Source organism: Haemaphysalis longicornis, unplaced genomic scaffold (genome assembly GCF_048455015.1).
Source record: "Haemaphysalis longicornis isolate Haplotype H1 unplaced genomic scaffold, Haemaphysalis longicornis Haplotype H1 scaffold_12, whole genome shotgun sequence".
NCBI classification, from domain to species: Eukaryota; Metazoa; Arthropoda; class Arachnida; order Ixodida; family Ixodidae; genus Haemaphysalis; species Haemaphysalis longicornis.
This window is the reverse complement of record NW_027526225.1, coordinates 102,300,300-102,417,803: the sequence shown is the minus strand read 5'-3', so window position 1 is coordinate 102,417,803 and position 117,504 is coordinate 102,300,300. Positions and strand designations below refer to the sequence as shown.

Below are 117,504 nucleotides of genomic sequence, written 5' to 3'. Positions count from 1 at the left end.
CCCCTGATTTAGAAATGTGTTCGATCTCTATAATGTTCAACACAGTTGTTTTCAGGCGTTCATTCTAGCTAAAACGATTAATTTGTACGGATTATTTTTCTGTCGTATTCGCTTTTCTTTTGCTGTATTTTGTTATGCAACGTATACGGAACTTTCTAAGCGTTAGTTGTGGCGCTGTTGCTGCAACTTTGGCAAAAGCAGCGCTAAAAACTAGGTCTCCTCCCCATACCTGCACCCTCTTAACCATATGGTCCCCACGTCCATGGGGATGCGATCGAGAAATTAAAAACAATTTTTGTATTTGTGTATCATGCATTACAGCTGACGCTCTCTCGTAGACAACTTGCCGAGAAGCTTTATGAATGGTTAATTTGTATCGAAGGTTTTCCTCACAGAATAAAAACGAAAACTCGTCTACGAAAAATTGGGAGGTTTAGGAACGCGCCAAAGACTTCCGGACGGTCTACATTTACCCGCAGCCTTTCATCACGGCCTAAGTGAAAATGAAGCCTAGGCGCAAATCTTTCCGCGTACTCTGAACTCTGTGTGCGTACTGCCAAGCCTAGAAAACGGTTTCAGCTTTCACACGATATCTGCGGCTTGAGCAGCCAAGCTGTCTGCCTTTTTTTTTTTTCACTCCCACAATCAAGACGGCTTGATAGTGAGAATGAACAAAACGGCTTGGCACTGGAACCTCTTTATGGCGATTTCTTTATGACCGCTCCTTATACCGGCCCATTTTTATGGGTAGGATCAGAGCAGCTCTAGTTTACCCTTTTGGCCGTGGTGATGTCAATTGACGCCATCACCTAAAAGTTCCCCTAGCGCATAGAGAACGAAACCAAAACTGCTAGTTTTCTTAGGAATTGTTCTTCAGTGATGCCTGTTGTAATAGATGTCACTGTTGTTTCATTTGATTGGAGCTGGACGGACGCTACAAAGAAGAGAGAGAGAGAGAGAGAGAGAGAGAGAGAGAGAGAGAGAGAGAGAGAGAGAGAGAGAGAGAGAGAGAGAGAGAGAGAGAGAGAGAGAGAGAGAGAGAGAGAGAGAGAGAGAGAGAGAGAGAGAGAGAGAGAGAGAGAGAGAGAATATTTTTATTTCTCCAGCAGAGGCTGATTTGTGGGCCTCGCTCCATGGAAGGCGTCCCTAGTCCGGGATGCCTTAACTTCGGCTTGACAAAGAAAAAGAAGCTCCAGTAAAGACGAAATTTCGACATTGAGGCTGAAAAAAACGGCGGTCTGAGTTTTATTTCCAAGCGTGTAAATATCTAAATACGTACACTACGAACCTCATTTTCTGTTTCTAGGTTCGTGTAGTCATAAGGTTCTGGAAAATATGTAAACGTGGTGTCTCTGCTCAACATAAAATTTTTAATTGCCAAATGTCCGAATCAATTGCCTCATTAAAAAATCTGGTAATATTTGTACTTCCAGCTACATTTTTTTTTTGTTTTTGGGATTAGGGGACCCAAAAATTTAGGAAAACACACAGAAAACATTGTTTTGCTTGAAATAAAAAAAATCAGGGCTGAAAGGCTACCCGTTCCCGCATACAATCACGAAGCCGTACGTTAAATAATGTTTTAAGGAAGGCTCAACGTGCGGTGAGATATATGACAGAATTAAAAATGAAATGTTCCCCCGAATTGATTTGATTGATTGTAGGATTTAACGCGCCGACGCAACGCAGGCGATGAGGCGCGCCGTAGTGGAGGGCTCCGGATTAATTTTGACCACCTGGGGACCTTTAACGTGCGCCGAAATATCGTACACACGGGCGTTTTTTGCTTTTCTGTTCCCCCGAATATATCCATTGGACACGCAATAAACATCGATGTTTTCTGGACACTTCGGAGTTGGGTCCCAACTCTACACCAACTGTGATTGGCGTATACCTACTGAGCCAACATTGCAGGAAGGCGTCAAGGTGGATGAGGCGGAGGTGGTAAACGTTTTTAAATATTTGAGGACACATAAGCACTTCGTGAGCTTCCTCTTTCACTCACAAAGCTTGTATTTAATCAATACATTCTTCCAGTAATAACTTATGGGCAGAAACTTGGGGTCTCACCAAGCGACTTGAAACTAAACTTCGATCGGAACAACAGGCCATGGAACGCCGAATGCTAGGGGTCACGTTGAGGGACACGAAAACAGCCGCATGGACTACGAAACAGACCAAGGTGGAGAACATTCTAGTTCAAATTCGTCAGTGTTACTGCGTAAGTGCTTCACGACACAACGCGCATTGCCGTGAAGCTGCACTAAAGAAAAAAACACCGCGTAATATCCGCAACCCTACTTTACCACTAAAATTTTCGCGTTTTTGGCGCTGGTTATACGGACGAAAATACGGTATGCTCAATCGCAAATTACAAAGATACGTTCTTTGTTCCGCGCACTCCTTGGACTGCGCCCAAGCTTCGCTGGGCGCCCTTCCTCACAGAGTGAAAGGGCCGCAATTTTTTTTTTTTTACAATGAACCATTTAGCACTTCTGCATTAAAAGATGAATAGGAGCCCGCCACAATTCAAGCGGAGCTGGGCAGCCCTGGAGGAAAGCAACGCGCTCTTTTTACTTTGTAGTTCAGTAAGATATTGTTCCAGCGAAATGCTCTATTTCTCACCCGAAATGCTGCACTTGCATTCAATTCTGCCTTTCCATATGTAGCTAAGATTCCGAAAACATTATGCCATTCTTGTTCGAAGTGGATTCCCATCCCTCCTCTCGTGCTTTCTGGCGCGGCGCATTCGTGCAAGATCGCCGTGCGCTGCCCGCCGCATGTCCATAGTCCGTAAAGCTGTGCGCCAAAGCAAACTCACGAGTTAAGGCTGGCTGACAGATTTCCCACCTCAGAATTATCTACCAACGTACCCGCGAAATCAAGCGACGGAAATTCCCCCCACTGAGACTACAATGGCCCGTACTAATGACATGCGCTTATTTTCTTTCTTGCAGATAACAAGCTGATTGCATCAATTTAATAATCATTCATCTTATCAGTCGCCCTTCAGGAACTGTTTCTGCAAAGTTTTCTTATCACCCTGTCCACACTTAACACCTTTTTTGCGTTTTCTCACATATCCCGCACTTTGAACGAATGAAACCACCGCCCACTAAATGCGTCATTAGTAGATTACTACCTATTTCGTGATCAGCATTTAGTTTTTCACTTCTTATGGTCTCCTATGTCGACTATTTCGAAGTGTTGTTGGATATTGTGGTTTCTTAGTGCGTTTCGGTCTCCCTTTATTTTTATGTACGCTATGCTCTTATTTCAATTTAAGATTACATACACCGGGCCGTTTCTCTCACGGGGCAGTCACCACCTCTTCCACCCAACCCGCAACCTCTCTTGCGCTACACAGATATCTTGGCGGACTACCGACCCAAACGGCAAATTTTCCCCATTCCACACCCCTAACTCACAAGAGATGAAGCAACAACGTTCAGACGACTTCAAACTAACACGTATCCACGCCGTACCCTCCTTCATGCCATTTATACGACAGACTATCCAGATACCTGCAACTACTGCCCAGCGCTCGGTACCCTATACCATCAGGTGTGGGAGTGCCAAAAGACACCGGACCTGCAACCAAGCTCCAACCCCTCCATACAACAGTGGACGGCGCGGTTGACCAGCAAGTACCCTACGTTCCAGCTTGGCCTGGTGCAAAGGGCCCGCGCCGCCAGCCACAGCCAGAAGATCCCGGACTAGGGATCCCCACCACCGGGCAGGTGCCCTAACTGCACCTGTTGTTGTTAATAAAGATTTATTTCATTCATTCATTCAAAGTGTAACAATTTCTTTTTCACATGTGTAGAAGCCCGTCTTAAATTATAGCAGTGAATTATTCCCCGCGCCGCTATGAAGCCAATGTCGAAGCTGCTCGTAACTATAGTTGGCGATAGGTGTTAGACCATGTAGAGTCAGATCTTGTGTCCATGAAATATTTTCAAATTCTACGTGTTTTTCTCACATAAACAAACACACGCGCCCCTCCACTTCCCCACACACCTACTCTTGCTCCCTCTACTGATTCTCCGTCAATATAAGGTTTTAATTATTGCGTTCCCACTTCAAACAATGTCTGGAGAAACGCCTGTAGAAGTTCCGAAATTGAAATCCTATCAGCCGAAAAAAAAACAAGAAAAATTTCTGTAGTTTGTAGTATTTTCGCGTGTCGTACTGTCGTCTTGTCGTTTTCTTGTCGTGATTCTGGTGTTCTGTCGTGTGTCGTATTCCTGTCCTGTTTTTGATGTTGAGTCGTGCCGAATTCCTGGCTTGTCATGATATTGATGTTTCATTAGTAGTTGCACATGGTTTGGATGTTATTGCCAATTGTGAAGAGCAGCGTAAATAGCAGTTCTGTTGTAACTACAGGAGTGTTTGACGTTGACAAAATTGACCTTGTCGTTACGACAGAAATGTGTGTCGTAACAACAGATAGCTTTGTCGTAACAACAGGATTTCTGTTGTCGCAACAAAGTATGACAGGAATTCCTGTTAGCTTTTTTGCGGTATTCCTGTAGTGATTTTAGACTGAGAATTCGAGCTCAACGTTGAAACTATGAGGTGTCCATAAATCCGTAGGAATCGCCCAACACTAAGCTCAGGAACGTAAACAATGAACAATAACAGCACGCGTTTTACCACGTCATTTTTGGTTTCCCTGTCAAAAAACGCGGGACTAATGCAATACTGAGATATATTTTAATTTGGCTCACTTTCCGCTCTCTGATGAGAATGTTTAAAAAACGATGCAGTACACTAAGAATATTTTTTTTTATTATTTAATGATGTTCCATATCCACAACACTGCCCTTTGAGCTTGCGGCTATTATACTCCCCTAATGACTGAGGCTGCGTTCCAATTTGCGGACAGCTTGGTAGACAGCTTACAAAGCAGTCTAACTAGACGTTAAAGGAATAAGAATCGTAACGGCGCAGCGGTCACGAACTTAACACCAACGCAGACGACAATCTCGTAGCAAACATGTTGAGACACACAAGCTGCCGGTATCTTAAATAATATTACCCTTATTATTACACACATTGCGTGAATTAAAAATTAAACAATATCCTCTTTACAACTAGTACATTATAATAAATATTCTAATAAAAGAAGAAGTTAGTTTATAACGACATTAATACGCGAAAAAGTGGCGCTGGCGTCACTTGACAGCTTAGACAAGAAGGTAGCCTGCATCGCTGCTGGCTTCGATGCAGTCTCCTCGAAGCCGGCTTCGTTGACTGCCTCATTCGGATTGGAACGGGGCTTAACGTGGCGGACTGTCCGCGAAGACGGCAACGAAGCCGTCTAAAGGGGAAATCGGAACGCACCCTGAGATGACTACCATGCCTGCCTCTCTTCACAGCATTTGGGGCACTCCAACTGTCTGCAGCAGTCACCTTTCCTGTAACGCACAAAAGGGAACTGAGGTGCAACAGTGCGCGCCATGAAAAAAATTCACGCATCTCCACGAAGTGAATCATGACTAGTGGGCGAAGCACTGGGGATCGTTCTTACCGTAAATCACCCGTGAGAGTGCTTACTACTGCTAAAACGATTTCCAATCCAATCAAATACAATACAATACAATACAGTTTAATCCAATCCATTTCAATTCAATCCAGTTCAAATCCAAATCCAATCCAATTCAAATCCAATCGAACGCTCCTCGCGCATGCGCAGCACGGCAATCCAGGAGCTCTCTCTCTCTCTCTCTCTCTCTCTTTCTCACACACACACGCACGCATGCACGCACACACACACACACGCACGCACACACACACACACACACACACACACACACACACACACACCTTTTGTGAACCTTTTATTTTGTTCTTGTTTACCTTTTGTGTACCTTTCGATCACAGATATTTCGATTTACACGGTGCTGTGCCGTGAGCACGGACGCCGGACGCTCGGCCTTAAGGGGCTAAAAGCTCTCAGGTGTGATATCAACGAACGTCCGCTCCACGAGGTCGCTGTCACCTCCGTCTGCGCAGACAATGCGTCCTGCTCACTGCTCTGTGGCCGGAAGGAGTGTAGCACAGCTATAGAGGCCAAGGCCGGCAACAGCGACAGTCTCTATGCTGGCAACCTCGCGCCACATAGCAAACGCGCGCCTATGGCTTTCGTTGAAGATCCTCTGTCGCGGAACATTCATCCTTGTCTCGTCGCAGAGTAGGGGCTTGAGTAGGACAGTCACCCTTGTCTCGTCTGGACAGCGTTCTGTTCCTTTGAGTGATTCCCGCAATCTTCATCGGTAGAATTTACCTTAAGCTTCAAGTTCCTGCGGACTTGGGTAATGTTTAACGCGAGAAATAACAGCGGTTCACAGTTAAATGGCTCCCTATATGGCGTCATATCTTCGTGGCTTTACTGATCCACCCCTTATTGTTTGAAAATTGCTACCTTTCGCGAAAGGGTTAAAGTGCCATATTTTTCAGCAATTTATATCATCAGGAGTGGTGCCGGAAGTCTGGAAAGTGGGTAAGGTTGTTCCAGTCCCTAAAAAGGGCCCTCCATCCCTGCCTAGCAGCTATCGTCCTATCTCGCTCACTAGCATTTGCTCTATACTAATGAAACATGTGACTAGCTCTAACGTCGTCAAGTCCTTAAACCGCAACAACTTCTTTCACCATAGTCAGCATGACTTTCGCTCAGGATTATCCTGCGACACGCAACTTGCTTCATTCTACAATGATATCAGTTCCAGCGTTGGCCTAAATATACCCACCGATGCCCTCTTTTTAGACTTTGAAAAAGCATTTGACAAAATTCCGCATCAACGGCTGCTCCTCAAACTTTCTTTCTTGCATCTTTCTTTCTCGCTCCCAAATTTCTGGCTTATATATACATTAATACATCGACGTTCATTTGTATTCGTAGTTTTCTAACCAATCGGCAACAATTTGTGTACGCTAACAACCATTCATACAACCTTCTCGTAATCTCTGGTGTCCCACAGGGCACACTACTCGGGCCGCTATTTTTCCTCATTTATATAAATGACCTTCTATTTCATGAAACGTTCAACTGTTTGCAGATGACTGCGTCATGTACCGTCCGATAAAACACCTTGTGATATCGTTATATTTCAAAACGACCTTAACCTCATTGAATCCTGGTGCAACGATTGTCTGATGTCTGTAAACGTGAATAAAACCTTTTTAATATCATTTCACCGTAAGCAACATTATCAGCAAGCGACTTACACCATTTCCGGCTCCGTAATTTTAACAGCAGAATCCTATAAATACCTCGGCGTAACATTCACAAGCAACATCACCTGGTCGACTCACGTACCAACGTAGCATCCTCCGCTAATCGTGCGCTGGGTTTACTTCGTAGGAATTTAAAACTTCCTCCCTCGTCAGTGAAGTTGTTAGTTTATACCACATTTGTTCGCCCTAAATTAGAGTACGCATGCTCGGTTTGGAACCCTCATCAATCTAATCTATCTAACTTACTCGAATCTGTACAAAATCGGGCAGCCAGGTTCATCTACTCTGAGTACTCTTATCATTCCAGCGTTTCCGAACTTAAAGCTCGTGGCCACCTCAACAACCTATAGAATCACGCCGTCATATATCTAGACTCTGTCTTTTTCACAAATTCTATCACAGCCCTTTTAACGTTCCAGCTATCTTGCCTGTTCATCGATTGGCGAGCAGTACAAACCGTCACAGAGCCGTTTATCCACCGCCAGCACAAACTACTGCTCATCTTCGCTCCTTTTTTGTTGCAACCGCACGGGACTGAAACAACTTGCCTGCATTCGCCGGGCACCATTCCAACCCACATCAATTCAAGACTTGTTGAATTGCTAATCTGTTGCTAATTATGACCATCCCTCGTGTAATACCCCGACTGGGGCCTTTGAGGTATAATAAATAAATTCTTCTGTGTCTCCTTAGGTCGGCAGTAAAGTTCGGAAGCTCCTACAACTTGTCATCACATATCCACCTTTGACCCACTAACACGATGATACGTTTATTTACAAGATCAAACACAACTTCAACATGCTCTGTCTGGTGTACTTCAATGCCACGCACTGCCAAAATAGAAAGCACCCTTGACAGTTATAAACGGAAGTGTTGATGAACGCGAAGTGATATATCGATGTTAAGCACAGATAAGTGACGCCAGTGGAAGGCCAACGTCAGCCGAAAGCGCGGACACCAAACAGTAAGGGATAAGGGAGAAAAGAGACAGAGAAGCCAAAATAACAACAATTAGTGTAATCATGCTATGGCCCGCTTGAAGCTGGTAATGAACTAAGCAAGGAAAAATTAGCAGTGGCTTAGCTAGGCTATGCCAGGATATACGTAGCGTGAGCTAAGGTTCAGCTGGTTATTCTTACGCTTTCTGGTTGTCTAGGATTAGCTGATTATCATGCTTACTGCTGCTAAAACGATTTCCAATCCAATCCAAACCAATCGCGGCGGCGGAGGCGGCGGAGGCGGGCCAGATGTGCGCCGTGAGACGTCACTGCTCCTCGCGCATGCCACGCGAAACTGCTCAACCTCGGCCAGTGTAGCTCACGCTACAAAATTGTATTCATATAACGTTTTCAACACACAGACACCGACGCTATGCAGTCGCTGTTGAACGCGAGACGCAGAACACGGGTGTCGCTGTAGTTGGCACTCAGAGAAGCCTTACACACGGCCGCAGACCGTCATGCTTCAGAGCTATTTTGGGGCGCGAGGCATGCTCTCGTGTGAAAAACTGTTTGAGAACTTAGTTGAGGTATACCGTCTTCGTCTCTACAGCTGTAGAGATGAAGTCGATATCACGGCGTTATCTCATCTCATATCGGAATAGTTACGAACGGCGCCGACGAGCGTGGGGGGCGCAATGTTGTTACAAATGTCGCATTTTGTTGTCATTTAAAGGCCAACTGCACTCAAAATGTTGACCCCTTGGAAACCTTAATTTCTTATAGTCTGCCTAAAAATACCTCAAGATGCAAGATATGACGGCTGAAATACGCGTATGCGCGGCGCAAAGGGCCATCAAAAATCGGAAATTTCGAAAGCGAAATTGAGAAGAGAGCGGCCATTACGGCCAGGCTGAAGAAATGACCGGTAAAAAGCGCAAAGTCTCATGGGTACGTCGGCTGCTCCCGCCACTTCCGGTTCAATATTTATCCTTCTCGCCCGTACGCCCGCGGCTTTCACGCGCGTGTGTGCGTGTTGTTTATTTGTCAGAGTGCGTACCTTTCAAAGAAGCCCCTAGTAGGATTAATCGTTATTCATTGAATGCGCAATGCATGAGCGTTTTCTTTTTGATGGAAACAGATAAACATCACGCGCATGCTCGTGAAAGCCGCCGGCGTACGGGACACCAGGAGAGCTCTCGAACCGGAAGTGGCGGGGTTCCGCGGAAGCAGACAATGTACCCATGAGGCTTTGCGCTTTTTACCAGTCACCTAGTGACGCTCCAGTCGGCCCAGCGGGTGAGCGAGTGGCCGGCTGGCCGGAGCGAACCTGTGCGCAACACTTCGCTCTCGCAGCAGTCCTAGTCCTGAGAAGCGCGCCCAGCGGAGCTCACCGGTTCTCCTGGCTGGCCGGAGGAAAAAATTCCGAGCCATCTCCACTAAAGTGAGACCTGGGGAGGGGCGAAGCATGCAGCGTATAAGTGCATTCTTGGCGCCTTGGCGTTTTTGCCAACGGAGATGAAACCGTCGGGGGCTACAGGGATACAGCTTCGCTGCAAAAGTCTTGTGTCTTTGAAGCATGAAGCTCTCTAGCACAAGGCGTAAGCGAGTGTCCCGGTGTTTTTTTTAGTACGCGTTATGAAGCACTCCAGCGCGAGGCGCAAACGAGTGTCCCGGTGTTTTAGTACCGTGACTACATCAGACGACGATTAAGACGACGACGACAGGAGACGCCAACAGCCCCAGCTCCTAAGAGACCTCGCCCCTAAAAGCGCAGGGCCCGCTGCAGTGTCACTTCCACTTCATGGCTGTTTGCTCTATCCGCCGGCAGGTGCAGCGTCGTCTGCGACGGAGCAGTTTAACGTTTCCAACTGAGAAACACGGCACTTTGCAGGGTTACCAGTCATGTCCCAGTTAGTTAGTAGCGTGTACTGTACGTTCAAAGCAAATTTGGCCGACGTGAGGTTTGAGTGCTGTTCGCCTTCAACATCACTTCCTCCAACATGAAGTCAGCTTTCCCTCATCGTGTATACAACTGCAGTGAAGCACCCTCTACAGGCAAAAAAGTGATCATTTTTAGAACGTCCGAGGATGGCGGGAAACCCAGGTAGCCTCTCACTGAAACAAGCACAGCCTCCGTAACAATTACAGCCAAATTTTGGATGCCTATATGATGACTGTCAAATACACCTTTTTAACACGAAAATGTTTTATTCCTGGATTCACGAAGATTTCGCTGTCGTAATATCCGACACGGAAGTGACGCCAGTACAACGAAGCAAGCGGCCTCTAAAGGGTGCACCCCTGTACACGGGGTCTTCTTGCGGAGAAGCAACCTTTAGTACTAAAGAGAACGTTATGCTTAGGGTTGTTCGTTTTCGGGTTTTATATTTTAACACGAAAGTGTTTTATGCCGTGATACACCTAAATTTCCCTGACGTAATACCCGGCACGTAACAGTACCCCTTTGCCGAATCGACCCGCAGCAGGACGCCGCTCGCCAAGCACACCCACAAGACAGCCACTGACCCCCAAATCATGCTCAGCTGCCGATTTGGCTGCACATTTCACTTTCGTGCTTTATCGATTCCTATGACAGAGGAATCAACCACAGTTTTTTTACATTAAAAAATAGGCGTAAGCAGTCGCTTAACAGTCCTGACACGTGCTAAATTCGTTTAAAGGAGCCAAGAAGAGAAAATACAACTTCGTGTAATTTGAAAGAACTAGGATTCAGTATCTCACTCAGCTCCATTGCAGCCCCAAAAGATGATTTTTTTAACGAAAAAAAGCAAGAAGTATTGAAAAACTTTCAAATTTTGTGCCACAGTGACGTGTTATGAGCAAGAAGGACGTCATACGGGCCAACAATAAAACATAATTTTCAGTGCGTTAACTGCACGTTAGCATTCAAGTGATGCGGTCAAACGGAACTAGAGGCCCCATTACCGACGTTCAGTCATGTGTCGTCGCGACAGGTCTGTTAGGCGGCCGCCAATCGCGCAAGGTTCCGTGACGTCATAGAAAAGTTGCGTGAAATTGGCTAGGGGGTCGCGACTGCTTCACACGTTTTCTTTAATATCTCCGTTATTTGTTCTAAGATTGCGATGATATTGGTATCATTGTTATCGGGACTAAGCAGTCTTTCTAATAAACCCAACTCTTCATAGCTCCTTTAAGCTAGCTCTAAAGGGAAGCCCTGGGTCTTGGCGGCCTGTGTAGTGGATCGCCCAGTCTACGGAATCTTGTTGGTGTGCTGGGTTGGAGCTGGTCAACCGACCCTCCAACTGCTCAAATGAGGGATTTGTATTTGGGGCAAGAGATGGTGTGTGGCGGCCCTCCTTTAACTGCTCTAATAAACGTTTATTCCTCTTCTTCTCAGTCCCAACCATTTATTGCTCACAACAAAGGACGTAGCGAAGTGTTGAAATTGTCCCGTAAATGGAAACAGAAAAGGAATATGCGTCGCGGTGCAACTATTTTAACCCGACCCAGATGTTCGCTTTCGTGAAAACTCAGTGAACTTCTTGTTTCTGCTTTAAAGGAAACAAAAAAAAATGGCGCAGGTTGCACTAGTAATGCAAGGCTGGGGAAACAGCAGAGCTGGAGGCGCCCTCACCCTCCGTCGGAGACCCGGATGTTGCACCTCACGTGGATCTCTAAACTTTCCGCTGAAAGTTCTCCATGACTGTCAGGCCCGGGTCGTTTTCTCCGCAGGCTTTCACATCTCTCCCAAAGTGGACCGTGATAGCACGCGCTAGAACACGCGGCCACCACCATCGCGAACTCGGCATCTGCAGCGTGAATTCGGCGTCTGAGCTTCCCACTTCAGGCGCGAACGCACATGAACAGGCGAGTAGAACAGCACGCGAGGGATCCCGCTACGAACGCTGGAACGAGTGTTCTCGAAGGTCGAGCAGGAAGACGCCGGGCATTCCTCCCAAGGCGAACGCTCACGTGTGCTCGATGTTTTTTTCTTTGTATTTTTTTGCGTGCTCCTCACGTGGCGCAATCCGACGCGCAAGCCTGGACGACGCCGGGCGCTCCTCATGAGGCGCACGCTCCCGTGCACTCGGCTGGGCTGAGTTTTCTGGTAACGGTCGACGGCGGAACTACAAACTCAGACAGCTCAGTTGTTAAAAAATTATCGCCTAATGTTCATTCTAACATCGGTTACCGGAATAATTCAGGTCGGCAATAAATCATTACCTCGTCTCACATCGGGACTCGCACCGCGTGTGGTAACCTTAAACACTCAAGTACGAGATCGTAGAACATCCAGCCCAGGAGACATATCCCTGTGTTGCTGTAACTCATCCGCGCATGTATACTACAGGTTTTCCCGCTCAATTTAATCCAATCGCCATATACAATTTGATCCAGGCGCCAGCCAATTTATTCCAAATGCCATACTAATTTAATCCAAATGCCGTCTAACTTAATCCCGGTGCCAGCGAATTTAGTTCAAGTACCAACCAAATTAATCCAGCTGTCAGAAGGTTGTTCAGGAGTGTTTTGTGCGAAATTAGGCGCAGTTTTGCGGACTTTGTTGTCCGTGGTGGGGTGAAAACGTGGTTTTTCTTGATCCACTACGCTCAAAATATCTTATGCGCACAGTTTAATGAACATTTACTAACACGCGCAGACCAGGAGAGCGGTCTTGTTTGCCTGTTGGTGACGTGTGCTGATCGTCTGCGAGGTCGCCAGAAGTGTCGTCTGCTCGCGTATTGTTACGCCAGCAAACTTGCCAGCGTATTGCTACGCGAGCAGACGACACTTCTGACGTGAGCAGGTGATATTATAATTTGAAAATACATAATACTTAACACGGCAGAAAAGCATTCAATGATTTAAAATCAGAATGCAATAAATTTAATCCAATTAAATTAATCTCTAATTTATTCCCTAATTTAAATACATTTAATCCTGGATTAAATTGGCTGGCATCTGGATTAAATTAGATGGCACTTGAATTAAATTGGCTGAAGCCTGGATTAAATCAGAGCTCTTCGACCAGTAACTCTGGGATTGAATTAGATGACGATTGGATTAAATTGAGCGGGAAAACCTGTAGTAGCGGCGCGTTCTCACAGCCTGTAATTCTCACCAAATCGCGTTGGTGTCACAGCGCTCTCAAACTCGTTAACTTGGTTATACAGGGTGGTGCGACGATAATTGGAACACTTTAATTTCCTGAGTGAACCGCCGCTCTGTTCGCGCTCAAACTTGACACGAAGGTTGCATTTTGTGATATATTTTGTTTGACACCGGGAACAACGACGGTACTTTCAGAAAACTCCCACCTTCCCTCGCGGGAACCCCTGTGTAGATGCGACGCATAGGGGGTTCACGTTGCAGCGTTGGACAGCGGAGGAACGGCGCTGGAACGATGGAGCAGAGCGGCGCAGGCACCGCGTTTTATAGCGCGCATAACGGTGAGGGGACGCGCCGGCGCCAGTGCGTTTGCCGCGGCTATGACGCAACACAATCCAACACAATCCACTTTAATCCAATCCAATCCAATCCAAGCCAAGCCAATCCAATCGAATCCAATCCAATGCCCCTCGCGAGAGTGTTCGCTATCGGAGAGTAGAGGGGGTGAGCGGCGGAGAGCGCAGCTGGCGCGGCGAGGAGAATGCCGACAACGCCGACAACGCCGGATGGATGCAGGGACAAGGCGAGTGAATGAGATGCGTTCGCATCTAAAATGCACCTATCAGACTATCCGAAAATGCACCTAGGAAGGAGCCAAATGAGCTAGCAGACGACCAGAAAACCCGCTTTCACGTTTTCTGATCGTCTGCTACACCATTTGGCTCCTTCCTACCGTGAATCCCAAACGTGCGTTTCGCTCTGCATACCCCAGATGGCGCCGTCGTTCCAACATCAACTTGCACTGACTCGCACGTCCAAATCAGCCGCCACTTTCCCATAGGCGAAAATCGTTTTTATTTATTTACATAATAAACAGGTAAGTACCGTAGTTGTTCCCGGTGTCAACCAAAATAGACCACAAAATGCGACCTTCGTGTGAAGTTTGAGCGCGAACAGAGCGGCGGTTCGCTCAGCAAAATTTTTTAAAATGTTCCAATTATCGTCGCACCACCCTGCACAATAGTGCCACCCCCACGAGTGAAAGTGGCACTTTCTCGTACACTCCGGTGTGTGTTTCCCTTTCTCAATAAGGTGTGGTCCGAAGCTGCATCCAAAATACAAGGATATACGGCTACACCTGCGCGATATTTGAAGTTTCAGTGTCCACTGAACCAGCGTTTATTGAGCATTAGGGACCGTTGGCAGCAACGAAAAAATTACTGCGAAGTCCCTGGTTTATTTCCACCTGAATGAACCAGCTTACCGAGTAATATATGCGGCCTGACAGACCAATCACTCATGCGCAAGCGGACACGAAACAGCTTAATCCCAGTTTGCCCAATAATCTTTCACGCACCTACTTGACACAGGTATTACACGGTTATGATTCTGCAGCAGTATGGACCGTTTGAAAGCCAAGAACGATGTTAAAACTTATAGATCATCATCATCGCTGCACCGATGAGATCATCATCATCGGTGCCCGTATCACGCGGGAGCAGCTCTCGCTCGAGCTGCCTCGTCTTCCTCGCACCCCAACGGGCGGGTGTGGCTGCTGAGCCATGGAAGCGGCCCCGGGCTCCGACGCTGCCTCACAAGACGTCCGGCGGATGGGCCGCGCTTACTCCGCGCGTTCGCTGTCCGCCTTCAGCGTAGACGAGAACGTCCTCGACCTGCTGTGGGATGAAGACGTGCACATGGAGGAGTTGCTGGAGTTCTCGTTCGACCACGTGGACAAACTGGCCCAACGCCACGGCAATACCGTCACAGAAATGGAAAAGCTCCGACTTTGGGACTACATTCAGCAGATGCGACTCGAAGGACCCTGCTGGGTGACCCCGGAAACTGTGCCCTGGGAGGAAGTTGAAGCCCGCTACGCGCTGCTCAGTGCCTCCCCCCCCCCCCCCTCCCCCCACAAAGAAGATTTGGCGAAGGACCTGCTGTTCTGCCAGAGTAGTCCTGTGTCGGCTTGTGCGAGCCCTTTTCCCGCTGGACGTCCCGGCCCCAACTGAAGTCACCGGCAGATGCAGAAGTGACTATACACGGACGAACAAAAAGTGTTACTCGAGTTTCAAGACTTGGCCCATCCCTCTTTTGTGGGCATCGTGTATTGCAGTCAATAACACTACCTTGCTGATTAGCGCCATCTTCCAACAGCCTTCTTGATGATTATTATTATGATGATTACGACGACGACGGCGATGACAGTGCTCGACGAATGTCTGTGTTAACTTACTTGATACCCGAAGAAATAACAACTTACTTGCTTTTTCCTTTTTGCGATACCTGTCAATAGCTCAAAAGGATACTTTTCTGTGGGCGTATGTCGCCGGTAGCACGGCGCATGCAGCGTCGACAGCGAATACTGACCCTTCAATGTCTACGGATGCTTTGCCGCAGTACGCCTAAGCTGTTGGAGGTGCAGCCTTTAGCAGTGGCCAGACGAGCTGCTTGTTTTACTTCAGTAAAATATGCTGTTGGGCTAGTTGGTGCATATTGCTTCAAGAAAAAGTGCTCTAAAAACGAGGTCAGATAAACCGAAAAACGACGAGAGCATCTGTGTCGTCTTTTTTTCTTTCTGTCGTGGTTTTAGCGCTCTTTTTCTTTCGTTTTACGTTAAGCGTTGCGCTACGGGAAGATCCTTCCTCGAGTACTTCCTCTGCGCCGCTTCTCGACGGCAGACCCTGCTGTCGCCGACCTTTTGATACCTAAAACAATTAGCAGTGGCTTAGCTCGGCTATGCCAGGATATACACAGCGTGAGCTAAGGTTCAGCTGGTTATTCTTAGCTTTCCTGATTGTCTAGGATTAGCTGATTATCATACTTACTGCTGCTAAAGCGATTTCCAATCCCACCCAATCCAATCCAGTACAGTACAGTACAGTACAGTACAGTACAGTACAGTACAGTACAGTACAGTACAGTACAGTACAGTACAGTACAGTACAGTACAGTACAGTACAGTACAGTACAGTGCAGTGCAGTACAGTACAGTACAGTACAGTACAGTACAGTACAGTACAGTACAGTACAGTACAGTACAGTACAGTACAGTACAGTACAGTACAGTCGCGGTGGCGGCGGCTCCGGCGCGCCAGCTGTGCCCCGTGAGACGTCACTGCTCCGCGCGCATGCGCAGCACGGCTCTCCAGGAGCCACGGGAAACTGCTCAACTTCGTCCAGTGTAGTTCACGCCACAAAATGATTAAGAGGCAAGGAATAGGAGGGTGGGATCATTAGTTTAATTGCTGATGTGGATCTTCATTATCACCATCATAACGACGGATGCTACCCCTCTACAAAAGCGAGATGTAGGAAAGTGGGCGGAGGCTCGGCATCATATCGACGAAGAGGAAGAGAAGAAGAAGCATGGGCCAGGAGTGGTGCAAGAAGAAGAGACCTGGACAAAACGACGGGGGCCTGTCTGACGAAGACAAGCAGGCCATCCGGGACACCTGGAAGAGCTTTCGCCTGTCGCACCCAGATCCCGGCACCGACCTCTTCCTAACGTTGCTAGACAAGCATCCCGACTTCCAGGCGCTCTTCAGGGACTTCAAGGGAAAGCCGAAGGAAGCCATTCCACAGGAGCCCTTTTTCAAGTGAGCATCGGTGGTTTTCAATTAAAAACCCGCAGCGGTGTCTCAGTGGTTAAGGCGTTGTGCTGCTGAGAACGAGGACGCGGGTTCGATTCCCGGCCACGGCGGGCACTTTTCTGATGGAGGCGAAAAGCAAAAACGCCCGTGCATACGAGATTTCGGCGCACATTAAAGATCCCCAGGTGGCCAAAATTAATCCGGAGCCCTCCACTACGGCGCGCCTCATCGCCTGCGTTGAGTCGGCGCGTTAAACCCTGCGTATGACGTCCGTTTCCGGGTCGATGGACGTACTATGTACGTCCGTGGGACGTCCGGTTTTAACACTTCCGTACGCCCAGCCGGACGTCTGAAATAGGCTGTATTTTGGATGTTCAGTAAAAATTTCCAGAATTACATAACGAGAAGCTAATGTGCCTACAACGAATAGTACACCACGCAAGGCTAACGCATTACCGGGCAGATGGCATACTGAACACAGTGAACTTGCTTCACATATTTCGTTAGAGGTTCTCAATTCTTATATATCCTTCCCCAAAGATTGGAGTTGGTGAAGTGCTTCAAGAAATTTTAAAAATTAGGCTTAATATTAGAAATATGCAGATGAAACTTGCAACCTACAAGCCAGGGTGTTGATGTACAAAACCTTTTAAATTAAAAAGCACAGTAGCTTTTTCGTTTTTTCTTTTATATTCAATTTACGCCATTATTTGACGCTTCCTAGTAACTTTTTACTTCCGTTGGCGAATGTCAATTTAATGCCTCCATAAGCTTCCATCCAGTTGCATCGAAGGTCGCTTGCATCACGTAGTTTTCGCCACAGCTCCTTAAAGTAGGTCGAAATGCATGCCATTCTGTGCGTCATACACACGTGCGAGCGAGTAAGAAACCACGATATGTTCGTCTACACCGAAAGCGGTCGCGAAAGCTCCCGACCGAGGTAGCACTAATAGTGATGCGGTAACATGACATCATTAATTCGAATCCGATGATTCTTTAGCTACCTTCTGCGCGATCTGTCCGGCCTAGTAACATCGTCATAACCAGCCTATTTAGGTCCACTGCAGGACGAAGCCCTCTCCCATTGACGTCCAACCGCCCCTACCCTGAGCTGCCCGAGTGCATTCTTTGCCTCCGAATTTTCTTATTTCGTCCCTTCATCGAGTAATTGGCCGTCCTCTTTTTCTAAACCCGCTTCTCTGTATCATAAACATAACATAAATCCGGCCAAAAGTAACTGTTTTCAACTGACAGATAGCAATGACCAGTCTGTACCCGACACCGAGTGCCCTTTTGTCCTTAATACCGAATTCTGCAAAAATTTCGTTCGTACAGTTAGCTCAGCTCCGATATGCACGGCCAATTTTGATTACCCCTTAATGACTCCTATTGTAATCGATCCGTGTAATGTAGCAAAAATAATCGAATCATTGAAAGTGTCTTCCAGTCCAGGTCCAGATTTAATTTCAGCAAAATTTCTGAGAAACACTGTTGCCTGTTGTTCTGTTGCCCTATCTAAAATATTTCAGCAGTCCCTGGACACCCACGAAATACCTGCTGATTTCAAGGTCGGGAAGGTGGTCCCGCTGCACAAGTCCGGTAATAGACATTCGCCCTGTAATTATCGCCCCATATCACTAACAAGTATCCCATGTAAAATCCTTGAACATGTTATCTTTTCTAGTCTCATAAATTTTCTTGAATCGAACTTCTTTTTTACCCCGGCTCAACACGGCTTCCGCAAGACGTTCTCGTGCGAAACGCAACTGTTATCATTCACTCATAAGCTTCACTTGATTTTGGACCGCCGCTCAAGCGCAGACTGTGTATTCCTTGATTTCGCTAAAGCGTTCGATAAAGTCTCTCACAATCTACTTCTTTTAAAACTGAGTAAACTAAACCTTGATGCTAATCTTCTTTCATGGCTTGAATTGTTCCTCGTTAATAGGTCACAATATGTAGTCGCCAATAATCACGAATCTTCACCAAGTCCCGTTTATTCTGGCATCCCACAAGGCTCTGTCCTAGGTCCCCTGCTATTTTTAATTTACGTTAATGATCTACCTGGCTGCGTTTCGTCTAACATCCACTTGTTCGCGGATGATTGCGTTATTTTTCGCGAAATTATTGATGACAACGATATTAAACTTTTGCAAACAGATATTAACGCAATCACGTCCTGGTGCAACACATGGAAGATGGAACTCAACACTAACAAGTGCAAAATTTTACGTGTTTCAAGACTTAAACCTTCTGCTCTACCTTCCTATAACCTTACAGTTCTATTCTCGAGTTTGTAACGTCTTACCGTTATTCAGGAGAACACATATCCTCAGATCTCACCTGGTCTGTTCACATTGATAACATAATTAACAATGCCAATAGAACCTCCGCCGCAACTTTTCTACTGCCCCTGTTGCTCTAAAAACACTGCTGTATCAAACATTAGTCCGCCCAAAACTCGAATATGCTTCCCCAATTTGGGACCCCAGCTGTGAAACTCTGAATAACTCTCTTGAACGCGTTCAAAATAATGCCACCCGTTTCATCTACCGTAATTATAGTCGTACATCGAGTGTCACTTCCCTGAAAAACTCACTTTGTTTACCAGAACTAGCAACTCGTCGCCGGTACTTCCGTTTTTTTGTTTGTTCCACAAAATTTTTTACCATTATCCGGTTCTCCGCACATCCTTCATTCTTTCACCATCCTATGTCTCTTCACGCATTGATCATCAGCATAAAGTAGGAGTAATGCATTGTCACACTAAGACATGTTCGCAGTCATTTATACCCAGGACATCGCAGGACTGGAACCACCTTCCCGGGCCAACAGCTGCCATCACAGTGCCTCTACGATTCCGGAACTTAGTTGACACCGTTTTTGCCGGCACTATCTGATAATGTATATCATCACTCATGCTGCTTTTGTTGTATCTTTTGTTGTTTTTACCCACTCCCCTCTGTAAAGTCCCTGGCCTTGAGGGTAAAATAAATGAAATGAAATGAAATGAAACTCTCCTTTCCTTGGGGTTACACCGGTTGTCGATTCGTCTAGCTACGTGGTCAGCCCAAGTCCACTTCTTTTTCTTTATTTGAACTACAATATCCTCTACTCTAGTTGGTTTCCTGATCTAGGAAGCTCGTTTCTTGTATATGAGCGTTACTGCTATCTCCCTTCGTTGCATGGCCCGTTGAGCCGGCCAAAGTTTTCAAAAGGACGTAAACAGCGCCGAGCGTGCACGAAGGAGCAGCAGCACGCACAGCGAACGATTTGTGTTTGCGCCAGGTTGTTTGGGCGCAAGGAGCTAAAGCCCTGCTGCAGTGAGCGTGGAAGCCGTGAAGCGCAGGCGCGGAGCGTCTGTGCCCGTGCCCGGTTGGCTGCGCCGCAGGGAGCTGAACCCGCGCTGGACGTGCACGGACCAGGGGCGGTATTCTCGTGTTTGTCCGTTTTGAAAACGTCCGTTTTGCGTCCGTTTTATTGTGACGTACTTCCAGTTGTAGGCGGGCTTTGAATTGGCTTTTTCGAAACTTCTTGTAAACACATTTTAAACGACTAAACCTATTTTAAACTATCTTTTATGTGTTTATTGTTCCGCCAGCGAACCATCAACAAGGCGACGAAAAATCGTCTGCTACAAATCGTCTGCTCCGAGAAGCCGCGGAGCGTAGCTCCGCCGTGCTTGCATGGTGTCACATCCGGGTGTTCGCTTTTAGCCAATCAGGGCTTGCTCAAAACGGACACGTTTGAAACGGACACAAAACGGACTAAACACGTAATACCGCCCCAAAAGCAGTACGAATGCTCCTTTGTAAATACATATCTTTGTAAATACAAATCATCAGCCTGTCTACGCCCACTGCAGGGCAAGGGCCTCTCCCATAGATCTCTAATAATCCCGGTACTGCGCTAGCCGAGACCAATTTATCCGCAAACTTCCTGATCTCGTCTGCCCATCTAACTTTCTGCCGCCCCCTGCAACGCTTGCCTTCTCTAGGGATCCACTCTGTTACCCTTAATGACCAACGGTTATCTTGCCTTCACATTGCATGCCATGCCCACACCTATTTCTTCTTAATTTCTACTATGTCATTAACACGCGTTTGTTCCCTGACCCACTCCGCTCTCTTCTTGTCCCTCAATGGTATACACCTATCATCTTCCGTTCCATTTCTCGCTAAGTCGTCCTCAATTTATCTAAACATAAATAATACAAATTTCTTACTTTGATTGAGAAACATTTTGAAATAACTACTCCACCCACACGAAGGTGCTGTCACGTGTTCCTTACAACGCGGTGTTTTTACTCAACATAAAGACCTTCATAACAGCACTAATGAAGTACAATTTTTTAAAACCTTATATTCTAACTAGGAATTTTCGGATAAAGAAAGTTGCGTAATAAAAATGTTTCAGTGTAAAGGCTATTTTTGATTCACTTTCTGCAGTATCCTTGAAATTTCAAAGAAGCGTTTATTCGTTCCAGAGAAAATGTACCTTGTGCAAGTGAAAACAGCGTTTTGCGCTATTGCTTTTAAGTTTGATTTGCTCTACCATCCGTCCAATATGCTCCTGTTGCGCAGTCTGGAGCGTACCCTGCATCAGACGTCTTTCCGAAACTTTTTCTTGCGCTTACGTTGGCATATATCTGATCTCAGCAGAAATTCAGAAGAACGATAAAGCTAATTAGCGGCCCAGCGTCTGACACGGTTCACGAAAACGCAAACCCGTTTCGCACTGCCACTGTTTTTATGTAAAGCCACTAGGGCTATTTTTGTGTGCATTGCAGTGGCACTAACTAGAGTTCCTCTATATAGATCAACTCTAGCACTAACGGCTGACATTTTAACTACTAAAACAAAAAAAATATATTTTTTACTGTTAATTTCTTTTAGTATTACGTAAAAATGTGTTTTTAGTTGGATTATTTAATTAGAGCGAAACCGCCCGTTAAAAGACTGTTCAGAAGTCACATTTACTTTCATAAGAGGGTATGCATCAGTGGCGCCATTTTTGAATCGCTTGTAGTGCACCCACGGCGCCACGTGCTAAGCACGTTTTCCATAAAATATTTATTGATCCTACTTCTGAAAAAAAAAAAGCTCTTTTTGACAGATTATAAGCAGGGTATATAAGGATATATTACACGACGTCGGTTCGTTAACAAATAACTATAACCTTGATTCTTGAAGAGTGCAGCACTCAGCCTCAAGGTGCAGATTCACTAATCCGAAGCAGGCGCGATTGATTGATTGATTGATTGATTGATTGATTGATTGATTGATTGATTGATTGATTGATTGATTGATTGATTGATTGATTGATTGATTGATTGATTGATTGATTGATTGATTGATTGATTGATTGATTGATTCTAAAGAGATGCCATGGAAAAGCTGGCGTGTAGCCTGCGCGGACTCTGTCATGGCCGCTTGAAAATATTGTAAATAGATCGTTCATAATCGTTCATGGTTCGCGTCCTGCCGCTGCGTTGCGACACCACTTTTTTGTGATATCTGTAATTTGCCAGAAACGACCTGCGAGCCAAAATAGATCCAATGCTTTGTAAAGTTTCCCTGGCGGCTGTATACGAAATTCCCGCTGGATCAGATACAGCTGTTGCGCTAGACCTTTGTTGCATGCTCAAAATAATTGGCGAAAGATGGTGACCCATATGGAGACAGCCTCGTTCGCAAGATCCGCTCACTCGCACAGAGGTTGAAAATGTCGGCAATCCCAAATTAACTACGACTGCTGTTAGTGATAACTTCATCTCTGACATTACCCGTCGAACCCGTTAGGATCCTCCTTGAGCATCGCATAGAACAGGGGTCGGCAACCTGCGGCCCGCGGGGCAGTGCGGCCCCCAGCACGTTGTCAGAACCACCGCTTCCCCGTCACTTCCTAGTTGAAGGCCGACACGCCAATTTTGACCAAGGGTTAGACGGGAGACAAGAACAAAGAATCGAACGTTTCCATTGGCGTTGTCCCCCAGCTTCACACTTATCCAGATTATTGTCAATTATTGTCGAATATTGCTGTAAATTCGCTGATTTTTTTTCTCTGCCTGCGGAGCGTCCAATCCCCACCTCCCCACTCCATTTACCGTCCAGCCCTCCGCCGTGGCGGCTTCGTGCAACTCCGCCGTCCACCTCAAAAGGTCGCCGACCCCCGGCATAAAGGAAAAAGTGCGACTTGATGTTGTTGATGTCGATTCGGTCATCGACCTTACCTGCCCAGCTCGTCAGGATCCTCCTTCAGCATTGTTCGGAGAACCGCTGATGAGGTTCACTCATGTAATAACGGCCCTTTTTATTTGGCCTCCGTAACTGCAAGAAGCAATATATATGCCCTGCCCGCGGGAGGACTCGGGGGAGGATACCTCTTCTGGATAAAGATCCTGTATCGTTACAATTTTTGTGGCCAGTCGCCAACATGCTCACGTGATGGTTCTCCCACCAGGAAGCACTGCGAAGCCGTAGGCAAGCTGCTGGACGACGTGGTCGAGACACTGGACGCGCCCGCCATGATGGCAGACGTGGTGCGCACCAATGCCCTCGAGCACGTATCCCGGGACGGCGTGCTGCCGCAGCACTTCCAGGCCCTCTGGGACCTGATCGGAGCACGCATCGGAGAGAGCGGCCAAGCCTCGCCCCCGGCGGCACCGTCCTGGGCGAAGCTACTTCAGGTGGCGACGCCTTTTTATGCATGGACATGGAAAGCTCAGACCGACAGGATCGCGGTTTCTCGTCATGGTTGTGGCTTCGGCCGGCGACGCCATGAGTGGGGCCATCGCCTCCTGTATTTTTACAATGTCAAACGCATCAGCCCGAACTGGACAACCAAGCCCTCTCCTTCTACTCCGGCCATAGTGTCAAAACCTTATTTAGTGACTCTATCCGGCCACTTTCCCCCAATCGGTAGCCTTCCCAGCGCTTCAATCATGTTACCAGTTCAGCTTGGGGCGACGCGTGGTGGAGAGAGGCAATGTTGGCAAAACATGCTCCGCCGCGGCTCTGGGCTGTCTAGCGCTGGCGCGAGCGCCATTTCTTTGACAATCTCAAACATCGGTTGCCTCCGAGAGGGAGCGCGCAGTGTGCAAAAGAATTACGTCACGGGCAGCGCATGTCGTAAGAGCGTTAGCCGTTAGTCCGCGCTCACGCACCTATGACCGGTCTGCATCAGATTGTCGCTTAATTTTTTTTTTACCTGCCTTCAGCGGTGGACGCAGGATTTCTTTTCGGCTTGGGAGAGGGGTTGAATCCGAAAAAGGGGAGGGAGAACATGACGAGAAGAAAGCAAAAAAAGCAGAGGGATGTAAAACGAAATTCAATTAAAATTTGGAGACCTTCCGCCCTGTGATGCCTAGAGAAGCTGGAACTCTGGCTGGTTAAGCTTATTGGGATTTTCTATGTTGGATTTTCTAGTTATGTAGGATTTTCTATGGATTTTTTATGAATGCTTTTCTACAAAGACAGCGGCATGATCTCTACATCACAGACTAAGGACACACACGATTGGTGGGTAGAAACATTGACATTTCATTATAGCGAGGCTGCGCCAATCAGCGCAGGCTCTAGGGTACTATCTAGGGTGCCGCACAGTGGCCGCCATAGAGCGTGCGGCATTGCGCAACGCCAGGAGGGAGATGCTGCACTCAAAGCAGATGTAAAATCCTCAAAAGCTTGGTGCGTCCCTTGTGATGGCAATATAATTATCACCAGTAGTTATTTAGTGGTAGGCAAATGCAGCTGGCTCCAGCAGTGGGAAAGGGGGAAAGGACGGGTACAAACACCACTGCATGCCTTGCCGTACAGGGAATAAAGTAGGTTTTTTTTTAATTAGTTAATTTTTTGAGAGGTTCAACGTCACGTGCGTGCTACCAGAGGAGTGGATAGGAATTCCGAAAGATGAAGATTAGTCCGGGAGACAAGATAGGAACGTGAACAATTCTGCAGCCCTCTGTGTATCGGCGGTGATGGTACTGCCAAATGTCAACCATGTTTTCAAAGTCCTAGAAGTGCCCTCGAACCCTCGAGTGACCGTCATTTGCTGGTTTAAAAGCTGGCACCTTTGAGCATCAGTTGGCCGATTGGCAACATTGTCACAATACTCCCAGACATTTACCAGTGTTGCTTTGGTGAAACATCACACGTTTTGTGTGCAGATGATGGCCGAAATGACAGTAAAAGTTTACGAGAGCGTCGGCATTACCGGCGCTGCAGGCACAGCCGCAACGGCAAGCCAACCCAGCCCACCTGCATCGACGGAAGCGGCGACGCCGAAGCCGGAAGCAGCGCCATCGAAGCCGGAACATGGCAAATCGAAAAGCAAGAGCAAGCCAAAAAACAAGAGTACCACTGGCGGCTCTGAGGACACTGGGACAAGATCCAAAAAGTGACTAGCCATGGCATCCACAGACAGAGCGCCCATCTACGCAAACATTTATAGTTACTGCATGTACAAGATATCTGTTATAATTTAATATGATATCATGGCACCGACTGATAAATGAGGCGATGAACTGTTTTGGCAAATTAATAAAATTCATTGCAGCTCCAAGAAGAAAAAAGTCTTTAGAAACCGCAGTTCTCAAGGCTTCTGAATGTGAAAGCAATCGGTTCCATTTGGATGCCTGGAAGGGCTTTGTCTTCTTGAGAAGGCAAGAGAAACTTGAGATGATTTGATGATGGCTCGATGACTTGAGATGATTACAGCTTGAGATCATTTGCTTCGCGATCTGCTTCTGCCTAACACTTTCAAATTAATTTGATCTGTCTATATGCTTTGTGCCACAGCTTGTTCTTGCCACCATGTTTTGGGAGAGCTGACAGCGACGGTAGATTGCATGCCCTGTCCATTCGCTCATTTGGCTGTATTCCTCCGCTCCCTTACTTCATCTGTAAGGTACTGGCGTGAACAGCCACCTTTCGCCGAGTGTAAGCATGACGAGTTACAGAACAGCTCGCGCTATGGAGTGCCTCAAGAAGTAGCCAAAAAGCTGTTTAGCAATTACAGACACCGACGCCAACGCTGGCTTTCTTGCTTAAACTATTCCTATGGCACTTACGACCCCATGACGCACGGGCTTAAGAACCGTTGGGCACCAACAAAGTTTTACAAATACACATCAACATTCAGAACAGCGTATTTTGCTTATTTTAGAGATATGTCCCTTCTGTAGTGAAATAGACATAAAAACTCTCTCTTGCTGGACAGCTAGCGCCATCAAGTGAAAGGTTGATGAATGAAAATGCGTTTCTTGATTATTTTTTATTTCGTTACAGAAGTGATATATTTCAAAAAGAAACAAACCAGGCCATTAAGAACATTTTTGCAATCTGTAAGACTTTTCGTACTGGTATACGATGCTTTTGAAGCCAGTGGGTCATGAACTCGGTAAGTCCCATAGGATAGTGATCAGGTGAGCCGCCCCTTATGGGCCATTCAATCCCATTAAAAAGAAAGTAGTGACAGTAAAAATGTGAAATCATTGTTTGCATTACCACATGCCTCATAAAATAATGCAGGTTGTCAATTGAGCTGACTCAATCAATCACTCGGCTAGATAAAAATTTGCACACCGAGCAGATTTAACGAGACAGCTGAGCAAGCACAATCGAAATTTCACCGCACTATTTATCTGGAGGAACTGCATTGAGGTTGCATTTTGAACCCTGGAGAGTGGGTAGTAAACTCTTGCTGATGAGCAGGCATAACCACCATCACTTCAAAAACTTCCATGTGTGATTGGGGCAGCTTTCGAGATGAAAAATACTTATTTCATCCTCCTTTTGACGCATGAATGGTGCAAACCATTTCTCAAGTCTACGTAGCTAAAACTTTTGTCCACAATCGGTCTTCGGGCAGATACACGACCCATTTGGACATATAGCTTGCCTTTACACCTTTACATATAAAAATGCACCTCTAAATATTGCAAACCAAAAATAAAACTGCATAGTCTACTATAACACGTGCATTGCGCATAATACGCACGAACTGAACAAGACCGGCAAAAGTCACCCGTGTGCATGAAACGAAACGTCACCATAATTTTTTCGTGCTTTTTTTTCTTTTTTTGAACTGTGACGCAGCTTTTCACTGGATTGACTTCTTTCATACTGCAGAACTATTTTTTTATATTTTCATCGCCACTATTGCTTCTGACTTAATTCCCACACCAGAATCTGTTAGACAGTTGTAGTGATGGGCGTAGATAAAAACCACTACAACTTCCCGGATGTGCTTCAATTGTGGTGCCCGAGCATACCGCACAAGCACTATCGAAATGAGGTTACCATACTTGAAATTATCAAATTTCTCATAGATTATGTGAATACAGTCGAACACGGATATATCGAACTCCAAGGGGATCGCCAAAAAATTCGATATATCGATAATTCGATATATAAAATACGCCTACCTGAAGATTATCTGACAAATCCGCACATCACTGAGAGTTTTCTGAAGTCGTGGAAAACGGTAGTTTACTGTTTGAACTCTCCAATCACGAAAACTCCGAACGGCAGCATGATGACCACCGCCCTTTATTTATCATTGAAATGTCTGAGCTTTGCTTGTTTTTTCTTCTGCGCTGTAAAGGTTGCCAAATGGTCTTCAAGATTACATACACGTAAAAATGAGAAAATCAACGCTGTACACTGTGCCACAACAGAGGCAAATAGCGCTGACGGAACCTCGGCTGCAGTAGGCGGTTGGGAACATTGTCAGGCACTGAGTGCCGTTATCTTCAGTATCCGAACCGCACACCTCCCCGATCTGGAGGCGTGCAACGAAGTGGCTTTGCACCCGACACGTTCCGGAATAGCCGGGGCGGGTTGTGCTGCGTTCGCCTTTACGTCAACGTTGATGCGTGCATCGCCCTCAAAACTACTGCAAGGAATTCCGAACGCCTTTTTCAACCAACATCTTTTCAGCAGCCTGCGCCCGACGAATTCCCGCCTTCGTTGCTCCGAAATGAATGCCTTGGACAAAACAAACATACAACGCCGCATCGGTCCCCCTGCACGAGCCACCAAACAGCTCAATCACAGAAAAAGAGTGCCTCCGGTCAATTTCTTTCGCTCCTTTATGTCCTTTCGCCCCAACCACTATCCGCGTTCTAGCTATCATGGAGCTGCCCCTCGTGCTAGCGTGAAAACAGCTGTTGAAGGCCATCGAAGCGACATAATGCCGCGGACGCCGCCTCTGTCTCACCAAGCCAGGCAGCTCCTGCGATGAGTCAACATTATCATCAACTCCACCCCTTCAGAGGATGCAAACTTTCAGGGGCACCTTCGGCGCGGAATTCGATATACAGTCGAACACGGATATATCGAACTCCAAGGGGATCGCGAAATAGTTCGATATATGAAAAATTCGATATAAAAATATGGGCTCTGAGACCTCACCTATGGCGGACGATCACTTACCGATCGTCGCATTCAAGAATGAAAACTAATTCCGCACTCACGACGCAACAGGACGCTTTATTTCCGTGAAAAAAAAATCACTGATCTTGGCCTGCTTCTTCGTCCTGGAAATGAAATTAAAGACGCTGGTCTCGATCTTCTCGAGGCTGCACAACTAGAAAATTCCAGCAGTACGACGCGCCTTCGCACGCCATGCACAACACGCACGCAAAAGGAGAACAGCGCGCACGTACCACAAGAACTTTGAAGGTAACAATTCCAAGGCTCTCTGAACGGACTCCAACAAAGCGCTCGCGATGGTCATCTCCGAGAGAAACAGTGATCTCCGAAAGGTGCGGGAGAACTCGCCAAACAGCAGCAACAGCAGCATAATGCAAAAGAAGGAGGAGGCCGCCAGCGCCTTCGTTCCCTCTTCCCTTTCCCGAGACGACATCGGGGGAAGACAGACCCAGAGAGAGAGAGAAAAAAAACACTCTTTTTTGCAGCCGCAAAAAAAAAGGACGTGCGCAGTCGGGGTATCCCTACCTCGCACTGTCACATTTTCCGAGCGTTCGGGCTTGTGTGCCTAGAGAGATTTAGCATACCGGGCTCCGTCCGCTAACGCTACGGCGGCCGGTAGCGGCGCCCGACTGGGAAAGCGCAAATTCGTTCCGGTAGGGGGGATTAGTTCCGGGAGCCAGTCTTCGCCATGCCCGCGCATTCCTCCACATCCTCCTCAACCTCAATCGGGGGTGCAGCGACCGCCGAAGAGGACCTTCCAGCTCGCGCGGCGTTCGATATACCCAATGTCGGGAAAAATACGGTTCGATATAAACGTACGAATTCCTATACTTTTACACAGAATTTTCAAGGGGATAATTTATGAGTTCGATATAGGCAATAATTCGATATACCCGTGTTCGATATATCCGTGTTCGACTGTATCGAATTTGCCCGTGATCAGGAGTTCGATACACGCGCACAACAGCCCTATACTTTTGCATGGAATTTTCAAGGGGATGTTTGCACTGTTCGATATAGACAATAATTCGATATATCCGTGTTCGATATATCCGTGTTCAACTGTATACCTTGAATCAGCCCGACCTAGTATCATCTGGGTAGAGTGTACTAGAAGTTTTAGAGTGGCCCGACCGGCCGCCCGGAGAGGTGCTCGTTTCGCGCAGAAAATAGCGGCGGCGCTGTAGTCAACGACCATTGAAAGCGAAAGCGGCGGCTGGCCGCGCGCACGGCCGCGTGGCCGGCCGGGCCAGGAAGCGCTTTATGCGCGGAGCGCTGGAAATTTGTTCTGCGGGTCGTCCAATTGCTGAAATGTACTGTAGGTACAGTGGACTGTCGGTAACGAAATGAAAAATAAACGCTGTAACTCATTTTGCGTTAGTTTTGCCTTTCCCGCTCGACAACAAGGAAAATTACGGATTTTCCTTCGGTGCAGCATTCGTAACGAATTGTAAACAAAGTAATTGCAGCGACATTTTCGCTATTCCAGTTTCCCATCAAAAAGTATTTTGCGTTCAATTGCGTAACATGAACCAGTTCATGATTGCTTTATGATTGTGTCCTTATTGTGCTGCTTGATGGACATGACACGAAAAAAATATGAGGACTGGGATGATAGCTTCTCAGAAGAATTCCTTAGTTATTGCCTTGCAATTTACGCTCGGACTGCAGTTATGTGGGTTAATATCATAAGTTGTGTTTGTTTTTTATTGAGCGAGTTGTTATTATAGCGGTATTTAAGCAGTGGCCCGCCTGGGATAATTACGGGTCACCGTGGTGGCCGAACAGAAAATGACACGCGCAAGCGAGATATCTTTTTAACTAAAAAGGGGTTAGCCCAGTGGTTAGCCAAGTTGTCCCAATGACCGTCTTTCATAGAACTATTCCCGCAAAGTTCTATTAATCGCACCACCTTTCACCTGATTCGGTCCACGAAGGAGTTGAATGAAATTAACACAAATTTAATTCACAAGTATGCTGAGGGTGCAGTTACACGCACATAAAACAAATGCAAAACATAGATCAGAAAATATACTAACCGCGACAAAAATGAAATATAACACGTCTACTATAGAGGTAAAGGTTCAAGAACGCTAACATGGAGGTTCAAATAAACGGAACTGGAACAAATACACATTTTGTTTTCATTTTCAATAGCCCAGCAAATGAAATGTAACGCGGGAAATCATGCACAAAGTCTACACATGTAAAGGTTTAGGAATAACGCTAACATGGAGATTTAAATTGACATTTTTGGCCAACGCATTTTCATAACTCGCCCTCGATCATTAGCAACGGCTAAGTTTAAGGTGTTGCTCCCACCTTCGCATGTAATCACAGAAATTTTAAACATTTTATGTAGAAATGAATCCGTGTCACGATGTATACAGAACCAAACCAAATTTGCTGTCAAGGTCTCACGTGCTGGTCGCAACCAACGCCGTTAAGGTGTTTGTTGTGAATAAGGGCTGCAGCACATCCATAACGCTGTCATGGTGGAGCTTCTGTCGCTGGAGCAACTGGTAAAAACGTCCTAGAGATTGCTAATCAACTTAAAAAAATGCGCGTAAGGATTCAAAAGTACCCCCAAATTACAAGAGGTAGTCAACACCGCGGCATCGTCCCCTGGCATGTAGGTCTGGTCCTGCAGACTTGGCACTTCGTTTTCAGTGCACACTTCCTTACCAAGGGCCTGCATGCGACATAGCAGGTTAATAAAATAAGAAAGCCCACTAACAACAGTACAAGCATCAACGGTAGGGGTATCCCAGAAGAAGGCTTTTGGTATTTTTGTTCCAAATAGACGTAAAAAACAGTAAACTTTTTGCAGCATAGAATGTGCGCCCCGCCGCTTTTGCTTCATGCGCAGAGTCAAGAAGGGGAAGGGAAGAACATTCCTCGTGCCTGTCCGTAATCCTTCTTTAACTCGAACTCTGCTATATCTCAAAATATCTTCTCGAAACTTTTTCTCAGCGTGTGTTTACCTCCAAAAGGCGCTATGCATTTGCCCGCTTTATCTCCAAACGTTTTTTTCGGAGGACCACGGATATCTCGAAATACTGGCAGAGAGGACACAAGGCAAAGTCCGCTGCAGGCAGCTGATAAGGTCCCCGTTCGAATGATTTCTCCCACTACTCACCGAACGCGACCGTGAAGTGCAAGCTAGTTTACGCGGACTACGCGTCCCCGTTACCGGAATTAATGCTGTCTGGCGCGTACATCATTAAGATAACTGTGGACGACGCAGCTGATCATGCGGACGAGGAGGAGCCTCCAGAAGTGCCTACAACGGCAGAAACAACATACATGCTGCGTCTGCTTTGTAACAAGGTAGAATGTAGCGGTGGCGACCACCAATTCATGCGATGCGTCGAGAATTCTCGGGTACGCTTTTCTGGGATGTAGATGCGAACGCGAAACAGCCGAGCGCAACACAGTTCTTTCTTCTGCAATAAAAAAGTTTATCTTTCCTGCGAATTGTTTTGCCTTTATCACGAAATCTCCCCTGTGCAATAGTGCTTTTGTTAGCAGTGATAGCTGTTATTTCAGGGACCTGGCTACAAATTTTCTGCATTTGACTTAAGCATAATACAAATTTATTAAAGGTTTCTAAGCTTTTTGCCAGGAGATAGGGTAATGCTTCGAAGTCATCAGGACTGCGGATTGTGTCCTTCACGTTGCTTAGTTCTGGCCAGAATAATTATTCCAGTAATATTCTTCTCCACCCCAGAAATATTCATCATAGCACTAGAATAAAGGCAGGAACGACGTTTATTGCACGGTTAACAGTACAAATATTCGAAGAACGATTCTTAATAGTCGAAACTCCGCGCTTATCTAAAAATTTTCAGCTAATTTTACGACTGAGTTAACGAGAAATTACTGTATATCAACAATTAACGAGAAATTATCTTTGTGGGGGGGAGGTAGGTAATTTTATGGCGGGTCGTACTAGTTTAAAGTTTGCTCAAGCGGAGTCATAACGTTTCTGCGTCTACTTTCTAAATCAGCTGACCAAAGGCGCAGGTTCGATTCCCGGCCACGGCAGCTGCTTTTGTGATGGAGGATAAAAGCGAAAAACGCCCGTGTCTTCGAGATTTCGGCGCACGTTAAAGATCCCCAGGTGGTCAAAATTAATCCGGAGCCCTCCAGTACCGCTTGCCTCATCGCCTGTGTAGCACCGGCGCAACCTCATAACCCAAATTAATCAGCTCCGCAAGCGCAAAACACCGCAGCGAGCAACGCAAATATTGCCGCGCGCAGGCTGGGAGCTAGTGACGGGGAGCGCCGGCTGTTCAGTTGTTGACGACAGCAGCGCCGCCGCTACACCGGTTTTATTTTCTGCGCGAAAGTCGACCCGGCGGAGCAATGGGAGAGGCCGCCGCTCGGGCCACTCTAAAACTTCTAGTACACTCTAATCTGGGCCAAGAAAAGTAGTCGATAGAACACCAAGTGTGAATCGGAACAAGGACAAGTTCTGAAACGACTCAAACAGCATGTTCCCAGCCCACAATGCTGTTTGGTCCTACAGGTCCAACATTTTGTGTGATGCACACTGTAGCACTTGCGACGCAACAAACTGGTTTAATATAAAAATACGCCTCCACAGACAAAACTCTTTTTTTCTTTTTTTTCAAGGTTGTTTTGAAGGGACACTGAACGAAACGAGCAAGCTGGGCTCAGATGAAAGTTCAACTGCCCCATAGCCTTCTCAGCGTTTATTCGGCGGCAAAAGATGCTTCAATTGCCGAGAAATTACCAGTTGAGAAACGCACTTCATTCCTCGCGCCATTTCATGACGATTCGCGTGATGTAAACGGAGGCCGGAAGAGAGTGAGACAGCGATGTGGTTTAGCAGGAAAACTAAAACCTACCAAGCAAATCATCGCGGCCACAGGAGCCACTAGTGGTGCACTCGGCGCATACGAAAAAACAACTTTCCCGCTCTACGTGTCCGTTACCTGCCACTCTGTGCGAGTCAGTCTTGGTGCCTCTAGGGATGCGAGATGATGGTTAAACAAGGTGAATTTGCCGCACGGCCTTTTACTTTACCTACAAAATGTCTAGCGGACAGCGCAACCGCAGCAAGCACGACGTCAGGGGCACTCTTATGCTTAGCAGTCTCGTTTTGAATAGTCTGGTTTTAGTCGCTTCGTTGCACTCGGCTTGATACGTGGCGCCATCTGTTAGTTCCACTTGTAACCACGCACAATGCCTCGCGTGAGAACGAGCCTAAATACTCGTGTACAAGCACCTGAATGTCAGTTTGAGTGCATTTGCATGTTATTACTATGCAGGCATGCGTGTGCACTTTCATCCGAAAACGTGGAAAAGACGTTCCAATTTACGGCTCGACAGATCGGCTTACATAGCGCAGCCTTGGTATACGCACAGTTGGAGGTTACAGGCATGTGACTATGCTGAACCTGAAATAACCAATGCAACTGCTATGGCGCCGCGGCTTGGCAGCTTGTCAATGTTGGCACAGCATAAATTATAGCTGTACATTTATAGTTGTTTATGACTGATGAAAGTTAACGTACAAAGAAAGATTTCGTCTTTCTTTGAGATTTTGCGCACGCAGTTGTCGTTCTGTTGTTCGTCGCGTGACTTTTGGCACATCCACTCAGTCTCCGTTTATGTCATCTCTGCTGGGGACTGATAGCTTCATTTTTTTTTTTATTTAGGAGATTATTTTGAAGGTAATGCTCCAGAGACTGGTATATTTGTTTTCTGCGGACACCAACCTATCTATTTAGACCAAGTTCAGCTTTGCCTTCAGTGTCGCTTAAACCATGCTTAGAGTTTGGTGGCACACTAGTTCTTTTAAAAATACAGCCTTTTGCCAGCTTACACACTAGCTCACTATGAACCTTTTATCTGAGTGAAGCTTTATATGCTCTAGCATTTTTACAACACTTGACGACTGAGTCTGTAAAGAAGTACAGGTGCCGTCATAAGTAATTGGAACAAGGATTTGTCAATATCACAAAATATTGGTCTTACTGGCTTTACGACAGCCATTACCAGTTTTCAGGAAGCTTTCTCTATTAGGAAGGACTCCTTTAAACGCACACCACTGAAGCCAAGCAGTTTACGGAAGAAGAAATTCCTGTAAATTTACGAGACCGTGTTCCAATTACTTTTGACAGCACCTGTACCTACAGGTCACATACAGCAAAGGCTTGCATAGGGGTGCACACTTACAATTCACTTTAGGTCGCATACACCTATCCATAAGTATGCTCCTATAGGTACACAACTAAAAAAGTGCATGTGTAGGTGGAATGAACTTCTTCACACAAGGGTAGTCTAAGAAGCGTGTGCTGCCACCTTAAGTGAGCAGCAAGGAATACTCCATTTTATCGTTTCTTCCTCCCTAAAAGAAATGATTGGTTTTCATGCGTGATCAGCTTTTACCATCAGCAAATTGTTTCTACGAGACGCAGAATGCCCCAGTTTAGGGATCAACGCCATAGGTTAACATACTACGAGTCTAAGAAATGAAAGATCGCAATTATAAATGCAATAACACTACACACGACGACAGCCCGACAGTTTTATTTTAACCAGCTTGTAAAAGGCTCGTCAACGTAATGCAATTAACACAGTGTGATGTGCACTTTGATGTTATTTGTAATGGGGAGGGATTTGAAGGGGGGGGGGGTAATTGCAGCGCTGCTTCTTTGCTTACCTTTTGAGCTTAATTACTCAAATTGTAGGGTTTAATTTCTGTAGCTTTACTTTTTTTTTCAAACATGAACAGATATAGTGTACTACACTGAAATTATTCCTTTGTCTCCTAAAGGCACCCCTAGATACAGCCCCATTTAAGTAACTATCTGGTATCCTTAAGCCAGAAGTTTTGCAAACATAACAGAAGCATTTAATGATCACAAATGTAATACAATTGATGAAGGTGAAAAATGATATATAAAATTTGCAAAGGCATATAATAATAAAACAAGGCAGATTGACTGCTCAATATTATTAATAAAGGCATTAACACAGTTCATATGCATACACAAATTCCTGCCTCACCGCAAAATACATTCACAGCAGGTTCACACACTTTGTATGTACTTTCATCGTCATTTTGCCAAAGCCACCACCGCCGAAGATAAGTTCCCCCTTCTTTATGGTCGTCCGTCGTAATCTCAAGTGCATTGACAACAATAAATAGAGGGGATCGCTGATGTACAGACCATTCTTCAAAGAACTCTAAACCAAGTTTGCAAAGGCCCACTGAGTCGAAGCCATAGATTCAAAAAGGACAGAGAAATTCGATGTCTTTCACAACCGTTATAACATATTTGCCGATAAGGAAATGTGTCACTCCCTGTAAGGTCCAGAGTATTTAGTTTCAATTCTCGTATGAACTAATCGTGAACAATAGTGAGCACTGTCGATAGAACAGGTCAAAAATTCCAATCGAAGGCCTCCAAAAAAATTTCACGTACTAGCCATAGCCAAAATAAAATAAGCTGTATTACTGCATTCACAGAAGTTCACTGTGCCAACAATGACTTGAAAAATGAATCCAATATAAAAAGTCGAGGCCGCAAAAAAAAAAAAAAAAAAAAAAAGCTGACTACCCTTGTAGACAACCGTATATAGTTGCTGTGCACAATTTTGCCAGTCAAATTGTATGATGCCAATGAAGAGCCCACATATGCAAGCATGGCTTAGAAGCTTGGCTTGGCTTACGCAAGCTTGGCTTAGACGCTTCAAATATGCCTCATAAAAAAACTGATTGCATTAGCAAGTGCACACCCATGAGTGATCGTGCGATAAGCCTTTCACTTCGCATTCACAACTTGTATGGTTATTAAGTATAATGATACACTCATGAAGCTAGTAATAGTCTTCTATTAAAATGAGTGGCATGCCTTAGTGATATCTACACAATATCAAGCTCTCGGATTTCGTTGCGTGCGCAACTAATGAAGATGTACAGTAGAAGCCTCAAAGAGCGGTGCTTTGTCCCAATGAGCATTCTCAGTGCATTTTATCCCCGGTAAAAAGAATTCGGTTGTTACAATACAGTTCGTAGAGTACATTCATACACTGCACAGAACAAGGTCATCAAATTAAAGGGTGATTCACAACGATAAACTCGCACTGAAGACGGGTGTACCCCAATGCATGCACTGGTGCAAGAACTGTGTAACAAAAATACGATTTTATGGGGTCACCCAATTCGCACACTACACAGCAAGTAGTTTAAGGCACTTTGGAGGCACAGACAGACCCACAAAAGTAGTTAAAAAGGTGCAAATTGCAATCGCTTTTCTCTTCGAGCACAACAGGTGCATAGGGCATTAACAGCAGGATTGTCATACACATTTTCAAACAAGGAATGTTTGTTCATTTATATCAAATATTGATTCACTTGCCAAAAAGAGTAGTAAGCATAGAGAACCCACCCAAAGTTTTGCATTGTTACGATCACATTCTTCTTTAGACAATAGCCATCTGAACCGTCGCGCATCAAGTTTTGAAGGCACTTGCGACAAGCATTCAATCGAGAGAATAGAAAAAGAGCTCTCAGACGCACACGTTTCACAATTTCACGTAGTTCGAGGAACTGGTAGACAAACGGCGACCTCGCTGAGCCATGCGCGATCGCCCTCTTTTCTCATCTGCACAAAGGAACATTATATGCCTATGCAAGCTCGGATAAGAGAAACCTTCTTAAAAAAGCATACTTGGTATGTTTAAAAACATTTTAGGTAAGTTTCAAATAAAAAAGTCAGACTTAATTCATTATTAAGCTGTGCTTTCATGCTACTACACAATGCTTGCACCTGAACGCTTCACATGCGCCTAAAATCGGCATAAATAAAGTGCAGGTTAACTTTCTATTCTTCTCTTTAGAGAAGGTTTGCGGGCGAAATAATTCGGCCATGAAGCTCCACCTTTAGTGATAAGGACTGTTGCTACCAGCTCCCTCTATACTTTAACGACAAAGTAGGTCGGCACTGGTGAACGCGACGCCACAAGCGAAGTAACGTCACGGCCAGGCTGTCATCAACCACCGGCACTGTGGCGAGGCCACCGCCGAGTACGTCCTCAGGACGTCACAAGCCGGGCCTTATCACTCGTGGTAGGCGCGCACTCCACCGACAAATCCAAAGAGGCGGAGGGGCCTCCATCGTTGACCGAGGGCGCCTCCTGGGTGGGGGAGGTGGCGGCGGCGGCGGCGGTGTCAGGGGCGGCACTGGTGCCGTTCTTGCTTGGGATGCGCAGCGCTCCGGGCAGCACCAGTGTGGTGACGTTGTTCTGGCCGCCACGCAGCGCGGTCCACACAAAGCACGGCAGCAAGAGCACGAGCGAGAGAACGCCAAAGATGATGGTCCCGATGCCCCACCAGGTGGCCTCGGTCGTCACCGGTTCTGCGTTACAGAAGAGCATGATGAGGATTAGCGAGTGGTGCCCTGGAAATGGCGTGCTACAACACGTCGTTTTAAACGACGCAGTAAACACGAGAACGCAGAGGAAAGAACTTCACAAAAGACAAACACTGAATTCAGGCGCGATGTTTGCAAAGTAGAGTAAAACCCCGATTATAACGGCTTTCTCGAGACCGTGAAAAAAAAAAAAAAAAAACGTCGTAAAATGCGGGCGTCGTAAAATCCAAACAACAACGATGCCTACGACTACAGTTTCGCCCGACGGACTTGCAAGAAACTTCGATGTAAACTACAAACTAATGCTTTGCGGGGCGCACAAGATCACAACAAACACATGTGGAAGCTGAAGCCTGTCAGCGGAACCTCATTGGAATTGCCCTACTGAGTGGGAGATATGAACACCTGCACACTGCCCCCATGACTGCTGCGCAACAAGAGGAGACACCAGTGAGGAGAGGGGGGAGATAACGTGGGTAAGGCATGAAATCTTTTAATGCATCACAGAAGAATCTCGATAAACAAAACTTCAAGGGACCGAAAAAATTAGTTCCACTTAACAGGAGCTCCGTTAACTGAGAGAGATGTGCAAAAGAGCAAATTTATGTGCATAACCACTCTTTAATACCATTTCATGGAACTCTAAGCACTGGAAGCTGAATGTAGCTGATAGTTTTTCAGAAAGCAAGAAAAGTACAAGAGGTTTAAGCACAGCATTCGCAAAGTATATTTGGCAACAATTGGTCACTGTTCCCTCAAAAATGCCTGAAAATGCACCAGAGAGCCACTTCCAAAGTCAAGAATGATGTCCTTTCTTTTCTAACATAAGCACATGGTGTGCACGCCTCATGCCTCGACTTTGCGAGTGCTTACGAGCCACCAAATTTAGAAGACGGCAACGCGGTAATGAAGCACGAATATCACCACGATGGAACGAACGAGGTGGCAGGACCTAAGCTTTGTAACCTGGGCGACTTGAATCGAGACCGAACGACTAGAACAAGAACTGCGACGTTGCATTCATCGGGCTAACACGGCTGACTACTAACAAGATGAGCCTAACGAGGCCAACGAGGCTTAAAAAAAAGAAAACAAAAAAGAAACAGCTGAAACTGGAAAAAGCTGATGCTATTGGCTATGGGTCTGACAAGAAGTTCCATTTCCAGTTCCGTTTACATGGTGAGGCGGAAATTTTAGTTCCGATTACCGAGAGTATTTTTACTTTATCTGAATACAAAACCAACCAACTTACAGGCTGCAGTTCGTTTAAGCGATTTCCATTTATCGAGATCCTACTGTATTTCTACGGGGACTTCACCGGGACTCAACTAGTCCATTGTAAAGCACAGGTTGTAGTAAAACGTGGGAACATATAACCGTGGTTCCACCGTACTTAGCCTTTATTGCATCAATACTCAGTGACTCCACTGATGAATGACTGGTATAGGCTTCGTAGAGATGATGTTATGCCTGTAGAGATGACGCACAAGCAGTGATGACATCAACGCCACCAGCTTATTTATGCTTGCCGATTTATTAAGAGCAAGCACGCAGAGCGTGAACTGAGGGCCTGGGATTGTCTACAGTACTTTTGAATGCAGTCGGTGACAATGAGCGCCTTCTAGAGATTACATCGTTGAAACTTTGCCACCGTGAAGGCAACGAAGTGAGTGCAAATGTGTGTAGAAGAGGATGATGAGGAACTACGGCGCAATAGGACCTGTTTCGTATAGTAAAGTATGTAAATACAGTTACACGAAGGTGTTGCGGTTACAACAAAGTGGTTCAAAATTGAGGTCGGCTTGGGCGAGTTGTCCTTGAATTTTGGCAATGACAGCTAGGACGGCATTCAAGGCAAACGGTCATGTCTCATTTCTCCTTGCACAGACTTTTGCTTTGGAAGCCCAATTTTCAAGCGTGTGGTGCTTATCAGTCCTCCTTTGTAGACGCATCCCCCAAGATCAGTTTGTTGCCTGGCTTCATGACACCGGTAGCTGAGGCGAAGGGCATTTAGAAGCATTCGGGGCTGCAACATCCCCTTGTTAATCACCCTAAGCACACTTTCCTTGGAGTTCGTTCTGCTGAAACAACAAACAGCACCAACTTATCTGCCGAGTTTTTTTTTCTTTGACAATGCCCTCCCGTCGCAACGCGTTTGTGTCAAAAACAAACGATTGCATGCAATCCAAATTAGGAGCTCTACTCTTGATGTCTCGCCCATGCTTACACCACCCTGCAAAGTGATCCAGATGCTTCTTGCTCGCACGAGTTCAAGCTATCCCCACCTTGTCTATGCTTAATGCGGATGTCCCAGTGAATCGGACATGTAGACGTATAACTCTGGTTATGTAACCCCAGACGGGCAAACTAAAAATATTGATTGATTGATTGTAGGATTTTAACGCGCTGATGCAACGCAGGCCATAAGGTGTGCCGTAGTGGAGAGCTCCCGCATAATTCTGACCACCTGGGGATCTTTAACGTGCGCCGAAATCTCGCACACACAGGCGTTTTTGCTTTTCGCCCCCATCAGAAAAGCAGCCGCCGCAGCCGGGAATCGAACCCGCGTCCTCGTGCTCAGCAGCGCGACGCCTTAGCCGCTAAAGACAAACTTGAATCAAGTTTTGAGGATAGTCAACAAGGAACCGACATGGGAAAAGTATGTATCGCAAAAGAGTTTGGACTGCCACTGTCGACTTGCAACTCAATTGTGAACCCAATTGATCTGGACGTTGTTCAAAGGTACATCAGCCACTTTGGCGATGAGGACAATCACAAGGTAATCTAACAATTAGAGAAGGGCAATGTCATTCCACAGGCCCAGAAGAAGCATCAAACTTGTATCGGATACGTTCTTAAACCTTGAAAATGCCAATTAAATTTATCTTGTGTTTGAAACATGGCTAATGTCTTCTTTTATAATGTGTAACAGCACGTTTTTGCAGTACTAACGGTATGCTCGTTTTATCCGTTTTCCCGACCACTGTGTTTTTTTTTACGCAGTCCCGTGAAAATTGTATGAGCGGGTTTCTACTGAACTATCAGTCCCTAAAACTGTTTGATACATGGATGTGGGAAAAGGCACACTGGATTACTGCATGTCTCGACAACACCTCACCACAGTAAGTCTGAAAAGCTGTTTACGCAGTCATTGGAAAAATGCTCACAGATGATGCGGAAAATAACTTGGGAAACGCCACGCCCGCCCCGTAGCAAGACCCAGAGTAACATGACTGAGGAATATCATACGCACCAGGGCACTGCTGAGGGAGCGGAGCTTGGGTTCCACCACAGTGGTTGTGGCCGTCACAGAAAATGCTGGACACGATGCATCGCTTGTTGTAGCACTGGTGCTTCGAACTTGGACAGCTGCCGTCACTGCTCACTGCGCATAAAGAGAGCGAGGCGCACCATTCTCTGAGTGAAAGAACCGAACGAAATGCTTACATGCATCCTAGAAGGATGGCGTTGCTTACATGAGACGTGTGGTTGCTGAAAGAACAGTCAGGCAAAGTTAAACGTGAATTCGCGACCGTCAAAGAACGTGCGCGGCGTTTTACCAGGCGAGCTATGCCTGCTGTTGTTTCCTGCCTTAGTTCGCAAACTAAATTTATGCAAACCTTTTGACAACTACAGTTATTGTGGAACATTACTTGCGAATGGAATACTCGTATCCCAAAACCAGTGCACTCCTTGACTGTAGTCCTGCTCATAAAGGAAAAATTGTGTCCAGGCAATTAGGCAAGGCAGCTTCTCTAACCACAGCATAAAATACGAGGAAGATTGCTGAATACGAGCAGTTGGTGCTGACCATACTTACGATTATAAATTAATGAAAGACTAGCTAGTGTAGAGGGGAGAGAGAAAAGGAATTAGGAAGGGCAAAAAAAAAAAAAAAAGAATGGGTGAAGAATCAGTAAAGGCTGGGGCACATTGTGTGAAAACATTTAGGTAATGAACACGAGACTATTTCAGTTGTTAAGGCATACAGTATACAAACAATGCCTCCAGCGGTGACTTATCAGTCAGACACTCAAGGTCTTATCAAGCATCAAGAAACAGAACCTGCGTCAGCCAAAAAAAAGAGCAAAAAAATTTCAAATTTTGAGGGTATTATGCTATGGGTTCACTGCAGAGGAGAGCTCAAGATTACTAATTTACCTAGACCACCTGTGAATTTTGCCGAAATGCCCCCCAAGAACCACAGAAAAGGGGACGATATGTCCAACAATTAAGTATGCAAAGCGAGTGTTGTGAGTAAATGAAAAAAAAAAAAACGGTGCAGCGGACATCCTAGTTCAAATTGGGAGAAAAAGAATCTGCAGTTGGGTTGGTCGTGTGGGGCAGAGGGCCAGCAATTGGAGGTGGACCACCTGAGTAACATGACTACCACGAGACAGGACGACACAAAGAAGACTGAGACGTTGGTTGAGAGATGAGGTCTGAGAATTCAGGGGAAAAAAAGACATTTGTATAATTTAGGACAGAAGTCTGTAGGAGAAGCCTGCATCCTGCAGCAGACATAAACAGGCTCATGATGACTGCGATGATGCAAGTGGGGCATTTCTTTATATAAACATTACTAATGAGGTTGTGCGCATAGCGCAATCGTCACTGGCTAACTTTTCTTTCAATCATAGACCAAAGACTTACCGTTGGTAAAGGCTGTCAGCACTAACGTGAAGTTGCTCGTCGGCGACGTTGCATTGACGTCGAGCACAACGTAGCCGGGATGCGGTGGGTTCGTCACTGACAGCTGCAGGCCCGGAGTGGCTTCGCGAGGGTCTGCCTTGTAGCCGCAGAATGGGCCAGCCACAGCCTGATGCTCAGCCGTTGCTATGCGAAGGTAGTTCTCCGAGCAGTTGGCCGACGACGTCAGGTTCAACGAGGACACGGTGACGAGGAGTCCCGTGGCAAAGTGGACGCTCACGTTGCACGCTTCTTGCGAGCCATTCAGCTGAACAATGGCCGCCGTCTCCACGACGAGCTTGGTTGACTGGTTGCGGCAGAGTTCGTTGAATGAATCTGCGATGAAGGACAAAGAGCCGATCCCTTTTTGCTTTACAAGACTGTGGTTTTGTTGTATGTAATTAACGTGTAGAGGCCGCATTGAACGTGTGGAGTCGGAACGTAAATGCAACACTGTGGTCAGTCATTAACCATAATCCACATATTTAAAGCTTGCCCCTCTTCATTAGCGACATGACTTCCAATACCTTCGAGAACAGTTAATTCCCCATGCGTTTTCACCCCTTGCACATGTTGGGAATCGATCAGTCATGTCCTGTGATCATTGTGACCAGCGCTTGGAAGATGCTGACTTCCCAACTGTCAATTGTGCATGTTCTACACTGCTACGTCATATTTCAAGATCCTTGAAGACATGCCTACAACAGAGGCTGTGCCTTCTAGACTTTTTAAAAAGCTGGTCACTTGAACATGTGCAGCTACTGCAAGAACAATCAGTTTTGCTACCCAAAAGGACATGTTAGATCTTCTTTGAAAGAAATAGTCCTAGACAAATGTGCGGTAAAGCAATCTAACGACACATATTCCAATGGTAAGCTTCAGTAGCTGCTCTCTAAAGCAAAAAAAAAAGCGTAAATGAGAACCTTTGTCTTGGTCCTCATGTCAATCAAATCCAGTGCGCTCATTGGATAGCAAATTCACAATTACCCGTTTTTGTGACCAGTATTTGTAGACATCTCATTCTCAGAATTTTCGCATGTGGAGAAAAAAAAAAAACAGGCAACGTTGTTTTCTCCAACCTCACCATACTGCAATCCCCTCATCAGAGCACCAATTTATGATTGGCCAATTAATGTTAATTTCCCCTTAGTGTCGCAGCCAATTTGACAAGGTGTCCCAAATGTTTGAGTCCACAATGTCCTACGACGAGCAGGTCATCCTTAATTAGTGACATGCAGGTCATTATCATGATGATGTATGCCCAGAAGGGCAAAATTTGTCCTTTCAGTGTGTAAATATTTCCTTGGGGAAAAACGTATTCTTGACAAGCTAATTTGTGCTAGGTGCCTGTCATAACACAGCTGATCGATTAGCCAATAAAACTGGCCGGCCACCTACGATAACCTCAGTGCTACATTACCCCGGCTAGACTAAGGTCCGAATGTCATTTGAACCAAATGTCATTTGACTCAAATGGGGTGCTTTGAATGCCATTCAGAATCCGCCGTGCTACACTACAATTTCTATGGCATCTGTAAGCTTTCACAATTGCTCGCCGTGCTGTAGTGGCGCTGTTGTCACCCTGTTCCGTTTTTGTACAATAATACAACAATCAAATTTAGGAGCATTCTAAGGCTGTAAAATGATATCAAATTAGAAGAGACACCAGTTTCGACTCTAATATGGTGGCTGTTTGCATAGTTTTATTTTTTTTTTTGCAACTGAACCACTGGTTTTGAGTATGAAAATTAGATATGTTGATTTTATATTTTAAGTAAATGAACAGTGAACAAAGTTTCACAGAAATATTTTGTTTGTTGTACCTACGGAAATGTCATATTTTTTATTGCCGACCGAAGACGCTGCGTGCAAGAGTGCTAGAAATGGCGTATGAGAGCCCAAATGTCTCTCTCGGTGCTCATTCGGCTCGAATGTCATTTGAGCCGAATGGCATTTCAAAACCTAGTGTAGCAGCGCAACTTGGCATTTCAGTCAAATGACGTTTGGTTCAAATGACATTCGGAGGCTAGTGTAGCAGGGGTATAACACTTTCTTTCAAAGGTCCATGAAGACAAAATACAAGTTTGGTTCATTGAAAACCCTGCCTTGCCCCAGTAACAGTGATTCCAATTGGGAGGAACACTTCCAAAAATAAGGAAAATGAAGGAAGCAATGGCAACTTGCTTATGCCCAGTCTGTACATAACTGCGAGATTATGTCTGGTTCCATTTAATCGTACCACTCGAACGATAACTTGCAGTTAAAATTTACGAGTGCGGCGAACTGGGCAAGTTGGTGAAAGTTCATGGTGAAAACAGCGCACAAAAGACGAAGACCGAGAAGGGTTAAACAAAAACACACTGCTGACTTGCAACTGAAGATTTTAATGAAGAAAAACAGCCATACATATAGTGTACATCACCAAAAACACAAACAAGAAGAATGAAAAAAGAGATAAAACCAGTTAGAACTGACTACTATGCTGAGCGATAGACACAGCGGTCATGCGCAATCCAGATATGCAAGCTCCAGACATGCAAATGTATCCGTTGTCCATCTCTCGCCCTTCCTAAAAGAGCTTGCATATCTGGATTGCGTATGATCGCTATCACTTAGCATCGCAGTCAGTTCTTTGTGTTTTCAGTGATGTACACTATATGTATAGCTGTTTTTCTACATTAAAATCTTCAGTTGCGAGTTAGCGCCGTGTTTGTGTTTTCCCTTTTCTGTCTTTGTCTTTTATGCGCTGTTTTCACAATGAAGTTAACACACTGAAAAACCCTGTTTTTAGTATTCTTCATATTCATCACTGCTGACGTCGTTTAGAATAAAATCTGTTTCTAAATATGGCCTTTTCTTTTAGTTTAAAAAGCATCTTCTGAGATTGGAACAGAGTTGAGCAAGTCACCAAAGAATCGTTCTTTCAAGTTAAACAAAGTTTGTATTTTTATTTTGTCTTAATGGCCTCTTTGACCTTGTTTTCAAGAACGCTTGATTTTTTTTTTTTTTTTTCCCTAGAAGTACTTATGCGGTGACCAACTGCGCTGAGGGGTTAAGTTCCGCATTGCTCCGCATATTACCAGCTTTTCTACCAGTGTAGCTTCATCGCAACAAGACGTTAATCCCAACGTGATGAGATCTCGAGGACGGCCTGCGATTTGACACGGCTTAACGGGAGGGGCGATATGGGCTAATCGTTTCCGCGAAATACGGATCACCCCGTTGCATCCGCAAGCTGTTTTTGCATGCGAGACGCGTACACTACAGATGGCATCCGCTGACAGCTTTTCGTCGTAATCAACAGGTGGACGTCATGAGTCACGCTCTAACGTTACGCAAGTAAGGCACGCGCAGCCGCTATCAGCACGACATATCTCGGAAACACTATCGGCCTCGAGGCCGCAGCACACGCCGTGACCATCTGTGACTTGGAGTGAAGGCGTTGGGAAGTTTGGGAAGGGAAATGAACACACAACGATTGATTTCTTTCTTTCCTTTTTTCCCCCGGCCTCAAAGTAAAGACAAGAAGCAAACTTTTCTCTTTACTTATTATATGGCCCTCTGTAAGAAAACTAACGTTCAATAAGCCCATGAAGCCCGTCCGCCCCCATACGTTCGTACTACTACTGGGCGTGTCGTACCGCTGTGAAGTTACATCGTCGCTATCGCCCGCCCCACTTTCGCTTCTTAACGCGTAATCTGCAGGCCGTTCAAGATACGGCGTTTCGGGAGCACCCAGCAGTTACGTTTGAATGGAAGGCTGTGACTCACATTCAGGAAGTGCTTCGGCGAGCGCGCACGAACCGGCGCAAAGCACGAGCACGACGATCGTGCGCGTTCGCCAAGTCATGGTCACAGAGTTCTTTTCAGGTCGCCGTTCCTAGCCCAACACCTCCGTCGCACTGCCTCCAACACTCGCACGGATAGCATGCAAGCGTACGGCAGTGATCGAAGTCGATGAACACAACTGCTTGCAGTCTACGCCGGCAGCTTAGTTCAACGAAGAGATCCTGAGCGACTAAACAAACTGTAGATATCCTTATACCCTTTGGAACCGTGTAGATTGCGTTTTCTTACATACGGCGCACGGAAGCGGGTGAACTCAGCTGGCTGCACCAACGGGTCCGACGTTTATCACATGACTGTTGGCTTCAGCAGCCACAGTTGCGGCGCTTGTATTTTAACACGCCTTGCAGGCAGTGAAAAAACAGTTTTGAACTTATTTTCAGTAAAATAAGCTCAATATTTGGACAATTAAAAAAAAGTTATGTTTTACTTGCTTCCGGTTCCGTCTCATTACAGCCGCGCTTTTTGAACGCTTCGAGTGAAGACATTTTCCGAACTTTCGCAAGCGATGCTTTGGGTTACGCGAAGTCCCTCCTAAGCAAATTTTGGGGTAAGTAAAACGTTACAACGCTTGCCGTACACAGGCGGTCAGTTCGAAGTTGCGAAAACCTTCGAGTTAACGACGTTCTAGGGAATACACTGTGTAAGCGTACCAACGAAACGGCTGTTTCTTGCAACCAGGCTCTAGCGTGTAGAAAATATTCAGCATTGTTCATGATATTCAAGTGATTTTTGTGAGGTTACAAATATAAAAAAACATTTTTCCGTGTAACCTGCCATTAAAAACTGTACGTAGGGACACATTACTGCATGCATAATGGTTGACGCGCGGCGTGTGTACTGGTGTCCATGTGCCGTACAAAATGGTTTGCGGTTCAGTGTGTTTTCTTAACAGAAAGCTTTCTTTCCTGTGTGGCTTTATAGATTTCGCTCTCTCTTTCTTTACTCATGACTACCTCTTGCCATATCTCGCACCGGAAATATACCCCTAAAAATTGGATCGCGGAGAGGGAGGGGGCAGGGGTGTAAGAAACGGAACAGACTGTTAACCTACATTAACTCTGACTGGCATCAAATAATGTCAACCGATAATCATTTTAGGTGCGAAGGACTTCAGGGGCTTGGGCTGTCGGCGTCTCCTATCGTCACATGTAGTCACGGTACTAAAACACCGGGACACTCGTTTTCCAACGTTCCCCGCTATAGTACGTTGATTGATTGAAGAATTTAACGCGCAGACGCAACGCAGGCGACGAGGCGTGCCGTAGCGGAGGGCTCCAGATAAATTTTGATCACCTGGGGATCTTTAACGTGCGGTGAATTCTCGTACACAAGGAGAACGTAACGCGTACAGAAAGAACACTCGATTTCCAACGCCTCGCGTAAAAACGCATGCTGCGGCGTGTGACACGAATACAACTTACGGCCAGTCTGTCTCATCTAATTGCTTGAACCCGGTTAAACGCAAGAGAGGGCGCCACCGCCTCGGCAAGCGCGCGATTGCTCCTCCCACCGGCGCTCAATTAGCGCACGCCGTATCTTTGAATACACTTATACGCTGCACGCTTCGCTCCTCCTCAGGTTTCACGTTAGTGGGGATGGCCCGGTTTTTGTCACGCAAGCTACACACTAACTGTATGTGGCTGTTGTGTGCTCACCATAATGGTCGACCATTTTGCAATTTTATTGAGGAAAAAATAGCAAAATGGTCGGAAAGTCATATATAGTACATCGTACTGTTGTTTATTTTTACTTTAATAAATTTTTGGGTTTGGTTTTTCATTTTTATTGTTTTACCTTTTCCATCCTTTTATGTTCCCCCCTCTCCTTTGGGAGGGGTGGGGGCAAAATGAAATTCTTGGTAAGCCACTGAAATCGGCTATCGATTCTCCCTTGAATGCCAAAAACGTCCCTCCTGTGAAGCTCTGATGACACCTCAACCCCAAATTCGAAACTATCGCAGGCTGAATTGCTTGATTATTTGTAGATTCAAGTGGAATTTGAATCTTTTCTCAGTTCTTCGGCTAGACTTTTTCCATTGCGTTATACACCTATTCTCCAGGCTGCTCTATTATGTTATACACCTATTTTCCGGGCAGCATTGTTGACGACAGTTCTGACTTTAAAAACTGCAGCAACGATGTTTTGATGCTGCGATTCTTCCCAACCCACACTCTCTATTTTTTCTTTTCGCCAGATATCTCTTCCATTTTCTCCCTGACTACTGTAATATTCCCATGCTTTTGTTCTCCTACCTTCTAAACGAGACGACGTCACTAAGCCTAATTTTCAATTCGTGACTTCTTGGTAAAGGCCACCATGGGTTTGCGTTATTCGCATCTGTTCTGTGTGAACATGGAGCTCGCAATGATGATGATCATAAGCTTCCTATTTGAATCATATGGCAATTCTTCCACTTTGAACCATAGTCCTAACTATTCTAAGGTGTTGTGCTGCTGAGCCCAAGGACGTGGGTTCGATCCCCAGCCACGGTGGCCGCTTTTGTGATGGAGGCCAAAAGCGAAAATGCCCGTGTGTACAAGATTTCAGCGCACGTTAAGGATCCCCAGGTGGCCAAAATTAATCCGGAGCCTTCCACTACAGCGTGCCTCGCCTGTGCAGCGTCGGCGCATTAAACCCCATAATCAATAACCTAGCCCTAACTATGGCGCTACCACCAGCGGCAGTTAGATCGTAACCGCTCATCCTCAGTGTTCTAACCTATCTGAGTCACTTCCAGGGCTTTTCTGTTTATGCTTTCGTCTCGTACCATTTAGTTTACTTTCGGGCATCCCATCTTATCAGAGCAGCATAGCGACTCCGATAACTAGTGTGCCTGTGCAGTTGGAAATATCGACTGACGTGATATAGCCGCCAAACGTACGTTTTATGGCAGCTCAAGGATGCCATCACAGCGCTGGAATCGAATGAACCGCCCTCGCGTTTAACCAGAGATCGCGACAGTTGGCACCCTTGATTTACTAGTCCTGGATCGTCCATAGCCAGCCCGGGGCTAATACAACTTTCGACACGGGACTAATACAATCTTTACGGGGCTTTCGACACATAGTAAGCAACATTCATGAGCAACACAGCTAAAGATTGATCTACACTCTGGGCTGCTGAACAAGATGCTGAACATCTATAGCTCAGCTTTATCAAACAAGTTTTTTTTATATTTATATATTACCTCTGGCACCAGAACAGATCTGTTTCTAAGGCATTTGTAGGAAGTGTAGGAAGCGGGCAGGACCACTGTGCAAGAAACTTGCTGCTCACGCAGCTTCGATGGTCATTAAAGGAGCCATGAAGAGAAAATACAACTTCGTGTAATTTGGAAGAACTAGGATTCAGTATTTCACTCAGCTCCATTAAAGCCACAGAAGATGTTTTTTTAACAAAAAAAAGCAAGAAGTATTTAAAACTTTCAAATTTTGCGCCACAGTGACGTGTTATGAGCAAGAATGACGTCAAACGGGCCAACAATAAAACATAATTTTCAGTGCGTTAACTGCACGTTAGCATTCAAGTGATGCGGTCAAATGGAACTAGAGGCCCCATTACAGGCGTCCAGTATGTGTCGTCGCGACAGGTCAGTTAGGCGGCCGCCAATCGCACAAACAAGGTTCCGTGACGTCATAGAAAAGTTGCGGGAAATTGGCTAGGGGGTCGCGACTGCTTCACATGTTTTCTTTAATATCTCCGTTATTTTTTCGAAGATTGCGGTGATATTGGCATCATTGTTATCGGAACTAAGCAGTATTTCTAATAAACCCAACTTGTATTTTGTCTTCATGGCTCCTTTAACATAAACTGAGTATGCTGCCCGTTTTAATTTTAAATGTGTTCTGCGCCAGCCCATGGGCATAAAGCTGGTAACTATGGGCAACATCGCAATGAATGCTAAGTTTGCTCCCTCGTGCCATTCTCGGTGCTCCGTCAGGACCATATCGGCCCAAGGCCCACAGTTTGGCGTTGACGGTGAAACGAAATGCCCACCCGTCATTTAGACTCAAGTCTTTCTCGGGGTACTTTAATACGAAAATTATAGTCTATATGAGTGCCTGTATGTCCCTCGATTTAGTCGCCCGGCAAGAAGTCTAAATAATGGCTGAACGAGACATTTAGACTGGTCTAATTTTAATGAACTAGCCCTTGGTAATGTGCACCGAGTTGAATTTCAGCTTTAAAAGTTTTTACATGGAAAAAAAAAAACTGAAGAAATATACAAGCTTTCAAATTTCGCACTACATGTAGATGACGTCAGTAAGCATGCAACATAGAGAACAATGAAAACACAGTTATCAGTGTGTTAATTGCATGCTAGTATTCAAGTGGCATGATCGAACTGAACTTAAGGCCTCACTAAACCGCAAGGTCACATTCCGTGACGGTGGCTTTGGTCAGCGGCAGCCAAGAACACAAACAAGATACTGAGGAGTCATAAATACGCGGCAAGAAAGCCACTGGGGAGTCGCCACCGCTTCATTTGTTTCCTTTAACATCCAGATTATTTGAAGCTTCAGATAAAATTGGTGCTGTCGTTATTGGGACGAAGGAGCCTTTTTAATCAACCAAACTAAACCGCGTTATAACAAAGTAGTATATTGGGACAGCAATTTAGTTCGTTATATCCTATATTCGATCTAACAAATCGGTTCTAAGAAGTCGTCAATCTGACTCGCACAGAAATACTTGATACAGAAATGCATTTTTTAAAGGCTTCAAACCCACTATAAACAAGGCAACCCTTACCTTTCTCCTTGTTGCATTTCGAGCTCAATGAACTGGAACAAGAGTACGTGAAATTACAACAGAACTAAGTTCACTTGACAAAACAGGCCTGCCTCTTCATTTATTTGACGAAGGATGTGATTTCATCTGGTGGCTACTCACAGTACTGAGCAGGATGGAGTTTTCCACAGTGTCTACGAACAAAAGGGCCCTTATGCTTCTGCAGTTTCGGATGCCGGAGGGTTTTTCCAAGTAGCTTCTCAACCTCCTGGCTGAAGACTTCTTCGTCATATCCGATATTGAGCGCGGCTCTCACAGTTTCATTATAAAAGAACAAGTGTCATTGAAATAAAGCCTGAACAACCAAAGTTCGCATTTAGTTCACCATAGCCGATAATTCGCTATATCTGTGTTCGTTAAAACGATGTTTAACTGTACTACTTTTTTACCTCTTCTGTGTGCTTTCCTTCGTGCTTCTTGGCACGCTTACGTTTGCTCAGCAAAGCGAACCTCTTACGACAGACACAGCATTCTTACGACAAAGCCTTTATTTAGCAACTCTGTTGTGCCGGTTGTGGTGTATTTTGAGGTCCTTCATTCTAACGAAACTCCTTGAACACAGGGAGCAAGTGTATGGCCGCTCGCCAGTGTGCGCCCTCATAGAGTGCTCACGCAGGCTCCTCTTGGAGGCTAGGGCCTTGCCGCAGATGTTGCAGGCGTAATTCTTTTCTCCCACATGAGTGAGCGCGTGCTGCCGAAGGTCACCTTGACAGGTGGCGGCGAACGAGCACTTGCTGCACCTGCAATGTAGAAATATTTTCTGCATCCAAAGTCTTCATAAGAGATGAATTTATCTCCTCGCCTCTCCGTCCATCGCGTGGTGTAACAGGTGACATCGGACATTTTTTCATGGAATGCCGACAACATGCGATGGAGTGGTCAGTTTTGCTTAAAGGCGCCATGAAGACAAAATGCAAATTTGGTTCATTCAAAAGATTGCCCCGTTAGAATCATGCTGACACCACTTTTACCATAAACTTCGCCTAAATAAGCTGTATAATTAGGAAAAAAAGGGAATGGCCATGCGACTCATTAGCTCAATTCCCGCATCAAAACCTAGGATGTCATGCGCACCAGCTCTGCGATTGGAGGAGGCCAGCAAAAGCAAAAGCAAATTAGACAGGGCTTACAAGCTTGCCGAACGAGCTATTTGCGCTTACATTTAGGGCACATTTTTTTATACCAGTAAGAATGGTGGGGTAGTTACGAATGCACACGTAAACATAGAAGTACCAATGCGTACAGCTATTGGTACTGCACGCACTATGCTTGTTTTAGCTGCACAGCACTGTGGCACTTTGGGGTTGTCTCAGACGACACTGGCTGATTGGCGTAAGCAATGTAACCATATTTGTCGAGAGAACACCATGTTTCACAAAACGATTACTTTTTACTTTAACAAAAGCAATCCAGGTACAAAAACGGTCAAAAACAAAGCAACTGCAGAAAACATCCCTTCATTGCATGGTAATGCCATCTAGGTTGACTCTCTCCAATCAGCTGGAGGGCGGTTCTTGTGATGTCACTGCAGACGTCGCTAAAACACATGATTCGGCGGGAGAATAAAAATTTAAATTTAAATTGATTAATTTCTCAGTGACTAAAGCATCGTTTGCTTCCAGACAAGCGCTGGGGGCACTATAGAACACGAAATCTTTCGAATAAAACAGACTTGTATTTTGTCTTCATGGCTCCTTTAAAGAACTTTGAAGGAGAGCCGCCCCGCATGCCTCTTGGACAAGATCATATTACCCTAAATGCCACTGGATTACAAGGAGAGACGTTCCTCCAGTTATTAAAAGACACAAGCCCAAGTGACTCTTGTGATTTCCTGTGCGTAGTGATAAACATGAGCTGTTGGAAAATCATGCAAGGCTAATACAGTTCATTAATTAACGATGACAACAACCATGCACAGAATGTACTGTTAAGGCTATTGACCCCTGCGGTGTTCCCCATCTACATCACGCACACACACACACACCACAACAACCCTTACAGCAATAGCCTCACAGAGGCTTCAAACATTAAACATATTCTTATGGTTTGAGTGAGCCTCCTATGCTTACATTCAAAATTTAATTCGAACCTGGCACCAATGCAGCACCAAAACTGACAGGATAGTATTATACAGATGCATCGCCTACCATGCTATATAAAACAAACAAAATAAAGTACTCCAATTGGAGGCTTTAACAAGAGTGCTTCCCAGCATTTTTGAGCGTAATTGTCACTTTTATCAGAGGCGACTATCTCTGACCAAGAGGAAGAGTTATACAGGCGAGCCCGCTTATAACGAACACAACGGGAAACCGAAATCACTTCGTTATATCCGCTTTTCACTATATCTGGACAGAAAAACTATGTATACTAATGGTAACGGGAAACGAAGATTTGTTCGTTATAGCCGCTATATCGTTAAAACCGGGTTCGCTATAAGTGGGCTATACTGTATAGGAAAGATTCTCTGGTATTTCATTTAGTTTTTTTTTTTTTTCTTTTCATCGAAGTTCTGTGGGGACTACAATGCTGATGTCTTGCTTACCAGGCTTTTTCTCCGCGCACAGTTGAACCGCCCAGTCGCACTAAGAACGGTGATTGAGTGATTGATTGATTGATCGATTGATTGTGGGGTTTAATGCGCCGACGCTTCACAGGCGATGAGGCGTGCCGTATTGGAGGGCTACGGATTAATTTTGACCACCTGGGAATCTCTAACGTGTGCCGAAATCTTGAACGCATGGGCGTTCTTGCTTTTCGCCTCCATCAGAAAAGCAGCCACCACGGCCGGGGACCGAACCCGCGTCCTTGTGCTCAGCAGCTAAACGCCTTAGCCACTGGGCCACCGCGGCGGGTCGCACAAGGAACGTTCCGTTCCTCGACTACATGGCAAGGAGAGTCTCCCCTCAGGAACCAAGCCAGCGGCCTATGACGACTTAATTAACGAGCTCATGAGGACTCAGTCCTCCGTACAAGCTGAAACAACCGCTCTCTTGTACATGGTTTACATTTGACCTACTGCGTAAAGCGTGCTTCACTGACTCCTCCTGCCTCTGAGCTCATCATTGGCACCTTCCGGTGAGTCCATAGGACCCTCAGCGACGTCCTCGCGACGCCACGTGGTTGGTTTGCAGCTCTGGTTCTCGTGTTCTGGCTTACTAGCCCAGTAATACAGGCCATATCTAGTCGCGAACCCCACAGTTCTCAGCCAAGCAGACAGACGAATTCCATTGGCAGATACAGAGAGCTCCCTGGGCTCCACTGCAGAGCATGCTGACCATTCGAAGAGCAGGTGCTCCAACACTGCCTTGAGAATGCATACACTCCCACCATGCATAATACTGAGGTGTGATCACAACAGGAATTTCCCAGAAGCCTTTGCGTTGGGCACTTTTAAAAGCATCCCTGCATGCACTTTTTCCGTTCCCAGTTTCAATGAAGTCTAACGTCGCCATTGACAACGGTTTAGATGGGGCGCATCTCTTGCTCTGAGGCATGTCCCTCCTGCGTCGTCGGCGTCCGTCCACACGCCACCTACGCATGCGCGACTCTCCTCCGTTGGCCTCTCCCACAGCTGTGTGCAACACTCCGGTGCATTAGCATAACGACAGCTGGCGCGCGCTTCACTGCGTTAACGCTGCGTTAACAGCTGCTCCGGTGCGCATGTGCGCGCATGCGCGACTCTCTCCCGCGGTCTCCTCTCGTTCAAGCGCTGTGAATATAAAGCGGGTATCGCTCCGCGGCAGTTCAGTCAGCGCTCGCTCTCGTTCTTCTCGAACATCGACGATGAAACCAAGATTCGACCACTGCTGCGGCAACCGCTCACTGTGCACTTTACTGACCATAAAGTCATAATTCTTAAATGTAATAAAGAGCTGGGTGGTGGTCGCTAAAACACGTGTACTGTCTCATTTCGCGTATGCATGCGCCGCATCAGACCAGGGTTCCCTCGCGGGGAGATGGGGGCAATTTTTCAGTTTCTTTGCAGGCAGCAGGAGAAAAAAAAAAAGAACATTGATGGCACATTTATACACCTGGTTCATTCAGCATGTCTGCCAGATTTGCTGAAATGGCATTAGGGAGATCTGACAGGGGGTGTGGGGCTAGAAAAATTAGCAGCAACAGAATGGAATAATTCACACGCATTTTTAATTTAGTTACAACAGAGCAGAAACTGAACTGTTCCGTACGAACTACTAACAAGCTAACCACTGGTCAGTTGCTAAATCTTTAATGTGGCAACGCCGCCCTTTTCAGGAAGTTTTGGAAATACTGTTCAGCATAACAATGTTCACTCCTGTGACACTTCGCCAAAAGAACGCGACTAAGGGCTGTGTCAAATATGGATGCTTCGAAATGGGGCAGGTTTTCTTTACTACGATGAACTGCCTCTTGCATTCAGTGTTTCTGCGGTACTGACCAGTCTGTCCCTTTTCAAGTTATCCGCGCTAGGAGGGCGGACAATTATGAAAATTATTGGCGTAAGGAGTGTGGATAGGGAAAGCTCACCAAAAGAACAAGCGAAGGCAGCGCCGCTTTAAAATTTTCAAAAGAATGTTTGAACCTATACAAATACTTGTGTTTTTATAAAAGGCTTGCAATAAGTGAATAAACATTTCAGCAGTTTCAGTAGCTGCGAGGTTTGCAGGTCATGTGACAAGGACAAGCAATCTAGTGTCACATTTCTACACTACAATCCACCACCTTTCAGATTTCGAAAAGTTTGGCGCCAAATTAAAATTATTTCCGCCAATTTGTTTATAAATTCCTTGTGGTTAACCCACAATGTAAAACGCTGGCTTTCATACGAGCTAGAGAACATATACTCGACAAAAATAGGTTGTCTGTCCCTTTAAAAAGAAGCAGAATGGAAGCATACACGAACGACGACAGGCGAGAGAAAAAATGTACCACAAGCTACGGTCCCATCCACTGATTTTGGGGGAGCAACTTTTCTTGTTCCCAGAGTGACCTTAACTGGGACGGTGCTCTCAATCTGCCATTTGGATGTGGTTGCTCCAAACGAAGCACAAAATTTGATACTGCTGAAACTGCTTCGTATGTGCGATTGGAATTCAACAAGAGTTCTGTCGCATTACCTTCTATGGTGAAATGCCCCATGTTGCAATACCGATACAAAGATGTGACAAAATATTTTATCAATCAAGACGGTACCCTGAATGTGTATTTGACACACCTGGCTGGCCAGACCAGTGGTGTAGCCAGAAATATTCTTCTGGGGCTGTTATACACTGCCAGCAAAAATAAAAAAAGAGAAATAAAGAGATCCTGAACCCTCAAAATTTTAGCCATTTCTGGCTTTGATAAACCAACACTGTTCTTATTTTTGTTTTTACATTATAGTATATAGATTCAGGGTGAAGGGGTAGGGAGGGATTTGGCACTCAGAGAATTTGGGGGGGGGTGTTGTGGCACCGAAATACCCCCCTGGCTACGCCCCTGGCCTAGACACACCATGTTCGCCTGTTTTTTGCATCGTACCAGAAGCATTGAACAACAAATAAATGTGTCGGTACGATAAAACTGTCATTTTCAACAAGAATGCGAGAACCGACCTAAGAGAACATGGTGCAGGAAAAAAACAAAACAAAAAAACTAAGTTGTCGGTTTTACGAAAAGCATTGGAATCCATGGGGTTGGAAACCAGGACTCCAGACCCATGACTCTAGCCCTGGGTGATTTCACGAGACAGACCTTCCCCAGCCCTCACACATCTCTGACCAAAAGCCAAGAAATCACACTCAGACAAATTCAAGGAGGCACTTTTCCCCACCCCATCCGTATGCATTTACTCTTTCCTACGCAGCACTCTGATAGGTGTAAATTCTGCCAGGAACCAGAAGCTCCGACACACATACTATTCGACTGCACAAAAAACTTGGACCTTCCGCCCCTGAACCCGTCCCCTTCCCCTGAGCAGTGGGAGACACTGCTGTCCAGCTGTCGACCTGAGGACCAGCTCCTGCTTGTGACCAGGGTACGGCAGCCTGGACAGCACATGGGCACCTGGACTGAGGAACCACTCGCATTATTGCGTAATAAAGTTGTCTCTCTCTCTCTCTCTCTCTACCCCTTGGCCGTCGAGGCGAACAGCGAAGCCTATTTAGCAGTTTTTTGAGAGAACAGAAAGAGGGTTCCAAGTGGTGGCACTCCTTGATGCACCCTCACTAGGTGGCACTAGTGAGGGTGCATCAAGGAGGCCAGGTTTGTCGTTCATGCGCCCTCCTGCCGACATAACTGTCACAACAGGCCGCTCCTGCAGGGGCAGCAGCAGCAGTGTGCATACCTGTGAAGCTGCTCGTGGCTGTGTGCGAGCAGGTGCTGCTGCAACGCTCCCTTTTCTGCGAAGCCCTCCTTGCAGAGGTTGCACAGGTGGTAGGCCTTGCGACTCGCGTGCACGGCCAGGTGGCTGGTCAGTCCCCACTTGGTGATGAATGTCTTGCCGCAGTGGGGGCACCGGATCAGGCCGTCCTCCCCCCGGCCAGGCTGCGTGCGGGAAAAGAAAAAAAATTGGCCGCGTATCTGCTCCTTCTGTTGCAAATGTCGACGAAAGACTATAGTTGAATGACGCCCCTGCCACGTGAACGCATCCCTTGCCTTTCCCGCTCACCTCTCATGCTGTTCCTCTCCCGTCTCGTTCCTCCCAAGATAGCATGGTAGAGGTTGGTCAAGTCAATTTAAATTTACCGCGTGCCACTGCTCCAGGCCGGGTGCCTCGATGCCAGCGCTGAAGTGCGGCGGAGATGCGCGTGAATCGAGGCACCCTACTACAACGTTTATAGAACCACGTTGCCCTGCTCCACGAGCGTTCCAAGCGGAACGCAGAAACAATCTAGTGGAACCTTTCGTTGATGTTATCGTTTGATTTCTTAAATGCCGCCAGGAGCTGTAGTGGCTCGGGCAACAACAGGCGACGGTTTTCTGCAGTTGATGTAGTATTTAATTTGTAATCGCAAAAACAAAGCATCCATGACTTTTTTAATAAAGGGACACTGCAAGGATCACTTATGTATTGATTTTCCGCCTTATATTCGCGCAATGTCTCGTTCTTCTTCAACAACATTGACAAGTACGAACATTGACACCGGGCTTTGACGTTTAGATATAGCTGTGAGTATACAAGACTATTGCGAAGCTTCTGCTTTACTTTGGCCGGGTGGCTGAATCGAGACACAGACAGACATACAGACAGACCAAAATTTCTGCGCTTAAGTATCCCAAGAAAGACTATCGTCTTTAAAAGTGTAAATAACAGCATGAACAAGGCGAATTGCGCAAGGAATGGGGCGAAGCAAAAAAAAAGGACGCACGCAAGCATTTCTTTGCTTCACCCTGTTCATCTCATTCGTTACGTGCCTACTTTCCAAGCACTTTAGTCACATGCATGCATATCAACCTCTCTCCCGAGTGTCCCAGATTGCTGGCATAATCACTTATTTCCCTCATTTAAAATTCAGTGGGCCAACATAGTGCCTGTGCAGTGTCCATTCCACTACGTGGTGAAAGGACAAAAATCAGCACTGAAAGCTGGACAGCTTAAATTAACTGTTCCTGAAACCAGAAAGATCCTTCTCTACTGAACGTTTTTGTAATAGGAACCAGGGCACACTGCTTTAAAGAACAGGAGCACTGGCAGTGTAGTTTGTGTGTGTCGCAATGTTGAAGCAAGCACACTCTTTGAATTTGACCGATTGATTGTGGCGTTTAGCGCGCCGAAAATACGCAGGCGATGAGGCACGCCGTAGTGGAGGGCTCCGGATTAATCTGGACCATTTGAAGATCTTTAACTTGCACCAAAATCTTGAACACACGGGTGTCTTTGCTTTTCGCCTCCATTCGAAAAGCGGCCTTCACGGTCAGGAACCGAACCCGCCACCTTAGGCTCAGCAGCCCAACGCCACAGCCACTGAGCCACCGCGACGGGTCACGGGCACGGAACTCGTGCAAAACAATGTTGCATACAAACCTTTAAGCGAGCCACGTCAGCCGGCTGTGTGGCCTCCTTGTGGACATTTTGGAGGTGAGTGATCAGGTCGCCCCTTGCCTTGAACGCCTTGGGGCACCGGGGGCATTGGCAAGGCCGCTTGTCCCGGTGAGAGCGGAGGTGCACAGTAAGGCTATAGTCGTGAGCGAAGCTCCGTGGGCAGAGGTGGCACCTGAACGGTTTCTCGACCGTGTGCGTCGACAGGTGGCGCTCAAGGTGCCTCTCCTCGGTGTAGTCCGCGGGGCAGAGGTGGCACTTGAAGGGCCGCTCACCAGGCAGTCGACACGTGTGCTTGCGCATATTGGTCTCGCGAAGAAAATCCCGCGAACAGCGGTCGCATCGAAACATGCTTCTTTCCCCGAATCCACCAACTCGGTCAGGTTTTCCCTAGGAATACGAAAACAAGAAATTGTGCACATAAGAAATAGAATTCTGTGACTTCCTTTAAATTTACTTCGCAACATTTATAGAGGTCACAAAGCACCCTATGTAATCTTCTTGCGAGAATCTCGCTAATGCAATCTGTACTAACGGAGTTTTCGCATACTATAACAATCGGACATAATTGCGTTCTTCTGCAAGGATTAACGCGCACATCAAGAGAGAATATATAAATGCCCCACCAGCCCTCCATAATGCTGTGAGAGGTAGTACCGTGTTGGCTAGGGGCAACATTGGCCTGAATGTGCACACGTCAGCGCCTTTTTATAGGTACTCTCGCAACACCACAAATAGCCTTCAAACCTTTTGTGCTCACAACAAGGTTATCCCGGCCGGGTTGTCGCAGCTACCCCTCCATTGTGTGCAACTGCAGGGCAGCACGGCATAGACATCTTGCTTCAAAAAATTATAGAGAACTCTTGACTGTGCCGAACGTTGCGTTTGCAAGAGGCTTCCTAATGCGATATCGTGGAAAAGCAGCATACACTTCTGCTCACGTAGCGTTTTCCAATAACCCACTGTTGGTGATACCTTGGTAGTCCTGACAGTATACACACAGAGTATGGGCGCAGGTTTTTTGTAAAGGGTCCACTAACACTGTGGTGGGTATGTGCTACTCTATGGGAAAAAACACTGCCGGACTAACAGCAGCAACTGTTGGGTATGCATTGAAGCTTAAGATTCCTAGGCTTAACGCTACACTTCGAAGTCTTGCCAAGCGAACCAGTACGTGCAGCATAAAGTGCAATCAGTAGAGTGAGTACGCTTTCCAATTCGTAGACCAGCACAGTAGTGCTTGTAGACCAGTGCGGTAGCGTGTAAGCATGCTGTATATCAACAGAGCCTGGAGGCAGTGAGCAGACGATGCAAGGGCACTTATGCTCAGTGAAAGTGCATGAAAAAGCTATCCATGACGTGGTGGTGATACGATTGTGGGGTTTAGCACACTGAAACTACAATTAGGGGACGCCTTAGTGGAGGGCTCCGTATTAATTTTGGACTACCTGTGGATCTCCACCAGGATCAAACACCCGTTCTTGGGCTCAGCAGCACAACACCTTTGGCAGTGCCACCGCAGCGGTCGTAGTGATGATATGTTAAGCACGCAGAATAATGGCAAAGTTTCGAGGCAAGCGACGAAAAGTGGTTTCAAACACTGCAGCGAAACTGGGGGCTTTCTGTTGCGCATTAAAAAGTTGCATTTAGCACGGACGCCGTCGTTGACGCTTTAGCTAAACAAGTGCACTATTTCTGTACATTGGAAACGTTAGGACCCCTTGAAAGAGGTCCTGGAGCCCGTTTTGTTGGTACTACAGAAAACACATGACCCAATATTAACGTGAAATTGTTTAATGGCTCATCTAAGCCAGTGCATTGTATGTTTCTGTACCAGCTAGGTGCAGTTGACCACACAAATACAAAGACGGCTGAAGCACAAAAGAAAAAATACAGCGTGGAGTACCAACAGACAAAAAAAATAAATAAATAAAATGGTGCAAAACATGATGTAGCGGTAAAGGAGGCACTGATAAGCACCACCACGGGAAGCCTGCTTTCGCATTTAAAGTTTGTAAGCAGATTTAAGTGCCTTGAGGAATTGTTTTTGAGCGTGTTCAAATTACCACTTGACGGGCCTGCAGGAATGACAGTACGGGAGTTTGGTGTTCGCAGTCGCAGCAGAATTTACTGGCCCTGATCATTAAACCTTTTTTCCTGTAGCTATCTGCAGGTGCCTTTAGCAATGCAAAGGAATGGGTGCCTTCTCAGCATGCTACTATGATAGAGCTACTACCGCTTTCTAGTGGCGTTATGTTTTCTGACAGTTCGCCGCTTCATGTTTCAGTGTCCGATGAAAAAGCTGCAGCGCTCAGCTTTAATTGTCGCCTGACTTACAACTGTATATACCTGTTCCGCATCATCAGCTTTGTCCTGTTCGGTGCAAGCTAACTTGCGGATATGTAAATGCACAAGTTGAAACTGCCACATGGCGCATACAGTGGACGATAAATTGCATATGCGTGGCAGTTGACTTTAAGCGCACTCATGCAGCTGCCTACAGTGAAGTTCCCAAATGCTCAGTGATCAAGCTTTGTTGGCATATGAACATTTCTTCCCGACCTGGCACATAAGGCTGTCGATGTGAGGATCATTTTGCATCTCCATTACAGAATTAGTTTGGCAGCATATGCAACGTGACAATTTTTGGTCCTCCTTAGTTTCATTTTTACTCGTCCGTTCATGCATTGGACTTGCGGCAGGAATCTCTATTTTGACTGGCCTAATTGCCTCAAAATTAATGCGTGCCACAGACTGGAACCCTACGTAGGATCGATTAGTCAGAGTTGAAGGGACAAACTTCACTTTTGGGGCAGCCTTTCAGTTGTGGTGCTACGTTGGAATATTTTTAAAATGTGATGTTAAAATATTCTGCCTCAACTTTAACACGACTTGCGCAACAAAATACATTGCTCGAGATTTCACAGATCAGTACTGGTGGCCTCGATGCAAGGTTTGTTATGCTCTTTGAGGGCGCAAACTGAGAATACGTTCCGAGCCACAGGTGTACTCGATAAATGCATAGTATTTTTCGCTGCTTTATCACACTTAGTCTGATATATCTGTCATAACTTATAAGCGCGACACGACGGGCCTATAGAGAGAACCTGAACCTCTGGGAGCGAACGATTGAATCATGCTTGGTTGCGACACGAGGACTTTGCATGTTTGCATTGGGGCGCTTCCGCAAACGCCCTGTTCCATTGCAGGGCACCAAACATCAACTCCGACCGCATTGACAACATTAAATTATGACTTTTCTTTGTTCCTGGCGCATTTTGCCAATGACGCACTTCGAGTGGGTGGCGCAGTCAATGGGGTAAATTGAAACTGTTAAAGGCCAGTAATGGAGAGTGCGCTGCTAGCGCAATCTGGCTGGGGGGCCTAGCTGCTCACTGTAAACGTCCTATAAGGCCAGGCCAGGCCCCTAAAGTGCTCCGCACTTAAAGAGAAATTCAACGCCTTTGGTAATGATGAACCATGAGAACATTTATTATGGCTATTATAAGTGGTTATGAAACTATTTGTAATCATTGTAAAACAGTGACCAAAACAGGTTTTTAATCATCCACCGCATCCGGCTCTGCGCGTTTCGTTACGCACGCGGCAGGTGACGCCACCGTTCCAAGTTCAGCATGAAAGGCAAAAATCGTTCCAGAGGTGGAACAGACTTGGAGGAGCGCTTGGAGCACCGAAAATGAGGATTTGGAGCAATTTCCAGCTTTTGGAGCAGGTTGTATTGGACCACTTTATTTGTCTTGTAAGGACTATTACTCGCAGCTGTGCAATTCCTCAACAGGCAATAAGACTGCGCAAAAAAAAGCAAACCACACAGACCATAAAAGCACCAGAAGGTTTTGGTTGGTTTTTCAAAAAAATTGTTTGAAGCAGAAAAACACCAGTTCCAAAGAACAAACACTGTACAAGCAAAACGTAAGCCTAATAATCAGCACTAAGTTTAGGACCTCTTTTTCAACAAACAGTGCAAGTTTGAAAAAGCTTCCAAGAACTTCCTTTGGCCCTCCTTCAGAACACTCTGGCCACTTTGCAGATCAGCATTGCTCAACGTCGTCTTAGCTGACTCGATTTCAGCCTGCAATTCTTGGTGTTTGACAGCCTTGCTTGTAGCACTGGAATCACCTGGCTTTGGTTTCTTTTCATATGGTTCTTCCAATGCTTCGCCTTCAAGTCGCTGCATCTGACATTTCTGAGAGCCCTTCACAGCTCCGATGAGCTCTCTACTCACGGGCACTGCTGCTGCATTGCGGCCAAATCTTTCTGACAACGACATTATAGACCGAAGGCTCTTGACACTTGAAATGTAGAAACTAGTTCGGTCCTGAAGAATACGCCGAGTTTCACTGAAGCCTCTCCCTACTGCACTTCCATGCGAGAGGCTTAACCGCTTTTACAAGTGCTCCCAGTAATAGTTACCTTAGAAGCCCCATCACCTAGCTTTAGTTCAAAGATCTTTTTGTCAGAACTCGTCCAGACGGTCAAAAGGGCTATACAGTCAATGTTTTTGGTCGCAACAAGGCTGAATTCATCCATTAAAGAGGACACCTGGTGAGGAGCAATTATTGGAGAAGCTCTTAGCCAAGTTCCTCATGGATGCAGTAGAACCTTCTACACTGAAAAGGCTAGTTGAGGTACCTCAGCGCAGATTTTTTCGAAGTGGAAGCCCTGCAGAACAGGTATCTTGCAGCCTTGAGGTACAAGCTTTTTTGCTCCTACTCAAAGCTGTTTCTTTTCATGCGGTGCCAAATTAGTGAGGGCAACTTCGGTATCTGCGCCGATATCAACGTGCTCCTTCCAGTTGGATGGTAGATCAATTTCAAGAAGTTCTTCAGACTTTCCTGGTAGACTTCTCAGAGCAAAAAACATCCAAGGACCGTCTCGATCAAAACTTCCATCTCAGAAAAGAGGACAAATAAAAGTGGCTGTTTTTTTGGAACAGGGTCAAAAACCCGGCAAACAAATTGGTACAGCTGCACAAGAAAAGTGCCTTGGACAGAAAAGCTTTATCTATGCGAGATGCATTCAGGCGGTTATAGAAAACACCACCATGAGCATTGCGACTGGACAGCAGCACCACTTCTTTCACTGCTGGTAGCTGTCGAACGAGCCGGTCAAAAGGCAGGCCAAGTGTCAGACAACACGAGCCCACATGTCAAAGAGAAACATTTTCAGGTAGGTGGAGGTAATTCTGGCTGGCTTTCAGATGCTCACTTTGTGATGCAGAGTTTCTGAAGAAGCAATAAGTATCCACAAGTGCTGCTTCTAGATCACTGCCCAATGCAGCTAGTGCATGCCCAAAGGAATTGTGCACTTTGTGCAACGAACAGTCCCTAATATGGAGAAGGGCAGGGCTGACATGTTTTTTCAGCTGTCTTTTTAGGCTCTTCATTACACAAGGCCCGTAGCTGTAAAAACACAACAGGTTCTCTCTTGGAAGGTCTTGTACTGTTTCCTTCACTTCATTGAGGAGAACATCTGCTCTTGCTGATGCCAGGTGGAATGATTGCAAATGTTCAACAACTCTTTTTGTTGGTCAGAACAGTATCTCACGAGTACATCAAGCTGTTGGCAGCACTGTTCGAGAATTGGTGTCTCGTCAATTTGGATTGTGAAAAGGACTGCGAGTGTATTCAACTATTGGAATACAACACCCTTGAAATAGGGCCCAATCCATCAGACTTTATGTAAGAAACCTTCTGCTGCACTAGAGGTTCTTGGCAAATCTGCGAGTCAACGAACAACAGTGGAAAAATAGCAGATGCTGTCACCTCACGGAAAATGGCAGTATTACATTCAAGTTCATTTTCGTTCCTAAGAGAAACCATCATTGCCCTGCAACTGTTTTGGAGCAGACATGGAGCAATTATTCAAATTACCGCGCCTTTGGAGCAGCATGGAGCTGGATGACCCTCCAGGCACAGCTTGGAGCTATTGGCACAGCAGTTCACTGTACGTTTTTTTATTTATTTGCTGAATGAAGCCCATCTTACATGGTGCAAGTTTACCTACGAAATCGAAGCTGCGGCGGCGCTATGTGGCAAAACGATCTATTTCCGTGGCTGCCGAAGCTACGAAAGCAGGTCGTTTTGCAGCATGAGCGGCACCGCAGCAGCACGTAAATTCGCACCATGTGCTATTATGAGCAATATGAAAGGGAACACAGGAACGCCAAGAAAAAACCCTCAGACCCAGATATGGGTGATACGCAGTGGCCGCCGTCGGAAACAAAGTGGAAAGGGTGTCGCTGTTCTAACAACCGCTCGCATTACCGCCGTGCAAATCGCCAGCAGACACTGATAACTCTGTTAGATATGGCGCAACTGGTAACATCTTGAGCCAAATCGTTACAAAAGGTAGCACTGCTATATACTCAGGCCATGTTCAGACTACCGACGTAAAAGCCATATCGTTATCGATGGACATAAAAAAACAGCATGTCACGCAGTTCAGCTGGCTGAGACGTGAAATGACATCATTCTTTAAAGTTGTTACATCAGTTGCGGCAACAGCATGAACCGATTTCGATAGTGATTTACGGTAAAGCTTGTAAAGCAGGAAAAATGGGCTGTTAGGGTGAGTAGAAACTAGGTTTATTGGTGCTTGCCGAATATAGAAAAAGCTAATTAAATAAGGCAATAGCGCCATCCCAGCTCATGCTTGTCCTTTGTTTTGTTCGTTGGTAGCTTAATAACGCGTCATTCCACCGTTGATTTTCACGACGGCCTCCATTCTTCGAGGCAGACACGTAGAATTTCCTTGATGAATGCGGTATCCCATTGAAGGCGCTTCCACTCATGTTATATTGCTTCCTATAGTTGGTCGGCATTCGCCAATTCCAGGGACAACTTCGAAAGGTTCTTTCATACGGCCCCAAACATGCTCTATAATGTTCCTGTCGGCACCCTTCACGCACCACTGAAGTTGCATTACCCCTCGCTCTTCCAAAAGGTGCGCCACGTCCTTCGATGTGTGAATGGGAGACAAGTCCAGCTGAAAAAAATAACACCCATCTGGGTGCGGCCCGTTCAACACGTAGGGGATCATCTGGTGCTCGAGCAGAGTGCAATACGCAGCACTGATGAACCTCCCATCAATTCTCACCAGTGGGCCTAGGCTTTCATGGGAAATCGCCCCCCAGACGTTCACAGACACGTGTCCGCTGGCTGACACCTCCTGGATATTCTGTGGACTAAAGCGGGCGTTTTTGGTCCGCCACATTCTCTTTTGGTGGTCCCAGCGGCTCAAGAATGTGGACTCGTCAGAGAAAACCACACACTTCCACTCGCTCTCACTCCAGTTGCGGTGTTCAGTAGCGAATCTCAGGCGAGCTGCTTTATTGGCTGCAGTGAGGTGGCGATGCGACTTTGCAGTCCTGCTTCTCTAAGCCTTCGCTGTACCGTGCTGTCGCTCAAGTTTTCCAGGCCAAGAGCACCTCGAACGTCCTTTGCACTTTGAAATGGTTTGTCGTTGACGGCAGTCACGATGCAAAGGTCTTGGTCGTTCGTTGTTGATCTAGGTCGCCTGTGGTGCATGCAGCGCATCATTTACACGTCCTTCATCTCGGTAAGCCTGGGTATTCCGGTTGACCGTGTTCTGTGGCCGGCCTGTCACGAGAGCAATGTTGCGCTGCGTATAACCTCTTTTAGACATTTCTATTCTATCTTCCCGTCGTTTAAGAGGCACTCGAGGCATCGTGAGGCAACAAAATCACATTTGACTGCTCTGCGTGGGCCACTGCGGTGTGCGACGTGAATTTTTCTGAACAATCTTGGTGCAACAAAGTCGCACGACAGACAATTTATATACGATTCTTTTTATTTTTCTTTATTCTATTTGTCTCGTCATTGGTTCAAGCGCCGCCGCTGTTCAAGGTGCCACTGACAACTGGGTGCGTGGAGTCAAATGAACAATTTGTTTAGGACGAGCTAGGTCTAAGGGTGCTATCAGGCGGTTGTGCGAAGAAAAAAAAAGAATGAATGAAAGAAAATAAAATGAATCGGTATATGCCACTGCGACGATTACTGTCTTATCGGCTGTCGAACGATACCGTATTATCAGCGCAATGGCGAAAGCTGCTGCTTTGTAGAAATGCCAGCGTGTTGGGAGTGCCAGCAGTTGTTGGAATAGCGCCCTCCTTTCCCCCTTTGTTTTCACAGCGCCATCCGCGTATGGCTCCGAGTCTGGTTCGACGCTGTTTGCCATGCGTTCCGGTGTTCCCTTTCATATTGCTCATAACAGTGCAACAGGCTTAAGCAGACAATTGATTGATTGTGGGGTTTAACGCGCCGACGCAACGCAGGCGATGAGGCGCGCCGTAGTGGAGGGCTCCGGATTAATTTTGACCACCTGAGGATCTTTATCGTGCGCCGAAATCTCGTACACACGGGCGTTTTTGCTTTTCGCCTCCATCAGAAAAGCGGCCGCCGCGGCCGGGAATCGAACCCGCGACCTCGTGCTCAGCAGCGCAACGCCTTAGCCACTGAGCCACCGCGGCGGGTAAGCAGACAATGCCGTCCTTGTTCTTGCTGTTCGAAAAAAAAACCTCAAAATGCGACCTCCGTGAAAAGTTTGGGCGCGAACGGAGCAACGGTTTGCCCAGGTAAAAAATTTAAAGACACTCATTTTTATTGACGCACCACCCTGTATTGTTGCACCAAATGTTGACTCTAAACGGGAGGAAACGTATTTGGGTTGCATCGCAACGACTGGAATGTTATTGGCCGACTTTCACCACTTACGACGACCGCCACTAGCTAGAAAGAAAGGTGAACGAACAACTCTTGGCTTATGTTGCTTCGCTGGCGTACCGCGGCCCGCACCTCTAAATAAACCAAACTTTTCGCTAGTAGAAGGGGCCCGGCCTGGATTGCCAGAACTTCCCATCTATCTGTGCTGAACGTGGGCGCATGATACAGGCGACCAAGAAACGGAGCGAAAAATTCACACCAGTTTTGAACTATTCACAGCTTTCGCGGCAAAACTAGAAGAGCTTCCTATTAATGCCTTAACACAAAGCGTTTCTCCTCGCGGCAACATCGTGAACTGTAAATTTATTAAAACTGAACATAAGGTCTCCGCCCCCCTTCACCGCTCCGCCGCCTGGCTGGCGTGGCTGTGCAGGAATTGTCTAAGGTCCGGTCACGTTTTTTAGTCATGCCGCGTGCATCGAAACTTACTTGTCGGGAGCTCTCAACGACGGAATCTGTCGAGTGGTTGCCGAAAGACGTCTGTAACTCGAAACACTCGAAGAAAGGTGCAGTTGCAGTGGTTTTCGCCGTTGGCGCCAAATTTTTGCTCCAGTGTTGCTAGGTTGCGATCTGCGCTAAACAAGGTGCGTGTTGGCTAGGTTGGCTACCATGGAAAAATATCCGTCTGCTCCCTCAAATATGAAAAGCATAAGATTAATAGCTGTAAAGCATCGCCGCTGTTTTCATTTTACAGTTATATCTTATACGTTATTACTAGAACGGGTCGCCTAGTTTTTGTTTTCCGGTAAAAAGCGCAAAGGCTCATGGGTACGTCGTCTGCTCCAGCCAGTTCTGGTTCGAGATCTTTCACGCGCGTGTGTGCGTGTTGTTTATTTGTCACAGGGTGCTTACCTTTCAGAGGAGCCCCCAGTAGGATTCATCGTTGTTATTCAGTGAATGTGCATGAGCGTGTTTTTTTTTTTTCGGCGGAAACAGATAAACAACAAGCAGAGCTCTCGAACCGGAAGTGGCTGGGCTCCGCGGGAGCAGACAATGTACCCATGAGCCTTTACGCTTTTAAATGCAGAGCATTTCTTTAACTCACGATGTCACCCGTTCTAGTTGTCCATCGTGGTCCGCACCCCTCCCCCTACACTATATAAAAAAAAATAATACTTACCGGCGCCTGGTTTCGATCCCACGACCCTGCGGGCGGAACCAAGGTACATGGTGCTCTACCCACTGCGCCACAAAACGACACACAATCAAGGGCTACGAACGCGCCTTATATCCTTCACTCATTCAAACTACGTCAAGAAGCTGCTGATACAACGCATTCACTACCTGTGGGCGGAACGCGAGGTACATGGTGCTCTTCCCACTGCGCCACAATAATCATACCCACCTGCTAATAAATTATGTCACGTGACCACGTAATTACGTCTCCTCATTTAATTACAATACAACCAACAGCAACAAGTGCAATAACATTAACGTAACGCAAACTACTTAACGTCGTGCGCCCCCGGAAATGCTCTGCATTTGATCGTGCCCCTCGCGAGGGGGATGTTTAGTTTCCTGCCGCAGCAAGAACCAGGCGGCCTCCTGCGCAGTTTGTGGCGCATACCCACTTGGGGGATTGGCCAGGATCGTTTCACTTACTACATGCCGGTTACGGCAGGGTTTGACTCGTTTTTTTGCAACCTATTTCTCCTTAATCTTTTCATTTACACAGTGGTGTGAGTGTATTTCTCTCCATCTGTCCCTTTCTATTTCTCTTAATCTGAAAAACCATTTTTTCACGTTGCGTGCGGCGCAAGACGCGTGCTGCACACGACAAAACAACCAATATGTGTGCTCGTTTGGCAGTAAGCAATGACATAGTTACCTCTGCTTGCGCATTTCCTCTAGAAACGCAATAATCAGCGGCCGTTGCGGGTTAATGCGCTGGTTTAATTCCACGAAACGTCTTCGCCCTGGTCATCGCTTGAGTGTGAAACGTGTTATAAACATTGCTTCCACACATTGCACTTTTTATCGGTCACCTATTATGTACCGCCCCTCCCCCCCTCCCAACCACCTTTCTCTGCACGAGCCTGCCGTTTTTTTTTCGCCCCAGAACATTTCACATAATTAGGTTTTACTTTTGATAGTCACGAGTGTAGCGTGGAACAATTCTCCATCCATTCGTCATGCCTGGCGTTGAAATCGCTAACAAATCAGCGGTAAAGGGGCCATGGAGACAAACAAATGTTTCATTAAAAACTGCTGTGTCCCAATAACAGTAAGGATACCAGTTACCCCAAACTTCAAAGTTACCCCAAGCTTCAAACTAATAGTGGTGATTTTATTAAGAAATGAAGCGGTGGCGACTCCCCAGAAGGCGATTTCTCTATGCCGTCACCGAATCTTGTTTATGAAACTGGAGGCTATAGTTACAAAAGGCCAATTCGTTCGAATTGAACAAAGCCATCAGTCAGCAATTAATCTATATTGAGTGTTTCAAGGTCCCTGGTCTACAGCACACACACGACACCACAAAGTCCCCCTGCCTGTCTGCTTAGAGTCAGACCGTGTGATGAGTTTTGCAATGTTTCAGCATTTCTCTTTCTATCTGTGATTAGCCGAGGCCCCAAAATGTTTCAGCACTAGTATTAGTGAAAGTCTATGTACACCTTCAATGCTTCCTGAAATTATGGTTCTGAGTTCGTTGGTGCATATTTTTCCTACGTTAACAGTGCAGACAGGTGCGTGAAGAAAAGATTCTGTCTGCACCTGTAATGTGCCTCCCTCAATTCTGCTGTTTGATAACTTCAACATTGCTGAAATCTTGTACAGTGAAAACACAGCTGCTAAGGTCCCGCTCGACGTTCATATGATGAAGTGAGAAGTTTTATACAAACGTTCCGCTCAACGATGACTGAAACAGGGCTTGAACCACGGGGTTGAAAACTGACACAGAGGAATAAATTACGACATTTTATTCACTAAAAGCTTATCACAGCCAAGGGACTACATGTGGCATCCCTATCAAGCGTCAATGCTAGACACAGGAAAGTAACATAGTATTAACATGTCCATACAAGAGACAGCAAAAGGGCACACGTCAATATAAAAGGAGAAAAAAAAAATTCACAACAAAAGCAGACGACAGATGAACACTACACCGTGGGGGATGCGGTTTAATGACTTCGGCTTACCAGGGTCGATTGGGCCGACACATTTGTGCCATTGACTTCAAGCTACAAGACCACTGGAGCCACGAAAGTAAGTGCAGTCATCTTGAAGTGAAAGATCAACCTATTTTGCTCGTTCATAATGGCACACAAACACCGTGAAAGCACCAGGTGGTACTTCACAGGTCAAACAATACCCTTTGGCACACTGTATGTCGACTATGGACTCGACTGTTTCCGCATCGCCCAACTCGAAGCTTATTTTGTGGGAAGTGCTAGCTTATTATGTGGGAAGTGCCAGAACTCCGAGAGCACATTGTAAAATAGAAGGTTATCTATCCGCACTGCAAAACCTTGGCTAAATGTTAAAGTCGTGGCACAGGTCCTACAACAGCCAGGATGCGGCAAAAGTGCACAATGTCGTGTTGACGAAAATGAAAATTGTCTCCCGGAAATGCAGTGTAAAATGCTCTCGTAAATCTCTCATGTGTTTTCAGAAAATTTTCTGCTAAAGCTTTTATTTTTAATTCAGAGATAGTAAAACAGAAGTACAAGTACAAATTACAGCTGAACAGATGTCACACGTAATGCAGCAGAGTACACAACACTAGAGATCACTTGCGTACAAAAAGGGCTCGAGACAAAAGGAAATACGGCATATGAAATTTCAAAAACTGGCAAGGGTAGATGCTTCTTCGCCAAAAAAGTAGCTGTATATTTTTTTTTAGGTTTCTACTAATTTTCAAAGCCCCGAAACACAATTATGGGAAATGTTCAGTAAAGGCTTACATCAGGTCTCACTTATAAACATCTCAAAAATTGGGCATTTTGGCACAAGCGACAATAGTACGATAAAAATATGTGCGAGCTACATGTGAAAAATCCTACTCAAACTCGAGTAAAAAAGCGTAACACAAAACGTGCTTTCAATACAAGGGTTTCTATGACAAAGCTAGAGCTAAAAAGATATTTAAATCCAAAACTAAATGCAAACAACGCAACGGCCCACTACTGCGTAGCCGAAGGTACGGTGGGTGATGGCACTAAAGAACTGGTAAAGTAGAAACCACAAAACAATACAAGAAACAAAAACGTAAGTAAACTGCTATTCCTTCTCTTCTAGCCATCTTCATAGACCAAAGACAGGCATGTATGCACGGCTATAACACTCCACTGACAAGGACACTCATTTCAATCCAAGCGGCACTCGCAAAAGCGCTTCGCTACAGACATACACATGCAAAATAACGGTGCAATCTTCTCCGTAAACAAATCTGCAGAACTGGGCTGGTTGTCACAAACCATTAAGATAGACAGGAGTGCTGAATTTGCTGGCAAGTTGGCTGCTTCGAAAAAAAAACAGTGACATGGACGTTTACCATACACAAAAACCAACACGGCGCCCAAGGCTGCTTGATCTCAAACGCACAGCGCGTTGACGTTCTCGGTGTTTCTTCCCGATACTGATAGGCGGCGCGTGTTGGCGTCGAGAACTAGCGCGGCACGAGCAAGAAAGATAAATGCACACAGCGATAGCACAGAGCAAACACCAAGGCACACGACTTCACTAGCGCGGCTTTAGTGACCCAAAACGAACGCACCGCCAGCCACTTGAGCCAGCGCTCCTGCCTGCATTCAGCGCCTGCAGGCAACCATTAAATTACTACAAACACACTTTGCTTTCCGCGTCAACCGATGGGATACTTCCACAGCAAACGATATCTACGTCAACACTTGTACTACAACCACGCACGCACACACACACAATACACGCAGGCCAGGCAGCCTGACTCTAGCTGCAAGTGCAGCCAAGCTCTACAAAATAAGCTTTGTCCGAGTTTGTTTCCAGCGGTTGGAAACACGGCTGCAGCGCTTGGCTTTTGCGTCATGCAAGCGCCTGGCAGCTGGCTGACCGATCGAGCGGGATACAAGAGCATCAGGTCGGCAAACATGCGCTACGAAAGATCTCGCGACTCAAGCGTGCAATGGCTTGCAGCTGTGCTCGCGAGTTGCCTACGATAGAGCCTGCGCAAAAGAGTTGCTCCCTAAGTCTGAACCGCACGGGTCGTACTCCCTTTCTGCGTTCAAACAAGAGTTCCGTTGCAGTGCAAATGCATGCAAACAGTATCGCTGCTCTCTGAGTGTCGCATAGTCAAAGGGTTGGACTACCCGAATATTTAGGCTATTCGAAAGATGTCCCCGTAGCTTAGCGAAGCCCTGTTTGGCACAATTTGTTTCACTGTTTGGCTATTCAGTTCCTGGTGGCGCCTCGATGATACTCGACAGTAAAAATGATTCCTCGGTGGTGCTGCTTGCCTACTAAGCTCGTTATTTGTGCATGTACGCGCTTCTCCTCCTCAGAAAAGACCTCACCTCGGAAGTGTCAAATGCCCTGCCAACGGCTAGAACTTTCAACTATTTCGGGCCGTTCATCCTGTTAAGAGGGGACATGGCTCTTAAAGGAGCCATGAAGAGAAAATGCAAGTTGGTTTTATTCGAAAGATTTCGTGTTTTATAGTGCCCCCAGCGCTTGTCCGGATACAAACGGTGCTTTATTCACTGAGAAATTAAACAATTTAGGTTAAAATTTTGATTTTCCCGCTCAATCGTGCGTTTTCGTGGCCCCAAGTGACATCACGGGAACCGACCGCTCTGCAGCCTAGAGTACATTCATTCACGCATCCGCCGTACAGGGTAGAGACACGTAACGCTGGCGCCGCCATGTTCGGTTGCTCGCTCGCCGCCGAATCAAGTCATTGTGTCAAAACCGCGCTAAAATTATCACCGCAACGCGGTTTACTGAAGAAGTTTGAATCATATTGTCTGTTTCGCGTTGCTAGGTCTCGTGGGAAACGAAAAGAATAATGCGTTGAGCCCGTTGGCCCAATTGCGGCGGCACGGGACCGTTCAAAGGTTGTCTCCACCCTGTACAGCGGTGTTGGTTTGTTCCCGTGTTTCTTTACGTTCCGTAACCTAGATGGCGTCACCATACCGTGGCAAGCGTTTGATTTGTTTTTGCCCGCATTTAAACCTGGCTTGTTTTTGTTCTGGGAGAAAATATTCGTTCCCTGAAACAGTGCTCGCTCGACAAATGGGGTCACGTAAGACACCGTTGCTTGCATCAATCGGCCAGTGTCGTCTGAGACAACCCCAAGCCCCGTAGTGCTGTGCAGCTAAACCAAAGCATGCTGTGCGCAGTACGAACAGCAGAACGCATCAGTACTTCTATGTTTACATGTGCTTTCGTAACTTCCACTGTTTGTCCCATCATTCTTATTGCTTTGTAAATAATGTGCCCTAAATTTAAGCGCAAATCGCTCGTTCGTCTAGTTTGTAAGCTCTACCTAATTTGCGTCTGCTTCTGCCAGCCTCCGCCAATCGCAGAGCTTAGCCCATGTGACGTCACAGGTTCTGTTGCGGGAAATGAGCTGGTGGGTCGCATGACCATTCCAGTTTTTCCTAATTATGTAGCTTATTTGAGCGAAGTTTACGTTAAAAGTGGTGTCAGTATGATTCTAACGAGACAATCTTTTGAATGAACCAAACTTGTGTTTTCTCTTCATGGCTCCTTTAAAACAGCTTCCTTTAATTGTCAAGTAAACTCTGTAAACCTTGTCAGTATTGGTGCTCTTTTTCCACTGATTTCAAATATGCCGTTATTTTTTGAGTAGGTAAATTAGTTACCAAGATAATTAGAGATAATTGGTCATTTTTGGAGGAACACTGGACTAAACAGTGTTAGCCATAAAACTGTAATCTTTATATTTCCTAATACTATGAACCCTGGTGAGTGCAATAAGAGAATCGGTTTTACGATGCACTGCTTGGAACTAATTTTACAGCTCATTAAACTTGGGTGTTCGAAATGGGCATTCGAAATGGTTTCTTGCTACTGGAGCCAAGAAATTTGCCACTGAGACAGGGTAACAGGGACAGGGCCCTTTTACTTTGTCTCGCTTTGACAGCATCTAATACATTATTTTTCTCATTTGTTATTGCAAAAACCAATACAACGTGTATGCCCAGTTAAAAGGACGCTGGTACCATATTTTCGCGCATATAACCTGCCCCTCCATATAATCCGCACCCACACTTTCAGCCCGCCGAAAAAGAAGAAAAAATTCCCGCGTATTGCCCGCACATTTTATACAGGAAAGGCTGCACGAAAGCTACTGCTCAAGCAAAATATGTATACAGACAAAGCCTATATTTAGCAAGTAGAATACGCTGACTGCAAGGCCAAAGTCATAATTCACTAATAAAATTCAGTTGTTAGAGTGCGCCTGTCCTTGTTTTTTCTTCCTTCTCCTTATATGTTTTGCGCAATCACTGCCATGGAAAGCTTAGTCAGTGTTACTGCGTACGAGCTTCACGGCACAATGTGCATTGCCGTGAAGTTGCACTAAAGGAATAACCAGCGTATCAGCCACATTTCTTCTTTGCCACTGAAATTTTCGCATTTTTTGGTGCAGGTTATGCGTGTGAAAATGCGGTACTTTTTTGGACGGGTGGCAATTGGTTGAATCGAGTGACAGACACAGACAGACAGACCAAAAATTTCCGTTTAGGTATCCCAAGAAAGACTGCCGTCTTACAAAACAAGAAAATACAGTCACAATGTCACATAGCAAGAAAATTTGATCACGCACTGGCTTTGATCACGCACTGGCTTTGATGCATGGGGCTTCTTATCTGAACCCTGTGCTTCTTTTAACACAAATGTTTTAGAATATAACAGTCCGTTTAAAACTTGTAACGTGGCCTGCAGGTTATGTGACCAGAGCTTAAAATATGGCAAAAAGTGCCTCAAATAGGCTTAACGCCTTCCTAGAATAGGTCATAAAAGATATGCTGACCTACAGGAAACAACAGACTCATTCCACTTTTTTTCTAATTCACTAAGCTGAACACAAGCTTGCGTAGACGCTTATTTGTACTCCGTGTAAAAGTTTCCCACCTCCTGCGCCACTTGCTCAGGCGCTAAAAAATATTCGAGTAGACCAAGTGGAACTGATTGTAAAAGCTGCAGTAAAAGTGGGAACTGCTAATAAAAGGACCCTTTTGTTAACAAGGCACTGCAACCATGCAATTGCACTCGCCAGGCTGGTCGCATAAGCAGTATTACTAGGGGTGTGCGAATATCAATTTTTGAACTTCGAAGCGAATTCGAATAATAAAAACAAAGTTCGAATCGAATCGAATATTTTTCGAATATTTTTCGAATACGAATACTTATTGTTTTTTGTAAAATTAAAGTTTTCACCATCTAGAGACACAAAAACTGCAACTTTATTGCACAACAAATCACACAAAATAAAATTAGGAATTACATTGCACTCAACAGGTTAAGGTCTGCACTCACTTAAATGTTAACATGGAGAAAGGTTAACTGCTCGACATGCTCGGGGAGCAGTGACAACCTCCTGCTCGTCACCACTTTACCAGATAGCGAAAACAGCCGCTCACTTGAGACACTAATAGCTGGCATGCCCGAGCCCGTGCACATTGCCGCGCGCTGATACAGTAAAATCTTGATGATACTATACTCGCGGGACTGCGAAAAATATTCGTATCATCCGAAATTCGTATGAACCAACACAGACCAAAAAATTTAGCGCTGAAAAAAGTTTTCGTTTATTTCTTTTCCTACTTTCGCGTGAAGAAATTCGTGATTTTTTCTGCTTTTTTTAACCCCCGTGTCGCAAAGCAGTCCTCTCTGGAGCACGTAAAGCTTCGTGCTCGTCTCCTCACTCGCTGTGCCCAAGCTCGCTACACGCCGAAACAGCCAAGCGTGAACCGCATGGTGCGTTTTTGCACGCGATTCGCTCGCCTCGGCTCTGCGATCTCGCGCCCGCGCTCGACGATTTCGCGCCCGCGGAAGCGCCTACCTCCGTCAGAAAACGACGCACGACGCGCACGGCAGGATGGAGGAGCCTGACTACTTGCGATGAGATCGAGACAGCCGGCTTGGCTTTGCCGGAGATGGTTAGGCTTAGCACCCCGGCAAATATTTTATGGGCGCATTCACTAGCGGCGCGGATGATGTTTAATAGTACCGTTTTCGCATGCATTATCAGCTCCTTTACCGCACAAGCAACTTCGTGTCTCCCTTGAGCCGCATTTTAAAGAGCGGTTAGAAGCGGTCGCTCGAGCCCCCGCGCCACTTCGCGGCTGGAGCCGACGCCATGTTGACGCCGCCGGCCGTGCCGCGCGCAGCGTGGGCGTGGTTTCGCGGCGGTGTCAGCGCGTTGGGCGTACGCAGAGCGTTTTCGCGAGCAGAAAACAACAGCCCGGCCGTTTCTGGAGAAAGAGTGACAAACAGGGGAGCGAGAGCCGTCACTTGCTCGTTCGGCAGTCGGGTGCCTCGCCGGCTCGTTCGTATCTTCCGCCGGGCCGCGCAGGTCCGTTCGTAACAGCTGAAATTTTTCCCATTGCAAACAATGCAATTTCGCCGGGACTTTTCGGAAATTCGTATCATCCCGTAATTCGCACCCCCAGAATCGTATCATCGAGAGTCCACTGTAAATAAACACCGATACAAAAAACACGCTCTGATTTTTTTTTTTTTTTTTTTTTTTAGTTTTGGGTGGTTCGAATATTTCGAACAATAAAAGTGTCGTTCGAATCGAATCGAATACCAAAAAATTCGAATCGAATATTCGAAGTTTCGAATATTCGCACACCCCTAAGTATTACGCCTTTCAAGCCGATACCTACTAAACCTTTAGAAAGCACTAATTGAACTGCTTTCAAGCCAAGATGGGGTGAAATATATATTGAGAATGACAAGAAAGTGTGTTCAAGTAGAGCTGACTGGTGTTTGTATAAGGCAATTTTTTCAGCAGAGTGAGTGGCACTCTGTTTAACTGCGCTCCTGACAGGTGAGCTCGGAGGCACAGAGCTCCGTTGCGAGGCTGGATGGCGCTTCACTAGCAAGTGAACTAGGAGAGCATAAAGCCACGAAGAGCTTCATTGGTTAATCACCAAAGTCTGCCTCCCTTGCGCTTTAGCGTTTAAAAAAGACATGAAGACAAAATAGAACAATTATTTTGACAGAAGCAGCCTTCCATAACCTATATCCTTCCATTCCAGCTGCAAAAGATATTTTCTTTAACTGGAAAAAAAAAATGCGAGCAACTCAAAAAGCTTGAATTGTCAAGTTACATGACGTCATAAGTGCAAAATAGAGAGAACACTAATAGAGCCACCAGTGTGTTAACTGTTTCGCAGCATTCGAGACATCCGCCAAAACAGAATTAGAGGCCCCACCACGATCCACACAGTTGCATTTTTTTCATCGGTGGCTCTGAATGTCATGAAGTCACCGCTGCTTCACCTGTCTTCATTAATATCTCCATTATTTGTCTGAAATCTGTGACAAAACTGGCATCCCCATTATCAGGACAAAGCAGTCTTTTTGACGTCTTCGTGGCCCCTTTCAGGACCAACTGGACGGCAATTGCAGTCAGCAAACACACATTGCATCTGCCAGTCAGTAGCAGCCCTCCCAGCTACTTTAAGTGAAGAACGCGTAAAGCCAAAGAAGATTCCACTGCTCACTGCTGCAATCAGCAACAACACTGCCCTCGAATCATCTAGTGCAAGCAGTGGTTTAGTTGTAGTGGCAGCCCCTCCATTGCCCGAGATGAGCATGGAGGTTCCCCGACAAGGCTGGTTTCACACCTACATTTTTCCCGGACTGGCGGAGATCAGTGCTAGGAGGCACGGCTGGCCACCGTGGAGCCCCGGACTAGTGCTCCAGCGGGTTGGCGCAGTCGACGCCGCGCATGAGGCGCAGCGCCTTGCGGAAGGCCGTGGTTCGGCGCCAGGGCACGATGAGGAGTGGGGCGAGGCTGCCGTTGTCTGCACGCTGCCCCATCAGCAGCACCTGTCCCTTGAGGGGCCCGCAGCAGCGCTCGAAGTCGGGCGCCTTGAGCACGGGCCGCCTCAGCTGGCGCCGGGGCAGGCCCTCGCGGAGCTTGAGGAGCCGCGTCCGCTTGCACTGCAGCTGGGAGCCTTGCAGGCGCTTCACCCGGGCACGCACCACTGCGACGGCCAAGAGAGAGGTGGGCTTGGGTTAGTCTGGCTTCTGGTGATGATCAGAGAGCGAGAGAACAATCTTTAAAAGGGCCATGCAGACAAAATAGAAGTTTGTTTCATTCGAAAGATTTGGTGTTCTATAGCGCTTGTCCGGCAGCAAACGATGCTTTATGCCTTACCGAAACTGCGCTAACTGGACACACAGGGGAAGACAAACAATGCGCAACTCACAACTTGCACATTGTTGTGGGTTGCGCATTGTTTGTCTTCCTTCCTCTGTATGTCCAGTTAGCGCAGTTTCGGTAAGGCATAATGCGCCAACTCGCCCAACAGCACATTTTACTGAAGATGCTTTATTCACTAAGAAATTAATTAATTTAAGATAAAATTTTGATTCTCTTGCCAAATCGTCTGTTTCGTGATGTCTGCAATGACGCAACCAGGACAGGTCTTCGAGCGAACCTGAGTGCACTGCTTACACTGCAGCAAACTGCGGAACACTTTTTTTACCATTAGTCCTCCTAGATGGTGCCACCATACTGCGCTGCACTGCTGTCTGCCTTTGCTTTGTTTTTGGCCGCATTTGCACCTGGCTTGTTTTTGTTACGGTAGGTAGTAATCGTTTCGCAAAACATGGTGTATGCACGACATGCAGGGTCATGTAAGACAATGTCACTTGCGCCAACTGGCTGCTGTCGTGTAGGACAACCCCAAAGCGCCGGACTGCTGTCTAACAAGCATATTGCACGCAGTGCCAACAACAGTACGCACTGGTACTACTTCTATGTTTGCGTGTACCTTCCATTGTTTACCCCACCATTCTTACTGCTATAAAATGACTATGCATTACATTTAAGCAAAAATAGCTTGTTCTTTAAGCTTATAATGCCTGCCTAACTTGCGCCTGCTTTTGCCAGCCTCAGCCAATCGCACGGCTGAGCATATGATGTCATATGTTCTAGTGCAGGAGATGAGCTAGTGACTCGCATGGCCAGTCCCTCTTTTCCCAATCGTGTAGCTTATTTGAGCGAAGTTTACGCTAAAAGCGGTGTCAGTACAATTCTAACGAGGCAATCTTTCGAATGGACCAAACTTGTGCTTTGTCTGCATGGCTCCTTTATTAATGCAGCTGGTTATGTCAGCCGATCTAAGCTGCTTGGCTTGCTATGCCAGGTGAATGCGGTGACAGTGATGATTTTTACGATCAAGAGGAACGCATATGCTTCTAACTATATACAAGTCTGATCAAGACTTGTGTCTTTTAGGTACGTCAATAAGGATTTTGCAGCACGAGAGGCACGTATAGAAGCACTCCAAGGACCTAAGACGTCCCTCAGTTCTACCGTATTCGAATATAAGGCGAGGTTTTTCTTTTTAAAAAGTGTGTGTGCGTGCGTGCGTGCGTGCGTGCGTGCATGTGTGTGTGTGTGTGTGTGGCGATTTTTATTGCTTTCCAAACTGTATCCCTGCCTTATAATCGAATAAATACGGTAGTCCTACGGAGAGTGGGCGGCCCAAAGACACTGCGAGAGATGCTCTTTGGGTACTAAATTGCGCACAATCACAGATGAGGTGCTGCAGGTGATGATGATGATCATCATCAACAATTTGTTGCCCGCAGCGGGGAGAAGTTTGATTCTTTATGTCTGATTCTTTATGTCGAATTTATAACTGGTGCAAAAAATGGCATATGCAAATCAATTGTGACAAATCTGTTTGTACGACGGTCACGAATAAGAAAACTCCATTGATGTTTTCACACGCTGTTAATAATAATGTAATTAAGCGTTCCACAAAACTGAAATATCTTGGCGTAACAATCACCAGTAATCTTAATTGGAATGAACATGTCGAAAATATTTGTGTATCTGCCCAGCACAGGGGCTTGGTTTGTTACGACATAAACTAAGGGATGCTGCTCCAGATATTAAACTGAAAGCATACACCACTTTTGTTCAGCCAAATCTAGAGTACGCTAGTATAATTTGGGATCCACATCAGCAATACATGATAGATAAATTAGAACGAATTCAGCGAATAGCGGCCAGGTTTATTTTTTCTGACTACGATAAAACACACTCGGTAACCACTATTATTGGCAGGGCTGGTCTCACTACATTGGCTGTGCGCAGGAAAATTGTGTGCCTCAAACTTTTAGATCAACTTTATAACAATAAGCTGAACTTGAGTCCTAGTTTGTACTTAAAGACTCCTGGAAGAGTTTTGCTGCCAACTAATCATGCTTATGCCATTATGCCTTACGTGCCTAGAGTGGATGTCTTTAAGCACTCTTTCATCGTCAAAACAATTGTTGAGTGGAAAAACTTAATGGAGCACTGACACGAAAATTTTATGTTACACTTTTATTGCTTTTATCGATGCTTAATGGTCTTGCGAACCTGAAACAGCACTTCAAATACTTCAGCGCGGGATAGTTAATTACATTGAACGGCCTGAAAATCGTTTGTTTCAAATTCCCGCGCTTTCATCCCGAACGGCGCATATGACAGCCTCCCGGTTTGACCTCACCGCTTTGTGCGGACGTCACCGGCGCCCGCTTGAGAGGGTGTTGCGCCCGCTCGCCGCTCGTGGGGTCGCGCGCGTGAAGTGACGTCACGAGTTTTTGGCGAGCGCTGTCGCGTCACTTCTTTTTCCTCTCCTGGAGTGATGTCACGCTAATGTCCATTTGCTGAGTGCCGCTCCGCGCGCTGCTCCGTCCGCGCGATAAATGCGATCCAATTGAACTATGTTCTTCGCGTCACAGGCCGCTCATATTTCAGCCAGGGTATTCTGTTGAGTGAAGGAAGCGAACTGTGCAATAATATTAACGCCGAAAATTGGTGTCAGTGCTCCTTTAAACCCATGTGTATTTCCTATCAATGCTATGGTTGAAGCTTTCGTAAAAAATTTGAATGCATTATTTGTGTGAACCTTGCATTGTATTCGCACCCTGTAACAGCCCGGAAGGGCTCACAGTATTGAAAATCAATCAATCAATCAATCAATCAATCAATCAATCAATCAATCAATCAATCAATAAGTAAGTAACCCTGTGGGTACATGCCCAGCAATTCCTGTGCACACCAAGTGCCATCTTCTGGTTCACTTTGAACACTCCTCTACTCTTTTTAGAAACTGCTAAAAGAACTCCGCTGCTCTGGCTCAGTAGCCCAGGGGTAGAATTGTGGGTATTGGAACGGAGATTCTGGGTTCAACCCCTAGCAATGCCCGAATGTTTTTTTAAGACCACCGTAAAATGTTCTCTTATCCGAATTCTGCACATTATTTTTGTAAATAAAAGTGGTTTGGTATCTTTTACGTCCGTTTAGAGGTTGGGCATAGCACATAAACACATTTAATTAACGTTCTGCATTGTGGCAGGCTTGTACTTATCATGGAACAGAATATAGCTTCCCAGAAGGGCCTTCTCTGATTCAATGATTCAGTGCTATCAACGTACCCTTTGCGGGGGGGGTAATAGCATGCGCCATCTGATTATAGGTTCTAATGTGTCTACACTACGCACCACACTTCTCATTTTAGCCCCGCTATTGGCAGCAGTCTCGAGTAAATATAATTGTTCGTACAAAATTGTAGCTTTCCTACGTTACACCCTACTCTGCAATTATTCCAGGTTTCCCCCAGCCACATCCACGCCATTGTAGTTTGCTGTCGTCTCTGTGCTACCTTTAAGCCCTAGGGCTTCGGGAAAGTGGAAATTTCCCTCTCATAGATTTGGACAAGTACCATCACATATTCTAACACAATGCACATACCACAAATGCCCACTGTTTCTGCGAACACTTTCCTACAAAGCTCCTCATTCTCAAAAAACCTGCTATACATTTAGAAGGCAACTCACTACCTCGGAGTTGAAGTTATCGCACTACAGCTGAACCTCGTTATAAGAGACACTGATGTAAGAGACAAATGGTATAAGAGACACTATTCACCCACATGGTTGGCTGCCCTATCTTTCCCATTAAATCGACCTCTTTTATAACAGACATTGGATGTAGAAGATTGGTTATAAGGGACAAGTCATCCTTGAAGTTTAATCAATACTCTCGCTTCTAACAGACATTTTAACTTCAGATGCAGTGCCACCAGTCACTAATTGCAGTTGCTTCCATTGTGGAAACACAGGTGGACGACAGACAGGTGCAGTCGCTATTTATTTTAACTTCAGCAAACACAAAGTGGTTCAGTCAGCTATGAAATGACAATGAGAAGACCTGCCAATGGAAATGCAACTGACAGAAGTAGCTGAAGCTTACTGCCATTCATTGGATGGAGCGCGATCACACATGCGGGCTCTCCTACTCGCGTAGCTCCCAATCAGAAGCACTGCAGACGTTGAGCCCTGCAAGCGTAATGAATAGCCTGAGCACACAGCGGAAGAAGCTGTGCGCTCTGGCTATTCATCAGGCTTGTTAACTCAACACCTACGATTCATCTTCCAGAAACAAGGAAAGGAAAAAAAGCTTGTAGAATCAGTTGTAAAAAACAGTGTAAATACAGTCATGAAGCAAACAAAGTTTCATAAATTCTGGGACCAAACAATAATTAGAATGAATCTTTTGAAACATGCTGTAGCATTCTTTTGAGCTTATTGTAGTAATACAAGTGCCCACATTGAACTAGGGTCTGATTAGTAAGTGAAAACATGGTACCCTGCTTATAAGAGACATCTCGTATAAGAGACAGAAACTGCTCCCCGGTACGTGTCTCTTATAAAGAGGTTCAACTGTATAAGGATTTCCTTTCTGATATCCCACTTGCCTACCCATTACCCCTCTAATGTCATTTTCAATTCCATTTTTTTTCCCCTCTAGTTATCCACTTTTTTTTGTGTGGCAACACCAACTTAACAGCAATGCCAGCAGTGCTAACTGATGCCGGTGATTGGCTACTTTTACACAATATTTTACAAATTTGGCACCCTTTCGTTTCTTTAGGAGGATTTTGGCTGTGTGTACGCACAACGTAGCATATGCAAAGCTGGTTTTCCTGGAAGCTGCAGCGATAAACCTCTCAGCGCAACAAGAGTTCATTAAATCACCATCAATCGGATCATCAACATTAACAGCCTAATTAGGTCCACTGCAGGACGAAGGCCTCCCTCACTGACCTCCAACCTGTCCCATCCTGCACTGCCAGAGTCCATTCTTTGACAACGAACATCCTTATTTCGTCCCTCCATCGAGTTAATGGTCTTCTCCTTCTGAATCCGTTTCTCAGTAGCCACTCTGTTACTTCAGTGGCCCACCAGCTGTTATTTCGCCTCTCTACATGGCCAGCCCAGGTCCACTTCTTTTTCTTTATTTAAACTATATGAACCTGTAAAAAGTGGTCCTTAAATTCATGGAGGCAATCCGCGGGTGCTCACTTTAAAATGTCCTGGGGACATCCTGAGGCCGGACAATAGGATCACTTGAGTACCTTTTGAGGACCTTAAATTGACGTCCTCAAGACGTACAGGCTTAAAACATCCTGAGGATATGTCACCTGGGATGATATCTCCCACCCGAGATTGCACCCTGATCCAGGAGGCTCATTCCCTGTACTTCAGTGTTCCCCCTCTCATCCTTTGTTCCATGGCTCATTGAGCTGAAAGTTTTGTCAATAGGATAGGCCACAGTAACTATGGGCCCATTTCTGTCTAATCCAATATCTATTGCAGTCTAACCAAATCCAATATTTTCTTCTGAATGTTTTACAGCATCACCGGCCGTGCAAGGACTGCTGTATTCATGACCCACAGAGCAGTTGATGTTCACAGAGAAAAACTATCCACACAGTAGTGCACACTCTCACAACATTTGCCACTGCTCAATCAAATAAATAACTTGAGCGAATCAATCAACTACAATAGAACAATAAGTTACAAAAACCAGTGATTAAAATAAATAATGATGTCAGCTGCTGTTGAAGTTCACAGAAGCCATCCTTGAAATTTTTTATATAACCCCTTGACCTACTTTCCCACCCTACTCAGCTGAAGAACACATGTACCATTCATCACACGAGTGTTAAAACAACGGCCAACGCTCATCCCTTCAAAACAGGCGCTGTACATAAAGCATGCAAATGGTGCCATATATTGTTGGTTTGAAATCCATATCTGGCCTTCACCTTGGTATAGTTCCGTTTGTTTGGAAATGGGACATGAAGGCAACGTGCTGCTTTGTTTTATTCGAAAGGTTTGGTGTTTTAATAGTACGCATCACTTGTCCGGCAGCAAACGATGTATTTTCCACTAAAAAATTTAACAATTACCGGAGAAACTTTAATTGCATGTTGCGTGAGGCCCAGGTGCCTAAAACGGAGAATTAGTATGCTGAATCCACGTAGCATCCAGTTGTCACAATTCAATAGGAAACGAAACTGAGCTTTCTTTCATGCACAAGTTAATGCCAAAACGCAATTGGTTAGTGTCGGCCTTCCTAAATAGTGCAGAGACGTCGCTCGGTGGGCAACTGCTGCTGCTTAGTTTATGACTAATCGGACCTGTAAGTGCTGTATTTTGTTATGGCACATAAAAATCGTTTTATGAAACACAGGGATGACTTGAAAAAAAGGGTCATGTATGTGATTTGATATTGATTGTAGGGTTTAATGCGCTGACGCAACGCAGGTGATGAGGTGCACCACAGTGGAGGGCTCCAGATTAATTTTGACCACCTGGGGATGTTTAACGTGCGCCGAAATCTCGTACGCGTGGGCGTTTTTGCTTTTCAGGAATCGAACCCGCGACCTCGTGTTCAGCAGGTCACGTATGTGGCAGTGTTGCTTATGCCAGTCAGACGCTGTTGTGTCAGAATATCGTCTGCATGCTGACAGTGTTTTGCAGCATTCTGTATGCGGTGCATATATGTTTGTGTGCTCATTCGGAACTTGTTATTTACCATATCATTCTTACTGCTATAAAAAGAAATAAATGACCAATTTTCAGAACACATAGCTCGTTTTGCAAGCTTATAATCCCTGTTTAGTTTACATTTGGTTCTGTCAGCGTTATCCAATCATAAGTTCAGTGTGGAAAAGTGACTGGTGGGTTGCACACCTATCCTGCCTTTTCTCATTATATAGCTTATTTGAGCAAAGTTTGCATTAAAAGTATCAGGTTATTCTAATTAGGCAACCGTCTAAAGCACTGAATACTACCTGCAAAGCACCAGCTCGCAGAAAATACAAGATTTTGTTCTGAAATAAACTTTTGGAAATAAAAACTGCTAAGGAATGCCATGATCTGGTTCACAGAATTTGAAACCGAACGACCTGTTTACGTAACATTGGGTACTTTTCACTGCTTCATGACGCATATGCTTATGTGTAGCGTTGCTGCCTAATCTGTGCATGCCAATAATAGAAGAGCGACATCCCTGGTGGGTGCTTACATGAATATGCTGCACCTAGCCTAAAAGAAAACAAAGAAAAGGAAATGATGTGGGCGAGCAACCTTCACAAAAACAAGTTTAGGAAGCACGAAAACCACCTCATTCACTTTTGATTCACGTACTGCACAATGCATGCAGGCGACAACATACAATATACCCTCTGTCATCCACTCAGCGAGCTTGTTCGGTAGCTGTTAAAAGCACGCCACATGTCTTTCAACTTTGATGGATCGCTTGGCAACAGTGTCGTTAGAAAGCTAAACTGGCATGTCTTGTTGAAAGGGCTCGTTCTAAATGCGGCTTACTTCGAGGATGACGTCACCCAAGGGAACGGCCAACGTATTCTGGTAACATTGGGCACGGCAGTACGCACGTGGATTGGGACGCGGGTTCAAATCGCGCGTGCACGCAGGCCGCACGCGAAAATGAGAGGGCAAAGAACGGCACCCTGGAGGGTACCCACCGAAGTCGGCTCGGCAGTAGTTGTCCACGAGCGACTCCGTGGTGTTGGCCTGCTGGCAAGCCCTGCACGCGGCGGACGCCGAGTCCTCGCTGTGTCCGGCGGCGGCGCTCTGGACGCCGATGCACATGTCATTGTCCAGGGGAAACTTGTCGCAGCGCACCATGTCAGGCCACGGGTAGCCGTAGTGGGCCATGGTGGCTTCGCAGCCCAGGCGCACGGCCTCGCACAGGCTGCGGCACGGGAAGATGGGCCGCTCGAGGCACACGGGCGAAAACAGCGAGCATAGGAAGAGCTGCGTGTCCGGGTGGCAGCGCCGGTTCACCAGCTGCACCCAGGAGCGGGCCTGCTGCTGCACCTCCGCCATGCTGTCGTGCTCGAGCAGGTTGGGCAACCGCATGCGCGTGTACCCGATGCCGCGACATAGCGTAAGGTTGGCCGGGATCTCGAGGCAGGTGGGCTGCGCCAGGCGGCCGGCCCAGTCGTCGATGCTCGCCGCGGCCGCCGCCACCGCGAGAAGCAACCGGAGCGGCACCAGCCCCATCCCGCCGCCGACACGGATGGTGATGATGCGCCCGCCGCCGCGCCCAGCTGCCGCGGCACCGGCGCGCCGCCGAGGAGCGAACGCCGACGCTGCCGAATCTGTCGCGCACACACGGCGACGGCAACCTTGGGAGGACTTCGTCCCCCACATCGGGTTCCCCCGCCCCGAGAAGCGCACCCCTCCGTTTTCTCCGCGTCGTCTGCTCCTCTCCGTCGTCTGCAACTCCCGCGGCGGGCTGTCTGTCAACGCACTCGCATGTCGCGCCGAAGCGCCCCAACAGCCCGGGCCGTGGCCGGGCACCGTCTCCCTTCGCCGTGCGATGACTCCATGCCTTTCGAAAGACGAGAGAAGCAGAAGCAACACAAGCGCCCGGCGAGAGACGAGACGCTTTTATCGCCTCCCCCCGAGCGCGCGTCGCACGTTCGTCGCTCGAGCGACGGAAGCCCTCCTCGACGAGGCGATAGGACACGCGCGCAGATCGAAAACGTGCAGCGGCCAACAAAAAACGGCAAACAGAGGCGCAGCAGAAGGACTGCGGAATGCAGACGATCCCGCGCCTGTCATGGACAAAGAGCTCCTCTTCGCTGCTTGTTATAGAGGAGGGAGAACCATTAATCCAGCGGGGACCGTCTACCCTAGCCCAACGCCTCCCCGCTGCCAGGCCTTCCCGAAAGAACGGCGTTAGATACGCGTGTCAATCTTCTTTAACCATCTGCATACCACTCAGGGACGAGAAGAAAAAAAAGAAGGGTCGGGCAGGCTTCTTCCATCGTCGCCTCCTGCCTTTACTTTTGCTGCGATAAAAACGCACCCTCTTTACTGTGTGTATACAAAGGCAAACTACCCTTAAGTGCCTCCTGTTAAGAGCAGTTTCCGCGGCCAACGGGGTATCTGCCCCTTTCTTGAAAGACAGCAAATACTAAGAACAGTTGGCACACGCAAAACCGTAGTTAGCATGACAAACAACGCGACGAAGATGCTTCAGCTATTCAACGGAGCAAATAACAGATGGAAGCCTGACTAAAGTAACACGCTCTGCCGCCCATCTACGTTTTGGAATGCAGCACAACCTGTATAAGTCGTGCACGGCATTCGAAACGAATACAATGTTGGGAATGAATTCGGTCCGCGCTACATAGACGTAACGGACGTAAAACAAAAATGACCCGCAACGAAAAACACGTTGCACAAAGCAAACACGTATAACGCAAGAACCTTCGTTGGAATCATAAGCTTTCTAGAAAACCTAAACAAAGTAAACAACGAGGCAAGGACTGTTGAAGGAAGTGTTGCCTTTGAGTCACTACAGTCGAAATTCATTTTAAAGAAGTAGTACCGGGACAGCAAATTAGTTCGTTATATCCGATATTCGCTGTAGCAGTAGAGGCAAAACTCGGCTAAACAAATCGACCGTCTGGCTCGCGAAAATTCATACAAAAATCCATTTTTTAGGCTTCGAACCCACTATAACAAGGTAACCCTTACCGACCCTTACCTTTCTCCTTGTTGCATTTCAAGCTCGATGAAAAGGAACATGAGTAAGACAAAACAGGCCTGCGTCTTTATTTGATGAAGGACGCGATCGTCATCTGGTGGCTACTCACAGCACTGAGCAGGATGGAGTTTTCCAGTGTCCACGAACAAAAGGGCCTTTATGCTTCTGCAGTTTCGGATGCCGGAGGGTTCTTCAAAGTAGCTTCTCAGCCTCCTGGCCAAGTATTTCTTCGTTATATCCGATATCGCGCGGCCCTCACAGTTTCAGTTTCGTTATAAAATAATAAGTGTCACTGAAATAAAGTGTGGCCAACCAAAGTTCGTATTTAGTTCGCTATAGCCGATAATTCGCTATACCAGTGTTCGTTATAACGAGGTTCAGTTGTGTCTCTAAACGTCAAAGCGAACCCCGATTTCAATGTGCAATGGTCATGCCAAATATTTGAAAGCATTTGACTAGAGTGACAAAACACGAGGTGCAGTGACAATCCTAAACTATCACCCTTCAGCGAATATTCCTATACACCTATTCGTTACACCGTTTCTGTGAGGCAAAGCATCATCTGCACCTCCACAATTTCAACCAGGACTTATACTTCTCTACACTAGCGCAGCCCAACGTTATTCGAAAATCTATAGCGGTGATTTCGGCACAGTGAAACGTAAAAATCGCACGAATAATGTCCCGTTTGGGCCATCAAAAAGTCAATGCATTCGCGATTAGAACGAAAATTTCAAGTTTCAAAACACGAACGTAGAAATCGCTCGAACCGTTATATGTGTGGGCCACCAAAAGTCAATGAAGGCACATATGATTCAAGCGAAGATTTGAATCCGAACACGGATGTATAGTATTATTGCCAAAATCGAACAGTCAGAACATCCCCTTGGAAATTCCATGCAAAAGTATAGCGCTGTACGTTGTACGCGTGTATCGAACTCCCGATCACGGGTATGCCGCAAGTGCCGCCGCATGCATGTGCGCTGATGTGGTTGAGGCGATGACGGTGACTTCCGGTAGGCGGCATCGGCTGTTTCGCGTCGATGGCCTTCAACACCTTCCCGAACGCTTGCAAAGGGGGCAGCCGCAAGGCAATGAGAACGCAGAGAGTGATGGGTTTAAAAGGCAATAAAGCAGGGGCGGTATTCTCGTGTTTTGTCCGTTTTGTGACCGTTCCAAAAGTGTCCGTTTTGAGCAAGCCTTCATTGGCTAAAAGCAAACACGCGGATGTGACACCATGCAAGCACGGCGGAGTCTGAGCCGCGGCCTCTCGGAGCAGACGATTTGGAGAAGACGATTTTTCGTCACCTTGTTGTACGTTGGTTCGCTGACGGCCGAACAATAAATTCATAGAATATAGTTTAAAATCGATTTAGTCGCTTAAAACGTGTTAACAAGAACAGTTTCCAAAAAGTCAACCCAGAGCCCGCCTACAACTGGGAGTACGTCAACGGACGCAAAACGGACGTTTTCAAGATGGAAAAACACGAGAATACCGCCCCAGGAGGGGAAACCGACCGGACGCTCTCGGTAAATTTTTTGTGCGTGCTGGAGCGTATGGTTACTAATGGTGCATCGCGCCGGGGGACGACGGATGCGGCGTGGCACGTGTTTGTTTTGTCCACGGTATGCATTTCGGAGCCATGGTCGCGAACAGAAAAATGTGGGTTTAGTGACCAATGCAGACATCCTTCGACGGGTACAGACCCGGTGAAAAGACGCTGGTTGCAATCGTATTCTTAATTTCTCGCAGCCTTTTTGAGCGCGATACTCGCATCGAACATGACGTATAGTGAGTGCTGAAGTGCCTGCACGGCCGCGGCCCAGCCATTCCGGAGTTTGTAGTGTGCTTTAAAGGGATCCTGCAACACTTTCGATAAGCGCTTTCACTCTTTCCTTCGCGTCTAGAACCACTACGACAGCTATGCTTATCGCCACCACGGAGCGGCACTGCGTGATTTGCTCGTTGCACCAGATACGCCTTCCATTTCTGCTTTGTTTTTGTGGCTTTTTTTTTAAGTTGCTATCGAAAAGCGTTCATTGCAGCTACCGAAGGAAAACTGGCCAACAGCCGCTACATGGCCTTAGTGACGTAATTCGAGCCGTAGAAGAGCGTCAAGACCGGGAAAGAGAGAAAAATCTTTGAACAATCTTTTGAGCGAGTTTACAAGTTACCATAGAGCAGTAATTTTTGGCTGAGGTACTTTGCGACCCCCTAATCTAAGTACTGGGTGTGTTGGGCGACTACGTTCTGCAAGCATTTAAGATCTCAAAAGAAGTTGAAAAAAGTGTTGCAGGGTCCCTTTAAAGCGGCTTTGCTGCACGACTCCCGACGAGAGGTGTTCGGATACCGAAGACAACTGCGCTAGGTGCCTCAAGAGTACATTTACAGAGCTGTCACCCTTCCCATGCGCCATCCCGAATGACACAACGGCACACGAGTTCTGAAATGCTGACGATGATGAGCAGGCTGTGGCGGACATAACCGATTAGCGTCACTAAATAAAGGTTTTTAACCGATGCTGCAGAAGCGGACCCTACCAGCAGCCTTGACAATTAACGTTCCCAATCGCCAACTGCAGCCGAGCTTGCAACAAGGTTCAGATTCGCGTTGTCGTGGCACAATACACAACGCCGCATTTTCTCGTTTGAGCGGCGTTAGTAAGCTTGAAGACAGGTTGGTGAAGTTTATGACACCCAAGAAGCAAGCGAAGCTCACAGACTTTTTTTTTTTCGCTGAGTGGTGCGATGGCCGTTGCGCTGTGGTTCGAATTTTCCGTGTTTCGACGAAGCAGTGGGTAAGCTTCCGCCTGTCATGATGTCATGATCTCTGAAATCTCTTGGTGATGCGCGGAGAGATTAGCTTCAGACAGGCATATTTTATATTTCGAATGATTGATATATCCAACTATTTGCGGTCCCCTTGGAGTTCGATATATCCGTGTTCGACTGCAGTTGTGTTTCAATTGCTAGAACGCAATGAGATGCAGAGGAGGAGGAATAAACTTTATTTCATAAGCATTCATTGCACTCCACAATATGGACGGAGAGAACCCCTGTCAAGGCCTATAATCGTGGTTTAATCCCCCCCCCCCCTCATAGCCCACAAACACACTTTTTTTTTTTGCAGGGAAACAATCGGGGCACTGGACACAACATACAAAAAATCACTGGGCAGTTCAACCATGCCATGATCGAGGAAGTGTTTATAAGTCCGGGAAAAGAAAAAGCTTGGGAAAACTCACGACATGCAGTTCCGTCCATTACGCACGGGTGCCAATTAAATGTCCAGGTTGAGCCATGGCCCCAGTTTCGTCCACGTCGTGACAGCAAAGACGAAAAAGCGAAGATATAATCGCCACAAAATAGTGAAGACAGTTGAAACTAGAACGGGAGCGCCAGGTTTTCGTGTCGTTCCGGTCATCCGCTAGCTGTCCCAAGTGCACGTTCAGCTTCGCCCTGAGTGGAAGCCTGATGTGAAGGTCGCTGTTCGTGGGTCCGGAGGTGCCTGCTAAGACGGTAGCTGGTGGACCAACACTTGCCGCATTCGGTACACTCGAACAGCTTCCCGTTGGTGTGCACTAGGACGTGCCGCTCCAGGCCGCCTTTGGTGCGGAAGCGACTGGGGCAAAAGTCGCAGCGGTAGCTGCTGGCGCCGTTGGTGTGGGTGCGCATGTGACGCTACAAGACCGACCTATGCTGGAAAGTGTTGGAACAGATGGGGCATTCGTATGGCCGCTCGCCCGTATGGATGTGGACGTGTTCTTTCAAAGATTGCTTCAGAGCGAAGCTCTTGTCACAGTAAGCGCATCGCAGCGGCCTGTGCCCGACGTGCAGCAGGTTTAGGTGCCTTTCGAAGCTCGCCTTGGACGAGAGGGTCTTGTCGCAGAAGGGGCACGGCGAAGATCTGCGCCTTCGGCGATTATTTTTCGCAGAGTGTCTTGCGTTGTGAGTCGGAGCGCTGGTCTTGACGCAACTGGTGCGCGGTACGGTCTCGTTGTTGACCGAGAGTTCCCGCGTACTCTGGCAGAAATTGGGCGCAACGCTGCGCCGTGCTAGCGGCGGCGAGGCTTCCTCGGTCTCGACGAGGTTCACGGCTTGAGGATCCGCAGTCGTGTCCGGCGGGCTGGCTTCAGGGTTCTCTGGCGAGTTGTTGGGGTCGAGCATCTCGACCCCGAAGTGAGGCGGTTGGCTTCCTGGCTCGCTAGCATTGTCATTCCGGTAAAAGTGGTCGAGCAATGAACTGCTTACGGAGGGCGTGGGCTGAAGTGCTCGTGTGCTGGAGCAAGTTATGTTGTGGTCTTCAAAAGCAATTTCGTCGTCTACGGTCTCATGAGAAGGCAATGGCGAACCTGCACTGTCGCGTGGTGTGACAGGTTCTTGTTGGTAGGGCGACGCCAAGCTCTGGCTGAAATGGTCACGTCCGTAGTGGTAGTCCGGTTGATTGTTCTCCAGGACAAATCCGTTCCTTGCGGTGTTCTTCCCAGAATCGTAATTCGTACGCTGAAAGAGCTGGCTGCTCGAAGGTGCCAAGTTTTCCCTGTCATCCCGCGCAGGTTCTGTGCAGACGTACGGTGTAAACAGAAGCGAGCCTTCTGGAATTGTCACGCTGCCAGAGTTTCCGGCGTTGCGAACTCGAATCTCTGAAGACGTGCTCAGTGCAGATATATGAACGCAGACGATGCGCTTGTATAATCGATCTCTGGACTGCACTGCACTGTCGCGTGGTGTGACAAGTTGTAGTTGGTAGGACGGCGTCAAGCTCTGGCTGAAATGGTCACGTTCGTAGTGGTAGTCCGGTCGATTGCTTTCCAGGAAAATTCCGTTCCTTGCGGTGTTCCGCCCAGAACCGTCTGTCTGTTCTGAGAAAAGTTGAAGGAAAGGCTGGGACTCCGAGCTCAGCCACAACTGTTCAAGCTGATTAGCTTCGCGCGAAACTTGTTGCGTGTGTCTTTGCAAATGACTCAGAAGGTCATCCTGATCCCGACACTCTTCTTTGCAAAAGGAACACCGCAGTTGTCCAGAAGGCTGGACGTTTGCGTGGTTAGACAAATCGCGTGGAGTGCTGCTGGAAAGGTCAACGGCTGTTGATTCAACAGTGGTTGGTTGATTGGAATACGGCACGAGTTCGCTACCGGTTGGGCTGAACCGAAATGATTCCCTGTTGTCCTGAGTACGGACATGATCACTCAACGCACGATTGAAGGTAACCAAGGGGTGTTGTGGATGCTGAGGCAACGAAGTGGCTCGTGGCATGTTCGCAGTGTCCGAAACACCTTCGTTCATGTCCGAAGCATCTTCGTTCAGTGGAAAATTCTCAAAACGCCCGGTGTTGGTAAACATTTTTGAAGCAGAACAAGAACACCTGCAGAGAAAGAGAACAACGCCATTTCAAATGCGATCAAACTAATAAACTTACTAAGGTGGACCACTAGTTCATCTTAGCGCCACTGTTCACCAAACGTGTCTGCAAACGGACAAAAGTAAGTAACTGTAAGTAACATATAGCTCAATCAGCACGATCTAACAGAAAAAAATCTCAAACTGTTCCATGCATGGCGTTATGTCAAGACTCAAGATCAATGAAAATGACGCAGAAAACGAATTTCTACAGCGTTGGTCTATTGAAATTACTGGGACAATACCCGTTTGCCCGTACTGTAAACTCCCAAACCACGCGATTCCCTTCCCACTGACATTAACTGAAAACGACAAAAAAGGGCATGTTACAAATTCAAAATTTTGTGGGTTTTTACGCGCCCGGGCTGCGGAATACAGGTTAATTTAGACCAACTCCGAACTCGACACGCACGGGAGTTTTCGTTTTTTGCCTCCACCAGAAAAGATCTAACTTGCATTATTAAAAGAACGTATACGAATTACTTCGGTACAGCTGGATATGAATACGCCGGACTTTACTACTACTGTTATTGCTACTACAACTACAACAACAACAACTACTACTACTACTACTACTACTACTACTACTACTACTACTACTACTACTACTAATAATAATAATAATAATAATAATAATAATAATAATAATAATCATTTATTTGCGTGCCCAGGAACAGTTAGGCCTTTGTACTGGCGCACGGAAACAAAAACACACGAGACATGATGTACACATTTTACAAAGAAAAAATATAAACGGAATAGTGGTGATTACATGCCACAAAAAGTACACATTTTGACATAATAAACGCACAAACACACAAACTTACAAACACCCATTCATACACACAGAAGCAATTCAAAGCAGTGAGGTGTATCTGACTGAAGTAATAACAACAACAAAAACAGCAAGGCGGGTAAATCCAGGCTTACAGGACAGCAAGCAAGAAAGAAAGAGAGAGAGAGAGAGAGAGAGAGAGAGAGAGAGAGAGAGAGAGAGAGAGAGAGAGAGAGAGAGAGAGAGAGAGAGAGAGAGAGAGAGAGAGAGAGAGAGAGAGAGAGAGAGAGAGAGAGAGAGAGTAAACTTTATTTGTAAATAGGCAGGAGAAGGGAATGTGGAAAGAGTTATGGGTGAAGTCCCATTTCCAGGACTGCGGTAGCAAAGGATCTCAGCTTGGCTCTCTCTAACAGCTCACGCTGTGTCGAAAAGTCCGAGCTGGACAGTGCTAAATCCCAGGACTCTCAAGAGGTTTGGTAGGTGTTCTGTTGCCAAATTATAGGGAAGTTCTATACTGTGTGGAATAAGTCTGCTCTTAATTTGCATTTGTGGCATTGCTCGTTATATTTCTCTGGGAACATGAGGGACAGTCTGGATTTGAGTGGAAATACGTTGGTGTGTAGTTTTCTTACGTTTCTTGCTTCAATCAGCATCTAATATGTGATGCGGTGCGGGCATGGTCTATCTCGCTTGCCTTTGTGCGAAAAGCCTCTCATTAAGCGACGTGAAGGGAGGGAGGGTGTAAGAGTGGTCCGTTTCCCTGCGGCTGTTGATTTGCATCGCTAGGGAGTCGGCTCTCTCGTTTCCTTCAAGGCCTTCGTGTGCTAGGCTCCATAATATTCTATGTTGGCCTTTTAGTTCGGCTGGTAGGATCTTCCTGGTTTCTGTGGGAATAAGGCCGCTTATTAGATTTCTAATGGCTTTTGTAGAGTCCGTGATGATGATGTTTTTGTTGTTATATTCTCCCCATCTTACAGCGAGTAGTATGGCTTTGGTTTCAGTTTCTTGAGGTGCTTGTTTTCTGCTTATGAGAAAGACCAGAGGTTTTCCCCGTGCATCCACAACTACGGCTGATGATATTCCGTGGTGGTTGGTGGCGGCATCCGTGTATACTGCATCTGGTTTGTTCTCGCATGTGCTTCTTATATAGTTCATTCTTGCTATAGTCTTCTATCTTTGTTGAAGAGGGGGCTCATTTTCTAAGGAATGGGGGAAATTTTAAGAGCTTTGCGTTGTTCTGACTGCAGCTCTGTTGTTCTTTGTACGAACTCGGTGTGAATGGTGTGTCCCTTTCTTAGGATTTCCCTGCCGGTGCTTGTTGCGCTTCGAGGTTGGCTTCTTGGACTTCTTGAAAGGTATCGCAGGTTGTAGAACTTATCGTTGGAGGTGTAGATGGCTAACCCGAGGGTGATCTTAATCCGTTCTTATGATAGCGTTTACTCCTTCTTGTTGCCTTTGGTCGAGGTGTTGGAACGGTAGACTGTATGCGATCCTGCTTATTATGAGTGATCAATTGGATGAGTTTGATTGTGGCTTCTTCTTTCCTACCTTTTCTGGTCCGTGTGATGCGTCTGATGACCCTTGCTAGTTGTTGCGTTGTTTTTCATAGGTTGCTCAGCGTGGTGGTTGCTTTTCTGTCTTCTTGTACGTACTACATGCCCAGTATTATGACTGTCGGTTTGAATTGGACATTTTTGGCGTCTATTTGGATTCTTCTTGTGGGAATGGGTTCCTTCGATGGGCTTTCTAGTTAATTCTGACTTTTCTGGGGGTGCATTTTCAGGCGCGCTGTCTTGTATTGGACCCTCTATGCTGTCTATGGCTTCTTGTAGAGTATTTAGCTTTTTGGTTAGAGTGGCTTCTTTGGTCGATTGTTGTATCATCTGCGTAGGCGGACTTTCCAATCTGCGTGTTCTCTTCTAGCGTTTTTCCTATTGCTAGCATGGTCAGGTTGAAGAGTAATGGGGATATAACAGAACCCAGCGGTGTTCCTCTGTTAGGCATCTCGAATGGATTGGATCTAGTATTCCCAATTCCTATGGTGGCTGTCCTGTTAAAAAGGAAGTTGGCAATGTAATCGTAGATCATTTTGCCGCATCCCGTTTTCCTCCGCCGCCTTAAAGGGGCACTGACACAAAATTTTGAAGGCGAGATAACTTCGGAGATAGATTGGTGGGAACACATATACATCATCTGCAAAATATCAGCGGCGAATACAGCCTAGAACATATTTAAAATCAATTTTAAAGTGTGCGAAACGCAATCGAGCAGCCAGCAGAGGACCACGCGCAATCGACATCCCGAGGATATTGTGTAAATAAACCACATCCAACACGTCACGAGTTTGTGTTTGCCGCTTCCGCACTGCCGGCGTTTTTCGCCGGCTCGCCCGGCTCGCCGCTCCAATCGGAGGGCCGGAGGGCGGAGCTTCTGCTCTCGAGAACGAACGACCCGATCGTTGGCGGCGGAGGCGCCGTGATTTCGTCAGCTAATCGGGCAGCTGGCCGCGACCAAAGTTCTACAGCGATTTCAGGCACTCTGTTTCTATTACTGTTTATTACCATTGGATGCGAAAACGCGCCGGAGGCACGAAAAGCCCACTGAGCTAGCCGCACGGTCGCTGTGCAGACCAACGTTAACGTTGGTGCAGACGGCGGCCACAGCCGCGAAGTGGCCCAGGCCGGCGCAGGTAGCTCGAGTGATAGCTTGTTACCGCTGCACGAAATTGTCCCCAAGTCCCGACAATGGTGGCTTACATGAGAAAGGAGTTAATGATGCGATGGGGGGTTGCATTAAAAATTGTCATCTGCACCGCTTACGAGAGCGGCACTCGAATATCCGCCGCAGTGCTAAGCCGAACACAGATCTGTAGGCGGACCTGTAGGCAGACCGGCCGGCTGCTCCCAGCGCGCGTCTTGCCACCCACCGTCTCGAGCGTCGCGCGTCGTTCTTTAGCCGCGGTAGCATTTGCACTCGCAGCGCCTGCTTCACATCCACGGTCGCTTTTTAATAAAGCGCCTCACGAGATCAGTACGTGGGGGCATTCGCAGAAACTGCCGTCGATGCGGATTCGACAGTGCTACGGCGGCTCTGCTCTGTGATATCCCTCCGACGGTCACGTGGTCAGCTTTGTTCACACAAAATCCACAAAATCCATCGTTTCGCGGCACTGGCTGAAACCGAAACTGCGACTGGCCGCATTGAAAATGCCTCTAATTAAACAACCGCCGCACGCTGAAGCAAATGAGGTTTCTACAGGTTATAAGTAGGTCTAGCTACTTATCGCAACAAAAAAAAAAAACAAGATGCAAAATTTTTGTGTCAGTGCCCCTTTAAGTATCACCTCGTGTGACACGTTGTCGAAGGTTCCTTTCAGGTCTACTGCTGGGATGATTTTATCTCTGGAGTTAGTGTTCCCTAGTATGTCGTGTTTTAGCTGCAGGAAGGTATCTTGGGTGGACAGTCCGCTTGTGAAGCCTATCATGCAGTCTGGGAACATGTTATTTTCTTCCGGGTGTCTCGTTAGTCTACTCGTGAGGATTCTCTCATATACCTTTCCAAGGCAGGATGTGAGAGGTATTGGCCTTAAATTTTCTATGCCTAGGGGCGTTCCGGGTTTCGGTACTGTTGTTATTACGGAGTGTTTCCACTGCGGTGGTAGGTAGTTGGGTTTCCACATCTTGTTGATATGTTCCGCAAGCGCTGCCACTTGTTCTTCTCCCAAGTTTCTTAGGATCATGTTGCTGATGCCGTCTTCCCCTGGTGTGCTTTTCTTTTTACAGTCTAGTATAGCTGGGTATACCTCCTCTTTTGAGATGGCTCGGTCCAGATTTCGTTTTCTGTCCCCCCATATAATCTTGTGATAGGGGGAATCTTCGTGTTTAGTTCGAATCTTTCTTTCGCTGCTTCTATAAGTTCCCCGTTTGTCCCCTTAAAGTCATGGGCTACTCTGTTTAGGCTATGCCTAACTTCCTTCCTGCAGGTGTTTTCTGGGCTAAGCATGCCTTTGATTATGGCCCACGTTCTCGATGTGCTTAAGGTGTTCTTTAGTGAGTCGCAGAAGTCTTGCCAGTTCTGTTTAGCTAATTGGGTAGCATATTCTCCGGCTTGCTTCGTTAGGTTCTTGATCTTGGCTTTCAGGCTTTTGTTGCATCTCTTCTTCATCCACATTTTAGTGAGTTTCTGCTTTTTCCGCCGACTTATAACTTGGTAGTTGTCAACGCAGAGGTTTCCAGTTTCTTGTCCAAATTCCTTGGTGGCTGTTTTGAGCGCTTCTCTTACTTTCTGGCGCCAGGCGTCTATCCCAAGCAACCATGGACGTTCGTGGGACGTCCGTAATACAGCCGAACATCCAATGCCCAGTTTGGACAGCCACTGTACGTCCATGTTTGGATGTACAGTTTGACGTACAGTGAACATCCAGAAACGGATGTACAAGTCCGAATGACATCCGCCAGCGACATACAAAGTTACTACGAAGTATTAAATAATGGCTTAAATTGAATATCGAAGAAAAAACAAAACAGCTACTTTGCGTTTCAATTAAAAAGATTTTGTACATCAACACCCTGTGTTGTATGTTGCAAGCTTCATCTGTATATTTCTAAAATTAGAACTAATTTTTTTAGTTTTTTCAAGCAGCTCACAATCTCCAACGATTATCTGTTTGGGGAACGATATATAAGGATTGAGAACTGCTAAAGAAACGTGAAGCAAGTTTATTGTGTACATATATCCTCGTGAGACCCGACTAACAACCTGCCGCGTGTAGTAGAAGAAAACGTGTACTTTGCAGCCTTGGAGGCTTGCCTGAAATTCGACTTCTTGGAGGCATAGTACGTCTGTTTCTGACTTATGCTACTTATGCATGCTTCCGAGGAGCGTTTCTTATTACGTATGCTTCTGCAGTTTCACTGCCCTACTATTAGATGCTCTTCGTTACTTTCCTGATTATGGGTCTTCATCATCATCATAATCTCTTTCGGTCTCTGTTTCCATATTGTCATGGTCTGTCTCTACGATGATTTGTTTTGGACTTCTGATTTGTCCTGTGCCTGGAAGTTTCCTTTTCGGGGCTTGCTCCTGTGTTAGATCCTGTTGTTTTCTCGAGTAGCTGTATTATTCTGTCATGCATCAACTTTAGCTCCATACGGATAGAGCTCCCGAATTCGTTGAGGTGCTGTTGCACTTTAGCTTCTACTTGGCTCTGTTGCGTTTGTCTGTTCTTGGGTAGGCGGAGTCCTGTGGTTCTTTTTGCTGATGTACTTGCTAGGGGTTCTCTTAGGCCCGTTTCACCCTTTTCATATTTATTTAGTTTTTTTCTTTTAGCAGTGCGTTTTCAGCCTTGATTTCTAGTATAAGGCCTTTAAGTGCACTTATTTCTTCTCTGTATCTATCTGTCATTGGCGTCTTATGTTTTTGTGTGTTATTGTCCTGGGAAATGGCCTCTGCCCAGCTCACCTTTGCAGTGTTGTCTTCTTTCTTCTTCATCGTGGGGGTTCTGCTCCTGGACCTCCTGCGTTGTCCCTGGTTAGGTGGGGTCACCTCCTTCTGGTCCTGGGTTGTGCGCCATTTCTGGCCAATCCTCGTCGAACCACCCGAGCTTGGTGTCCTTAGGGCCTTCTTTCGGTTTCAGGAATTCTTGGTGCCTTGAATTTTAATTTGCAGTCTTTGCTACCTGCAACGTGTCCTTCCTTGCTAAGGAGCACTTCTTTATGCAACTGTCGTTCTTTTGGGTCTACTTTGCCGCATAGTTTGCAGATACTGACTTCAAGGGCGGGGCATTCGTCTGCCCTGTGTCCTGGTTTTAGGCAGGTGAAGCATACTTGTCTGGTGGGCTTGCATAGACAGCAAGTAGTTTCACCTCCGTAGGCGTATAAAACCCTTGGAACTGTTTCCCCTTCAAAGGTGATGAGCGCCGTGGTCGAGGCGCCCAGAATCCTTGCGTTAATTATTCAGGGAGCTCATTAATTATTCTGTTATAGTTCCAGGCTCGAAGCCATGGGCCACTACTTTCACTACGTTCGCTGTGAGGGCGACATATGCGGCGACCTCGTGCCTGCTACCGTTTAGTTGAAGAGCATCGATGTTTCTGAATTCGCTGGCTGCCTCTTGGCCGGAGGTGCTTGCAACAATTATGCTCGAGCCTAATTTTGGTCTCACGATGATATTCTTTGTGTTTTTGCTCCCGCTTGGGCAGGCTCGTTCTACGGCCTTTGCAAGCTGCTGCGCCGAGTAATTCTTGACTTGTAGTCATTTCTTGGGTCTGATGATAATCTTTGCATCTTCTATGGGGAGGCTGGGATGTCTTCTCTTATTTACAACGCTGAAGCGCGGTTTCTGTGCAGCGCTCACAAGGTTGGCTGCTTCTGCCTTTTCCTTTTCTCTTTCCTGCAGTTCCTTCTTTGTTTGCTTCTGTCGTCTGCTCAGGTAGTATGCCCATGAGGTGCCATCCTTGTCTGGTAGGTCCTCGGGAAATGGGTACATCTCGGGCCTGCAGCTTTCTGCCGTTTCCTGCTGGTCCTGAAATTTTATTTTTTCTGCTTCGCTCGCGTGGGCATGTCGGCGCCGCGCTGTGCCGGCCACGCCAGGGTTGGGCTAAGCCACTCCGCTTCTCGTCGCTGTAAAAATCTAATCGTTGATCAGATTTCTGAAATAATTGCTTGTTGGTACTCCTCAGATTCTAGTTAACCACATGAGATAAAAGGGTGGTCTCGGTGGCTGACAAAATCTGCCGATTACGATGGATATCGCAGAGCTACGGGAAGACACGTCCGCCAGCCAGCTCGTTCCAGAAATAATTGCTTCGTGAGACTCCTCAGGTTCTAGCTAATCACATGAGACAAAATGGTGGTCTCGATGGCTGGGGAAATCTGCCGATTCCGATGGATATCGCAGAGCTACGGGAAGACACGTCCGCCAGCCAGCTCGTTCCAGAAATAATTGCTTCTTGGGAGTCCTCAGATTCTAGTTCATCGTGAGATAAAAGGGTGGTCTCGATGGCTGACAACATCTGCCGATTCCGATGGACATCGCAGAGCTACGCCAGCTCGTTCCAGAAATAATTGTTTCTTGAGACTCCTCAGATTCTAGTTAATCACACGAGATAGAAGGGTGGTCTCGATGGCTGACAAAATCTGCCGATTCCGGTGGATATCGCAGAGCTACGGGAAGACACGTCCGCCGGCCATGGCTCGTTCCAGGGCAGCAAAAGGCAGAGCTGCCCATACCAGTGACGCTTGCGTGCTCAACCTGGTACCCAATCCAACAGTCTAGACCAAAACAACGGTTATAAAACGCCTTCTCAGTATTTGTGATGCTTTTAGTATTTTTTTTTCGTATGCAAGGAAACAGTGAACAATACGTCTTGTGAAGCAGTTTTCAGGTGTCGTTCGATTCATTACTTTACAGACCCGTAACTTTTTCGAAAAACTCCCTGTCACTCTTTCATGCTAAGAATTAACGCGCGTTGAAGGAGGAATTCCACATTGAAGAACAGTGTTTCCACACATACCAATCTTAGGCTGACACACCTGCACTCTGAAATGACACGTGGTATAATTCTAAAGCCCTACATCGCGAATGCGCCTACTCAACGTGCAGATTTCGCGCCTTTAGCAGGGAACAACAAACCTTGCGATTGCGAAATCGACGTCAGGCCGGCTGGGCCGGCGCTTCAGCAGGTGCTCTGGCCATAAAGCTCGTCACAGACGGCTAAAACTTGCCAGTGTCCACACGACAGCCATGTTCTAGGGTGCGCAATAAAAATCGAACGCAGTGCTTGGCGTTCTACGCGCGCTACCTCCCATGCACGCACGTGCCAATCCAAAAAGTAAGCCACCTTACGAAAAGTTCCTAAAAAAGATGGTGCAAAAGTTCCGACAGCTTTCCGCTAGTAAGTAAAGTAAAGCCAGTAAAGCATGCAGTAAAGCCCGTACAGGTGGCGCTGCGGAAAACAGTAAGAGTTGTATGCAACTCTTGACCAGGAGGCCATTGCAATCTATGCAGTAACTGAGACGCACCTTCGGGGCTCTGAGGAACCTCCGATACATGGAAATTGGCATTGGGCGGGTTGCAACCGGGAAGCTGACTGCAGAGGTGGTGGGGTGGGCGTGCTGTGGCGACACGGTGATGCATGGGCGAGATTGGATCGATCTATGGATCACCGGAAACATCTTTGGTAAGCCCACGATCATCGGTGTTGTGTACCTAGCTGTCACCCAAGGGCCACACGACGGCAACTGCAGCATACTGCAATGCATAGAACAGGATGTGGCACGGTGGGGAACCAACAAACAAGTGCTCCTGATGGGAGACTTCAATGAGCACATTCAGGCCATCGATGGGTTCCAGGACTATAATGGTAACCTTGTGGTTGGCCTGACTGTGAAGCTCTCTCTCGAGATAGCCAACCTGCGAGGAGACTGTGAAGGTGACTTTACGTGGTGTGCTCGCAACAGTCGTAGCTGCATTGACTACGCACTGATATCGTCCTCACTGGCAGCACACATCAGACAGGTCCACATCGACGAAGGTGGCCTCTTCAGCCTGGGGAGTGACCACAATCGCATCAAGCTGTCACTCTCATCGCCCCACCAAAAACATGTGCGACAGCCTCGAAAACCTGCAAAGCGCTATCTGCCGGCACCTGCATACAAAACAGTTGCCAGCGAATTCGAGTGCAGCCCCATCCACGCAAGGAAGGCAACGTACTCGGAGTTTGTCGATGAGCTCAAGAGAATCATGCGCAAGCATGAGGTTCGCACAGGCTCTCGTGGAAGCCCTCAGCGAAAGCGGTGGTGGGACAGGGAAATCAAAGAGGCCCTTGAAAAGCGGCGTGCGGCGAACCGGGCACACAGGCATGCAGTGAAAAATCTCACAGCCAGTGAATGCCTCCTAGCCTGGGAAGAGTATCTGCGCTGCAAACGAGCAGTGCAACAGCTGGTCCAATGCAAAATCGCAGAAAACGACCAAAGGCAACTGGAGGAGATCACTGCAGCAGGCCGCAGCAGCACCCGGAAGTTTTGGACCTATATTTCCTCACTCGACCGCAAATCGCCACTGCCAAAGCTCCGAGATGAAATGACGGGTGACACAGTGCTTGATATACGTCGGCACCTCCAATCGCATCTTGAGAGAATCTTTGACCATACACCCAACCAAGGTGACGTCCAGCACAAAGCCAGCCCGGTAGGAGAGCCGCCAAGTGAACAGGACTCGTACATGGCTGACTGCCAATGGGAAGTGACACCGCTGGCTCTCAAACGTGCTCTTGCTCGCATTGGGGCTCACACGGCAAGCGGACTCGATGGCATCCCTGCGGAACTGGTCAAGTGTCTGGGGGAAGTGGCGCAAGCACCCCTTGCAGCAATCCTCACCGGCATAATCCACGGCGACCCCATCCCAGAGGCATGGCTACTGGGAAAAGTGTCATTAATACCAAAGAAAGGCGGTGACAGCAGCCTTCTCAGGGATCACAGGCCACTCACAGTCACCAGTGTACTGTATAGGTTTTTTGCCCAAGTGCTTAAGGCCTGGATGAGCGCGTGGGCGGAGCAAAGTGGTCACCTGACGGAGCTGCAAAATGTATTTAGACGGGGTCGTCGGGTGGAGGACAACCTGTTTATACTCTCCCAGTGCATAGAAATTGCACGGAAAGAATCCCGCGGCCTGGTGACATGCTTTCTCGACGTCACTAAGGCATATGATAATGTCCCACACGGCCGTATGCTGCAGCACATGAGCGAGCTGGCTATGCCATCCAAATGGATTGACCTTCTGCGGCGCTTATACACCAGCAACAAGGCAGTGGCATGCTTCGGAGAGGTCCACACGGAGCCAGTGGCAATACACCGGGGACTGAAGCAGGGGTGCCCGCTCTCCCCGCTGCTATACATGCTGTATGTAGCGGGGCTAGAGAAAGCCCTTATTGCGTCGGGACTTGGTTTCACGCTGCCCTATTCTGAAGATGGACTCCCGCAAATGTGGACACTGCCGGGGCTGGTCTTCGCCGATGACCTTGTCCTGCTCGCTGGAAGTGTGGCTGAGCTACAGGGACTTGTCACCGCCTCGGCTGAGCATCTGTCAACACTGGGACTGGCCTTCAACACGCGCAAGTCAGCGGTCCTGTGCTTCTCCGACCCAGAGGACAAAGCTCGCATTGTGCTGCTGCCTGGCGGTGAAGAGGTTCCACCGATGGACAGCTATTGTTACCTTGGCATCACTTTCAACACCACTGGCGACAAGTATGCTACACACGAGGCTTTACTGAAAGAAAAGTCGAGACGCACCAGCTGTATCCTGCGCAGACGGTGCTTATGGGGGTGCAACCGATACCTGTTGGTCCGTGACCTGTGGAAGTCGGTGCACGTCCCATGTCTCACCTTTGCGAACGCTGTGGTGTGTGTGTCGGCGCCAACACGGGGATGGCTCGAGCGTGGTCAGCGAGAGGTGGGCCGCCTTGCCTTGGGCTGCCATGGCCGAGTGGCTGTGGAGGCCATACAGGGTGACTTGGGATGGTCAACGTTTGAGGCTCGCGAGGCCACCAGCAAAATTGCATTCGAAGAGCGACTCCGAGTCATGAACGATGAACGCTGGGCGCGGCGATTGTTCCGCTACATGGCATTCAAGGGTGTACGCACACAGTGGTGCAACCGCCTCTACAACTTCCGTCGAAAATTCGGCTTCACTACCTACCCGATCGAGGTGGGTCCGCCGCACAAGATCACGGAGAAGGTGCGCTCCAGGGTGAAAGAAGAGGAACGCGCTCACTGGCAGACCGCAATGCACCAAAAGTCTACCCTGGAACTATACCGCAACCACAGGCAAGACATAGGCCGGATGCGTGTCTACGACAACAGCAGCGGCAGCACACTCCTCTTCGAGGCCCGTGCGGGGGCACTGCGCACGCTGCTGTACTGCCGGCACTACGACAGCACACCAGAGGTTCAAGCAGCAAAGTGCAGGGCATGTGGCGACCACGAGGAAAGCATGGAGCACCTGGTGCTGCACTGCCACAAGCTGCGCCCACCCGCCAGAGTCAACGCCACTATACAACAGGCGCTAGGGTTCGAGGACGGCGTCGACAATGCCATGGACGTACAAACGACGAAAGAGCGACTGTAACTCTGGCAGCGATCGGTTCGGCTGGGTGCGGCTGTGGTGACGGTGCAGTGAACGCACGAGTGAACTGCAGTGAACGGTGACAGTGCAGTGGACGTACATACGCATGCAGTGTACCATATGCACAAGACTGCAGGAAAACTGCTACCTTTAGTTTTCTCGCTGGTGGGGACGGTGCAATGACTTTAGGCATTCAGCCGGGTTTTTTTTTTCTTTTTATATGTATTTTGTTAACTTTTTCACCTGGCTTGGACATTTCGGTGTCCGCCCGATACAAAGGGTTTCTGGCCACAACGATCATCATCATCATGGCGGTCCAGGCGGTGATCGGGCTCCATAGCAGCATGTGCACCAGCATCAGTAGCGTCCTAAAAGCCTGTGATTCCGCTAGAAACAATTACTTTCTTGACAAATGAACACAGGCATATGTTGCTAATTGCTAGACAACATTCTATTTGTTTCAGGGTGTCTGGTGCGGCGTAAAAGGAGCCGCGAGCGAAGCAATCATATGTGCACAGCTCAGGCCGCACGGAGAACAATCCCGCCTAATTCGGCAAACAAGCTGCTACAGAATGTGCAACGCTACGTTTTAGGACATTATTGCAGTGTACGTCATCGCAGTGTACGTTATACTTGAGGCGTGTTTATTCACGCTGAGCAGAAGGCCATGCACACGTACCATGCGCAAGCGATATCGTATTGTGGTGTTTTGCATGGCTGTAGCAAAACCTAGTTTTGACTTCGGGTAGTAAAACCACGAGGACGAGCCTTCCATTACGTTGTGTCAAGTGGTGAACAATTGAACATGTTAGCATTGTATATATAAAAAATAAGCCTACGTATTTACGCGTGTATGTACTACGTGTGATATTGAAGCGTGCATGAAAATACAGACGTTACATTAAAGGTGCGTTTTTGGTTTGTGATAATTAATTTGAGAGATATCTCCTGGCTTTGACTGCCGGTAAGATTTCTAAGTGCGTCGATGCTTACCACAAAAAAATTCCCCGCATTTCCCCGAGGGGAAGAATGTGAAAGTGCGAATGCAGGAGTTGAATTTGCGCGGTTCGGTAATGTTCGCGAAAGAGAGATTACACACACACACACAACTACAAAGAAAGAAAGATGCATTTATTCACAGACACCTATTTGTGTTGTCGTTGTACTTGATTGCTAGAGCGGATCTCAGCTTTGAAATTTCGTGTCAGTACTCCTTTAAGCGGGTGCATTAGCCCTTCTCACGCCCGATTCCTGGCCAATCCCCCACGTGGGTATGTGCCATGCACAGACACCTATTTGTGTTGTCGTCGTACTTGATTGCTAGAGCGGATCTCAGCTTTGAAATTTCGTGTCAGTACTCCTTTAAGCGGGTGCATTAGCCCTTCTCACGCCCGATTCCTGGCCAATCCCCCACGTGGGTATGTGCCATGTCAGCGGCCAGGCAGCGCGCGCCCATCTCCCCCCGTTGCCAAGGAAGACGAGGAGCGCGCGCACCCGCTGCTGTTGCTATGCGGACGGCGGCGGAATGCGGACGGCGGCGGACGCTTCAGGCTCGCTTAAGAAGTGCATTCGCACTTAAAACAAAAAGGGGGTTACCAAATGCCATAGAGTTAATACTACCGACCAGATGCATTTAAGAGCTCGCATTTGAATTATCAGACCCAAAGTTATTGTTATTGATAAACAATCTTGCTTCAACGTGATTATTTGTACTATTCAGTCATTCATCAATTAACGCATCACCACATTTGCTTCTCGCCTTCGCGTGCAAGAAAGTTTCACTTACAATTCTATATTGAAAATAAGCAAGCCGATAGTCCTTGCTGCTTGTATGTTTAAAAGCAGTGGGCTCCAATATAACAACACATAAGCCAAGATCGATTGACACAGCATGCGGCAATGAATGTCAATAGTATCCGAAAACAACGATCACAAGGTTATAAACAAAGCCTACAAAAGCGGCGCGCTCCCAGCCAGGCACCATTAATTGTGGCAGCCGTAGTTCAGTAAAGAATAATTTAAGCACAACATGGGAGCGTCCAAAAGAGTCGTTTTTTTTCCCCGCAGTCGACACCGATGGCGTCCGCAAATTTTTCCTTTACCCGCATCCTCTAGCTTCAAAAAGTTGAGACAATATGAACGCTTGTTTGGCCTATTTTTAGCGATTATTTATACGGCATTGTCGATTACTACACTTGCGATTACTATTTTCCTTTTTCCCTTTCACTTCTCCGAGGGCGCACGGACGCCGCTGGACGCCTCGCCCGGAACCATAGAGTTTCTTAGCAAGAAACTCTATGCCCAGAACGACCGGCCCACCGGTCCACCGATCTACCGGCTTCGGACAAATTCCGCGTGGCGTTACCAGCGTCGCTGGAAAGGGAAATTAGTGGAGCAGCTCTGGTTCGAAGACAGTCGGAGAAGCCTCATAAAAAAAAAAAAAAAAAAAAAAAACCACCACCAGGGAATTGCGATACTAACTGTCGTATTAAAATCTACAACGTTGCGCACAAATGAAGGAAGCTAACACTAACGCGCAAGACTTGAAGTTAACGAAGCTGTATATATACGCAACCTTCACGACCATCACAACGGTTTAATTCAACGATTGCAGCCGACTTGCATCTTCTTCTGCGCTGCCGCAAGGACCTTCACTGCGCGCGCAGCAAGCGAACCATCTCCGAATTAAGCTTGTCTGCGGTCAACGTATGCATCTACGAATCAACTGCCACCCGTTTCTAAAGAAAGCTTAGAGAACCGTGAAAGCTTTCAGACATCGAAATTGCGTCAAAACCTTCGCTGAAAGTGCGTCCAGTCGATTGTCCAACCTTCGAAGACCCAAATCGCAAAAGAAGAACGAACCGATGCGACGATTTTTCGCGCACTTAGTAAACGCGTGCGCGAACTATCTAAATATATACCGACACGTACGTGGTTTATGAGATAATATAAACCATTGTACTTCTCCTTCACGATCGATGCACGTATTGCCCTGTCTAGAACCGTACCTTTTTCACGATTTTCAAGTAACCGTTTTGACACAGTGTAAGCCTGATTTCACGCATGCGCCGTGGGTCCACAGACCCTATCAGACCTTTTCGGTCGACCGACCCGTCTATGGAGAAATGAATTAGCTTTTTTTTTTTCACAGAACGCCATCGGTCTCACTAAGAAAGTTTTTTTTCAAAAGAGTTGCGCCAAAAAGACAACACAGAGAGAGAAATGACAGAAAGACAACGTCTGGACGTCGTCTTTCTTTCTGTGTGACGTACTTTTTGGCGCGATTCTCATGGTTTGTCAAGTATCGGACCAACTGGCCCGCGAGGGTTACAGCTATTACGATTGTTTTCTGGGCTGGCAAATTGTTTGCCTACCGCTGCAGGCAGCAAGAATATAGATAACACAATTAACTCGAGGCTAATTACGATAAGTTACAAACATGATCGAGGAATATTGCTTCAACCATACAGACGTACGATGGGCATCCAGCGGGCTTTATTGATGGGACCATAGTAAACGTCCATGCACAAACGTAGCTCGGACGTCCGTCGGACCAAATTGAACGGACGTTCACGTTTCCCAGAAAAATACATCCAATTACGTCCGCCAGACGTCGAGCGCGGGATTCGGACGTTCGGCTGTAAAATGGACGTCCTACGGATATCTGCGGTCCAATGGGAATCTTGCTGAAAGCTTTTGCTCTAAAACAAAACCACCATCAACATAAATGCAAAGTCCGCCATAGTGCCTTAGCGTGGCTGTATAATGTATGCCATAAGCTAACAAAATAAAAAGGACGCTTTGCAATGAGCCTTTCCTGTTTCCTTAGTTTGGACGGTTGTAGCAGCCTAGCTCTGTTGCATTTCGTGACCTACGTCTGCTGGTTTTCGTGATCTTCGTTTGGAAGATCAGCAGCGTTTCTATGGTCAGCGCCGAAGGCGTTCCAAGCGTGTCGACGCTTGCACCCAGTTTCACCGGTGGGTGTCCGGAAGTGGGGGTGGGGCTCGAACCAGCCACCTCGATCCCGCAGCCGAGGCGGGTGTTCGAACCACTAGGCCACGGCTGCGGTGAAAACCCAGGGCCCGAAAATAGTGTTTTATCTTCACTGGCACATGTTCCATTCCAAAGTATTCCTTACTCATGCCCGTAATTCATGTCTGTGCTCACAATTAAAGCCGCTTATATTTAGGAAATTTGGGCGATAAAGATGTGTAAAAAGGTAACTGTGTACTTTTTCTCCCCCATAAATGATAACAATGATGATGACGTTCGTTACTGATGACAAGAGGCCGGATTTTAAAGGAGTACTGACACGAAATTTCAAAGCTGAGATAACCATGTTGTAGAAGCATAAACGCAGCGAAGACGACGAAGCACCACTCTGGGGCTCACTGCGCGAGCCTCGTGGCGCGAGCAATCAGTGCTCCCGGGGTCTCTGAGCGTTCGGCCAGGCATAGCTGCCGCTGGCCCGTCAGCTGCTGTCGTGTTCCTAATATATGTGTTCTGTGGCTCGGCGTTTTATTTCCTCGTGTTGCCACAATGTAAAATGCTTCCTTTTTATCAGGAGATATTTCCCAGCAAGTTTCAACAGCAACTGTTTGGCGTAACATATTTTAAATCCATTTTAATCTTCGCCCGCACGAGAAAGCCCAGAGCGGGCCGACATGACATCATCTGATACTTGCCCCAAACTCGGTGTCGGGGCTCCCGTGACGAAGCCGACGCGCTGGCTGTGGTTGGCGCGCGCTGCTCCGGCGTGTGTACACGTCATGGTTTTGGTACTGACGTCATGCTGCCCGGGCGCGTGGGGACCAAGGATTTACCTCCTTGGTGGGTACGGTGAGACCTCGAATGGTCTGGGGGCGCGCGTCCAGAGCGGCAGCGGTACTACAGTAGCGGTACGGCAAGAGTGGTGACGTCATGTGATACCTCCTGTCATGGCGGCCGCTCGCCGTTTGTTTTGTCGAAACCACGTGGTCGAAACCGAAACTGACACGAATAAAAGACGTCGTAAATGAATGTTTACGCTGTGCTCGACCATCTAAACTGTCATTCTATGATTAGTGGGCTAATAGGCACCCATAGCAGCGAAAAAAACGTAACACAAAAATTTCGTGTCAGTACTCCAAAAACAGGCAGTCAAAACAACGTTTCAGGCTTCAAAATAAATTTTTCCATAAATGCAAATATTTTCAAACGAAGACGTGCGCGACCTGTATCTACGACTGGAAAACCAAAATTGTTATAAGGGGCGAAGCACCTCAGGACCTCGCTTTGTCCGTGGCTTTTCCGTTGGAGTCCGTGTACAGTGTTGCGCATGCGCGAGAAGCATTGGATTGGATTAAATTGGATTACATTAGATTGGATTTGGATTGAATTGGATTAAATTGAATTGTATCGGATTGGATTGGAATTGTATATACTGTACACCATAGAGTTCTGTACACACGCGTTGTCACTCATTTACATGCGCGAGTGGGCAATGCCACGGGTGACTTAATTACCGTAAGAACGATCCCCAGTGCTTCGCCCACTCGTCATGATTCACTTCGTGGAGATGCGTGAATTTTTTGTTTATGATGGCACAAAGGTGCAAACAGTTGAACATATATCCGTTAAAGTGTCCCATAAAACTGCTGAACTGATGGTCATCCATTGGCTTAATTCAACAAGCGCAGTGCTGACAGTCATGTTCAATGGCCGCTGTCGCTTGCTCGAGCGTGGCACACAGTGAACCAGACATGAAAAACAATACTTTAGAGCTGGGAATACTGATTGCCCGGGAGGCGCTACGCAACCGACTTGCGGTTAGTACTTCCGGGTAGTATACAAAGCTTCGGGGGTCCCGTAGGGCGCCATATCCCGTTATGGTAGAGACCATAGTCTTGTGTTGACAGAAGAAATATGAGTTCGATACTCCCGATTGTTTTGCGACATGGTCTCCAGCCAATCCCAGACGCATCCGATCTCTTCCGGCGATCAACTTACCATTAGGGAAAAAAGCTTTGCAGCGCTAATTACGTTTACAGCGTCGACAAAAGTGCTGGGACGGTGACGGCGCTCTGCCACTCGCAGGTTTAACGATCGATGGTCGTATGAAGTGAAATTTGACGTGAAAGCTTCTTGTTTAAAAACTAACACACTTGGTGACAAGAACTTTTCAACAACGGCCGATCAAAAAAAAAAAAAGTAACGCAATCGGCGATGATCGTGTGTAAAAGTCAGCGGATCCGGCGGACCGCAGGCTCGTCTGCTGCGGTGCGCCGCGCTTTTGTGTACCTACGCAATATGCATGCACTTTCATTAAACACTGCTGGCTGGCGTCACCGTTACGAATACATGGTGCGGCGCTAACTTGCCGTTTTATTGCGTGGCCCAGCAACAAAATGCAGCGAGCACCACAAGCGTGAAATCACTTCTGTGATTCCGAAAGTATACGTGGCCGTAAAGCAAAGTGGTCGGCCGTACTGAGTGGTCGTCAGATCTGTTTCCTTGTTTGCTCTCACTCTATTTAATTACGCTTTTACATCATATATTCCTAGTTCGCACTTAATAGACTAGAATAAGGGTCGGTAACGTTTTGAGGTGTATGGTCGAGTTGCATGAAGCCGGCACGGCGGAGGGCTGGACGGCCAATCGGGTGGGAGGGGGAGGGGGGCTTTGAAGGCATACATGCATACACACCCGTGAAAAGAGGACCACCCCATCCGGCACGTAGTCGCCGCAATTTCGTTTGGCTCAATAAAGTTGTTCTCTCTCTCTCTCTAATCAGGGGATCGGCCAATAATCAGTGGTTGGAAAAACAAAGAGCTTATCTAACTACAGGGCACTGTATAAGTAAGATATTGATTGATTGTAGGGTTTAACGCGCCGACGCAACGCAGGCGATGAGGCGCGCCGTAGTGGAGGGCTCCGGATTAATTTTGACCACCTGGGGATCTTTATCGTGCGCCGAAATCTCGTACACACGGGCGTTTTTGCTTTTCGCCTCCATCAGAAAAGCGGCCGCCGCGGCCGGGAATCGAACCCGCGACCTCGTGCTCAGCAGCGCAACGCCTTAGCCACTGAGCCACCGCGGCGGGTTATAAGTAAGATATAGTGTAATTCTTCTTTAAATAAGGCCAATCAACATCATATAAACACCACTATACACCCTATCCCCCATCATATATCCCCCACTACATACCCTTACAACTGCCAAACCTGCCATACTCCCGTACGGGCGTGTGCAGACCACCCAAACCCCCTACCTTCCCAAACCCGGAGCACTGGGAGTGCGGGCTGACCAGCTCTCAGGTCGAGACTCAGGGACGTACCGCCGAGCGGAGCCGATGGCTGCGCGTTTCTCAGTATAAAGGAGGCCACCCACGGAGCGACAAGGACCTTCACAGCAGGGCTGTTTAAACTCTTAATTACCCCGTCCATACGCACAAAAAATACGAAAGAAACCCGGGCCATCTCCTCTAACCTGGAACCTGGGGAGGGGCGAAGCATGAAGTGTGTAAGTGTATTCTTGGCGCCTCGGCGTTTTTGCACACGGAAATGGAACTTTAGGGGGCAGAGGTATACAGCTCTGCTCTCCGTCCAGTGACCGACCCGGTGAAGCTCTAGAACAGTGTTTTCAGCAGAGTCACCTGAGACTGGCACAGTGTAGTTTGTCCTAAGTCGAGCGTCTACCGAGCACCTTCAAGAGCATCCCTCCGGACAACGGTTGACAACCCTTATTTATCGGGATCTCCAACCCCCGACGGAGAGGCTATAGCTGTTACGAATTACGATTCAGCGCGCGTGCTACAAGTTTGGTGCAGTGCGGTGAATGTATGTGTTGCGGGAAAGCCCGTTCTCCTCAAACAGGTTGCGACAAGCCGGAGCGTGCGTGCCACGCAGGCCCTCGGTGGCGACGATTCCCGCCCGCGGCAGTTGCAAAGTCCAAAACGAACTGGTTGTATAGCTAGCGTCACTGAACGAAGGCTTAGCTTATTAGGTAGCTCTATAGTTTTAGCGCTGTCGTGTTCAATCTCGACTCTGCGAACATACTACTCCTTCCGAGTACCCTTCTTTCCCCCTTTCTCAGAGTCAACGTGCGCCGGCTATCACGAGACCGAGAAAGGATGTTCTTGCGTGTTTGTACTTTGTTCGGGCCATGCGCAAAGCACTAGAAAGGCTGTTTGTCCGTTGGCACTTTTGTGTATAAATTCGTCCCTTTCGGCGGCTCGTGTAAGTCGGAATTGGGGGCTGAACTTAGAGCGTCGCTCGATCTGCCCGTCGACTGCATGTATCGCCGCTGTTCATCTCTCGCCATGCAGAAAAGCAGTTAGGTTTTGCCTTCAGCTCTTTGTCGCCAACACCAAGGCAGCTCCTGCTCGCCGCTCGTTCACCACGCTACCACTACATGACGGAGGCGGCGGATCTCGGTACGGGGACGCCTTCGCCAATAAAGAGTTATAGCAGAACGGAGAACCATTCCCGGTACAGTATCCGGTAAGCAATCGGTAACAATGCGCGTGCGTAGAGGCGTCAAAACTGGTTGTGCGCACGCGCAGGTGTACCGGGTACCGTACCGGAACCAATTCTCCGATCTGCTATAACGTCGTTACACCTAACCACGCACTCTGCTCGGGCACTCACCGTAGAACAAGAACAAGCCCCTGATCCACACTACCCTCAAGTTGACACCGACACAGCTGGAAGACAACCATCACCCCGGCCACCTCCACGTGCACCGAGTACATCATCACTATCATCATCTCAGAATTGCAAACCGCAGCTGCCACAATTGTCGAACTGGCCTCATCTCTCAACCTGTTCGATCTCCTCACTTACTACATCCACCCATACCCGAACTCCATACGACTCCAGGCCACGATCCCTCCAGCGCGCGCTCATAGACGGGGAATTCCACAAACATGAATCCGATTCATCCCATCCTGGCATTACATGATGATACTGAAACGTTCTACACCACTACAGAGACAACACCGCAGCTTCCCTCACCACAAACGAAGTCACTTTGGGCTGCCTAGCTAGGTCACAGTACTATGCAACAGTGTACTAGAACTTCTAGTACACTGTAACCATACTATACACGATGTCATGCACACAATACGCTTGCACGTGCATCACCACGCACGGGTACTTCCCACCTGCTCCCACATCAGCCCTGCTGCACGGAGGGTCAGCTGGGAGCAGGTCTAGCTACTGATCATTGGCGGATCCAGAGGGGGGGTCCGGATGTCCTGACCCCTCCCTTAATTTTTGAATTTAAACCTCCAAGAAGATGACCACTCAGGTCGAAGAAGAAGGTGAATTAATGACTTGTTGTATTCCTTGTGTTTTTGCTTTCCCGAAATTTCAGTGAATAAATAAGGCTCCTCCGTCTCCTCCTGCTCATCATCATCATCATCACTGATAGGAGCTGACCCCCCTCTCAGAAAAATCCTGGATCCGCCCCTGCTACTGATCGACATGGCCAGCAGGCACCGAACCCAAGGCTTTCTGTGTTGAGGGACTCTCTAACATCTTTCATCTGCTCAGTAAACGTTTATGCAAGGGAAAGCGTTAAATGGCCAATGAGCGAGAAAACCGGCATCAACGGAAAACTGAAGCCCACAAACGAGGTTGCAAAAGCCTGGGCAAGCGCGGAGACAGTGCAGTGCCAGTGGCTGCAGCGGCCGCCGTTGGGCGTTTGGCGACGTGTGCCACAGCGCGTGCTCCAGAAATAAAAGCACAAAGAAAATGATAGCGCGCAAACGCCTGAAGGAGCAGTGAGAGGGTGCAGCACGAACGTGACTGCCAATGAAGGAAATGAACGGAAGGAGGCGGCCAATCGAGTGAACGGCGACATTACTCGCAGTTCAAAACACGAGGGAGCAGATCTGCTTCGCATTTACAACTCAAAGAGGTGAGTCAGTCTATGGAGTTGTTTTTTTCTGCTCCTCTTTCCGACTACTCTGCATGACTACAGACTGCAGCGCCAAAGTTGTCGCAGCGGCAGGCAGGTCTTTCGCTGGAACATCGCTGGAAGCACTTGGGGAAGCGGTTGCCGACATTATGCCGTCATCCGAATGATCAGGTGCAAAAGGCACAACCGCAGCAAACACCGCAGAAATGTTGCGGTTGTGTCGGCTGCCAGGTCTTGGTTGGCTCGGCGCAAGCGATTTGGGACCGCGAAAGCTCCCATGACAACGGCATCGGAGCGTAGCCGGCACCGACTGTCGTGACGGTTCGGTCAGCGGGAATGGCTCGTGGACGGCGCACGCTGCTCGCGCTGTTGTTGTGTGGCCTTCTTTGCACGTTGCTCGTGTCGTTCACGCTCGTGCTGCATTCGCCGACGGGCTGCAGCGCTGACGACGATGAAAGTGAACTGGAGGACAGCGGAGGACACCGGCTGACGGTGATCGTACCCTTCCGCGATCGCTTCGATGAACTGCTTCGGCTAGCACCGCACCTGCACCGTTTTCTTCGCAGGCAAGGCGTTCGGTACCGACTTTTGGTGGTGAATCAGGTGAGCATGTGGTTGCATATCTCGCGCTACCACGTGCAGGATCACGTGCGCTGGCGACTCTGCGGTGTTTCGTGCGTTCGCCTTTTCACGCATAAGTCCACGCCGACAGTCTTGCACGTTTCCGTGTGTTTTGGTTAGTTTTGCATGTATAGTTGATGGTGACTTGTTCAGCGCTGTGCCAGCTGCATTGCTAAAGAGAATAATGTCAAATCACACGACCGACCTGGATGTGATCGAATGAGTGTGCACCTATGCAGCGACACATCTTCAGCGAAACTAGAGTCACTGAATGAGCTTTTAACTGAATAAACCTTATTTAGTGATAACATGTTAAACCATGAAGCGAAGCTGGCCTGTGATGTCCAATTAAACAGCGCACAACAGCTGTATTTTGTATTTGTTTGCGGCGACAGCCGTTTGAACAAAAGGGTTATTGTTTTCACGAGTGTGCGTGGTGGCCAACATGTCAGGCTTTTGTTTTTAGGTTTTCGTCTTCCCACCTTTAATGCCATTTCGTCCTTCACAAGTATTTGTCAGCGCTAGAACCTGTGTATATTCACGCACTTGTAACCAGAACGAATCACTAAAGCCGATTAAGAAACAGAAGAGCATACATTGCGTGCAGTATTCGTAACCTCGAAGGAATGGACAAGGCTGGGGTGGTGACTAGCAGCGGTTACCATCGTCATCACTTTCCTAGAAATCAAGTGTACGGGTTTAACTTTACTCGTAGCCGTATTAAGTTGTCACATCAGCTCTTGTGGCCTGTCATCCCTTAAAGACGCAATGTACTGCCTTTGTCAGCTCTCGTAGATGCTTGCTGAAAACTCCTGTCTCTGAAAAA

The 117,504-nt window shown here is 47.0% G+C and overlaps 6 protein-coding genes and 1 long non-coding RNA gene across 7 annotated transcripts in view; 2 read left to right on the top strand and 5 right to left on the bottom strand.

The window, feature by feature from the left end:
• Positions 1–16,640: 16,640 nt before the first annotated feature.
• Positions 16,641–25,265, top strand: LOC144161754 (globin-like). The gene is made up of 3 exons (XM_077692357.1): positions 16,641–16,870; positions 23,327–23,552; positions 25,032–25,265. The coding sequence occupies exons 1-3, from the start codon at positions 16,641–16,643 to the stop codon at positions 25,263–25,265; spliced, it is 690 nt and encodes a 229-aa protein (XP_077548483.1).
• Positions 25,266–34,845: 9,580 nt separating this feature from the next.
• On the bottom strand, positions 34,846–46,540 carry LOC144163129 (uncharacterized). Its single transcript, XM_077693943.1, has 4 exons — positions 46,170–46,540; positions 42,363–42,734; positions 40,963–41,094; positions 34,846–37,694 (listed from the first exon to the last, which is right to left on the bottom strand). Exons 1-4 carry the CDS (start codon positions 46,246–46,248, stop codon positions 37,372–37,374), a joined length of 906 nt encoding a protein of 301 aa, XP_077550069.1. The 5' UTR covers positions 46,249–46,540; the 3' UTR covers positions 34,846–37,371.
• A 4,968-nt stretch (positions 46,541–51,508) lies between these two features.
• Positions 51,509–68,393, bottom strand: LOC144163128 (uncharacterized). The gene is made up of 4 exons (XM_077693942.1): positions 68,235–68,393; positions 59,026–59,430; positions 57,346–57,545; positions 51,509–51,778 (listed from the first exon to the last, which is right to left on the bottom strand). Exons 2-4 carry the CDS (start codon positions 59,389–59,391, stop codon positions 51,526–51,528), a joined length of 819 nt encoding a protein of 272 aa, XP_077550068.1. The 5' UTR covers positions 59,392–59,430; positions 68,235–68,393; the 3' UTR covers positions 51,509–51,525.
• Positions 68,394–70,711: 2,318 nt separating this feature from the next.
• Positions 70,712–88,008, bottom strand: LOC144163127 (secreted frizzled-related protein 5-like). Its single transcript, XM_077693941.1, has 2 exons — positions 86,825–88,008; positions 70,712–78,967 (listed from the first exon to the last, which is right to left on the bottom strand). The coding sequence occupies exons 1-2, from the start codon at positions 87,513–87,515 to the stop codon at positions 78,672–78,674; spliced, it is 987 nt and encodes a 328-aa protein (XP_077550067.1). The 5' UTR covers positions 87,516–88,008; the 3' UTR covers positions 70,712–78,671.
• Positions 88,009–92,031: 4,023 nt separating this feature from the next.
• Positions 92,032–102,921, bottom strand: LOC144162103 (uncharacterized). The gene is made up of 2 exons (XR_013320616.1): positions 102,668–102,921; positions 92,032–94,225 (listed from the first exon to the last, which is right to left on the bottom strand). It is a non-coding gene; the product is annotated as an uncharacterized LOC144162103 (long non-coding RNA).
• LOC144162195 (uncharacterized) lies at positions 94,302–100,525 on the bottom strand. Its single transcript, XM_077692667.1, has 4 exons — positions 100,496–100,525; positions 100,116–100,241; positions 94,744–94,879; positions 94,302–94,327 (listed from the first exon to the last, which is right to left on the bottom strand). The coding sequence occupies exons 1-4, from the start codon at positions 100,523–100,525 to the stop codon at positions 94,302–94,304; spliced, it is 318 nt and encodes a 105-aa protein (XP_077548793.1).
• A 13,230-nt stretch (positions 102,922–116,151) lies between the features above and the next one.
• Positions 116,152–117,504, top strand: part of Beta4galt7 (beta-1,4-galactosyltransferase 7) — a 5,243-nt gene continuing 3,890 nt past the window's right edge. The window contains exon 1 of the mRNA XM_077693940.1: positions 116,152–116,660. Coding sequence (XP_077550066.1) covers positions 116,394–116,660 — 267 coding nt within the window. The 5' untranslated portion in view covers positions 116,152–116,393. The remainder of the gene's footprint in view (positions 116,661–117,504) is intronic.

What these genes read in the sequence shown, in the direction of transcription:
- LOC144161754 (XM_077692357.1), top strand. Translation starts at nt 16,641, where the DNA reads ATGGGCCAGGAGTGGTGCAAGAAGAAGAGACCTGGACAAAACGACGGG. An exon ending in CCACAGGAGCCCTTTTTCAA is followed by an intron (nt 16,871 to 23,326) that starts GTGAGCATCGGT and finishes TTCTCCCACCAG; the next exon opens with GAAGCACTGCGAAGCCGTAG. An exon ending in CCTGGGCGAAGCTACTTCAG is followed by an intron (nt 23,553 to 25,031) that starts GTGGCGACGCCT and finishes TTTTGTGTGCAG; the next exon opens with ATGATGGCCGAAATGACAGT.
- LOC144163129 (XM_077693943.1), bottom strand. Translation starts at nt 46,248, where the DNA reads ATGACTTGGCGAACGCGCACGATCGTCGTGCTCGTGCTTTGCGCCGGT. An exon ending in CGCCGAAGCACTTCCTGAAT is followed by an intron (nt 42,735 to 46,169) that starts GTGAGTCACAGC and finishes CCTTCATCGCAG; the next exon opens with ATTCATTCAACGAACTCTGC. An exon ending in GCTCCCTCAGCAGTGCCCTG is followed by an intron (nt 37,695 to 40,962) that starts GTGCGTATGATA and finishes TCTGTAACGCAG; the next exon opens with AACCGGTGACGACCGAGGCC.
- LOC144163128 (XM_077693942.1), bottom strand. Translation starts at nt 59,391, where the DNA reads ATGTTTCGATGCGACCGCTGTTCGCGGGATTTTCTTCGCGAGACCAAT. An exon ending in CTGACGTGGCTCGCTTAAAG is followed by an intron (nt 57,546 to 59,025) that starts GTTTGTATGCAA and finishes TCCCGCACGCAG; the next exon opens with CCTGGCCGGGGGGAGGACGG. An exon ending in AGCCACGAGCAGCTTCACAG is followed by an intron (nt 51,779 to 57,345) that starts GTATGCACACTG and finishes TCTACATTGCAG; the next exon opens with GTGCAGCAAGTGCTCGTTCG.
- LOC144163127 (XM_077693941.1), bottom strand. Translation starts at nt 87,515, where the DNA reads ATGTGGGGGACGAAGTCCTCCCAAGGTTGCCGTCGCCGTGTGTGCGCG. An exon ending in CTACTGCCGAGCCGACTTCG is followed by an intron (nt 78,968 to 86,824) that starts GTGGGTACCCTC and finishes TGGCCGTCGCAG; the next exon opens with TGGTGCGTGCCCGGGTGAAG.
- LOC144162195 (XM_077692667.1), bottom strand. Translation starts at nt 100,525, where the DNA reads ATGAAGAAGAAAGAAGACAACACTGCAAAG. An exon ending in AAGAAGACAACACTGCAAAG is followed by an intron (nt 100,242 to 100,495) that starts GTGAGCTGGGCA and finishes CAAACGCAACAG; the next exon opens with AGCCAAGTAGAAGCTAAAGT. An exon ending in TCATATCCAGCTGTACCGAA is followed by an intron (nt 94,328 to 94,743) that starts GTAATTCGTATA and finishes GTCCGTTTGCAG; the next exon opens with ACACGTTTGGTGAACAGTGG.